This window comes from Triturus cristatus, chromosome 10 (assembly GCF_964204655.1).
Source record: "Triturus cristatus chromosome 10, aTriCri1.1, whole genome shotgun sequence".
Taxonomy (NCBI): domain Eukaryota; kingdom Metazoa; phylum Chordata; class Amphibia; order Caudata; family Salamandridae; genus Triturus; species Triturus cristatus.
In genome coordinates this window covers 273,997,739-274,138,283 of record NC_140593.1, presented here as the reverse complement: position 1 = coordinate 274,138,283, position 140,545 = coordinate 273,997,739, and the positions used below count along the sequence as shown (strand labels likewise).

Genomic DNA, 140,545 nt, shown 5'->3' with positions numbered 1-140,545 from the left:
AAGATTCTCTTAGGGCATTTTTAGACCTTAGTGAGTACTATGCGCGTTTTGTGCAGGGTTATGCAGTAGTTGTGCAACCTTTAAGAAATCTTTTAAAGAAAAATGAGAAGTTCATATGGTCCAAGGAGTGTCAGGAAGCCTTTGAATCTGTAAAAATCTTAATCACTTCTGCTTCTGCAATTAAGCCATTTCCGTATGGTGCGAAATGTATAATTACGGTAGATGCCAGCGGGAAAGGTTTAGGGGCAGTCCTTAGCCAAATTGTTGCAGGTCAAGAGTGTACCATTGCATTTGCTTCACGTACTTTGAATGTGGCGGAGAAAAACTATAGTACAATTGAACGTGAAGCACTAGCTTGTTCTTGGGCTTCTGAAAGATGTAAGATGTATATCTGGGGTACAAAATTTGAATTACATACTGATCATAAGCCGTTAATATACATGTTGGGAGATAGTTGTTCGAATAAAGCCTCATCGAGATTGATTAGATTGCTGGCTAGGTTACAGGAATTTAACTTTGACATAAAATACATTGCCGGTGGGAAAAATGTTGGAGCGGATTGTTTATCACGCTTACCGGTAGAATGTGATGGTGTTGAGGATGTCATTGAAAAAAATGGGAAGGTTTGGAGTACGTGTTCACTATTGGGGATATAAATGAACAGTTTAGGATTTCTGAGAAAGAATGGTTAGAGAACTGTGATAAAGACGAATGCATGAAACAAGTGAAGAAATTTTTAATTAGTGGCTGGCCCAGTGATAGGTCTATGTCCATGGATTTAAGGTGCTTTCATCAGGTCGCTTCAGAATTGTCAGTAGTTAATGATATCTTGGTTCGACAAGATTTGTTTGTTCCTCCCAGTATTCTACGGTCAAAAATCATTGCTTTAGCACATGAGGGACATTTGGGCATTTCTACAAAGGCAAAGAAAATTAAACAGATCTATTGGTGGCCTGGTATTGATGGATAGGTTAGAAGATATGTGGATTTGTGCACGGAATGCTTGTGCTCCGACAAGCATTGGAAGACCTCTACAGTTCCATTATGTCCTGTTAGTTGGCCTAACAATGCTTGGGAAAAGATTGGGTTAGATTTTTCTGGTCCCATTAACGTTGTGGGTTGTGATAAAAGATTTTTGATTGTTGCAATTGCTTATTATTCGAAGTGGTTGTACTTTTCTTTTGTAAATTGTGCTGATTCTGCTTCTGTGATAACATCTTTGAAACATCTATTTTATATAGAAGGGAGAGTTAAGGAAATTGTTACGAATAATGGTTCCCATTTTCTCTCTGAGCTGTTCAACAATTTTCTTGATAAAAATGACGTGAAACACACAAGGGTACCTTTATATAGTCCTTCATCCAAAGGTTTAGTTGAAAGGGCAAATAGGTTGATCAAAGAAGGTGTTCAAACAGCAGTGGCTAACAACCTTGATGTGAAAGATTATTTACAGTTCAAGGTCTGGAATTATAATATTACACCACAAAGTACAATTTATGTAGCTCCTTTTGTTTGGCTTAGAGGGAGAAAACCAATCAGTTCTATTAGCCCAACTAGGTTATTAGGCAAGGTTGAACATTATCACAAGATAGATTTGCAAAGTCTCAGAGAACATTTCCAGGAAAGACAAAATTGCTATAAAAAAACTATGATTCCAGAATGCATGTTAAGGAGGGAACTTTGAATGTTGGTGATTGGGTCCTTATCAAAAAAACGAAGAGAGTCAGTAAGGGCCAGTCAAAATTCTCTGAACCAGTAAAAGTCGTAAAAATTAACAGGACAGCAGTTCTATTACTAAATAGAGGTTAGTGGAATTGTAATGCTCTAGTTAAGGTAACTTCTAAGCAAGCTAGGATCATTTCAGAAAGAGTAAAAGCACATTTTGGCAATGCAAAGCAGGATTGGTTTGACTTAGATGCTCATACACATGCAGACCGCAGTGGGGATTTGCGAACTGTATCTTCTGGAAACAATGAAAGTATGCATACTGTTTTGAGTGATGATAATTAAAATAGAGGAGATTGTGTGGTGGAAGTTGACAATACAGCTGCTTCTTCTCCACCATCTGGTTTCCTCTCAGCAGGTCGTGGAGATGCTTTGGTTGGAAGTAGCTCCAGAATAAGATCTGCTCCAATCCATTCTAGAGACTTTGTATATATATATATATATATATATATATATATATATATATATATATATATATATATATATATATATATATATATTCTAATTGACCTTCTCTTATCCATTCTGGAGACAATGTATTTTATGGACCTGGTTGTATATATGTATATATTTCTTCTTTTGTTATTTTTTAATTTCTCAGTTGATTTATGGAATGGGGGATGTGTAATATGTGGAAGTGTATTATTTATTTATTTATAGTCATTAATACATAGTATGAGTTACTTGCATGTAACTTTAAGGAACGTAGGTTTAGAATGTTTAGAATGTCATTGTTGGAATGTTAGTGTTTGACTAGGCGAGAACTGACTAGGGAACCGGAGAGGAAGGTTGTGGTTCTTAACTTGAATAAACTTCAAATTTACTTCAAGAAGATATTCTCTTTATTTTACCTCGTTTGCTCATCTACTACAAGCAGTAACACAGGGGCACCGATCTGGCAGCAGCCGTTCTCCGTGCCGCATGAGGAGCGCCACTAGTGACCACAAATCTGCTACCCGCAGGAGTGAAGCACGGCCTTAGAGGCCTACCTCCTGCAGGAGTGAAAGAATTAACCCAGGGGCTACCAGCTCCTACAGGAGTGAGTGCAGCAATAAGACGCTGCAACTTAACTGAACGTGTCTTTCCTAATCCGTGTGTCTTCCCGAAGCTTCCCCTTGCTATCTGTGGGCGTTGTCAGTGCTTGTTGACTTGGACACTGCTTCTCAGCGCATCATGTTTTGTTCTGTGCAAATTGTATGTTTATTGTGTAAGAAGCTCTTTATGTCCATTTTTAAAATCCAGTGATTGCACATTATAGATCTGTAATCAAACGTATTTAAAGATGTTTACTTCCCTCTTTTTTATTTGATGTTTATGCTGCTATTAGAACATGGTAATATCATGTTAAGTAAGGTGTGATAATCGTATATTTTATTTGTGCCTCTTACCTGGATGTTTTTATGTTTTTCATACATTCATGCCTGTCGCTTCCAACAGCTGTAGGTCTTCGGGTGTCTAGTCGTGGACCAAAGAGGCAATGAGCAGGAATAACGACTATGCAGCCTTGGTATTGCACCGCCGAGAGCCACGGGAGCCTGTGAGAAACTTTGGGCTCAGGCACTTCTTCGTTTACAAATTAAGCACTGCCAATACAGTACGCTATGCGGGCCCAGCATGGCCAAGCTAGTCATGTGCAGAAGCACTCACTGACTGCGCAGCAAGGCTGTGAGTTTCATAAACAGTGCAGTGCAAACGTCCTGCCCAACGTGCCAGGGCGTGATTTGGTAAAGCGCTGTAGTGCTCTTAGTGCGCCGAGCATGACAGCGTCATCCTTTGTTGAAGCAGTTCAGTGGCCACTTCAGCCCTGGACCTTTTTTCAAGTCTGAACACAAAGAGGACACGTTTAGTAGTTAGAACTCGGGCTTTCATATCACGGCGCCAAATTCAAATTTAAATCTCTAATACAGCGCTCTATGCTATGGTGCATTTTCTACTCCTCTCCTGTGCTGTGCCATAATGTACATGAGAGGCTGGGTGTGACCCACCTCTCCTGCCAGGACAGCCTTGCAATTTGCTATCCAGTCACAAACCGATAGAACTATTAGCTGCCTGGATATCTTTACAAACTCATTGAAATCCCTGGAGTGGCTTATGTTCATGCCGTCGGAGTGTGTGGGACTGGGTTTCATCTCCTTGCTTCCGAAAAAACTTTACTCCGGCTTTTCCTTGAGCTGGTTCCCAGATCTTCTTCTACGTAACGAGGCATATTTGTAAAACCTCTGTTCACACACACATATGTCCCTTTATCTGGCCCGCGGGCGTGGCTCTGACAGCTAAACTGCGCTGGCATCTATTAACACTTGGTGTATGTGTGCGTGGGGAAGATTCCTCAAGGACCTATTGAGTGTTTTTCGGATGGGAAGAGATTGGAAGCAGCTGACCATGTGAATTTTCTTGCTTAGAAGTTATCTAAGATGATTTAAATGGCAAAGGTTAAAAAAAAAAAAAGATTGTTTTCAATTTATGTCGAATACAAAGGCATTTGTAAAAGAAAATGTTGTTGTAAAATGTAAATCACAGAGTGCATTCATGTATTTTTAATCAGGATTACTATATTTAAATTGATTAATATTCAACTTTGACATGTAGTGCAGAAAAACACTTAACGTGGTCTTGAAGACTTTATAGCTAGCATCTTATGCAAAGAAAGCCCCAGGTTGGGACCTGAACTTTCCCTACTGTGCTGGGATTGGAGTATTTTAGGATAAGAGATCAGGGTGGTTATATACAGGTAATGTAAACATACAAATGCTGTACCTATATACAAACGCAGTATCTTTCAAGTAGCTGTGAAAATGAAGCTGTACAGAGGACATGATAGCTATATTTTGGCATGTGAGCTTTACAGAGGCGTAGCTAGAGCTTGTGGCGCCCAGGATTATCCCTCAGATTGCCGCCCCTGGGGAGGGGGCGTTTGCTGGGGAAAAAGGACGGCGAGCACTTGAAAGAGGTCTGAGAGACACGTAGTATCGCCGCTAATAGTTACCTCGATCATGCAAGTTACATGCACATACATGACACGGTCCAGGCTGCACAGTTGAATACAGCGGTGACTGACAGTGACTGGCAGTACAAAAGAGAACACACAGACTGCATGATCTATTTGGGGACTCAGAAAAACCGCATGTGGCATCCTTCAGAGAGCTGCGTGAATAATTACCTGGTAATCCCCTCAGCACAATGCAAACATGCACATACATGACACTGTTCAGGGATCCATCATCTACAGCTGACATTAAATGACCATTCATCATGGTCCCCCCATTAAAGCAGTGCCCTTTGTGATCTGCATGGTACATGTTCTTTGCAGCAGGCACATTAACCCTCTGTGCTAACTTTCCAGGAGTCAACCCTTCCACTAGACAGAACTCCGATCTCTCTCTAGGAAGAACATTAATCACCGAAGTTATCATGACATTTTTATTGTTTCTGAAAATTGCTGGAGGCCAGGAAGGAGGCAGCAAGTTTTTTTTAAACCATAATATACTTGCAAACACTACGCACCCACCCGAAATAGGTACCCAGTGCGGTCACACCGTTCGCATCGCCCTAACCTGCTCAAGGTTCATGTGACCTCGGTGACAGAGTCACAGCAACTGGATAACTGTTGCTCTAGGGTGTGCTGCTTCGTAGGCCTGCCCACAAGACTGGAGATGAATTTCAGTATGGATTGTGGTGAACAGGCCTTCAAGGTTAACCCACAATTGACACCACTAGGGTACACCTGCTTGTGCTTCGACATCAACCCTTCTAAGGTCTAGTGAGGCCTTGTAATGTCTAGCATGGGAATATGCTCCCTCAGTAGAGTGGTCTGGTGGACTGGTCATGAAGGCTGAACCCAGTTCCCCAGTTCCAAATTCGACAGCTCTGGCCATAGTGCCACATCCTCTCTCCCACTGAACACCATACTTCCCCACTGAGAGAAACTCGAACTGCCTTCAGCTACAACCTAATTGTGCCCGCTATAAACACTTGGATGGGGCTCAATTTAAATTATGCACTCGATAAGAGTAATATGCTGCCTAAAAAAAAAAGTAAAAGCAACCACTCATAGGGAATGCAAGATTAAGTAAAGCATGTGAAATGTAAGTAGAAACAACATGGTTACCTTAACGATCTCTCACTTACTCTTCAGAAATCAGCGAGTGGTTTTACCTGCAAAGTTAAGGACATGACTAGAGGGCCCTGAAGGGAACCGTTTCAATGTCCATTGCTTATATCCTTACAAAACGTAAGCAGTATGGTTTAAAAAGACCACATCCATAAACACAGAGCCATGGTACGCATTTTGTTTTCCAATCCACCCATCAACCAGGTATTGCAGTACCTCCAGGAATGGTACACTTTCCCACCTGGGAACAACAATGCTGTTCAAAGAAAGAAGAGAAAACAAAAGTAGCGCTTCACTGGCAAACTCTGTAAAGTGATGCTGATGTATTTGGATGTAAATAAAACCAATCTGGCCACTTTGCAACCACTTTGTCTTGCTTTATTTAGTTATGTATTTATTTTTCATAATTAAAACCTTCTATTTCTCTCCATCCCACTGCTCTTTGGAATAGAAAAATGTCAGAAAAAGGGCATTTCCCGCAAGAGTGTTTTTCTTTTTTGGATCCATTTCACAGGGAAGCAACTAAATGAAAGAAGGAAAGAGAGGTTGTGAACCGTTTCTTCAAGTCAGGGTTTTCAGTAAGTGAGGAGCAAGACAGAAAGAGAGGGAATAATAGGGAGAGAGGGGGGGAACAGGTGCCAGCACAAAAAAGAAGGACATTGCCCGAGTCCTATTCCTTCTCTGCCCGTCCACGAAAGCAAGCCAAGCCTTATCTGAATGCCTTTGTCCTCCCCCAAAATAGTGCCGCCTGGGGCGGACCGCCCCACCCTAGGTACGCCACTGGAGCTTTATGTGATATTATAATGAAGGATGTGGCTCAGACAAACTCAGTAATCATGCATATTTATAAAGCAACTGCTTGTATTTTACGAAATAGTAAAACAACATTAAAATGCTGTTAATTCCTGCCATCATGTCGTAAACTACGAAAAATCCCACTAGATCACTTTCTCTTCCTACTTCTCAAGGTTTTTTCACAAAATGGTCACTGTGCACATCGCATGAGCTTCTGGGGAAGACCTGTTGCTTAATACTATTCTACTGGTGGAAAATCCCTTCAAGTAGCCTGAACTTTAACCAAACACTAAGGGGGGCTTACCGCACACATCACCATAAAAATAGAGGGTCCCGGATGAGATTGTGGAATGTTTCGCCGACCACCTCCGGGCTGTGTACTCCCCAGTGACTGACAGAGATGAGGACGACTCTCGCCTTCTACTGAGGGATATTGCCTTGCCCGGCCTGTCCGTTGAGGACCGTGAGCGGCTGGACGCCCCCTTGTCGGCGGATGAAATAGCGACCGCGATCCGCTCCCTTCGCTCGGGCAAGGCTATGGGTCCCAACGGTCTGCCCATTGAGCTATATAAATTGCGCCCTGATAAGCTTGCGCCCTTCCTCAGTCGCATGTTCCGTGAGTCTCTTACGGCGGGTTCCCTTCCGGCTGACCAGCGTTTGGCCACGATAGTCGTGATCCCCAAGGAGGGCAAGCCGCGAGACCGCTGTACTTCTTACCGGCCTATTTCACTGCTAAATGCAGAGCCTAAAATCCTGGCGAAAGTCCTTGCCAATCGTTTGTTGAGCGTCGTGTGCGATCTTATTCATCCGGACCAATGCGGCTTCATCCCGCACCGCAACACCGCTCTTAACTTGCGGCGTCTTCACGGCGCCCTGGCCAGGGCGGAGCTCCTCTCCGAACCGGCCGTGCTGGTTTCTTTGGATGCCACGATGGCTTTTGACACCATCGAGTGGCCATTCCTCTGGGCTGTCTTGGCTAAATTTGGCTTTGGGGAAGGATTTATTGGCTGGGTGAAGCTTCTTTACGCGGGACCTATGGCTCAGGTGGTGGTGAATGGGCGGGTCTCTCGGCCCTTTGCCCTCGGCAGGGGCACGAGGCAGGGGTGCCCGTTGTCCCCTTTGCTCTTTGCTCTCGCCCTGGAGCCACTCGCTGCTTGGCTCCGCTGGGAGCCCTCGCTTAGAGGGATCCGGTGGGCCCCGGGCTTCGAAGATCGGGTCTCGCTGTATGCGGACGATATTCTCCTGTATCTCACCTCACCGCGGCAGTCGCTCAACGTCCTCTTTGACGTTCTGACTTCCTTTGGGAACAATTCGGGTCTCACGATAAATTGGTCTAAATCCTGCGTCTATCCTATCTCTGGTGGTCCTCCTCTCCTGCCGCCTCGGCTTCCGATCCAAATATCTCTGAGCGGCTTTAAGTACCTGGGGATATACGTTTCGCTGGACCCGGTGGCTCGCTATGAGCAGAATCTCCTGCGTCCACTCCGGCGATTGCGAGAGGACACGGCCCGGTGGTGCAGGCTGCCCCTGTCCCCGCTGGGTCGGGCCGCGCTGTTCAAAATGATGTCCCTTCCCAGGTTCCTCTATGCACTCCAGAACTCCTTCGACGTTATCCCAGTGGCCTACTTTCGGGAGGTGGAGAGCCTGCAGAGGAGACTGGTGTGGGACGGGCGGGCGCGTATTGCTCTTGCTAAGCTTACTCTCCCCTGGTACGACGGGGGCATCGCGCTTCCTGACATTCGCAGGTACTATTGGGCCTCGCAGCTATCGGCCATTAACCATGCCACGTATGCGCCTGGCTTGAATCCGGCGTATGAGATGGACAAGTTCCTGCTTCCCGGCGGGAACTATAACAGGGCACTTTACTCCCGCTCGGCTGGCCGGACCCTTACGGGTCCCACTAAGATTGCGGTGCGGACCTGGAGGGCTGCCACTGCGGCCACGGGCTGGAGTGAGCGACTAACATGTGCTACTCCTTTGTTTGCCTCCGACCGCCTGGGCAGCCTCTGGACTACGAAGGGGTTTGACCAGTGGGATACGATTGGTATCAGCTAAGTGGGAGACCTGTGGCATAAGGGCACGGTTAAGACTTTCGCGGTGCTCCAGGCCGAATACGAGCTTACGGACAGGGAGTTCTTCCGCTATGCCCAGGTTCGACACGCCCTGCTCTCGGTCTTTGGGGAGGGGACCAAGATCCCGGTTTCCTCGCCCCTCGAGGACCGCATACTTGACGGTCATGTCCCTGACAGTACTATTTCTTTAACTTATAAAAAACTGATTAATCATCGGGCTGACCTCTTTGTGCGCCTCCGGGAGGCTTGGACGGGGGATGGGGTGGAATTGGACGACGAGGACTGGCAGTCTGCACTGTCGTCCCCCAAGGAGGTCGCCATTCCAGCCCGTCTCCGGTTGGTACAGCTTAAGATTCTTCACCGGGTGTATGTGACGGGTCCTCGCTTGGTCTCGATGGGATTTTCCGACGACGGGCTCTGTAAGCGGGGTTGTGGGCTCAGCGCCACCTTTCTCCATATCCTGTGGGAGTGCCGCGAGGTGGCGGACTACTGGCGCCGGGTCCATACGGTTATGGAACAGGTCACTGGGGTTGTGCTGCTGCCGGAGGTGCGTCGCTGTGTCCTGAATGTGTGGGAGCCCAATGATTACAGCGCGGCTCAGACTCGGTGGGCGGCCCTGGGGAACATGATTGCCAAGAGAGATATAGCGCAGCTTTGGGGCGCCCAACGGCCGCCCACCGTGTCAGTATGGAAGGAGAATATGGACTGGTATATGTTCAGGGAGAAGACTGTGTATGTGGCCCGTGGTAAGCCGGGGGCATGGGGTAGAATCTGGGGGCAATGGAATGCGTATCGCGGGGGTATCTGTACGCCCCCCCTGGTGGACACCGATATCGCCATGTCCCCCTGACCCTTGATGGTTCCTGGCACCTTTTGGAATAACTACATATGGACGTTTATCTCCCTTGACCCCCCCCCCCCCGTCCCCAGCCTCCCGGTACTCCTTCCTTTTGCCGGCTGCTTAATGGTCTGAACTGGAGTTCCCCGGAGGAAGCCTGACCCGCACTGTTTGCCCTTATGCCTCGCCTTTTGTTTTTCTTTTAGTTTTTGTGTCTGTTGGACTTAAGTCTCCTGTTCCTCTAGAACTATCCGGAGCCACTACGGGGCTGCGCCCCGGGAATTGACTGCAGCCTTGATAAATGTATATTTCATTCTGTACCTAGCGGCCGGCCCTGGTGGTTGTAGGCCCGTGCTTGTGACCGAATTATTGTTCAATAAAATTTTATAAAAAAAAAAAAAAAAAATAGAGGGTCCATCAGCATAATTGAATTGGAACACTGCAATCTAGCTTGATGCCAAAGTGTCACATGTGTGCCCACTTTTGCTATGTTTGGGCGACATTGTATAAATCACAAGCCTTGATTTGAGGGATGCTGGTCTTTGTTTGTGCACTGAATGAATAGAAGTGCATAACAGAAGTACTAGTGCCTTAGGATTTAGACTTTTGTTAAAGTTGGTGTTTTAGCTCGCAGGAACTGTATGTGCTCAAATTCTCATGTGTTTGTGCGACTCATGTATCGAAGCTAGAGAAAATATTTTTCTGTTGTCTGCAGCATTTCACAATAACAGAGAAATTTCCAAGCAGGATTGGCCTCAATTCCATAGGACTAAATGATACCACACAACTTCCATGTGTTTCCTAAAACTAATAGATGGATTGTTTTCTTCCTGTGAAACAAATAGTCTGCTCAGGGTGTAGAACGCACAACTCAGTGGCAGTAAACATAGAAGACAGATGTACAAGGCGGCATATAGATGAACATAGAAGAGAAGAGAGATGTACAGGGCTGTGCTACTGCATGACAGGGACCTAGCAAGGCGATGAACATAGAAGAGAGATGTACATGGCTGTGCTACTACTTGCCAGGGAAATAGCAAGGCAATGAACATAACAGAGAGAGATATGCAGGACCCTGCTTCTGTTTAATAGGGACCTAGCAAGGCGATGAACATAGAAGAGACATACAAGGTTGTGCTAGTGTTTGACAGGGACATATCAAGGCAATAAACATAGAAGGGCTGTGATGCTGCATGACAGGGAAATAGCAAGGAAATTGATAATTGCTTTATTAACCTTCCTGCTTTCTCTAATTTGCTTGAAAATACTCCATTTATCCACTCTTTTTTCAAACTTTTCTTGGGGGAGAACCCCCCCGAGCCCACCAGAGGTTGTTCGGGCTCGCTCGCTACGATGGCTCGCCACATTGCAGTACAACTATTATTTTACCGCTCACCACTTTCAAATGTCACCAGCCGCCACTGCTCACCAGTATTCCCGCGATAACTGCCCCAAAATCTAACACCACGGCGGACACCACCAAATAACTCTAATGAGATGCAGAGTAGGTGTTCCCGTGCAAAAACACACCAAAAAACAACACCACCACTTTCACAACGAACTGACTGATAGAATTGCGAAGCGAACCAAAAACAGGCGATGTGGCCGCAGGTATTTAACACCTGCATCAAGCAGGTGTAAAGACAGACGCCTACCTGCAGTAGGCAACAGAACCCCGCACACAGCCATACCCGAAGAACAAACAACACCATGGAGCTACTCATCATGCAGCTCGGAGCCCCAACTGGGCCACAACATTCACCGCCACCACCCCCAGGACCGCCAACCCCCTTAGACCCGGACCCGCACCCCCCCGGACCACCACAGAGGCAACGTAGAGTAAGACAGCGGACCTACCAAAACCCACCCTCACAGACCTAATGCCCGTGGAAGTCATTGCCCACTACAGGCTCAAAAGGACAACCATTCTCCGCATCATGACCCACATCGCCCACAGGCTGACGGTCGCAACCCAGCGGAGAACCAACATCCCACCTGAGACAAAGTTGCTGGCTGTCCTGCACCTGTTGGCCTCTGGGACATCCCAATCAACAATTGCCAGAGTCGGAGGAGTCTCACAGCCAGCCCTATCAAAGTTAATCACACCTGTCCTGGATGCCATCCTCAGCTTCATAGCTCAGTACCTTCACTTCCCCAACACTGTGCAGGAACAGTTGGAGACAAAGCAAGGCTTCTATGCCATAGCCGGATTCCCGGCCGTGTTGGGGGCAATTGACTGCACACATGTTCCACGTGTGCCCCCTGCGGATACTGCACACCAGTACCGCAACAGAAAGCACACGCATTCCATCAATGTGCAGGCAATAGTGGACCACCGGGGACTCTTCATCAATGTCATCGCAAACTACCCAAGCATGCACGATTCCTTCATCTTCCGACAGTCCATCATCAACCAGCACTTCCAGGGTGGCACATATGGAACGGGACTGCTCGTTGGTAAGTACCAAATCAACACACCACCCATCCCACAGCCACCAAGGCACAAGGCACATCTGTGGGGATGCACACGTGACCAAGCCACATTCGACATGTCTGACTACATGACCACCTACCAGACACGACTACACCACTCCATGGTCATCCTGGGCTACCCCTGCACCCAATAGACATTTCATGGAACCACAGCCACACAACGGCTTGACGTGTGGAGATGCGGAATGCAGCCATGAAACGTGAGGCACTGCTCTGCCCTCATGACCCTGCCCCATTCTCCCGCAGGTCAGCGTCCCGTGACGGTGGGCCCGTGTCGGCTGCTGTGCATCCGGGGCCACTGGCCCTGTGCGACTCGAGTCATCCCCTCTTGTGGTTCTGACATTGCATGTCTGAGTGCTTGATGGCTGTTGGAGTTGTTGCCAGCACCAGCTACTCCCCCCACACACAGCCAGCACAGGCGTCACTGAATTGGTGGGCCTGCCATCACATCCTGCCGACCCAAGTTTGGACTCTTTTCTCCCTGCACTGTCACAGGTGATCAAGGATATGCACTCTGCCCTTGGATGAGGACACCCGTCCGGGACCCAAACACACCCACCCAGAGGCAGTACAATGCGGCCCAGATACGCACCAGGGGCATCGCTGAACGCACATTTGGCGTGTTGAAGTCACGTTTCAGGTGTTTGGATTGCACAGGTGGGAAGCTCCTGTACAGCTCGGACATCGTGTGCAAGATGATCGTTGCATGTTGTGTGTTGCACAACAACTGTGTTCGCACCAGGGCCCCATGGATCCCAGTTCCAGAGGTACCAGATGATGGTGATGGGGCAGGTGGGTTAATGAATGGATGAATGATCAGCACACTCCTGTTTTAAAGAAGAAAATAACTGTATCAGTTTTTAACAAAGATGCGTGCTACCCAGTGAGAGGCAGCCAGCCTCGTAAAACAAGTAACATTTCTGGTGAATGTTCACCAGTATACTGGATGGGGCAGGTGGCCCACATCCCACTACAGCTGCAGCAGGAATGGCCCGTAGGAACTACATCATTGACACCTACTTCTCATGAGCACGTCACATTGTGTCCGTCCGTGGCAATCATGGGACAGTAGTAGATGTCCAATTGCACTGCATGTGTGAATAAAACATATTTGCAGGTTACAGGTTGGAACTGTGCATTGTCATGTTACATATCCCTAGGGTTACAGATTTGATTTGCCTGGTTGGGCACATTTGCCGATCCAGTTGTGTCCTGTGTTCAGTTGTGGAGGGGTTGCTGTTTGTACCGGGATGTTGCCAATGTCGAGGTGCAGTTCTGCTTATGTGCGTATGCTGCACGTTGGGTGTGTCGCTCCTGCGGCTCTAATTTGACTGCCAGTGGTCTCTTTCATGCGGTGTGACTGTCGGTTCTGTCCTTCCACGGTGCTTGGATGTTGTGGTGTGCATGTTGTCCTCTGCAGTTGGCCAGGGTGCATCCGTGGTACTCCGCTGTAGCTGTATTTTGTTCAGTGGCATTTTCCGTATGCTGTTCTTGTTCCTGCATTGCACGTGAGTTTGCTGCCCTCGCGCTGCTTATCCCTGCTTTCCTCATCGCGGAAGGGCTCATCGCAGGTTTTCTAGTGTTGTGGTTTGTGTTTTTATCTCTGTCGGGTGGTTGTATCACGGACATTGTCCGCGTTTTCGGTAGACTATCGCATGGTACCGCCGAGTTGTGAATTCCACGTTGACACAGGGTTATTTTCCCGCTATGGGCTGCGATATTGAAAGCTGCGTTACACTACTCTTGCGGTAGTTATCCAACGTTCTTGTGAATATACCCCTATATCTAGCAGCATATTCCTTACCATAGAATTAACCCAGGTTTCAGACTGGATCCAGAAGATTTTTCGCAAGCAGTACCCCTTTGCGCCGGTAGGTGGTGTCGAACGGCTCAGCGTGCATCGTTGTCATTGTTCACTCCAGAACTGATGTCCGCGAAACATATATGTGTGCCACCCATGCGCACTGTCAGTTTCTTGTCATACCTTTCCGTGCCAGAAGCGCGGAGCCATTAAAAACACTGACCACTGATGTGGAAATCTAATACCCTGAAAGAGATCAGCCCTCTCCCTAGAAATCCCTCTGTGAAGGGGGGATGGGTGGTTCGGTAAATAATCTGCGGTTAGATGTAGTCTAAACCAGGTAAGGCGTTACCAAAGGTAAATAACTATTTTATCTGATAGAGGGCTTCTAGCTGCAGATTCCTTACCTCAGAATTGATACCCAAGCAATACCATCACTGGCAGTGGATCTGCAGACCAATTTCAAACAAGGAAGTCCTGCAGGACCGAGTGTGCAAAATGTCCATCCCTACAGACCTGAGTGTCCAGGCAATAATGTTTGGTGAATGTGTGTAGGGAAGCCCACGTTGCTGCCTGTCAGATATCCAGGACTGGAACTTCACAGGCTAACACAGTGGTCGCAGCTTTAGCTCTCGAGGAATGAGCTCACAAGCCTTCAGGAGGTTGCTTCTTGGCCAATGCATAGCACATTTTAAAGGAGAGCTCGACCCATTTGGAGATGGTCCACTTCTGCACAGCCTGACCTTTCTTTGTACCAACAAAACCCAGCAAATAGTTGGTAGTCCAACCAGAACTCTCATGTGCTGTCAAGATAGCACAATAATGCTCTTTTTGGGTTCTATTCTTTAGAGAAGTGTAAAAAGTGGGCAGTGTGATGGATTGGCCTATGTGAAATGGCGTAACCTCTTTCAGGAGAAAGGAGGCTCTTGTGTGAAGCACCAGTTTGTCGGGATAGATTGAGAGGTAAGGTGGCTTAGATTACAAGGCCTGCAGCTCTCTCACTCTTTAGGCAGATGTAATAGCCACAAGGAAATGTGTTTTAATCGTAAGAAGCCTGAGGATACAATTATGATGAAGCTTGAAAGGAGCATATATCAAGAATGTTAAGACCAGATTAAGGTCCCACTGAGTCATGATAAATGGTGAAGGAGGGAAAAGATGAACAAGACCTTTCAGAAACCGATGTACAATATGGGATTTGAAAAGGAAGGGTTGGTCAGGCAAACACAAAAAGTGAGAAAGAGCAGAAAGACAGCCCTTAAAAGTGGCCAGAGCAGATCCCTGCTGGGCAAGGAAAAAAATGAAAAGTAGAACTTCAGAAAGGGGATCAATGTATTTTTCTGCACACCATGCCACAAATTTGTTCCAACTGCAGGCGTATCCCATCTTGGTGCATGGACGCCTGGCTGCAAAGATGATGTTGCCGACTTCAGGAGGAAGGTCGAAAGCTGTCAACTGCCACTACTCAATCTCCATGCAAGAAGGCGGAGACTGGACAGGTTTGAGTGGTGATCCTCCCTTCCGGAATAAGGTCCTCCCAAATGGGAAGCCTAATGGGAGGATCGATGGCCATACTCAGTACCTCGGGATACCAGACTCTCCGTGACCAGTTTGGACCCACAAGGATGACTTGAACCTGGTCGTTCTTGATCTTCTTGAGAACTCTGGGATAGAGTGGTATGGGCGGAAAGGCGTATAGGAGGCCTGTGCTCAACTCAAGACGAAAAGCAACTCCGAACGAGAGCCACCTTTGAAAGTCCAGCATGCAAATTTGCTGACATTGTGCATTCTTGGCAAACAGATCCAAGCAAGTCTTTCCCCACTGTAGAAAGATACCTTGACTACCTCCGAGAGAAGACACCATTTGTGATCCGCTAGGCCTCAACAGCTGAGTTTGTCTGCTCTAGTGTTTAGAGAGCCTGCTAGGTGTTGAACAACCAGGGATATGCCCTGATTCTCCAGCCATGTATAGAGATGCAGGCCCTCTTGACATAGTGTCTACGACTCCACCCGTCCTATTTGTTGCAGCACCAAATGGTGGTGATGTTTTCTGTGAAAACCTGCACTAGCCTTCCCTTGATGGAGGGTAGAAAGGCTTTCAATGCCAGCTGGATCACATAGAGCTAAAGTAGGTTAATGTGGAGTCCAGATTCCGACGGAGGCCAGAGTCCTCTGATCTCCATCTCTCCCAGTGGGCCGCTCTATCCCAGGAGTGATGCATTTGTCACTACTGTGAGATCTGGTTGGAAAAGGGAGAGGGGTCTGCCTGTGACCCAATTGCGGTTTGTTAGCCACCCCCGCAGATCTTTCGCAGCTCCCTCCGAGATTTAGACCATGTCGGAGAGGTTCCCCAGATGCTGTGCCTATTGAAACTTCAGGTCCCACTGCAGAGCCCGCATATTCCATCGAGCATGAGTTACCAGCATGATGCAGGAGCTCAAGAGTCCCAAAAGCCTGAGGGTTTGTCTCACTGAAATCCATGATAGAGGCTGAAGCATCGGTATCATAGCCTGAATATCCTGGACTCGCCACTCGGGAGGATAAGCCCGAAACTGCACTGTGTGCAGAACAGCTCTCATAAAAGGAAGCATCTGAGAGGGAGTTAGGTGTGACTTCGGCATGCTGATAGTGAACCCCAGCAAGTGAAGGAGATGGGAGACAATATCCTGGGGCGAGCCCGCCTTCAACAGCCAGTCAACATAGGGGAAGACTGGCACCCCTCATCCCTGCAGGTGCTTTGCATCCACTGCCATCACCTTGATGAACACCTGAGGGGCACTGGTAAGACCAAAAGGGAGCACGGTGAACTGAAGATGCTCATGGTCTACTATAACACCGGTAGGGGGGCAGGATGGGAATGTGGAAATAGGATTCTTGCAAGCCCAACACTACCATCCAGTCTCTTGGGTCCAGAGTAGACAGGACCTGAGCTTAGGTGAACAATTTGAACTTCTTCTTAAGGAAGTAGTTGAGGGGCCACAGGTCTATAATAGGATGAAGGCCTCCGTCCTTTTTGGGAACCAGAAAGTAGCGGGAATTGCAACCACAACCCACATCTGCCATTGGCACCCTCTCTATGACTCCCCTGGCCAAAAGAGATGTGACTTGCTTGCAGAAAAAGAACATGTTATCCTCGGTCATCCAGTCATGAGATGGTGGCATGAAGGAAGGGGTTGTCACGAAGGTGAGGGAGTAGCCTCTTTATACGATTTGCAAAACCCACCTGTCCGATTTGATGGACTGCCAGTAGGGTAGGTGATTGTGAATCTGGCTTAGAGACCATTGGAATCAATAGGGTAACCCTGTGACCCTCAGAACCTAGGTATTGAACAAGAAAAACTACAATAGGTTCTGTCTGGGAGAACAATTGCTTAGTACATACAAAAGAAAGTTATTGCACATACAAAAATTTTAGTCTGTACATTGAAAGTCTAAAAAATTAATTACTAGACTTTGAATGGAACACACATGAGCAGAATTAATCATTGCTTCAAAGCATCATGTTTACTTGTTTATATATGGCTGTCACTTCTTATAAATATCAACAAACAAATGGCATATGGATAAGTGAATAAGGTGAATAAAGTGATATATAATGACAACGTGATATTATACATGAGGTGTAAAGACATAAGTATATGCACAACAGTGGAATTCAATAAAGAACTGTTCTTTCAAGTTTGTTTCATATTTTTAAGAACCCCTTCAAAGTCCATATCTTTCTGGGTCCGAGAAAACTGTAAGACATGATTTGGTATAACCGTCCACGTTTCGACACTGTAGTATGCACAAATGAAAGTACGTCACAGCAAGTCTTCCTCAGGACTTAAAACAGTGGGGGACAGCCTATAGGGGGCAAGGGAATTCATATCAATGAGGTGTGTTCGCATGGATTTGAAAATTAACTCCAGTGGTCGTATGATTCATAAGACTCACCAAAGCCAGAGGATGGTAAACATTTCCACACATCAAAGGTGCATTAATGCTGGAGGGCAAGTGTCAAGACGACGGTTAGATAGAAATAAAAAATAAAAAAACGGGTAAGTGATAGAAATATCCCCCTTTCGTTGGAGTAAAGAATATGTCATTACATCGCATGCGGTACAACGCATGCGATTACAACACGGTCATTACAACGACCGTGTTGTTACAACGTGAACCATTACAACGCAAGTCATTTCAACGACTTGCTGTAGGGGGGCGTGCTGGATTTAGGAATAGTATAATTTACTATTCCAACTCCGGTGTGTGCAACAGTGGGGAAGGTGTTGGAATAGTAAATTATACTATTCCTTAGTTTAGCGCGACCCCTACAGCAAGTTGTTGAAATGACTTGCGTTGTAATGGTTCACGTTGTAATTGCATGCGTTGTGCCGCACGCGATGTAAGCGCTGTTTCCCGGTAAAATTGGGGTAATGACGTGACAAACTTACCATTCATCAGGTGTGGAGGCCTGCGATGGTTATCTGTCGTATTGGTTTTCTTAAGCGTTGCAATGGTGGTCGCATATAGCTTACCACACGAAAAATGAAGACAAGAAACCACCAGCCCGGTTGGAATCGGGGATAAGGGAAATTTTAAGCCCAATATTGTGTTAGAAAGCAAAAGTGAAAAAACTTTTTGAAAAAACTTTCGCTGTTGATTCAGCTCTGAATCTACCTTGTTCTGAAAGATCACAATCAAGGCAGATTAACTCGTCCCTCTGTCGTTATTCTGTAATCAAATTGAGATCCCAAAAAAATAAGTCTAAATATGTTCAACAAGAGGAGAAAATTATTAGAAGGGGGTGCCCAAACAGACGGTCTAATGTGGCCTACCTTCGTTAGAGTACACAATGGATGGGTAGCCTCTCAGCACGCAAAGGAAGTGTCTGCGCTGAGGCTCCATTTTTTAGGTCTCGCCTACGCAGCGCGTATGCGCTGCATAGGAGGAGACCTTTAGTTCTCGATTCAGTTTTTGGCCCAAAAACGTACACGCGTTGCATTGCTTTCAATAGCAACGCGTGCACTTTTAGCGTTTCCCTTGCGGGAGCGAGCTTTGAAACCATCTGTTTGTAATTAACAGTTGGTTCCTGCTTGCTCCCGCAAGGGAAACAGGCGCAGGCCCCCTCCTCTCTCCCCTCCCCCTGCTGCCTCCGAGGCGCGCGCACTTGTTGCTTAGTTATAGGCAAGATTCAACATACTTAAACAGGGCCTCTAGGGACGCTGTTGCCTCAAATGCCCGTACTATCTCTTCACTATGGTCCTAGGCTTGTCAAATATTTGTTGAGATAACACAGTAATTGCAAGGCTTCTCATGAGTCAACCTTGAAAATTATCTTTCTTAAATACAGAGAGCTATATTGCCAAAGTATGCACCTGGTTTCCTAGGGATCAGGCAGAATTTCAACCTTTTTCAATAACTCCATTTTTTTCCCCAATATGCTTCACATCGTGGCCTGCTAGAAAATGTTGCTGGTTAATACAAATGTGTGTTTGCTACAGCTTATAAACGTTTCCTCTTCATCTACTCAAACATATAGCCCCTGTAAACCTCAACATATTTATTCCTTAAATAAAATTGCTATTAAAATGTGTTCAATGCAAACTGACAGCTTTTAAACTACACATCATGTTAAAACAAGGTTACCAAAGAAAATATTTCCTATTAGGTTGGCTTTACATATTTTCAAAAGCAAACGAAGTACCATACCCGACGTGAGGCATATTTAATCTCGGCATACTGTTAGTCCCGGTAATAGACTAAATGTCAAAATATCTCCTTTGTCATTCCCCCCAAACAACTGTAACAGATTAAATGTTCACTAAATTCTCATAGTTTTACCCGTATACAATAGGTGCATTAATTTCACAGAAATTATCACAAGCTCCAGCCTCCCTCTCCCATACTCTACCTTCCTCGCAACTCCTGTTCCTTCACTCCTCTTCCCTTTTTCTACCTGTGCCCATCCTCCCCCTGACTTCCCCAACCTACTTCTTGCATGTTCATTCTCACTGTCACTTCTCCAGCTTCCCTCATACCTCTTCATCATCGCTTTCACCTCTCAACCTAATTTTCCTTTCCCTATCCTCCTTCTCTTCCTTTTCTCCTCAATGTCCATTTTGCGTATTAGTTTTCCTTCTCACTTCCCTTTTCTCTTTCACTTCCCCTTCCTCTATCTCTTTTTCATCCTCCTCACCTCTCTATAGACTTTCTAACCTCCTCTTTCTTTTGTGATCCCCACATACTCGTTTTCACCTCCCTTTTAGCTCATCTCCCATCTCAAACTATTTGCCACCTCATTATTTATGACATCAAAAGAAAAATTTGGAGGTGACATTTTTATTAATTTTAAACAAACATGTTGAACAATAGGAAGCTTTTTTTTCTTGTTTTCTTCTTAAATGTCCCTTCAGCCTTATTTAGTCAATAGGACGATACAACCTGCCCCATCTTCTTCTCCACCTTTTAGGCTAGATTGTGTCATAAGATGGCATACGAAAAATAGAAATCTGTTAAAGTGGGTACGAGCCCCAAAGTTCCCTGGATGTTCTCTTTGTTTCTGCACTCAGAGCATTTATGATTTACAAATAATATTTGTTTCAGAACAATGCTACTTACTAGAAATATTCTCTCATTATTTGCAGGGTAGCACCAGTACCAGGGAGCAATCAGCTTTGAGAATTTGGGGAAACCAATATAATACATCTGACTATATGATGGGATAGAGTGGTGGCAGTAGGGTCTAAAAGAGATAGTGCATCATGTCTGACAGAATGGCCGTCTCAGATTTAGACATCTTGTAACTATATCGAAATAGCATAGAAAGAACATGTGTATACAGCATATGTCAAAATAAATAACCGTCTAAATGGTGCGATGGAAGTGGCCTCGTAGTAAATCTGAGCCATAGATGTTAGTGTGAAGATTCAGGAGCTTTGGATTGGGTCACTATTAACTAACACTCTCTAATATAGCACTTACTGCAAACCCAGTCTCCTATATACATGTTTACCGAGTATAGAACTGAGCCACAGAGACTTCGAATGTTGTGGCCAAGATCACACACATTCATACATTTTAGAATCAATCCTCAAATGTGCAGAATATCTAGAAAGGGGGCTGCCATTTTTTGTTTCCAAGAATTCACATTCTAATCTGGTTTGTCTGGTGCACAATATCCCCTATTTACAAATAAATTCCACCAGCATTCTCAGCAGGTACTTCCTGTTTGGAAAAGTGAAACTCTGGATAAAAAAAAAGCTGAAAGGGCCATGAGAAATGTCAGATGTGTGTACCGCTCCCACAGATGCTGTAAGGGCACACAACATATCACATTCACAATTTAACTGCTGCTCCCGCATTGTCCTTCACATTTCCTCCTTGTGTGTTTGCCCTGTTCTGGCCAGAGATTCTGTCTCTGTGGGACCCCGGGGGCCATCCATGATGGCCCTGCTCATGAATGAAAGTTCACATCACAATCATTTTGCAGTTCACAAAAGACCAGTAGAGTTTCTGTGGAAGCAGAAAATGCACATCAGTGACAAAAAATGTGGGGGAAACGAAGGTCAGATTCCATTACTTGGAGGGAGAGATTTCGGGTGTTCATATCTTTCAATTAACACCTCCTATGATTGGCCTATGTGCAGTGTGCATTATTGCATCTCTGTGTGTTAAACCCCTTCTCTTAATTTAATACGTGTATGTTTTTAGTAAAAACCATCCTTATTTTTTTAAATAATGTTTTCAAAGGTTTTTTACAACTGTGGAGGTGATACAGCGCAGTTAAATAGCTTACAACAGGTGGAGTATCAAAGAGGTACAAAAGCATCAGTTAGCATAAAAACAGGGTGACATAATGAGTGACAGAGGTGTTAAGCCACGTCTCCATCTTGCACAGCATTGACCATCTCTTAGTGTAAATTGGTATCAAGTAAGAAAATCGAGAACGTGAACAGGAGACGTGGCTTATAGGTGACTTTTGTGTGTGGGTTGGTCATGTGGTGAGTGGCATGCAGATGTGGGGGGGTCAGAGGAAGGTAGCGCTTTAAGGGTAGGCGTAAGTGCGCCTGGTAAGCTGGGTCCAGGTGCCTGGGATTCTAGTCTTTTTTCTTCAGTTGTCCTGTGCAATTCATCTGGTGTACGCACAGTCTGTTTCTTCCAGACAGTATAAGTGTCTGCCACTTTTAGGTCGAGCCTAGCGCAGCACGCATGCTCTGCTGTATGGGGAGAACTCTTGGAATCACTGCAGATTTTCTCAAAACTTTTCAGTGTGGTTTTTCAACTTCCACACATTCTATTGGCCTTTGCGTGTGGCTTTCAAAAATTAAAGCACACAATTGGCCAAAGGTGGGTGCATGTCCCACCTTTTCTCTAAATGTTCACTCCCACGGCATCCATCTGTCGGTAGCGAGCAGCGGCGCGCAGGGTGCCAGCTGCATTCCTTATCTTATCTAGCAGATGGCAAGTCAACAATCGACATTAACATCAGTTGGCTGCCCCCTCCCCTATTCCCCACACCCACCCTCTTCTAAACAGACACAATAATAACTTTTATGCACGTTTATACAATGCACCCCTCGGTCTCATGGTTTCTATGACTGTCTGTTTATCGGTCTCGTGCCTTGCTCCTCCTCAGCATCTGTCTGTCTTTCACTGTGTCTGTCTATATGTCCGCCTTTCACTGTCTCTGTTCACTTATCTGTATAGACGGTCTCACTGCCCTCGTCTCTCTCTGTCTCTCCCTGTCTATGCTTGCTTATCTATCTATGCCTGTCCCTGTCTCACTGTCCGTGTCTCGCTCTCTCTGTCTCTATACACAATTTTCTATGTTGGTTATCTGTGTTTACTTGTCCGTACGTTTTTCCCTCTCCATGTCTTTGTCTCACTGCCAGCGGTTATGCAAGGTTCTGTAAACAGAAAGAGCAAAGTGTATTTCTGAAGCCGTTTATACACAAAGCATGTATACAGTGATTCCCAGGCGTTTGGGCACATTTCAGGGCTTGTGGGAGAGTGTCAGCTGATGAACAGAACACAGTAAAAAGGGATCATGAGGGCGGTGGCTAGGACGATAGAGCAGTGTGTGTGTGTGTGTGTATATATATATATATATATATATATATATTAGACTGATGCATGCAAATAGGTTTTCCCTCAGGTACAACGAGCACCAGGTGTATGCATACATTTATAAACAGTAGATGCATCACTACATCAACAGCCTGATATATTGAAATGTATAGGCAGGCATAGAGAGCCGTAGGGGGGCTAGACCTGTTGATCTATAAAAACATTGACACAATCTATTTTATTTACTACTTCGAAGCAAAGGTAAGCCATACACATTTAGACATGAAAATGCATACGTACAATGCTTATATCAGCTTTGTAATAATATAGTCTCATCTCCTCATCATAACCAGCATTTACAATGCAATAGGTCTCGCAATGACATTATTTTGAGCTATCGACATTGTAAATTGCAATGCCTTTAAAAAAATTAAAAGGCATTGTTATTTACAATACCAAAAGCAACACCTATTGCATTGCATAGTGCGGTGGTTGACTGCGCTGGAGTTGTAGAAATTGGATTCTTGATGGCAAGTCAGACTGCAATAATAACACAGTAAAAGAACCATAGCTGCATTTACAGTGAAAGTACAAGAACCATAGATGCATCATAACGGTGTGTTCAGTGCGAACAAGTTTGACGCCAGTTGTTGGGCTGCAAGGGAAGGTCGACACATTCACCAAGCAGCAGCTGTCGGCTAATTTCCAAATTGCCCAAATATGATGTGCAGCTGCGAGGACCTATTTGGCTGTCTGATAGATACCGCCTGCCATATTTTTAGGTCTCGCCTAGGGGACCTTTAGCCATCGCTCAGGACTTTGCTTGAAACACGTGCATGTTTTGCATTGGTTTCAATTGCCACTCGTGCACATTTGGCGATTCCCTTGCGGGAGCGAGCGGCGCCATCTGTTAGCAATTATCGCGCTCGCTCCCGCAAACAAACGCTGCACTCGCCACACCCCATTAATTGCTTATCTCGTGCGCGGCCGCCCTCTCTCTTACCAGCATACCCCTCACCTCTTTCCAGTCTGCCCTGTACTTTAAAGAGTGTGTGTTGCTACCTCAATCCGCCTCCATAGCCCCTGAGGAAAGCCTGCGGACACACAGCCACCCGTCCACACTTTGACTTGGGACGGTTCTGACGGAATAAGATAGTGCTCTGGGGACAACTAGTGGCCATTGTAAGCGGTATTTATATGGCGCTGATCACCCCTGCCGGCAAGAAATATTAGCATAATGTTGACTAATGATAAAATGTAGCTATTTACACAGCACAAGCCGCAACATGACTTGGCAATGAGTGCTTAATAATTGGCGACCACGCAACAGCCGGTATCTTGACAAAGAAAGCGTCAAGTTGGAAGTCCGATCCCCTCCCATTTAGCAATATCGCCTCACGAAAAGCAGGGGCAGCTCAAGGCAGTTGAGGAAGTACCTCCCTGTCTCCAAAATGTAATAAGACCTTCACACCAGGAGTTTGGCAAGTGAGTAGCTTATTTAAAGAACGAGGAGCCCGCCCCGTGACTGCACGCTAGCAAAAGATCTCCAGCTGAATAGAAACGCTTGTTTTTTTGAGCAGCACGCCATGAAGCGCTTTAACTTTCTTAATGACAACCACACGCCTTTCTTTTGTTCTGTGCGACTCGCGTCAGTAGATGCCACTTATAGCAGCAGCCACAAATGCGGAACGTGGAGACAGCACTCAGAGGGGTCTCTTCTTGTAGAGTAGATACTGGTTTTGTAGATTTTGTTGCAGCAACTACTGTATGCACATTGTTCACGTTTTGTTATTGCACCCGTTTTTAACTATCCATGCTTCAGTCTTTACAATGTTATCTCAGCCGAAACATTACTTAACAACCACGTACAACATGGGTCCCACGCTGCACCCTTTCACAGAGCGTCATCCTCCCTGCATCTGTTGATGCCAAAAATACACGCAGTAGACAAACATTCCGCCCGCGTGCAATGAGAGGCTTTCACGATGGATTAAATGCTTCGGAATATGTAAATGCTTCAAAACATTTGTACTTTGTTTTACCAAATGCTGCCCAGACGCGAAGGCCACTGGACTTCCGTGAAATAAACATCCTCTGTCTCCGGGGCTGTGTCCCAGGAAAGGATGGCTTTAGACACCATAAATTATGTACGCCGATAGCCCACCCCCCATACACTTAGCAGGCCCCCACACGGCGGCTTCAACAATGGCAGGGGGGCGCCTCTCAACACATCATTAGGGCTGTTTTACCAAATGTAAATACAGCAGAGGCGCCTCAAAGACAGTCTCATCTCAATGTAGAATAGCTCAGTATGGCATAGAAATAGGTGCCATAAAATGCAAATGCCGCCAAAAGCCCCTCTTCGCCATCTTTGTTCAACTTCTTATTACAAGCTGCCAAGTTCGGAAAAACCCAAGATCACAGAAGATGGATATCAGAATTATTTTAACATATCTAAAGAAACCTTTCGCACTGAAAAGAGTTAAAATTTCAATTGGTTGGCTGCTTTTCATTGATTTATGCGTGTATGTTAATGTTAATGTTACTGTGACTTATACAGCACACGTATACCCGGAGGTGTCTTGGCACTGTGGACGGAAGAGAATCTGTTCTGGCAACTAGTTCTGGAACAGCCAAGCTTTCAGACCTTTTCTGAAGGAGGCGCGAGAGCTTGCGCTTCTGAGCTCGGTCGGAAGAGAGTTCCAGAGTTTGGAGGTACCAAAGTGAAAGCTGCGGCCACCCCAACGCAGAGTTCGAATTTTTGGCACTTGCAGGAGTTTAGCTCCTGAAGAGCGAAGATGTCTGGTCGGTTCATGCCAAACGAAGAGGTTTTGCAGGAAGATCGGACCTGTGAAATTAGTGCTTTGTAAGCCAGGGAGAGCGCCTTGAATTTAATCCGTTGTGCAACCGGAAGCCAATGCAAACTATGAATTTCTTTGGAAACAGATTTTTGCCTAGGAAGGTTTGACAGTAACCGCGCCGCTGAATTCTGTACGCTCTGAAGTTTTTTCAGGCACTGCTTCTGTAACTTTACCAGTAGTCCATTGCAATAATCCAATTTTGATTGGATTAAGGATGCGACTACGGTTTTTCTGGTGTCTGCGGGAATGTAAGGAAGAATATTCCTCACTTTTTTAATAAGTGGGCGGAAGAGACAGTAGCGTTAGTGTGTTGAGTAAGTGAGAGTTTACTGTCGAGCCATACTCCCAAATTCTTGGCCTTCACCGCAGGTTTTGGTGGTTCTCCCATCTCTGCTGGCCACCACAGACTACTCCAGCTAGGTTGCATATTGCCAAAGATCAAAATCTCTGTTTTTGTCAGAGTTCAGTTTGAGACAATGTGTGTTCATCCATTGATTAATGGCACACATACAATTTTGAAATTGCTGGGTGGGGGGGGAAGGTGGGGGAGGGGTCTGATTTTTATGCGCCACCACCACAATCTGGGTGTCGTCAGCATAAGATGTAAGATTAAAACCGAAATTCCGGATCAGCGGGGCCAGTTCAGATACATAAACATTAAATAGCAACGGGCTCAGGGAAGAGCCCTGAGGCACTCCGCATGGAAGGGTATAGGACTCAGAATGATACTGGTCGACCAAGACTGTTAACCTCCTATCCTTGAGGAAGGAGGACATGTATGTCACAAGCTGCTGCTCACACACACACAAACAGATAGGTAGATAGATAGATCTCTTTCTCTCTTCAATTTTAAATTACATTGTTTACCTTTATCCTTAGTGACGATTAGGACAAGGGCGGGTGATGACAGGATAGCGAGGAGAACGGAAGAAGCAGGCAGGATGCCATAAACTTTGAGCAGACATGCTATTTTTTTCAAAGCTAGACTTTAGAATTCCAAATAAAGGCCAATCGTTTAATTAGAGAGGCAGGATGCCAGCAGTAAACCAGAAACGGCTACTTAGATCAGTGTCGTAACTAAACTTTAGGGGGCCCCCCTGCAAAGTAAATGGAGGGGCCCCCCAGCTCTGGGCCCAGTCAGGGGCTCTCAAGCCTGGGGCCATGGACAATGACAGAGGGGGCCCCTGGGACTCAGGGCCACCTGCACCGCGGGGACTGTGGGGGCCATTGTTATGCTACTGCTTGACCCCACTGTCACAGGTTCGCCTCCCAGTGGCTCCACTCAGCCGTTCATCCTTTTGAGGTGGATAAAATTAGTACCATTGAGACTTCGGAAGCAGTACACATCTGCTACACTGCACTAAAAAACGCCAGGAGAACATGTGCTTTAAAATACACGTTCGGTTATATTTTAAGAGCAACAAGCCTTAGATTTCAGGGGGCATTCCTCTCAAAGTTCCAAAAATTAGGTATGGATGAAAAAACAACCGAAATAGCATGCAGTTCCTGCGACAGTCTGTTTATCAATGCCAACGCAAGGACTGGGCCCACTCTAGAAGGATGAAGAAATATTCTAGTTCCTTCCAAAAGTGTGGGCAGGTCTGCTCTTGTAGCCACAATGGCACTCCAGGATGTTGGCACAGGGGGCAGTCACCGAGCGTGGCCTACACATGGAGCAGGCTGTGCTAGGTGTATGAGAATGATCATGTGGTATGTAAGATTGTCTTATGTGTCACTCTACAAGAGAATGAAGATGAGCACAAAAAATACATACTATAATGATTGACTCAAAGTGAGGACAATCCGGAGTCTCTCATACAAAGCATCATTGGCAAGGTAATTCACCTAGAGGGCACCAAAGCAACAACTAGCAGAAGGTATTCAAATGCCATGGGTCTCGTACAGTCTGGAGTTAACTGGTCGCCCTACTGCAAGGGAAGACAAAAGACCTCTTCGATGGCTTGTATTCGAAGAGGGTAAGAGACATCTTGGTTGTTGCTTGGTGACTTCAATGGCAGGATGTTTGTGAGTGCGCTGCAAGGAGGACTTCCATGTATTGTGGACAACTCTTCACCTCTGAAACCATCTCAAGAGGAAAGCAACCCAGAAGCTTCCAACCTTCAGAAGGACTGCCAGGGAGTGTTCCTGATTAATCAGGATCTAGGCAGGGTAAAACCACATGGGCAAAAAGGCAGAGATCCAGGCAACTTGGGAAGTTAGACTGTTTGGGTATTGACTGAACAGAGGTACTTTCCTAGGCTACCTCGCATATCTTGTAGACTAGACCCAGGCACAAAACCTGAAGGGCATGAGGTAAATATGAAATCTACTATAAGTCTTTGATATGAACCATAGTACTTAACAGCTGTAGATGACACCAGAAAAGGGCCAATGGCCTTATTTTGCATATGCTCTTTCAAAGCAAGCAACTCATGCATTTCTGATTCATCGTGGTTAAAGAGGAAGTCATGATATGCCAGACGTATCCACCAGATTACAACACAGCCTCTGTTGGTCCATCATAGACCATCGACCATCTTCAGAAAGAACAAGAAATCCTTGCAGTACAGATGATGGATCTACAGGTCAATGTTGTCATTGACCATAAATGGTGGAAGCACAGTTAATGGATGAGCAGCAACAGTGTCAGACCCATCCATCATGAGTGCACGAGAAGCAAGAGAAGGATACCTTAACCCCTTCCCCGCTCATGACGGAACCGTTCCGTCATGAGCCACGGTTGCCGTGTGCTCATGACGGAACGGTTCCGTCATGACACGCCAGTTGGCGGCCGCTCCGCCTACGCGGCGCTGTTTCCCCGCCTGTGCGGGGGGACAACGCAAATGGGCGGAGTCATGACGGAACCGTTCCGTCATGAGCACAGGTCAACCGTGGCTCATGACGGAGCGGCTCCGTCATTATCACAGGCCCGCCGCGCTGCCCCCCTGCCCCCCCCAGCGCTGCAGCGGAATGTCCGCAGCAGCGAAGGGGTTAAGGGAATGCTGAAGAAGAGGACCTGTCCAGGGCGAGAGACACAGTAGGCACACGTGGCGTCTCCTCCGCTAAGGCGGAGTAGCGTCACCTCACTGCTTTTTAGCAGTGAAATAAAGGTAAAATAAAATGATAACAACGTTATCATTATATATGTTCGTGGTGGGGCAGCTTTGCGGAGCGGGCTCCTCCAATGACAGAGGAGCAGAAGGAGGAGTGGTTTGCCCACTCCAATACTGTATATATTGCACACTTGTTGAGCACCGAGCACATATGTCACATGATCACCATTTATGTAAATATTGTACCATATGTTGACAGCCTTGATATACTACATATGTAAATATTGATGAATGATTTAAGTCTGATAAAACAAACAGTAGACACTATTATTGAATCACGGCCCTCATTGTCTGTAAAGATTCTCTATTCAGGCGGTTGAGATACTGATGTGAAAGTTATATGCGCGTGACATGGAGTGCGCTGAAAATTAATTGACATAACCCGACCGAACCACTCGTTTACTCATTTATACCCAAGCTCTGAGGGACACTTGGTCACCCCACTTGTCCTAGTTTATATTCATTCTGCTACACATTCAGTTTTTAAAGATGTTAGTAAAGAAATGGCTGCAAAAGAGGTTTCCCTTCAAATTAGACAAAAAGTAAATGATCTGTTCTAAAGTTTTCAGTCACCCTGCCCTGCCAAATTCCAGCCGTGAAACAGAGGCAGACAGAGACAGAACACTGACCACACGTGCAGTGCAGCAGCATTAATCATTGTACGCAAACCCCCGACCGATAGCCTGGCAATATTAATGGTGCACGGTTTTGGGGATGTTCATCCTCTAATTCAATATAATACCGTGCGGTAAAATCGTAGTGTTCAAGTTTTCCATGGTGAGACATGGCTTCCCCATCCATAGTTCTGCCTGTCGAACCGTGGAACAAGACTGTAACTAGCGATTTCGCCCATTCAAAGCCTGCAGATCTGGCGTCTTACAATTTTTTCGTGCACACATTTCACAGCATTTCACCTGAAGAAATGTGTTCCCAGAGGTGTGTGTAGAATTTGTACACAAATAATAATCCTGTTTGTGCAAACACGTTTACTTTACACCCGAGCCTGGATTACCAGTCCAAGTGTAACAGGGGCCTTGAATTTTAATGTCAGTTATTCCCCAACTCTCCAATGAAGTCATCTAGCGCATAACAGGGCGTGAACCCCACGTCAAGCCCCCGTCACTCGTATAAACACGAACAAAACACTAATTTGTTTCCCATGAAAATCGCAAGCATTGCTAAAATGCCCTTTTCCTGAAAGGCAGCGACAAGTGACATCACATCCGGTAAGGCTATGCTACACCAGTCTTGCCAGAAGAGATGTCTCCCATCTTTATTACAACAAAATGCTGTGTGAGGAAGCGACAGCGCTCGCCCTTTGGCCTCCATGACATCAGAGTTGAACCCTTATCCCGCTCTTAGCCTCTCTATTGACGTTCCTGCCTCCATGAATTCTGTCAGGGGTAAACAAGCATTGGTAAAGCTAACACACGGGCATTGACGGGTGAATGATAGATCAAGTAGAATCAGGGCTTTAAGTGGGATGAAAAAACTGGGGGGAGGGGGTTTCAACAGGGTGTGGCCAATGTAATTAAGGGCATAGCTTAAAAACATGTAAGCTAATAATCTGTGCTTAGCATAGTGTGCCGCCCAACTTGTATTTTGCCATTTCGGTCATTGCATCCAGATACAAAAAGTAACATCATACGTACAACAAGTCAGGACTATTGGCTTAGTCAATGGTTGTTAGTTGCATAAGATAAATAAGCACCAACTATGGCTTGTATACGATATTGAAAAAGCTTTGACTTAAAGACCTGGTGACAATGTTGCTGCTCTACTGTAGAAAACAATGGTGAAGATAACTCTTCTAAAAAGGATCGCATTTGGCTCTCTGGGTCCGATTAAACATATGGCTGATTGGGAGGATATTTTGAATTCCTGCTAGTTCAATGTAGAAGGACTTTCGGCAGCTCTCCAGTTTGCCCTGCCTGGCCAGAGTCCTGCTGAGGGCCCCCATCCTTTCTCCGGTGTTCTAACTAGGTCTCCCCCGTCGTTTTACCACCATTGATGGGAAATAAGCCCATCTTTGCGGTTTCTTTTTCTAGAGAGTGTGGTCTCTAGGTCTAATCTACTATTCAACCTCACAAAGAGGTTAGTCTCCTCATTGAGGCTGTCCTCCATGAACTCAGAAGCACCGGACACACCTGTGTGGGATCTAGGACCAGAGAGTTGTATTCTTGGAGTCAGGTGCACTTTACTTCCTAGGAAGTGGGGGGGAGGGGGTTGGAAGTTATGCTCATCCCCCTCCATCCTCTTCTTCTTCAGAGATCTTCACCATTCTCAGAGGGATAGTCCTTAGCATACCCTGCCACTAGCTCCTGGTGCTTTTGTTTGGAGGGATGGGACCCCCGGTTAATGTTTAAGTTTTCATAGAGACCTTAGCTTCCTGAATTCTAAGTGGAGATAAGGGGTGAGGTCGAGCTCCGACCATATTCTCCAAGTCATTAGTTATATTTTGACTAATAACTGGATTCTTGTTAAGAGACATTCTATAAAAAAAGTCTCTTACCCCTAAATTCAGTGAGCTTTTATTTTTCTAATATTCTAAAGGGACTTAACCTAGGCTCTAACAAGACTTAGTCGTTGGGAAAATTTGTCAATTCCAAAAATTCTGAATTCTAAAGACAATTTAAGAGCTCTGTTGCGTGATCAGGTGTTAACCAAGTCAGTCCAACAAATGCGAAGTTGTAGATCCCACTGCTGATCCACCAATGTAGAAAGCTGGCTCTGTATATACTCTGCAAACACAAGGAGATGGACGGAGCACTGAAGCTTTTCAGACACTCATCCCCAGTCACAGATCTGGGTTGAATCAATCATCGTTCTTTAGCTCAGTTTGCCACCCCAGTTGAGACCCATCTATATGCAAATCAGTCTGGACTCTGTTCCTTATGGGAACAGTCCAGCCCAAACTGCCAAGCCAGGTCTTCCCTGGACCGGAACCAAGCATCATGGGTCCGGTTTCGGGGTAACACCCCTCATCAGGCAGGCTAGCTTAATCCAGTGGCAAATGGCACAAGGGGCCCACGTCTGGGCATACCCTGACTACTTAGGGCGAAAAAAGCAAGCATTGTTCTTTAGCTTACTGCCCCACCCCAGTTCAGACCAAGCTATATGCAAATCAGTCTTGACCCTGTTCCTTATGGGAACAGTCCAACCCGAACTCCCAAGCCAGGTCCTCCCTGGACCAGAACCAAGCATCCTGGGACCAGCTTCGAGGTAATACCCCTCATCAGCTAGGCTAGCTGGACGCTTTGGAAAAGTGAGCAAGCGACCCACGTCTGGGCATACCCTGCCAAGTTTGGGCTAAAACAAAGCAAACAAGAAGATAACCCACTATCACACCAGTGCCAAACACCAGCACTAACCGTTACGGCGTCTTTTACTTAAAAAGATCTCCGCCAAAGAGCCCTCTTGTAGAGCATGTGGGGTATTGAAGTGCTGACCCAACAAGGAGCAAAAACACCCAATGATAAAGCAGGACACCTTCATGGGTGTGTGGGGGCAACTTTTCCAAATGAGGGAACTTCCCCTGACCCATATATCCGTCCTGAGACAGACATCCCCCCTTTTTCTCTATGTTTTCGATGCCTATTGTGCCGGAACCTTCTTAAGGAACAGCTACCCTAGAGTGTTAGGCATCTTACCTAGAGCAGACGTTTCTACAGGATGGGTTACACAGGTGAACAACTGCAAGGACCTATGATATCCCACCGAACATACAAAGAGTATATGTAACCACAGACTACTGGCACATATGGGGTAGGATATATACCTTCCGACTTTTACAGGCTTTACTACATTTAATATAAGCAGGGGGACAAAGGCATTATGGGCTTATGCTATCACTTATGAATATGACCTCATTGCACTTTTTGCCAAAAATCACCTTTATGATTTAGAGGGGTTTTCCTCATACTGACTGAACAAATTGCAAAACAAAAGTATTACACTGATCTCTGATAGGATGTGGGAAGCGATTTTAACAGTCTCAATGAGGTCAAAAAAATACCTGGCTAAATTACTTGCCACATAATAAAATGTGCAGCTAAATAGACTAAAGAAATTACAGTCACCATGAGAGTTTATTTTCTTTCAATACCTCCATGGAGGCAGAGTAAAATATGGGCCTACCCTGTGTGTGTGTGTGTGTGGGGAGGGGGGGGGGCTAATATTGGAAACCAAAGCCATTCATAAGGACGAATGGATTTCCTAATCCTGGGATACTGGGCATTCCCTGTAGTTTACTTACAAGTCTCTATAATGAATTCTTTCTGGCTTTACTGTAAGCAAGAATGGTTCAGATGGCGGGTTGAAACAAAAATAAAGTCATTCAGCTTGATAGAGGTCACCAGAAACTGACACCTCAAGGTCATCTTCAGCTTTTTTTTTTAAATTAAGATTGTAGGAAGCCGTCTCTGTATATGGTATACCACTAGGTAGTTATACCTTGCACAGAATCCAGAGATTCCCCCCGAAGTGTACAGGGCTCAGTGCAAACCCAAGATGCTCTATTAGTGGTAGTGTGGTTGAGCAGGCTTCGGCCTAGCACAGAGTGCAAGACATTCATTGCACAACACAACCAATTACATAAACGACTCAAAAAGGAAAGCACACCAATATTATAAAAATGAGCTGTTTTGTTTTATTTTGAGTTGAAGGCCAAGATCTTCGCAATAAGGTAAGTAAGTTTTTAAATAAAATTACTTTTCAATTTCAAAAGTCGACAGTTCAATGTTATCCTATGGAGGACAATAATGCAGTTATACAGTTAAGTATCCAACTTACAGTTCCAGTCTTCTGGACGAAAGGTCAGCAAGGGGCAAGGGGCCGGTGAGCACCAAAACTGCACCACTAGCAGCACAGGGGTGGTTGGGTGCCAAGATCAGCATCGGAGTTTGGCCCAATGCGTTTCAATGGAAACCGGGGGAGCTAGCAGCCACACTGCTTGCAGGTAGGTAAATTGGTTGCAGGGGCCAAGCTTTAGGGGTTACAGCAAGCAAGGAGGCAGGGCACAAAGCAGCACCAAACATACACCATCAGCGGCGGCCGGGTACAGGGTGCAAATTCAACGTTGGGCACCCAATGCTTTTCAGTGGAGAAACTCAGTTGGACAAACAGGCTGCAGGCGTCACATCGGAGTTTGCAAAGGGAGACAGACAGCAGAGGCAAGTAGAGATGTAGAGGGTCATAGGTGCACCGTTGAGTCAGCTCCCCAAGGCCCATGGGTACGTTTAGATGTCGGAGTCTTCTTATCGGAGCCAATCGCAGTACGGGGGAGCCTCTGGATGCAGGCGTCGTCGTGGAGTCCAGAATAGGTCAGCCAACGCTGGCTCACTGGGAAACTTGTCCTGGATCAGTGAGCCACCTGAACATGGGACGTAGGTGTCAGGAGTGGTCAGGACTCGTGGTTCCAGCTGGCACCGGGGTCCTTCGTGTTGGATTCTTGGGGGCAGAAGCGCTGTCCTCTGAACTTTGACAAAGACCAAAACTCCAGACAGTCTTCCTCTGGTTTCTGGAAGACACTGGCTGTAGGACAGGTGTCATCTTCTCGTAGGGTCTATGAAGCTGCAGACAGGCCGGTAAGGCTGGGGCACAGTCTTCTTAGTCCTCCTTCTTAAGTCACAGGTTACTGGTTTCAAGGTCTGAGGGAGCCTCCTAAATACTAGGTTTAGGGGGCATTTTAAGGAAGGAACAGTTGGGGACAATGGGCACCTCACCTGGGGTAACTACACTCTATTATGCCGCCTTCCTGTGGGATGGGGCATAGCCCTAGCCCTGACTGGACGAGTCCCCTCACCTTCAGGATGAAGGGCACTGAAAAGTTTGCTTAACTTAGACTCCTCCACCTGAAGGGTGGAGTTGGCAAACCTCCTAGGTCTTTAAGTTTTCTCGCCAAAGTGGTAGTGTAAACCAGGGGCTGCCATTTACTGCTAGCAGCAGAGGCAGGGGGGGGGGGGGCGGTTGTCACATTACAAAGGCAGCAAGCCTTTAAAGCTTCCTCTTCGAGCACTGTGCCCATCCTGGGTGAGGTGTGACATCTATACCAGGATGTGAATGGTTTCTGGTCCCGGAGAGCACCACCACCACCACCACCCAGGGGTCCAGATACAGGTCAATGTGCGGCAGGCTGCCAAAAGCCAGTCAGTGACCACACCAGTGTCGGTAGGTCTTCAGTCGGCACTACTGAAGTGCCTTCTGAGTACATGGTTTAATAAATCTCACACTGGCATCAGTGAGGATTTTTTGGAAAGATGTTTGGTACCAGAAACTGCTGGTTCAGTGAAGCCATCATGGTACTGGGGGAACTAGTTATAGATTTTCCAGCCCATGTACTCTTTATGGCTTCCCTGGCACTTGCTATGTTTACAAATTGACTAAAGTACTGTAGGGTCATATCTACTCATGCAGCTATGCCCTCACCTGTGGTATAGTGCACCCTGCCTTAGGGCATTAAGGCTTGCGAGAGGGGTGACTTGCCTATACCTTCAGGAAGTGCTGGCTGGCATGGCAAAGGGTGCCATGTCGACTTTGTCGTTTTTCACCTCACAGGGGCATGCAAGTGCAGCAGCATGGTCCTAGAGAAGGGATGCCAGGGGACAATCTTCAGCTTCCACGCCCTAGGTACACAGGGTACCACTTACTAGGGACTTACAGGGGCAGACGTACCAATTGTGGATATGTTTTTAGGGAAGAAGCACTGGCACACAGGACCTGGTTGGCAGGGACCCTGTGCACTCCAATCGAAACCACATCAATTTCCAGTCAAAAAGTGGGGTCTAACATGTCATAAGAGGCACCTTCTCACAATTATGTAGTAAGAAACATATTCGAACAATGGGATAGGAAACAAAGAAGAAACACCAGAAGGGAGTTGCTAAGACTGCTGGCAAGTTGCAAGTCTTTAACAGAGTTTACACTTGTACGTAGTCTACTCAGCACCTGGAAGTACTATCCACTTTGGTAATATATTGATAGCAAGTCAGCAAATATAGATTTGGTCACAAGGATTCATAGAAGAGTATGAACTGAAAGATTTGCTTAGGATCACACAGAGTTGATGCTCAAGTGACTCCACTGTCTGCAAAAACACTATACACACTGCTGTGGTCATGGACAATAACTAACATAATGCAGCACAAATAAAACAAAAATTTGCATTGGTAAATGCATTCGATTTTAACTATGATTAATAAGCAGTTTCTTGTTTCAAGTTGTAGCTTGATGAGTAGTTGTGCAATATAAGTTGCAGAAAGTCTGTTAAAGTGTTATGGCTTATTTATGTACAAAAAGGCAATACATTGCGCTGTTACTAGTGGTACAGTGCAGGTAAGTAATAAGAGGGAAATAGAATTAGTTGATGTAATAGCAATATTATGTGTTTAGAGGAGTTGACAACTTATGGGACTGGTGCTAATGCACTGTTCAAATCATGGCCCAGTTATCTGCAAGGTAACTGTACTGGTTAAGGAATAAAATATAGCAATATTAGATGTTTAATGTGGTCCCTGGAGCTTTTGGTCCCGATATCACTGCACCTGCTGCACTGCTGAAATCATGACCCTAGTGCTTGCTAGATAACTGTACATATTGACTACCTGTTGTAAACTATAGCAACATTAGGTGTTTAGAGGAGTTCTGACAACGTTTGGGCCTGGATCCACTGCACCTGCTGCACCATTCAAATCATGACCCTATTGTCTGCAAGGTAACCCCACTTGTGACGGACTGCCTGTTTAGTTTGAAATGTTAGCAATAATCAGGGTTTAGTGGCGTCCCTAGACCTTTTGGCCCTAGTACTACTGCACCTGCTGCACCATTCAAATCATGACGATAGTGTCTGCAAGGTAACTGCACTTGTAATTGCTTGTTTAGTAGTAAAATATAGCAATAATCTGTGTTCAGTGGGTTTCCTAGACCTTTTGGCACCTGTGCCACTGCACCTACTGCACCATTCAAATCAGGACCCTAGTGTCTGCAAGGTAACTGCACTTTTAACTGCAAGGTAACAATTTGTGACTGCCTGTTTAGTAGTCAAATATAGCAATAATATGGGTTTAGAGGAGTTCGGACAACCTTTGGGCCCGGTGCTACTGCACTCGCTGCACCATTCAATCATGACTCTGCTGTCTGCAAAGTAACCGCACTTGTGGCTGCCTGTTTAGTAGTAAAATATAGCATAGCTATTGAATACTAACTTTATTTTTAATGTGCAATGTCTATTATAACATTTAGAATTTGATTATAATGACCTAATAGATGGAGTTGAAAATAAATAAATCTGATAATGCCTACAGAGTGCTAAAAAGGTACTGATGCCTGAAAAGGAAATGCCACAAGTTCTAAGGCTAGAGCATCTGCTTTACAGAACTAAGTAATAAAAAGGAGGCATTCCAGCATACTGTTAGAAGTGGTCTGCCTATCAGTGGGAAGAGATTATCTTGCCGGTGAATGAGGCTTAAACAGTGTGAACAGCTTTAGTAGAAATATCGTAAATGCATGCAGCCAGAGGTAATAAAAAACAAAATTCCACACAAAAGCGAATGAACACAGTAATTCGGCTTTGGGAACTGACAAGACCCCCCTTTTAAGATCTATTAAATACAAGAGATTTCACAACTAAACCCAAAAAAGCAGGGCCATGTGAGGGGTGGGAGTACATACAATTTGTAAAAGCTTTCATGATGTTATAGCAAAGACAAGCAACCAATACATAGACCATTTGGGAAGCGGAACCCATGTGATCAGGTTTCATTTTGCATCTGTTGTGAATATTTTCAAGGACAAAGTATCATACAAAAATGGGGTAACCTTGTAAAAAGGAACTGCGGTCTCAGTAGTTTAAGCCTTTGCATTAAAGTACAACCACAAAACTGATTCACAATATTACATTTATTTAGGAAAAAAAAAAAACTTTCCCCACAATACATTTTACCAAATAGGATTTGGCTTGTACAAAATATATATATATATATAAAAAAACACAAAAAACCTGTTCCTGCAGATCGAGGACTTCATAAAAATGGAGCACAGAAAGCAGAAATAAATATGGTCTCAAAACACATACTGTTCTAGCATAACTTACAAAACAAAATGCCCACATATTTTATCCCCAGATAACCATTTCAGTCCTTGGCCACATGATCTAAAATAACTTTCTACAGTCATGGATGCCAAAGGACCATTAAATAAAAACACAAAAGCACCAAATGAAGTGAGTTTTAACATACAACTACTTAAAGAAAATATACTGTGCACATACTATTGCCTTCAACTACAGCCTGTGCACACATCTGGCTAAATGGTGATTCATCTACCTTCGACACCTAGAAACCTCTTTACCACATTAGGAAGAAGTCATGCTTAGAAAATATTTGTATTCATGATCAAAGTACTGTCAGGGACCCTTTTACCTTCTTCACTAGTCATATCTCAACCAGTTATGTTGTTAAACAACAACAGTTCATTACATCTTACTGTGCAGACTTGCAAGGCCCTTGAGAAATGCACCCAAGAGATTCTTGATCAAACATGGATGCTGACATTGCATGCGTTCTTGTTAGGGGGTCATTAAATGTTGCCACCCTAGTTATAAAGAATTTTGGTAATAAGAGGTCTTTCACCCTGAGCCTCTTCGGTTTACCAGCAAGGAGAGCAGCATGAAGTAAGGAAGAAGTGATCTGTGCAAAATGCTCTGTCCAGATATAATCTTGACCAGATCCAAATTCACACCATCTTGACAAGAGATGCAGTGGGTGCGGGACAAAACAGGATGTTTTCTCTAATGATGGACCCTTTGCATGGGAATGGCAAATAAGGACACAAGGAATCAAATGATAGGTTTCTTTTTTAGGAGTAATACACATTTGTCCTCATGTCACAATGCCCATGGCTTCATGCTGGGCCTTAGTGCAAGACATTCTCTTTGGAAGTTCTTGATTTGCATACGTGTCAACTCCCACTATGGGAGCCACTGCTTTCAAGTAAAAAACAAAATCCTGTTAATGCACAACAATTTTTTCCAGCTGTAAATATGTTGCAGTGCTGCTTTCCGAGAGAAAATTGATTTCACTGTCCGAGTCTTTATCCTCAGAGTCTACTGAAGGAAGCTCATTCTGTACAGAGGATGTCGTCTCCTGACTAAATCCACACGTCTCTCTCTGCAGGGCCTTTTGAAGTCTCTCTATACCTGTAAAGGAATAAAGTAAAAAGTGTTATTCCATATCAGTGAAAATACATTCTGTCCAAAAGTAGACATCCTGATGTAAAGAATATAATATGTTATTTTTTTTACTATTGTAAAGTATGGGGGGTGCCATGAATCATGATAAGTAATGCCTTAGGAAGGGTCATTATGCCCCCACCCCCAAACGTGGGATTTAAATAGCATATTACACTTAGTGCATCAGCATATATGTACTGTGCCACCTGCGACTTAGTAAACCGCGCTTTTCTCAGCTCAATTTCGCTGTACTGTGGTACGAGAATGGAATTTCAGCTTCGCAATACAGCAATAAACGTCTGGATCTCCATTAGTACAGTTGCTCTAAATAAATCTCACTTTACACATTGCTAGGATTTAAATTGACAATCAAACCATCTGGCATGTTTAAATGGAACATTTAGCCCAATGAGCCATTCTGCCTATAGGTTTTGAAACAAGGTCTGTGGTGCAAGAGTCATACGTTTAATAATATTACAGAGTTGCATTGATTCATACAATTGGAGGAGTTACATATTTATTCTCTATACAATAGCAATTTCAAGAGGCGATGGTCAGGCTTTGGCCAGGAAACTAAGGGAATTGCCGCAATTTGGAAAAAGGAATGCTACAAATCTGACAAATGTCATGTTCAGCACATTCTGCTGCTAGTCAGTGACAATAAGGAATGTCTGGCTGGTACCCACAAGATTCCTTGGGCTATACAGAATTGGAAAACATGTTATGTTATATTGATTTATACAGCGCACTAATCACCCGAGAGGGTAACCAAGTGCTGGGGCAGGTGGATAGGTTAGTGGTCACCAAGGTGCTTATACGAAGGGTGATGGTCTTCAGCTTCTTGAGGAACTCAAGTGAGGAGGAGGCTGTGAAGTGAGGAGGAGGCTGTGATGCGTTGAGGGAGGTTGTTCCTTGTCTTGGGTGAAATGTAGGAGAATGAGAGACCACCAATTTTGCTTCTGTGGATGCAGAATATGTGTGTGAGAGTGAGGCAGAGCATAGGTGTCTGGTGGGCTGGTGAAAGTGTATGCGGCTGTTGATTCAGGTATTCTGGTCCTGTATTGTGTAGGGCTTTGTATACGTGCGTGAGAAGTTGGAATTGACTGCACTCGTTAATGGGGAGCCAGTGAAACTTCCGGAGGTGTGGTGTGATGTTGGTGTGGCACTGAGGTCAAATAGGACTCTTGCAGCAGTCTTCTGGATGGTGTAGGATTTGTTTTGAGATTCAAGTGTAAAGAGTGTTGCCGTACTCCAGCCTGCTGGGGACAAGTGCTTGTGTGACAGTCTGTCTGGTGTTCTGAAGTAATCATTTGAAGATTTCACAGCATGCATAGGATGTGGAAGTAGGAGGTGGCCACTGCGTGGACTTGAGCCGTCATGTTGAGCTTGTCAGTTAGGATGATGCCTAGATTGCTTGCCTGATCTGTGGGTGTTGGTCCAAATTCCATCTGCCACCGGGTGGAGTCCCATGAAGAGGCCTTGTTGCCAAAGATGAGCACTTCAGTCTTGTCGGAGTTGAGCTGCTGACAGTTTGCTCGCATAGTCTACTACGATGGTCACGCAATCGGTGAAGTTGGTTCTGGTGGTAGTTGTTTTGACCATCAGGGGCAGGAGGTGGCAGTGATGTCTAGTGATCGGATGATGTTGGCGAGCAGTGTCACATGTATGTTAAGAGGGTGGGGTTGAGGGACGATCCTTGTGGGACTCCTCAAATCAATTTCATGGTCTCCGATGTGAAGGGTGGCAGCCTGACCCATTGGGTTCTTCCTGTGAGGAAGGTTCTGATCCATTTGAGAGCGGATCCTTGCATGCCAATGTGATGGAGTCTTCTGATGAGGGTGTTATGGGAGACAGTGTGAAGGCCGCAGAGAGGTTGAGCAAGATAAAGGCTGCCGTTTCTGCTCGGCCCATTATGATCCAAATGTCATCAGTTGCCGAGTTAAGTGCTGTTTTGGTGCTGTGGTTCTTTCTGAATTGTGATAGAGAGAGAAGCTGGTGAACTTTGAGATGGGTTGTGAGTTGCTTGTTGATGGGCTTCTCAATCACTTTGGTTGGGCAGGGAAGCAGGGAGATGGGTCGAAAGTTGCTCAGTTGATGCAGGTCGGCTGTTGGCTACTTGAGGAGGGCATTGATTTCTGCAAGTTTACATTTATCTGGGAAAGTGACGGATGTGATCAAGGTGTTCATGCTGTGGGTCCAGGTGGTCATCATTGGTGATGTTTCCAGATAGTAGTTGTGATGGAGCATGGTTCCGTTGGACCTCCTGAATGGATGGTCTGCATGATTGCTGCTGTGTCATTTTTGGTGAGGATTGTCCATCCGGTCATGTGGCCTTCTCGGTTGGGGGTGGGTAGGTTAGCTATGAGTTAACTGGGGTTGGGTTGGTTGGCGAAGTTGCTGTAGAGGTTTGTGATTTTGCTGTGGAAGAAGTTGGATAGGGTGTCGCTGGGCTGCTGAGAGGCAGTGATGTTGATGACAGTAGCTGAGGGAGAAGTGAAATCTTTAACGATTCAGAAGCCCTCCTGAGCAGCTGTTGGAGCTTCCTTTGATGAAGTCCACTAGTGCTTTTCTCTTGGTGTCTCTTATTTGCTGGTGATAGTGTCTGAGTGCAGCCTTGTAGGTAGTTGTGGTAGGCCATTAATTTCCTTTCTAGCTGTTTACAGTGTTTAGTGTCTCTGAAGTCTGCCGTGCCCCAGCTGGGCCTGCTAGTGTGATCTACTAAGCTTGTTGGGTTTGATGGGTGCCAGGGAGTCCGCGCAGTTCTTGATCCGTTGTTGTTCTTGCCAAGGTTGTCTGGGGGGCTAGGTTGATCTGTGCTGAGGGCGCTGAGCCAGTCTGCTTCTGTGACTGCCTTAGCTGCACCTTGGAATGCTGAAACTAGCAGGGGTGTGGACTTGAAGTGTGTTGATTTGAAAGTGCATGATAAAGTGATCCGTCCATGTGAGCAGTGTGGTGGAGCTGTATTTGATTCTATCACTTGTGGTGAAGATGGGGCCCAGTGTGTGTCTTGTGGTGCGTGTTGGTTCTGGGACGAGCTAGGTGAGATTATTTCTGCTCAAGCTTGAGTACAGTGAGTCCGGTATCCTTTCAGTCTTCCAGGTGAAGTTGAGGTCACCAAGGAGAATGTAGGCTCTGGGGTCAGTGGTGAGCGGAGCAAACAAAGTTGATGAGGCTTGTAATCCAGATGGTTGGTAGGCAAGGGTACCGAGCATAGTGAAGTTTTTGGAGATTTGCAGCTTGAAGTGCAGGTGTTCCAGAAACTGGGTGGCGTTCTCTGTAGATGTTGTGCATTTGATGGAACCCTTGTAAATGATAGGGAGTCCTCCTCCAGGCTTGTTGAGGCAGTCCTGTCAAGCAATCCTGTAGACCACTAGATTTTCTGTGGCGATGGTGGAAGCAGAGATGGGGTTGAGCCAGGTTTCTGTGATAAAGAGTATGTCAGGTGCGTCACTACTCAGCAGGTCCCATATTTTGGTTGCGTGTTTGCTGAGTGATCGTGTGTTGAGATGCGTGAATGAGAATGGTGGTGATGTGCAGGTTTGCTGTGGTGTGTGTGTGTTGGGCGGGGTGTTCGTATTTGCGTGGGTGGGTAAGAGTGTGGCTGCTGGAGAACCGGCAGTGGGTGGAGGTAAAAGCTCCTACTGTGGTGTGAAGAGTAGCACATCAGCAGTTAGGGGATCACCGTGACCCCAGGAGTGCGGTGGAGTATCGCTGGACAGTGATCAGACCAGGGTTCCGATCCAGGAGCAGACCGGCTTGTCTGCTGCGTCTCCGGGTTGCACCTGCCATTAAGTAGGGGAGACTGTTTTGGCAAGAAAACCAGAAAGGTATTTTCCTGTCCAGGTGGAGGATAGGAAATTTAGCGATGTCATTGCCTGTGTAGGTAAATGACGTCACTTTCTGTGCTGATGGGAAATCACAGCTTTTATACTTTTATTGTAGTCCTGAATTTGATACCAGTCATCAAATGAGCAGTGCTCCATACAGCGATTCTGCCACAATTCAGTGATCTGAGCTCATATTACATAATTTAAAGTGCACACTACATATCCTAGGAAAATCCACATATATTTGGTACGGCTAGACTTCGGACATTCAGGGCAAAACCTCTTTGGTTGATGTCCCAGGGTTTACGTTTGTCCATGTGATAAATGCAACAAAACATTGTGCAGATATTTTCACTCTTTTAAACAAGTTTGCTCATTACAATTATGTTTTTAAGCTGCAATGACATATTGATGCAGGGTTTGTAACACAACACAGCCTTCCATCTGACAAAATATGTATTGTTTTAAAGTGTTTGAATCACATCAATTTTTAGGTCTAGCATTTGAGACAGAGCTTTAGCCGTTTCACCACACTACTGTTTCACCCCCAAAATAATCATACATTATATACATACTAAGAGGATCATTTGGCCAGTGGGCTTCATTATTGGTGTGTTAAATTGCCCTTCACACTTTGCTTCCGTCCACTTTGAGCATACTCAATGAGCAATAGGTCAGCTCACTTTACCCACTGACCCCTTTTTAATCTGAGTGACTGCACAAAGCCTGTGCATGTTGTTGACATCTGCCTAAAATATTTCCTTTCTCTTCCGTGACACGAGTTCAAAGTGTGCTTTATTTTATTTTTTATATTAACTTATACTGGCTATTTATTTTACCGGCACTATGGGTGCCAAGTTAGATGGTGATTTATTTTCTGTCAGCGTTTTTACATTTACTGTAATAATGTGTTTAAGTGACACTAACAGTCTAGCTGGCTGCATTTTGAGTGCAAGGCTTGATTATGGTTTAATCTGGTTTCCTCGAGAAAGAAGAATGAAATGCACGCAACTGAAAGGCTTGTTCTTTAAAACAACAACACTAGTGAAGTGGTCCCCACAGTGAATACTTTTTCAACTAACAAAATTCATTACAAGCATAAGACAACCATGTTTAGGTGGCTGCACATTATTTTCCATTTTATTTTGCAGCACAGGCTTGCATGGAAAAAATAATCAAACACTGTACCAGCGAAGACAATATTTATTGGCTTGGTTAAAAAAAAAAAAAAATACTTTCGGTGAGAAGATTAATACATTTTAAAATGAAAAACACATTATAAAGTGTTTCGTGATCCCACAGATGCATAGCTGCAATCTACGTTTTAGGGATATCTGAAAGAATCCTACGATGAAGAAAAAAGTAAAGTACTCTGCTGGGGAGCAGCCAAAACATAAACTTAAGTGGGTTGGAGGCAGTAAGTCACTAGCATGTAAAGAAAATACAGAACAAATGACAGATTGCTCCAAAAACCTGGAGTAGCACAGTACAGAAGACACTACAACTCAGTGTCTTTAGGCTCAAAAACTGGGCCAAATCAGAATCAACAGGCAGAACATCTTAGTAAGCACCGATGGAAACAGCACATGCCGTTGCTAACGGTCCAACGCCAAACTCCACGTAGCTTTGATTTAATTTTGATATTTATATAGCGCAGCAGTCACCCAAGGGCATCAAGGCGCTAGAGAGAGACTGCACATACCACGGAGTCCAGAAGCAAAATGAGAGAACTTCAGCTCACCGTTTGCCTGAGACCAGCCAGGTCTTAAGGGCTTTTCTGAACGGGAGCAGAAGGATAGATTTGAGCGCCAGGGGTAGGGAATTCCAAAGCTTACACGCTGCCACGGAAAAAGCCTTATCCCCCCCCACTTCCTCTTCTTGGTACCAGAAGTTGCATTTGAGGTGAGGAACGAAGTAATCGGCTTGGGGAATACCATTTGAACATGGCCTTCAGCCTTAGAGGATAGGAGGCGTGCAAGGACTTATGGACCATACACAGTGCTTTAAAACGGATACGTTGTTCAATGGGAAGCCAATGTAGGTGTTCTAGTCCCTTCTTGGTGGATTGTCTTTTGGGAATGTCCATAATAAGTCTTGCCAATGCATTCTGCAGTACCTGGAGTTGATGTTGTAAGCCCTTACTAGCAGCCAGGTACATGTTATGTTATATAAATTTATTATGCGCACAGCTACTCAGGAGTGTTCCGGCGCGAGACCAGCAGGGTAAGGCAGTGGGCTTCAGGCGAATAAATTAGTTTTCAATTTCTCCACAAATATAACTGGATCCTGGATGGTGCGCAGGACCAGAGGAAGAGCATTCCATGCAACCGACGCTTTCACGGAGAAAGAGCTGCCCCCTATCCTCTGACGCTTAAAACGTGGGACCTGGGCAAAGCATAATGAGAAAGAGCGCAGGGAGCGTGCATGAACATAGAAGGATAGACGCCTCTGCAAGGAGAGGGCCACACCCATGGAGCGCACGGAGGGCCAAGGTCAGGAGTTTTAAATTTCACTCTGGCCGCCATGGGCAGCCAGTGGAGAGAGCGCAACTGATGATGCACACTATCCCTGGTCGACAGACCCAATAGGAGCACAGGGCATTGGAATTATCAAGTCCGGACATTACCAGGGCCAGTGCTACCTGGATCCTAGCAGAACGCTGGGTGAAAGGGAATATTGAATATGCTACTTACCAGTATGCATCTGTTCTTGGCATGTAGGGCTGCTGACATTCATATCTGTGCATAGATCGCCGCCTAGTGTTGGGTCCGGATGTTTGCACGTTGTTGTCCTGGAAGAGTCTTCGAAGTATCCTGGGATAGGTGACTCCTCCCCTGGACTACAGTGCGCATGGGCATCCTCTCCATCCTCAGATTGTTTTTCGCCATTGTGGCAGTGATGGAGTAGATACAGAAAGTGATGACCATGCTTACAGTAATTGAGAGCTGCAGCTGCTACAGGCGCCGGGGAGGAGGGTGGGCGATATGAATGTCAGCAGCCCTACATGCCAAGAACAGATGCATACTGGTAAGTAGCATATTCAGTTCGAGGCATGTGGGCTGCTGAATTCATATCTGTGCATAGAATACATAGCAGTACCTCCCATTAGCGGCGGCTACCAGTGCCAGCTGCAGCGGTCTGAAAAAGAGTTTTGAGAACAGCCTGTCCTACAGCTGCCTGCTGTTTTGATTGCACATCTACACAGTAGTGTTTGGTAAATGTGTGTGTAGTGGACCAGGTGGCTGCTCTACATATATCATGCAAAGGGATGTTTCCCAGGAAAGCCATGGAGGCCCCTAACTTACGTGTTGAGTGGGCTCGTGGGGGAATCGTTAAAGTGCGTTTAGCCTTTTGATAGCAAATTTGAATACATTTAACGATCCATCTGGCTATACCTGCTTTGGAAATAGCGTTACCTTTGTGGTGTGGGGCAAAGGCAACGAAAAGTTGTTTAGTCTTCCTAAAGATTTTAGTCCTGTCGATATAGTACATGAGGGCTCTCTTCACATCTAGTGTATGGAGTGCTCTTTCTGCGACAGTTTGTGGGTTTTGAAAGAAAACAGGCAGTTCAATAGTTTGATTCATGTGGAACTGCGATATCACCTTGGGCATGAATTTGGGGTTGGTACGTAGTACGACCCTGTTGGCGTGAACTTGTATAAATGGCTCTTGAACGGTTAGTGCCTGGAGTTCACTAACTCTTCTTAAAGAAGTGATCGCTACTAGGAAAGCTACTTTCCAGGTAAGGAATTGAATCTCGCATGAGTGTAGAGGTTCAAAGGGTGGACCCATCAGGCGTGTGAGGACCAAGTTGAGGTTCCACATTGGAGCCGGTGGGTGGCTTGGAGGAATTACTCGTTTGAGTCCTTCCAGGAATGCTTTGATGGCAGGCACTTTGAATAAAGAGAGGTGCTGCCTGTTCTGGAGATAGGCTGATATTGCGGTCAAATGGACACGTATAGAGGTGTATGCCAGATTGCATCGGTATAGGTGTAAGAGGTAACAAATGATGTTTTGGATAGATGCGTCTAGCGGGTTAATGGCATTATTATTGCAATAAATGACGAACCTTTTCCATTTGGCTGCATAGCAAGCTCTGGTAGTGGGTCTTCTAGCCTCCTTAATGATGTCCATACAGTCAGGTGGCAGGTTTAGGTAGCCAAACTCTAGGACTTCAGGAGCCAGATCGCCAGGTTCAGCTGTTGCGGATCTGGGTGCTGAATCTCTCCATGGTTCTGCGTCAAATGCGCGGGTTTGATCCGCAGCCGTTGATGCGGCACCACGGAAAGTTCGAGAAAAGTGGTGTACCATGGCTGGCGCGCCCACGTTGGAGCAACCAGGACGAGTGTCAGGGAGTGTTGTCTGAGTTTGCGAGCCACCAGCGGTATCAATGGCGCTGGGGGAAAAGCGTACGCAAATCTGCCGGACCAGTTCATCCATATCGCATTGCCCTGCGATTGTGGATGTGGGAACCTGGCGGTAAAGCTTTGGCATTTTGCGTTTTCGCTTGTGGCGAATAGGCCTATCTCTGGATGACCCCATTGCTGGAAGTACGGTTGGAGTACTGATGGGTGTAACTCCCACTCGTGCATCTGGTGGCTGTGTCTGCTGAGCAGATCCGCCATCTGGTTGTCCTTGCCGGGGAGGTGTTCCGCCATGAGGAACATGTTCCTCTGAATGGCCCACTTCCACATGCTCTGAGCCAGATGAGACAACTGTGGAGAGTGTGTTCCTCCCTGCTTCTGTATGTAGTACATGGCGGTCATGTTGTCCGTCCGGATCAACACGACTTTGTTGCACAAGTGTACTTTGAATGCTTTCATAGCCAGGAAGATGGCCATCAGTTCCAGAAGGTTGATGTGCATCTTCCGTTGTTGTGTTGTCCATAGTCCCTGCACTGTGTAGTTGAGTACATGAGCTCCCCATCCCTGGAGAGACGCGTCCGCTGTCAGTATTATTTGTGGAACAGGCTCTCGGAACGGTCGGCCCTTGCAAAGGTTTTGTGGATTCCACCAATGCAGAGAGTTGTATGCCCGACCGCTCACCAACACTAGGTCTTTCAACTGTCCTTGAGCCTGATTCCACTGACGTGCTAAGCACTCCTGAAGCGGGCGCATATGTAGTCTCGCGTGTGGGACTATGAAAATGCAGGAGGCCATCATGCCTATCAACTGCATGAACACTCGCGCGGGAAGGGAGTGTTGTGGTTCGAACTTGGAAATCAGCATTTGCATGCTGTTGATTCTCACCAAATTTGGCTGAGCTGTGGCCGCCAGAGTGTCTATAGTCGCACCTAGGTACTATTGTACGTGTGCGGGTTGGAGATGGGATTTTGGGTAATTTAGTGAGAACCCCAGACTGTGAAGGAGGTGAATGGTGCGGGACATGTGGCTGGCACATTGTTGGGCTGACTTTGCTTGAACAAGCCAGTCGTCCAGGTAAGGGTAGACGTGTATGTGCTGCCTCCGTAGATGTGCCGCCACAGTAGCTAGGCACTTCGTGAAAACTGTTGTCACGCCGAAGGGAAGGACTTTGAATTGGTAGTGCTGCCCTTGAACAGTGAACCTGAAGTATTTTTTGTGTGAGGGGTGAATGGGTATGTGGAAATACGCATCTTTGAGGTCCAGTGTGGCCTGGAAGTCTCCCTGCTTGAGCAGCTTGAGCAGCGGGAGGACTTGCTGTAAAGTGAGCATGTGAAAATGCTCGGAGAGAATGTAGCGGTTCAGGGGTCTCAGGTCTAGTATAGGTCTGAGTGACCCGTCCTTTTTCGGTATTAAAAAGTACAGGGAGTACACCCCCGTGCCTTGCTCGTGGACGGGTACGACCTCTATTGCGCCTTTTAGTAGCATACTTAGCACTTCCTGCTGTAAGAGCGTTAAGTGCTCTGAGGACATAGGACGGTGTTTTGGAGGTATTGTGGGTGGAGTCGAGGTTAATTCTAGGCAGTAACCGTGTTTGACAATATCTTTGACCCACCTGTCCGTGGTGATGGAGTTCCACGTGGACAGGAACCTTTGTAGCCTTCCCCCGACAGGTGTTGTGGTCGGGAGGAAGGGAGAGGGCGTCACTGTTTGTTCTTGGGGGGAGGACCTGGTGTTGCCGTATCCGCGTCCTCTGCCCTTTGAGCCACGATAACCACCCCGTGTGTTTTTATCGTAGGAACCTTGTGTGTTTCCTTTGTTGTAGGTTTGCTGTGACCCCTGTCCTCTACCTACTCCTCTATTTCCGGGGCGACGAAAGGAGCCGCTCCGAAAGGACTGCGTTTGGAGAGCCCCCATGGACTTTGCAGTGTCTGTGTCCTTTTTTATTTTCTCTAGGGTGGTGTCAACCTCTGGCCCGAATAAGTAGTCGGGGTTGACAGGCTGGTTGAGGATGTTATTTTGTATCTCAGGTTTGAATCCGGAGATTCGTAACCAGGCGTGTCGTCGCAACATGACGCTAGTGTTTATGGCTCTGGCAGCTGTATCCGCGGCATCCAGTGCACACTTAATGGATGCGTTTGTGAGGAGTTGCCCCTCCCTAATGAGGATCTCTGCTCCCTCTTTGAATTGGTCAGGGAGATGTTGGAGTAATTGTTTTAATGTGTCGTAGTGTGCCCGATCGTAGCGAGCGAGGAGCGCCCGAGTATTGGCAATTCGCCATATGTTAGCTGCCTGGGCCGCAACCCGTTTGCCGGAGGTCTCTAGCACCTTGGACTCTTTGTCCGGGGGAGGAGCATCACCTGTAGTTTGCGAGTGTGCCCGTTTGCGAGCATTCGCAACTACTATGGAATCCAGAGGTAACTGGCCTCTAATGTAGGTAGGGTCCCCAGGCGCCGACCTGTATTTCTTGTCGATCCTGGGGTTTATTACTCTTGCCCTGGTAGGTTCCTTGAAGATGTCCTTTGCTGGTTTGAGGACACCCTTTAACATGGGTAGAGTTTTTATTTTCCTTTCTGAGGATGCGAAAGTATCCATGAGAAAGTCGTCCTCGACGGTGTCAGAGTGGAGTTGCACACCATGATTGGCCGCAGCACGTTCAATGAGGGCGTTGAATGCGGCAGTGTCCTCAGTGGGAGACGTTTTTGCTCCATAGAGTTGCGGGTCCTGTGTATCCATAGGTGCACCCGAGTCTACAGGGTCATCCCAAGCTTGGTCAGTGTCCTGTTGTCCTTCAGGGTCCATCTCTCCGGGGTAGGGGACGTGGTCACCTAGGTAGTCAGTCCTCCAAAACGTCTGTTTCGGAGTGTGTGGGAGAGAAGGACTGTGGATCTTGGTAAGAGGAATGGAGAGGTTCGTAAAGAACTGGTTCCGAAGCCACTGGCAGCTTTTTCTTAAGCGGGATCCGGTAGGAGTCCAAAGCTGGCTCGGAAGTTATTCTCCTCTTGTGGAGCATCATCCTGCCGGTGTCGGCGTCGATGATGTGTGATGGTGATGTCTCTGCAGGAGAGCGTTCGGCAGGCGTGATCGTGGTGTGGGTGACCCATGTCCTGATTTGGAACAGTTTCGGGGCCGTGGATGGCGGCAGGCCAAAAGTGATGTTGGCTGGTGCCGAGGAGGCTGGTGGAGCTTTTACCGGCTCGGAGCCTGACGTGTCCTGGGGGACTGCTTTGTGTTGGACGCGTTGCGCAGCAACTGTCCGCACCTGGAGCGCCATCGAGTCTTTTGCGCCGACCGGTTCTGTAGAGGCGGGCGTGGACTTCTTCGGCGCCAGTGGGTCATCGAGTCGAAGAGTGGTAGTGGCCGTCGACGTCGTTGATGAGTGTGCCTTTGGTGGTGCTGTCGAAGCGGTGTGAGACGCAGCAGGCAGTTTGACCTTTGGGGTCGGCGCAGATTGTTTCGGTGCCGGGAGCCGAGTAGGTTTGGTGGCACCGAAGGTCTTTTTCCATGTGTTGGCGCCGACGTCGGCTGCTGCAAGCTCAGCACCGAAGTCTCGTTTGGTGCGGTCGGTGCCGACGGGTTTTGCTGGCGTCGAAGGTGTGGTGGGCCTCGATCCGACCAGCATCACTTTTGGTTTCGGTTTCTGGTGAACCAATACAGCTTTTGGTTTCGAAGAAGGGAAACCAGCCGTTTTGGGTAGTAATGGCTGCCGCTGAATGTCCGAGGCCGGGCCAGAGGGCGGGGCCGAAGAACTGCGGGATAGGTCTTGGGTAAGGCCCGAAGGCGATCCCTCGACCGGAGCCATAGACTGGCGCACTGGAATATCCTCAGTCTGTATGGGTAGTCCGTGCTCGTCACTGGAGCTACTCTCTTCGGCCCCTAAGGCCTCATCGTAGTCTCCTACCTCGGTGTCGGCTTCATCTCTGTGAAAGAGTCGTTCTTCGACGTCCTCCGATCCGGAGTCGTGTTCGGAAGCGGGGCTGGAGGGTAGGTTCTCCACGTCTTCGACATCTTCGTCCTCGGCGCTGAAGATGTTGGTCGGGGCCGGTGCCGCTTGCTGCGCTTCGAGTCTCGCTGCTCGTCGATTCCGGAGAGTCTTCTTGGATCGGAATCGGGCACAGGCCATACATGTAGACTCGTCGTGATCCGGTGAAAGGCATTTGTTGCACACCGGGTGGACGTCGACATGGGGATATTTCGCATTGCATACAGGACACCGCTTGAATGGTGTCCTCGATTCCATCGTCGATGGTCGGGTAAGATGCGAAAAAAATTGGTTCTGGAAGTTAGTAAACTAACAAAGATACTATCGATACCGATCGGGAACAGTACCGACGCGAACTAAAGGCCTTTTGGCCTGGGAAAAGTTTTTCCTAACTTGAGTCAAGATAAGCACATCCGAACCCAATGGCGGAAAAAAACAATCTGAGGATGGAGAGGATGCCCATGCGCACTGTAGTCCAGGGGAGGAGTCACCTATCCCAGGATACTTCGAAGACTCTTCCAGGACAACAACGTGCAAACATCCGGACCCAACACTAGGCGGCGATCTATGCACAGATATGAATTCAGCAGCCCACATGCCTCGAACATATATATTTAACATCCTTAGGAGCCAGGAGAATGTGGAAATGGTATGATTCACTTGGGCCTTGAAGCTAAGTTCCGTGTCCAACATGACTCCCAGATTCTAAGCCTTTTCACTCGGGACAGGAGAGCATCCCAAAGATTGAGGCCAGCAGTTACGGTTTCATTTGATTGTCCCTGATCCGAATATCACCTCCTCCGTCTTCCCCCCGTTAAGTTTAAGGAGGTTAGCAGACATCCAGTCTGCTACTCCGGACATGCATCCACGGACATTCTCGGACCATGAGCCCAGCCCCTTAGAGATGGTAACCATAATTTGTGTATCATGTATTTTGCAAGCCAAAAATAGTTAACCTCAAAATAGTCTGAATGCATACACGTATCCATCAGTCTACGTAGGCTGTTAACTTTTATTATTAAAAGGTTTCCTGGGTTAATAAGGAATAATTTCAAAATACGCATTTGTAACATGTGCTTCCAATACCCCACTGATACACTATTCTTTAAAGTTCATGCATTTACTAGATGGCTTATTTCATCAAATCACAAACTTCACTTACACAACTTAATATTGTCCACTGAATCTGAAAAGACCAATCTAAACCATCCAGGTTCATAGCAGTAAAATGCTTGACCGGGGCTGATGTACAGTTTTTCTTCAAGAAGTGTCCACCATAATTCCAGTTCGGATTCAAACGTTCGAGTCTTCATCAACTACAAGTATGAGGCAAAAATGTGTTAGAAATAAAAATTTAAAAAACCCTGTCTATTTTAAAATGCAGTTTTGGTGAACAAACTTCAGCACCACAATTAGGGGACGGATTTTCAGGATAAATACTTATCAGTAAGAAACTAGCTACTTCTTTATGACAATTAACATTTTAGGTATGGATCGTATAAACTATAAGTCAACTTGACCAATGTAAGATCACAATGCCCAAGTATATAGGTGCCACTTTTAAACTCTTTGTTTGCACCCTCATACTTTGCTTGATTTTTTTTAAACATACATTTGTGACACCTCCCTTTCTTCACCAGGGAGGGTCCAACATGCATAATTATTACTACAGGTAAGCAGCTAGTTACTTTGCAGCACATATCTATTTTAGGAGCACATGCTGTGCACAGATTATATAGGGGTCTCCTCCTCCACACTGGGTCTCTGGTGCCCTGTTGTGGATGGAATCTTGAAGGATACAAGTAAGATAAAAAATTTCAATCATTAAGCTAGGGATGAATATTTAGCACAAACATCAGAGTCAGAACTGAAAGATATAGAATTTACTTAAATAATATTAAAATTTCCATTTAAGCCCTTATTACAAGCACCTCTAAAATTATGATGGGGCTGGTCACTAGTGACCTATACCATTAGACTGTTGAATTCCAGGGAAATCCTGCTGTTCTGTGGTGCATTACCCAGGGCTATCACCTGCTCTATGCGGATGAAGTTTCCTGGAAAAGTACTGGGGGGGGGGGGGGGGGGGGGGGGGGAACATGTGGGAACCGCACAGTAAATCAGACTGCTACATGTTATCCTCCAACAAGTTGTATGCTCTGTTATTTCCCTCATCCCAGAATTACCGGGACCCCCCCAATAATGGTAATTCAGAAGAGACATAATTTGGATTGTCCAGACCACTAATAACGAGGGTCCTATTTGGCATCATGCTGCATCTACAGATGCCTGAATTTTTAGATCAAGAGATTCTACGTTTTGACTTTATTCTGCTCACTTAAGATTGGTTAATGGCCTTCTTGAAAGTTACCAAAATCTAGAATGGACACTTAAATGGCTGAAGCATACCTCCCTATAAAAAAAAAAAATCTGATTTAAAAGCACTACTTCAAATATTCTGTAATAGCAGTTTTGGTTAATTTTCCCTCTATCACCATCCCATCTACCCTGAACATTGTAATGGAGGAGCTGGTAAGAAGTAATTTTAAATGAAAATGCAACTATTAGTGTTTGAAAGCTTTTTACAAGTGGGACCTCAAACCATAACCTGTGGGGGAGCCTAATTACTCATAGTTTTACCGCTCTTCAAGGACATTCAACTCCAGTGATTTGTGAACTATATAAATGTTCTAACAGACTACCAAGATCAGCGAACACAGCCACTGTAGCTTGTTGTATAGTAGTTTTTGAAGAAAGTCTCTTCTTCTGGCTACATTGCAAAGATATTGTAGTTTTTGTAGTCCAGTATGGAAATCGATTTACTCTACTTCCAGAGAAAGTGGGCAGTACTCTCTCCAAAAATATAAGGCCAGAAGTATCAATACACTGTTTTGCGATTCCCTAATTGCGAATCATTGCGATTCGCAATTAGGAAATCGCAAAACGGCATGCATAAAAATGTGTTGAACACTTTCTGCAATTCCTAGGAGGTCGCAAATGACCTACCTGATGAATATTAATGAGGTAGGTCGCAATTTGCGGCCTCCTAAGGATCGCTAAAATTACAGGGATGGTGGCCTGCTGGGGTCAGCAGACCACCATGTCCGTGATTGCTTTTAAATAAAGCAATTATATTTCGTAAAGCAGTCCGTTTTCCTGAAAGTAAGACCGGATGCTTTACAAAAATAAATATGAATAGTGTTACTTTCATTTTTTAAGAGCAGGCAGTGGTCAGTGGGACCACTGCCTGCTCTTAAAAAATGCTTCCCAAATATTCACAAAGGGGAAGGGATGTCCGTTGGGGACCCCTTCTCAATTGCGAGTGGGTTACCACCTGCTTGAAATAGGTGGTAAAATGTGAATGTTTTGCGACCGCATTTCAGTCACAAAACATTTCTACATACCGATGCGATTCGGTATTGGTAAGTTACGCCCAAAACACACCCCTTTCTAATAGTGAATGTCAAACCCATTTTGCGATTCGGTAACAGGTTACCGAATCGCAAATAGGATTTGCTGTATCTGAAAAGCATAATTTGCTGTGAATCGGCCCAATTGCAAAGACAAAAATCCTTGAGGCATGTGCCCTAAGTGTTTTCTGAAGATTCCAGAGCAGAACATTTGGATTCAGGCTTTTCAAAGTTGGGGCTAAAAGCATTACCAAATTATGGTACAGAGAAATGTACATCCATAGTGATAAAATTTGGTTGGAAAATCATGGTAATTCAATTTGGAAGCAGTTCATAATTCCGAAGACTCAGAGGCAGTGAGGACCTGAAGAGATGATGACCCGTATTAGAATTCACATTTTCTCTCTCCCCCCTGTGTCCCCCGGAGCACAGAGGTGGCCAGAACTGTGGGTTCTGGGACCACCAGATTAGAGCATGCTTGCTGAAACACGAAGGTGTCAATTCCTAAAAGCTAGGCTTTACAGAAGAGACTAATTGCACAAGTTTGTGTAACGATATATCTGTAAGAGACATTAGTTAGTGATAGATTCCTTACCTTAGAATATCCCCAGGCGTCAGACTGGATCCGGAAAGTTTTGCTAGCAGTACCCCTGCGCGTCAGAGGGTGGCATCGTGCTGCTTTGCGTCTGTCGCTGGCGACGTAAGCACTGAGATGACGTCACGGAGACTACTTCGGCGCCACCCATGCACGCTGATGTCAGTTCTGTACACTACTTTCCGCGCCAGGAACGCAGAGCCATGCAAGAAACTGACCACTGGTGCCAAGAAACTAGGGCCCTGAAGGGGATGACCTTAACCCTAGAAATCAGTTCGCAGAACGGGGAGATGGGTGGGGCGGTAAGGAATCTATCACTAACTAATATCTCTTACAGATATGTCGTTAAACAAGTAGTAACTTGTGTATCTGAAAGAGACACGTTAGTGATAGAGTCCTTACCTTAGAATAGATACCCCAGCAATACCAACCCCGGTGGTGGGTCTGCGAAAAGATTACACCAGAAAGTCACGGAGAACAGAACAGCCAAAGAAGCCGTCTCTCCGGACTGGACTGTCAAGGCAGTAATGCTTGCTGAACGTGTGCAGCGAAGCTCATGTAGCTGCCTGACAAATGTCCTGAAAGGGGACGCCGCGTCCCAAGGCAGTAGTGGCTACCGTCGCCCTGGTAGAATGGGCACGCAGCCCCACAGGAGGCTCCTTCTTAGCCAACGGATAACAGGCCTTGATGCAGAGAACGACCCACCAAGAGATGGTCCGCTTGTGCACAGCCCAACCTCTTTTGGCGCCCACCTAGCCAACAAAGAGCTGGTCATCCACCCGGAACTGTCGTGTGCGCTGCAGGTAGAACGACAGCTCACGTTTTGGGTCCAGATGGTGGAGCCTCTCTTCCTCTTTTGAAGGATGCGGAGACAGAAAGAAGGTGGGCAAAGTGATAGTCTGCCTGATGTGGAAGGGAGTGACAACCTTTGGCAAGAAAGGACGGGTCCTTAAAACCACCTTTTCCGGATGAACAGAAAGGAAAGGAGGTTTGGAAGAAAGAGCCTGGAGCTCACTCACTCTTCTGGCAGAGGGGATAGCTACCAGGGAGGTCGTCTTGAGAGTGAGAAGACGCAAAGGACAGGTATGAAGGGGCTCGAAGGGAGCGCACATCAGATATGTCAAGACAAGATTTAAGTCCCGTTGAGGCATTTTGAAAGGCACGGGAGGAAACGTGTGCGTAATGCCTTTCAGGAAAAGGTTAACAACTGGGGACTTAAGGAGAGAAGGCGGATCTGGAAGCCGAAAAAAAAGGCAGAGATGGCCAAAAGAGATCCTTTGATAGTGCCCAGAGCAGAGCTCTGCCGGGCCAAAGAAAGAAGGAACATAAAGACTTCAGAAAGAGTGGCAGAAAGGGGATCCACAGTCTTAGCTGTGCACCATGCCACAAACTTGTTCCACCTGCAGGCGCATACCGTCTTAGTGGAGGGATGCCTGGCTGCCAGAATGACATCACAGACTTCGGGAGGAAGATCGAAAGCTGTCAAATGTCGCCGCTCAATCTCCACGCATGGAGGTGCAGGCTGGACAGGTTCGGTTGGAGGACTGTACCCTGCCTCGGCTACAGAAGATCCTCCCGAAGAGGCAGTCGGATCGGGGAAAATCGATCGCCATGCTGAGTAGCTCGTGATACCAGTATCTTCGTGCCCAATCCGGAGCCACAAGGATGACTTGGGCCCGGTCGCGCTGAATCTTCTACAACACTCTGAGCAGAAGTGGTATCAGCGGAAAGGCGTACAATAGACCACAACTCCACTCGCGGCGAAAAGCGTTGCTGAGCAAGTGCAGCCTTGGAAATTCCAACGCGCAGAACTGAAAACATGTGCGCGTTCTCTTCGGTGGCGAAAAGATCTAACCAAGACTCTCCCCACTGTTAAAAGAGACCTTGCACCACGTCCGAGCTCAGACGCCATTCGTGATCCATCAAGCACCGGCGCTTGAGTTTGTCCTCTCTGGCGTTCAGGGAACCTGCCAGGTGTTAAACTATCAAGGTGATGCCTTGATGTTCCAGCCATGCCCAGAGGCGCAGAGCCTCCAGACATAGGGTCCAGGACCCCACCCTGCCCTGTTACTTGCAATACCACATGGCGGTGGTGTTGTCCGTGAACACCTGCACCACACTTCCCCGGGCAGAGGAAAGGAATGCCTTCAATGCAGGCCGGATCGCCCGAGGCTCCAACAGATTGATATGGAGCCGGGACTCCGCCAGAGACCAGAGGCCTCTGATCTCCGTCTCTCCCAAATAGCCTCCCCATCCCAGGAGGGACGCATCCATCACCACTGTGTGCTCCGGTTGGGAAAGGAAGAGGGATCTGCCATGGACCCAATCGCTATTCGTGAGCCACCACTGCAATTGCCGTGCAGTGCCCTCCGAGATCTGGACATGATCGGACAGGCTGCTCGGAAGGATAAACCCGAAACAGCATCGAATCCAGAACCGCTCCAAGGAAGGGGAGCTTCTGAGAGGGACTCAGGTGAGACTTCGGCACGTTGATGGAGAACCACAGCAAATACAGGAGGTCGGCCGTAGTCTGAAGGTGGTTGACGACTGCCTGGGGTGAGCCTGCCTTCAACAACCAGTCCTCGAGGTAAGGGAAGACGGACACCCCTGACCTGCGCAGATGAGCTGCGACCACCGCCATCACTTTCGTGAACACCCGAGGGGCGCTGGTAAGGCCAAAGGGGAGCACAGCAAACGGAAAATGCTCCTGGCCTACCGTGGACCACAGGTAACGCTGGTGGGTCTGCAGGAAGGGGATGTGAAAATATGAGTCCTGCAAGTCCAACACTACCATCCAGTGTCAAGGGCAGCCAGGACCTGAGCCAGAGTCCGCATCTTGAACTTCTCCTTCTGGAGGAAGCGATTGACGTTCGAGGTCCAGGATGGTGCACAGGCTCCCTTTGTCCTTCTTGGGGACCAGAAAGTAGTGGGAACAACCACCACTCCCTACTTCCGGCCCAGGAACGCACTTGATGGCCCCCTTGGCCAAGAGGGCCTTGACTTCCTGCTGGAGAAGTACCAAGTGATCCCCCGACATGTGGTGGCACCGAGGTGACATGGCTGGAGGGGAGGACTGAAAGGGAAGGGAGTAAACCCTGCAACACCCACTTGTCCGATGTAATATCGCACCAGTGGGGAAGGTGGTGGCGGATCCTGCCACCCACCGGCGTGGGTTGCACCACAAAGCTCGGATTAGGAGGGTTTGGAGCTAGAAGCAATGGGACGGAGGCGGACTGACCCCCACGCGGATTCCCAGACCCACCCCTGCGGAAGCCTCGGCCGCGCTGAGGCTGGTTCTACACAGGTTTGCTGAAGGAACGTGCCTGGGCGCCTCTGCCGTGGCCACGAAAGGAACGAAAGCCAGGAGTGGCCGGGCTCTTTGCAGAAAGGCCCAAGGACTTGGCCGTGGCTCGCGAGTCCTTAAAACGCTCCAGTGCACTGTCGGCCTTATCGCCAAACAGGCGAGTGCCATCAAAGGGCATGTCCATGAGCAAGCTCTGGACATTGGGCGAGAACCCGGTAGATCGCAACTAGGCGTGGTGACGCAGCGCCACAGTCGTAGAAATCTCCCTACCTGTCCAAACCACACTGAATGGCGAACTTCGCCACATCTTTACCCTCAGCAACAGCTTGGGACAGCATAGCGTGGATCTCCTTAGGACACTGAGGCAACACCTGTACAACTGTCTCCCACACCACGTGGGAATAGCGGCCTAATAAGCAGGCGGTGTTCACTGACCGCAGCCCTAAGCTGGCCGAAGAGAACAACCTCTTACCGAACTGCTCCAGCTTCTTAAGAGTCCTTATCAGGCGGGGGCCATGGGAAAGGCACTCTGACATCAAGGCTTGGATGACCAGGCTCTGTTACAGGCCATCCCGTGGGTCCGTTGTCAGGAACGAACGGCGGCCTTCCTGAAGAAAAACTACATCCCCAGAGGTCTGTGCGGCGCACCTGGGACGTGCCTACGCATTTCCAGCACGTGATGACGTTTCCCGAGGCGCGCGGTGGTGAAGAGGGGAACAGACGCGCTAGGCTGTGTCGGATATTCCTAACGGTTCCTGAGGTGCAGGAAGGCCAGGCGAGAGAGAGGCGGTCACGGTTGGGTAAGGGTGCTCATGCACAGTGAAGTTTGCTCATAGAATTCTAACATTGTGCTGGTACAAGTCTTTGCTTCAGACACGCGATCCTACCAAGCTGTCATCTCATGCTGAGTGCGAGTGTGTTTAAAGGATCTACGGATGTACGGCGTGTATGAGAGCGAGAGAGTGTGCGAATTCGCACCGTGAGGGAAATGGCTTCTTTCTGTGAAAAACGATCAAAAGAATACGCGCCGTGAGGGAAACGGCTATATTGCAAAAGATACGATTGTATAACTAAATCCCGCTATACTCTGAGGAAAAGAGTAGAGAGGCGGAAACGAACTATGGTTCATGGTGGAGCACGGAGTGCCGAAGCCGGGGTGCGAACCGGTAACTAAGTGCATTAACATTCCATGGGCGAAGCCGTGTTGAGAAACGGTGGAGGAGGTTAGGGAATCAGAGTGCTTCCAGAAACTGTCATGGATGTAAAAATCCTTTTGGTAAAAGTGTCAGGTTCATTGTTGGGAAAATATGGTAACTAACCAATCTGCAGTAAATCCCATGAACCACTGCACTGTTCAAGACATTCTATTAATTCCTGGTTATTTTCTTTTACAGGTACTATAGCTTCCTCCAGGCTGTTCACATATATACTGTCTAGAATACGCATAGATCTCAGGTATAACCGTGTGCTTACTTTTGCAGGTCTCCCTCCCCGCTGTCCCCATCCTTTCCTTCCCTCACTTGATCCGCTCTCTCTCTTGTGCTATTATATCTATCAGAGAGGAAACGATCAAGGGGTGGAACCCTTTTGAGCAACGAACCAATCCTGAAGAGGTCCAAGGATTCCACTCGAAGCTATCGGAGCTGACAGGCTCTCAGGTGTAGGATGAGTGGTCGGAAACGGAGGTCGCCAGGTGCCGGGCGATGACGCCTGGCGACCTTCTTATCCACAGGGGTCCCTGTGGCTGGCCGTGACAAAGTGCCCAACAAGAAGTCAGTGAGGGAGTCGTTAAAAGGGAGCAGGGGCTCCGACGAAGTGTACGCCATCTGGAGCACCTCAGTGAGGAGATTAGTTTTGAGGGTCACCGTAGGAAGGTTGAGGACCTCAGCTGCCAGACGGAGCACCATCGTGTAGGAGGCACCCTCCTCCATGGTATTCGGGGGAGAGGAAAACACCGGGTCAGAAGAGATGTCGAGGTCACCGGTGTCCTCCAAGTCGTCCACCCAGTCCTGCTCGGAGTCACACTGACGGGCAAGAGGGTCCTCGGACCCCTCCCAGTCGTCCTCCACCTCTGTTGCATGGGAAACAGACCGCAGCAGCAGAGCTGGAGCCGGAAAAGGAACATATGGAGCCGGAAAAGGAACATACGGCGTCGGAAACAGCGGCGGGAACGGTGCCGGCCGGGGCCGAGCCGGCGCTGCATCCCAATGCGGATCCCAGGCAGGAACAAAATGGTCCTGGAACCGGGGCAAGGGCAGAACAAACGGCACCCACTGCGGTGCGGGAGGCGCAGCAGAGGGTGGCGCCGGTGCCGGCAGCGCTGGACCTTGTGGCGCCGGGGCCGGAGCCAATGGCGCAGGATCCTGTGGCACCAAAGCTGGATCCGCCGACGGCCCCACAGGACCTGGACACGGGCCGCGGGGCCCGAAGGCGCACCAGCAGGAGACAGAGGCCTAAAAAGGCAGTCCATGGTAGCAAGAAATTCTTGCACCTGTTCGAGAGTCGCCGAAGGACCTGGGTAAGGCAGGTAGACCGCGGGACTCCCAGGCTCCAAAGGAGCCACAGGGGCAGAACCCCTGTCTCCCTTGTCCGCATCCGAGGACCAACAGGGGGACGTCCGAGAGCGAACTCGCTTCTTCGACTTCTTTTTATGTCGTCGCTTACCCGAATCCGAGGGAGAAGACTTGAGCCCTAGGAGCGACGACTGCGGCCTCGGGAACAGTCCCTGGACCTGGAATGGCGCTGGGACGAGTGTCGGACCTCCAGAAGCTTCCGGCGCCACTCCCTCAAGGCCTTCGGGCCATGGAGTCGTGATCGGTCTCCAGCTAGTAGAGGCAAACATCGTGGGGGTCCGCCACCGACATATTGTGTCGGCAGGCCCCACAAGACTTAAATCCAAGAATCCCTACGTGCACCAAGGAGAAAAGGAGACAAAAAGTCTCAAAAAGGGTAGTCAAAAAGTGACTAAGGTACGTGCTCTAACCGGATCTGTGCTTGCTGGCGCGGAAGAAAGAACTGACGTCAGCGCGCATGGGTGGCGATTAAGTAGTCTCTGTGACATCATCTCGGCACTTACGACGCCAGCGACGGACGCGGAGCCGCAAGACACCACCTACTGACGCGCAGGGGTACGGCTAGCAAAACTTTCCGGATCCAGTCTGACGCCTGGGGATATTCTAAGGTAAGGAATCTATCACCAGTGTGTCTCTTTCAGATACATTCCTCAGTGCAATCCATTGATTGATTTATATTTTGCCAGTCAAGTTTGAACTTAGCTCTATATTCAGTGATAAAAGGCCTAACAGGATTAGCTGGTGTGATTCTTCAGTGTTCAAATTAGCTAACACTATGCGAGTTATGGTGCGGATGGCTTCTGTGCAAGTTATGGTTCATGGTACTAACCATAACTGGTAACTTACTGCGTTTTATTTTGAACAGCGACCATAACAGAACTTGAACTGTGCTTTTTTTATTGAGTCCGTCTCTCTATGTATACATTTACATTCCTACACACATGTACGTATAAACACACTCCCCCCAACGTTGCTCACTATAGGGAGAGATTTTAAATTGCAGGCGTTTAAAAAGGGACATCACAAGTGCAAACAGCCAGTTTTTAAAGTAAGTTGTGTGGTTACAGTAGTTTTGCATCCCAATAAAATGTTATGCTACTTTCTCTCAATACTAAAGTCTATACTAGTGTATAATATTTGCTAGAAACATGCTTACTTTTCGGAAGTCAGCCCATACGAATAGTCCCCCGCAGCACCTGTGAACAGGTATTCCAATCTCATTAAGCCCAGTAACAAGAAAGTTCTGTGCCTCTCGGAGTCGCCGTTTATTGGTTGGAAAAAACACATTATCTAACCAATCTGTTAGGAGAGAAAGGAGAAAACGTATGTTATTTTTCTACGCTATACAGTTGAGCAAAGCTAGAAGTAGTGATATATACATTTTTTGCTTACCTCTATCACTGATCATTTCACTTAAAACATACTGGATAGGGCCTGCGCACTGGTGGAAAGATGCGAGCTTCGTAACTGCTCGGCAAACTTGTTGGTTTGCGGTGTGCAACACTCCAACTCTGACGCCAGCCATTGCAAAATCCTTAAAGGAAGGAAGGATTCATGTGTTAATAAACCTCTACAAAAACGCATTGTTTCTATGTTAAAGTGGAACTTGGACCAAAAAAGTATTTTAGTCCAAGTTGCACTCTTTTACAAACAAACTGCATAAGTAGCAGGTCTGAATCATATCGTTGCAAGTACAGCATTTTCCATCCAACATTTGTGCATAATTCATCTTATTGAACACAATATTACAAAACACTTCGATCACATAATAAATGGAAATATTGCGGTTCGAATAAGCTATTATATCAAAAATAAGACAAAAACAAAGCTACATTAAGTGCTGCGCTGTTCAAAAATGCAACAGTTCAAAATAAAGGTGGGTTTCCTACTGCAAGTGTTTACACAGTTGTGCCTGCTGTGGTGTACAGTTCTTCCATGGTTTTATTTCCAGGTGTACCACACAGTGAATTTAGGGGCTTGTTTCAGGACACCACGCAAGAAAGAGGAACTTACGTAGGGTGCCACCAGCAAAGAGATAGGTTGTTAATTAGCAATTCGGCTATCCAGTTGCCAAGGGAGTGCAAGGGACAAAGGGCTCTTGAATGGTGTTTACGTTCTCTCAATATAGGTTTCTAGTTACTGTCAAGTTGCTCACAGTATAAATCGGAAACTCAAGTTTGAAGTCGCAGCTTAGGGTTTGCACAAAATTAAATTTGAAGAGCTTATAAAACCTCAGCAGCCAATGTAAAATGGTGCCCAATACCAACACTGTCCATTGCATTGGTACAGTATTTGTTGGTGGCAAAACACAGCGGAACGTTTACAATTTAATAACATTTCTGCTGAGGTTTCAGTCTGGTGTAAAAGCAAAGGTCACTACAGATGGTTCTGATTTTTGCACTAGAGATAACAGCCACACAATTACGGTTGCACATGGAAATTGTTCTAGCGTACCTACAGCTGATCAAATGGAAATTTGAATGAATTTACTTGATAATACCTGGTCAGGGATACCTAAATGCTTATCTTCAGGTTGGGTTTGTTATGCTAAAGTATTGTTCTTCTGCCAAGCCCATCCATGTATTGTGATATTTATTTTATACACAATAGCAGTTTTGTGGTGAGGTAATTAGTGTACTGGCGTGCACATGAAAGAAATCGTACCCGTTCATAGTTTGACTATCTACAATGTGTGCAAATAAGGATTTCTTGAGAACAAGAACTTCCCAAAAATAGAGGGGGGATATGGTTACTTTCAAACAAACAAAAAAGAAAACCACGAAGACTGTAGAATATTGCAGCAATAGTATGCGAATCTGTCAGACAATAATATGTACAAATATTTAACTTAGCCCACCCAGTTTTGCAGCTGCTGCGTCCAACCAGCAAACGCAAGGAGATGGACAGAGCGCTGAAACTTTTCAGACACTCACCCCCAGTCACAAATCTGGTTTGAATCCATCATTGTTCTTTAGCTCACTACGCCACCCCAATTCAGACCCAGCTATATGCAAATCAGTCTTGACCCTGTGCCTCATGGGAACAGTCCAGCCCGAACTACCAAGCCATGTCTTCCCTGGACCGGAAACAAGCATCCTGGTTTTGGGTTAACACCACATATCAGCCAAGATAGCTTGAATCCAGTGGCAAAGTGAGCAAGGGACCCACGTCTAGGCATACCCTGCCAACTTAGGGCGAAAAGAGCAAACACAAGGAGATGATGGACGGAGCGCTGAAACTTTTCAGACACTCACCCCTAGTCATGTGTTGAGCAACCCCTCCCTCTCCCCCCCCCCCCCCCCAAAAAAAAATGGAAATCATGTCAACTTTCGCACCCTGAGAACATTTCGTCGCCTACCCTTATATGAGGTCAAAAAAAAATGCATCTGCAGCCTTTGCAATGCATGCAGCCAATCTGCGCCAACACCAGAGTTGCAAGAAGATGGTGTCCACCCGGTCTATGTTTTTGGATAGCTTAAGGAAGAAGTTAGATAACGAAAAGTTTCTTACCTGTCGGTGTAGTTTTGCAGCTTGAAGATCTTTCTGGATTCACTATGCTGTGCATTATTCCGCGATCTTGTGGTTGGGTCCGGATTCGTAGTCTTTTCTTTGTTTTTTTTTGTTTTTTTTTTTTTGTAGCCCAGGTGGGCGTCGACGTCCACCATTTGGTGCACCTCCCGTGACGTCGTCGTGCTTCCTGCGGAAGTCCCACCTTTGGGGCGCCATCTTCGGGTTCTTTTTTCCCTTTTTTTTTTTTTTTTTTTTTAAACCCTAGGCGATTGATTAATCCTTTTGTCCATATTTCTGTACGTTTCCACTTCTTTGATCCTATCCATTTCACCCCCTCTTCCTCCAGCCTCATCTTCCTGGCGGAGGTGGGTGGGTTCGCTAGTGAATCCAGAAAGATCTTCAAGCTGCAAAACTACACCGACAGGTAAGAAACTTTTCGTTTTGCAGCGTGAATCTTTCTGGATTCACTATGCTGTGCATAGATTTTGTAGCGGTTTTCCTACTTTTGCGGTGGCTGGGTGGAAGATGATCGCTGGTCGTTGAAAATGTGTTGTAGCACCTTCTGTCCGACCTGTGCTTCCTTATTCATTTGAATGTCCACGCAGTAGTGCTTTGTGAACGTGTGCACAGATGCCCAAGTTGCTGCGAGACAAATGTCTTGGATGGGCGTGTTTGCCAAGAAGGCAACTGTGGCCCCCTTCTTCCTTGTGGAGTGAGCTTGGGGCCCCTCCGTTAGCTCCTGTCCAGCCTGTTTGTGACAGAATTGAATAGCGAGGGCAATCCACCTAGCGATGGTGCCCTTGGTGACTGGTCTACCCATGAAGCTAGTAGCAAAGGACACAAACAGCTGCTTCGACTTCCTGAGTTCCTTGGTTCTTTCAATGTAGTGCATCACCGCTCTTCTGGCATCGAGGGTGTGCAGGGCCTTTTCTGCGTTAGTAGTCGGGTTTTGGAAGAAACTCGGTATCTGGATACTCTGATTCATGTGGAACGCCGACACTACCTTGGGCATGAAGTGTGGGTCCGTCCTCAGGACTACCCTGTCCTTGTGAATTTGAATGTAGGGCTCCTGCAGCGTTAGTGCTTGAAGCTCACTCACCCTGCGTAGTGAGGTTATGGCCACTAGAAAGGCAGTTTTCATCGTCAACATTTGTAGAGTGGCCTTGTGAATGGGTTCAAACGGCGCCTTCATGAGCTCCGTCAGAACCACGTTTAAATTCCATGCTGGCGGCGGCAACCTTTTCGGGGGTGCCATTCTTTTGGCTCCCTCCATGAATCTCTTCACCACCTGCGAGGTGAAGAAGCTTCCACCCTTCTCACCTCTGGTGTAGGCAACGATCGCTGCTAGGTGTACCCTTAGGGAGCTCGAGCAGAGGTTACTCTTTAGAAGGTGTGTGAGGTACCTCAGCACAGTTGAGTCTCTTGTCATTCTGTTTTGCAGGCCCTTTTTCCTGCACCACACCGTGAATCTCTTCCACTTTGAGCTGTAGCACTTTCTTGTAGTAGGTTTCCTTGCCTCCCGTAGCGCTCGCATAGTGCTCTGAGGTAACCTTAGGTGTGCGAACTCTAGGTCTTCAGGAGCCATGCTGCTAGGTTGAGTGTCTCTGGCTCTGGGTGCAGGACCTCCCCGTTTTGCATTGAGAGCAGGTCTTTTCTCCTCTCGAACCTGTACGGTTTGCCTTGCGCCATTTCTTGAATCTGTGAGAACCATGTCTGCCTCGCCCACTGTGGAGCCACCAGGATCAGAGTCATGTTGCTGGTTCTGCACTTGTCGAGCACTCTGTGCAACAGGGGTATCGGTGGAAAGGCGTAGGCAAATGTCCTCCACCAGCTTATCCATAGGGCATTTCCCTTGGATTGCTGATCTGGTTGCCTGGACGCGAAGCTTCGGCATTTTGCATTGTGGCGTGTTGCAAATAGGTCTATTGTGGGAGTTCCCCATCTCTGGAAGATTTTCTCCGTTTACTGGCCATTGAGCTCCCACTCGTGTGATGCTGAGGTCTGTCTGCTTAGCCAGTCTGCCTCCACATTGTCCTTCCCTGGTAGGTGAATTGCCAGTAGATCTATTTTGAGAGGTATGGCCCATCTCCAAATCTCCTGAGCTAGGGATGAGAGGGGAAACGACTGTGTCCCCCCTTGTTTGTTGATGTAGAACATCGCCGTGGTGTTGTCTGTCTGTACCAACACCCTCTGGCCGAACAGGTGTCTCTGGAATGCCTTCAGGGCTAACAGTATCGTTTTCAACTCGAGGTAGTTGATGTGGCGGACCGCGTCTGCTGGGGCCCATAGACCCCTCACTCTGAGGTTGTCCATGTGCGCTCCCCATCCCTTCTGCGATGCGTCCGTGGTAATGGTCATTGTTGGGCTTGGTGGTGTCAGGCTTCTCCCCGTTGTTATGTTGTCTCTGTTCCACCAAGTTATCTCCTCCTGCACTGCGTGCGTAACAACCACTAGATCCTCCCAACTTCCGTTTGCTTGTGACCATTGCTGTTGCCGCCATTCCTGGAATGGTCTCATGTGCAGGCGTACATTCGGCACCAGCTGGATACAGGACGCCATCATCCCCATCATCTTGCTCACCGCCCTCACTGTCAGAGCTCGCCCCTTCTGGTAGAGCTGCGTCTCCTTCAGTAGAGCCTCTGTCCTCCTGTCGCTGGGCACTACTGTACTGTTGAGGGAGTTGATCTTTGCCCCCAGGAAAATCTTTACCTGTTCCGGTTCCAGCGATGATTTTCCCCAGTGGATGGAAAATCCCAGATTTGTGAGGGTGTCTGTTACGCGTTTTGCGTGCCTCTCGCCCTTCTCGCGTGAGCTTGCCTTGACCAGCCAGTCGTCCAAGTAGGGGTATACGTGTATTCCCTGCTTTCGTAGGTGTGCCGCTACCGCCGACAGGCATTTCGTAAAGACCCTTGGCGCAGATTTTAATCCGAAGGCCAGGGTTGTGAACTGGTAGTGTTCCTGTTCGATGTTGAATCTTAGAAGGCCCTTGTGCCTTCTGTTTATTGGGATGTGAAGGTAGGCATCCTTGAGGTCCACGGTGACCATGAAGTCCCCTTCTCTTATCTGTGGCAGTACCTCCTGCAGTGAAGTCATTTTGAACCTTTGCGTTCTGATGAACTTGTTTAGGTAACGGAGGTCCAGTATGGGTCTGAGGTCTCCGTCTACCTTCGGCACCACGAAGTAGTTTGAGTAGACCCCTTTGTTGCGTTCCCTGAACGGCACCGTCTCTATGGCTCCCTTTTGTAGGAGTTTCCGCGTTTCTTTTCTGAGTATTGCCAGTTCTTGGGCCGATCTCTGCCTTCCCTTCGGCTTCCTGTTTGGAGGTCTTTTCTCCAAGTCTACGCAGTATCCGTACTGCACGATGTTCCGTATCCACTTGTCTGTGGTTATACGCCGCCACTCCTGAAGGTAGAACCTCAGCCTTCCGCCTACTGGTGACGTATGCTCGTAGGCTCTTGAATCTTCTCTTCCCCCTGATGACACTTTTTTGCGCCTCACCCTTGGGGACCTTACGAGGGTAGGCGTCTTCTTGCGTGCTGAGTCACTTCGAGGAGGGCTGATCGCCCCCTCTCCTCCTTTGGCCACGTCCGTTCCCTCTCCCGCGAAAGGACTGGCCCCGAGGTTGATATTGCCAGTTTTGCTTCTGCTGACTTTGTCCGTGACCTTCGCCCTGCTGACCTTGCTGGAACGCCTGGTGCGACGTCCCCTGTTGGCTTCCACCCCTACCGTAGGGTCTCCTCGAGGGATTTCCTCGTCTCATTCCCCTCAGCTGTAGGGCCCCCATGGACCTCGCTGTCTCGTTTTCCTTCTTGAGCTGGGTGAGCTTTTCGTCCACCGTTGCTCCGAACAGTGTCTCTCCGTTGAAGGGGGTGCCAAGGATGTTGTTTTGCACTTCCGGTTTGAATCCCGAGATTCTTAGCCATGCATGCCTCCTCTCTGTGACCCCTATGGCAATGAGTCTTGCTGAAGTCTCTGCCCCATCCAACGCCGTCTTTATACAGGAGTTGGCGATGTTCTTGCCTTCATCCACCAGGTGAGAGGCTCTCTGGCGGTATTCTTCGGGGAGGTGCTTTACTAGCTCCCCCATCTCATCCCAGTGTTGGTATTGGTGTCTATTGAGGAGTGCATTCGAATTCGCCATGCGCCAGTGCATTGCGGCGTTCCTCTCGACCTTTCTGCCTGTGAGGTCGATCCTCCTGCTCTCCTTATCCGGAGGTGGCCCCGAAGTTGCTGGAACGTTGGCCCTTCTCCTGGCCGTGGAGGCTATGATGGAGTCTGCGGTGACGCTACCCTTGATGTAAGGTGGGTCCAGGGAGGAGTGCTTATATTTCTTCTCTGTCCTGGGCGTGATCGACCGGCAGGTGGCAGGCTCCTTGAAGGCTTCTCTCCCCTGGTTCATCACGCTTTGTAGCATGGGGAGGAACTGACTCCTAGTCTGGATGGGGAGCAGTGTTTCGACGAGAAAATCGGCTTTCGGCCTCTCCTCGTCGAGTTTGACGCCGAAGGCCATTGCTGCGCTCTTCACCACCATATTGTATACCCCGATGTCGTCGGGTGGCGAAGGCCTCGAGGGGTACGTGTCCACGGCCTCCTCCGGGTTTTCGGTGTCGAGATCGTGCCATTCGACGTCGTTGCTGGTAGATGCCGCCGATTCGTAGAACGACTGTTGGTCTTCTTCCTCGGCTTCTTCCTCATAATAGGGCTCCTCTTCTTCCTCGAGATCCCTTGTCAGCCCTTCGGCGTCGAACTCGCCTTCGACCTCGACGACGTCCGCCGATGAAACCGTTGGAATCTTGAATTCCTTCATCCTGGCGTCGAACTCCTTCTTCCTTTGAAGGATGTTCTCCATTTCGGCCTCGAGCCGCCTCTTCTTTTTCTCCATTTCGGAGATGCTTTCGGCGTCGACCGCGGGTCTCTTCGATGAAACTTGCGTCGACGTCGAACGTTCTTTCTGCGTCGATCGGCCAGTTTCATGGGACGATTTCGACGACCCTTGCCTTTCGGCGTCTTTCTGCCCCAGGGAGTCCTTTTGTAAGGATCCGCTGGGCCTTTTGTCCGAAGTTCCCCCTTTGGACGTCGAAGTTTTCGGCGCCGGGGCTCCCTTCGTGGACCTTGACTCAGTTTTTCTCGAGTCACCCTCGTGTTTGAGGTGTCTTTTGATTTGCGCTCGACGATTCTCTTACCTCGTCTTCTTTTTTCTTGTCGGTCTCTACGACCGTGAAGTTTTCGGCTGTCTCGGCGACGTTGTCCTCGTCGTCCGTGTCGAGGCCCAGCTCGTAGAGTGTCGGGGGTTTCCCTTTGCCATCCATGTTGGCGTTGGCTCTTCTCTGCCTCTCTCTCACTCTGAGTGTCTTCGGCGCGAAGGCTGAGCAGGCGTTGCAGTCGATACTCCGGTGATCCACCGGTAGGCAGAGGTTGCAGACCGGATGCTGGTCTTTCTGCGCGAACTTGTGGTGGCAGTTTGGGCAGAACTTGAATGGCGTCTTGTCCATTTCGCTCAGGGTCTCTGAGCGTGCATTCTCCAAGGCTGTCGAAGAAAAAAGGTTCGCTGGTCCTCTTTCTTCGCGCTCCTGATGAAATCTGTTCTATTCCTGATGTCTTCTCTTGATTCTATCGATGAAACTCGCTTTTCTTCCTTCTTCCTCCGAGTGAATTTCTGGAGCTTCCCGATGACGATCCAGACCCAACGGCGGAAAAAAGAATCTGAAGATGGCGCCCCAAAGGTGGGACTTCCGCAGGAAGCACGACGACGTCACGGGAGGTGCACCAAATGGTGGACGTCGACGCCCACCTGGGCTACAAAAAAAAAAAAAAAAAAAAAAAAAAAACAAAGAAAAGACTACGAATCCGGACCCAACCACAAGATCGCGGAATAATGCACAGCATAGTGAATCCAGAAAGATTCACGCTGCAAAACTTATATGCCACTTGTGGATCCAATGAGATTCTTCAGATGACCATTTCAAATGTCTTTGACTCTCCTAGTGTGCTTCCCGTCCTTCCAATAAGAAGTCAATGAGCAGGGTGTGCATATTCAGTGGGTGTAACACTTTTTTTAATACTACCATGGAAAGTCGTATTGTACGAGTAGCACTGATCATCTCAATATCAAATCTTAGTCCATGGACTTCTAGACAAACATTCATGTGGAAGGCTTATGTGCAGTCTACATGACTCCAAGGATACCGGTCAATCTGCTGGATAAGGAGTCAGTTGTAGAAGGGGATTTTTGTTTACATCCAGTTCCCTGGCAGAAACACTCTTGCTTTTCTTTTGTCCAGTACCACTTTTAAGTAGTGAATGATCTGTAAGAGCAAAGGACTAACTTTCCACACAGGTGAGGTAATGGAGATCTTAAAGGTTCATTGTGGCTCAAAAATGCTGTTGAACCTGGAGAGTTAGGGCCAGATTTATATTTCAGCAGACAGGATATTCCATCACAAACGTGACAGATCTCATCCATTGTATTACAAATGCATTTTATCCTATGGCACTTGTAATACAGTGGACGGGATACCCATCACGTTTGTAACAGAGTATCGTGTCCGCTAAAATTGAATTCAGGTCCTGAGTGGCCAGTTATTGACGCAAGACTAGATTAAAAAAAAAAAAAAAATCGCTTCATGACTAAGTAGGGGGGTCTCAACCACCATGCACTTTGAGACAGCTCAAGGCCTGATTTCAAGCAGAAACAAAAGGACTGTATACTCGCAGGGATTCTTAGCAGGTGGCTGCTTCAAAGACACCGGGTCTAAAACACGTTCAATCTCATTAAAATGTATGGGGAAAATACAAGGCAAAGTGGCAACATTTTTCATTTCTCCCTCTTGGCCCACTGGTTTCATTTTCAGATCCAGAATTGGATGAAATTCTTAAAAGTGTATCTTCCTGACAAGAAAATAGCATTAGTATATTATCTCTCTTCTACGATGTTATACAAGAGCATGCCACTCTTTACGATGTGCACTTCCTGACCCTCCTCGTCTAGATAAAAACATTCCTATGGACATTGTGAAACTTGGTGGTAAACAAGTAAATCGTATTTTACTGAATGGACAAGTAATATATTTAGCATAGATTTGTCTTTTGTTATCCCTCATTGTTGCCTTGCTCCCCCTCACAACGAGGTTGGACGGTGTGGACAAGAGTGCAATGTTTATATGTGAATAAGTCTCTCCAGAAGTCGTCCTAAAAGTGGACAAGGAGGTAACCAAGAAGCCAGATTTCCAATCACGCACCATCGTTTACCATACACGATTATGCGAGCCAATGGGAAACAGGGGCGGGGCTTTAAGTCCCTTCTAAATCCGTATGGATTGCAAAAAGCCCTCGCATGGCGAGAGCAGCACATGCGCGCTGCTAACGCCAGGCGAGACCTAAAAAAACACAATGCAAGGGTAGAATCAAGAATATATATGTGTATATATATATATATATATATATATATATATATATATATATATATATACACACATACATACACACACATACATATACATACACACACACACACACAAATATACTTAACATTGTTGATCCAATGATAGCCCACCCTCTAATGCTGCAAGGAGATTATGTCCCACAAATGTGCAATTTAGCATCTATAGACACTTAATCTCTCCTCACCATGCAAGGCCATGCTTTTACTAGTGGCTCATTGCTTGAGCTTTCTTTGACAGTGTCTCAGTGAGGGGGGGGGCTTCCGCTGACCTCCAGGGTATTGCTATTGTTCTGCTGGCTAGCAGCAGGACCATATCTGGGAACCGGTTGCTTGCACTTAGGCTTAGAGCAATGAAATACGCCGAACAGGCATTGCTCGGTTGTGCATAGGCGCTCTGTTTCTACTATCTGACAATTGTTCAGTGATCGCTCTTAATGCCTAAACAATCCTATACCACATAAAAGAAACCTACATGGTCCAGGGCACCACGGCTGCAGGCTATTATGTATTCTGAATGTATCCTGTAGGGTCTCTTCTGTGTCAGATAAGTCCTGTGTTTGTAGTAATACTGAATATATTTAAAGCATCCATTTCTAGGCATTTTGTGGATGTATTATGGGACTCATCCTCTATTTCGATGCCAAAGTCTCGTTCTGGCTTGTGTTTTATATCAGGCAGGTTGACTTGGGTCATGGAACGTATAGCTCAATATAGCCAAGTAACCTGTCCGCCATGACTGTCAGACGCACTCTTCATCTCAACGATGAATATGTAGATTTTTTGCTCCCTTTGTGATAAAGTGCTACAAGACCATAAAGAACTGCCAACTGAATGAGTACAGGACCCCTTTCAGCGAAATATGCATGCCAGCAGAGACAAATATACTACAATAGATTACAAATGGAATGGTCTGGCTCTTTATTTGCTTAGTAGTATAAATCTGAATGACGTGTACATATTCAAATCAAACTTACCTTACTAAAACCCCACATGAAATGTGTCCGCTGCGGATCGGGTAAACTGGATACAAAAACAGAGAGTTATAAATATATACTGCCACACATGAAGAGCAAAACGGTTTTCTTCATTTTCAGAACTAAAACTGGAAAATTAAAAAAGAAAGAAAACCTGGGTCTTGTTAATCATTCTAAAAGAATAAACATTAGACAAAAACAGGATTGCATTAACATTTTAAAAGGATAATCAAAAGGCTAACGCCTATAACAGATAAGTTTCAAACTCGGTTTGGGAACATATGTACGACAAGAACCAATTTAGATTGCAGGCACAAATGGGATCTTTGAAGGGGAAAAATCTCAGCTCACTCAAATTGTTTAGTAAAGGTAAAGTGAAGCCTCTTCTACAGTCATTCTGCAGGCAGACACTGCACAACAGTACTGAACAATTGTAAAAATACATAATGAATCTTTTGGAAATTGAAGAGGGTGGGAGGAGACCAGGTGATGTTGAGCTCAGATTGATTATCCAAACGTTTCAATAAAGACAGATATGGTATACCTCAAGAATAGCTGGGTGTACAAGAATATAACAGTTTGGGATGTGTTGCAAGGTTAAGATTTGCTGTGGTTGACTGATGGTGCTAAAGGCAGAAGCAAGTTTTCAGTTGTTTCCTGAATGGCAGGATGGTGGGTGCAGGTTGTGGCTCTGAAGGAAGGGAGCTCAAGATGGAAGCTGTAGTGACTTATAATTGTTTTGCTTTGCTGTTGAGGGTTTAAATTTAAGTAAGATCTATTACTCAGATTTATTTGGTCTTCTGATACAATATGAGGAGTCCAGCAAAGTATGAGGGACAATTCAGATGGATGGCTTAAAAGACTAGCATTGAGATTTTTAATTTGATCTTGCACATGTTGGAAGTCCATGTAGTTACTCGAAGATTCGAATGATATTGTTGAATTTATGGGTGGAAGACAGGGGACCAGCAGCTGAGTGATTTGCTGCTTTTATGGAGTCCAAGGAGAATTACAGGAAAGTCAGCTAGGACAGCATTCCCACCATAAAGGTGGGAATACACTAAGGCATAGGCTGATTTTTAGCTGGGAAGAGGGAGGAGAAGTTGGAGTACTTTTTGAAGTAGCAAATGGAAGTTAGCAGTTTTGGCGATTTTGTTTGTGTGTAGCATGAGCAATAATTTATGTTTAAGAGAAAATCACAGCTATTTCACTTAAGCAGCTAGGGACGAATGGAAACCATCTACTTTGAGTAGAACAGTGATATTTAAGGCTATTGGGAGGATGCACTGTGGAGGTATTTAGCTGCATGAAGCTAAGAATCAAAATTTGGTAAGGGTGTGGCAGAGGGTGAGAATGTTGTATATAAAAGAGGGTTCTGCTGTAGAGTTACCCCCTTAAATCCTATTCAGTCTGTTGATCGCAATGAAGTCTACGGTGCGTTTTGGCAATAATGTGATGAATGACACACGAGATCGAGTCTTGGGTGCATTGGTCTTGGATTCTGCAATCTGGAGCCCTCCCATGCTAGACTGAAATGTGACTTCTTGATGTTGTGATTAAGTCACATGTTAAGATCTTCCTAGTGAGGATATCAAGAACATACTTTTCTGGAGAGGGTTATTGGCAAGCAGATTTTAAAACATAGGGTAAGAGAAATGCTGCTGATAAGGACCAAAGATGGCTCATTTTGATGCCCCCATTGACTGGGAGTAGAAAGAGTACCAGATTTGAAGACCAAATCTGGGAGACCGGTCCTGCATCATGGGAGATCTCCGTGTATATGAAGGGAGACTTGCCCTGGGTTGAATTGAGTGGAACTCTGCTCCCCCATCTCAGTTCCTCCAAGAGTGTGCTGCGGATGGTGTTTCTGGTGGTGGCAGCCATTGCAGGAACAGAAGCAGGAGAGGGAAGGGTCGGAGTTGGTGGGGCAATTTCAGGATGGGCAGCACTTCACAGGACCCTCATGCTGACTGAACAAAGGAGACTTGCACTATTTAGTAGGAAGTTAAAGCAACAGGGGATGCTGGAATCATTCCCTAGAATTGTCCCATCCCAGAGGTGCTAGAGGCACTGACCGAGATGGAGAACTAAACTCATGTAGTGAAGCAATACAAAGTAGAACCAAGGTGAACTATGAGAGAACCTGGGAAGTTTAAGAGGTAGTCTATGTAGACCATTCAGAAAGTAGGTGCTAAGTTGGATGTCTTAACACTATGCGATGCAGAGACCACTTAAGAATTCTGGGGAATCCATCCTTCTAAGAAATTATAGTTGTTAAGGAGGTGTTGCTGCTGGGCGGATGTCAATGGTGTGCACTGTTTGCCTGTCATGCCTATAGGATCTATACATGAGGCCTGAGGTCTAGCATCTCAGAAAGCAAAATGGTAATGTCCAAGGTCGACTGAGAAAAAGGATGTAGAGCTCCAGTGCATGATTTAAGTAAATGCTACTGTTCTCCAAACGCAAATCTCGGTTACCCACTAAAAAGTAAGTTGGACCACAAGGCAAAAACTACTGTTTTATGCAAGTAGATGTTGTAGGATCTGCTTCACATGTTTACCCCCACTTGTTGCTGGTGTTTCACTGTTTTTCGACTTTAGTCTGGCTGGGACCCTGCTATATGGTATACTATGTACCCAGGGCATAGGTACCCCAGAGGCATACCAGGGACTGAAGCATGTATTATGCCACCCCTGGAAAGCACTCCAAAATGACACCACAGGTCTGCTACTACAGCCTGGGTAAGGTGGTGCATGCACCCCTTACTGAGATATAGGTTCACTATACCTCAACTATCACTGCACATAGTAACCCATCAGTCACACCTATGGCAGGCCTCATCAGACCAGAAGGCAGGGTGCTTGGTTATCTGTGAGGGTGCCCAGGCATGAGCCGAGCCCCTCTGCAGCCTTCGGAATCTCTTCTCCGGGGTCGTCAGTGGTTCAGCCTGACCATATACTCTTAAGTGCATTATATCTTAAACGGTTAATGCTAACTTTGGACTGACTGCACAGAAAAATGTTGTGTTTGGTGTCAGACCACCCCACATCAGTTATGGATGTGAGGATATGATCCCACCCTTCTAGAGGGAGACACATGACAGTACTGGTATACCCGGTAGAAATCTACTAGAGCCCTGGTATCACAAAATGGATGCTGCAGCCACAGACACGGGTCTGGCCTCCTGCTGCTGACCAAAACTCTGGCAGGGGAGGCCTGGACAATAGGTTTCCTGTTACAGGGAGGTGTTACCACCTCCCAGACAGGCTTATGTGTATTGGGGCTGGGTGGGAGCACTCTCAGAGTGCTTTGAAGCCCTGCACTGGGGGCACATTAGGTGTCCCTGTGCATAGTCCAGCTCAAACCGGTTCAGGGGCTCCCAGCCCCTGCTCTGGTGCGAAACGAAGGAAATGGGTGTAGCCTCCCCTCCTTCCAAACTCTCCCATAGGTGGGTCCCTAGAGCTAGTCTAACCCCTTCCTTAGGTATAAGTAAGGAACCTCTGTAACCAGAATTTTAGATATCCCTGGACGAAACTCTGAAGCTGAATCCTGGAACTTAGACGCTCCACTAAAGACTAGAGGACTGAAGAAATCTCCCTAGGGGTCAAGGAGTGACTCCCCTGCTTGGCAGGCACCAACGAAGCATTTTGCCGGTCTGCATATCCGAAGCTCCCGCCGGACTCTGAAGTATTTGCAGCCCAGGAAGAGGATTTCCAGACATCTCAGAGCCGACCCGAGTCCCCAGCAAAGCTGGGACCCGCAGCCCTCGTGAGTAGCGTGGAAGCGGAACTCCTGGTAACCGTGCACTTTTGCAAGTGCATTGACCTCAACGTCTCTTGAAGCCGTGCTTGGGCTTACTTGTAGCTCCCACCTCGAGCAGAGAATCCACCGAAGATTGTCGGCCTAGTCACCCCGAGTGACCCGTGGGCCGCCATTTTGTGTTTCCTCTGGAAGTCCCTTCGCAAACTGGTGGGTCCCTGATGGGGTAACTTTGAATTTCCTTGGGCTTCCCTGGTTGCTCCAGACGTGCCCTGACTCCCAACCAAGTGGTGAGTCCCACAGATCTTGCTGGTCTGCACCGAAGCATCTTTCTCCTTTCTGCGTGGGTTGCTGTTGCCAAGGCTTGTTGTGTCCAATCCGGGTACCGACGCTGCAGCACTCTACATCCTTCGTGGGACAGCTCAAATCCAGCTCCTGGTCGTCCTCGATGCCTCCTGGTCCTCGTGGCTGAAGAGTCAAGCTTCACCTTCTTCACCTGAAATCACCCGACATCGGTGGGCATCCGCCTATCGCCTTCCTGGTCACTGACAAGTGACCCAGACTGTCCCCTCTGCTTTCAGGACCTTCTCGACTTCGATCCAGGCTTGGATCTCTTCGGACACTTAGCATCTTCCCGGCAGCAGCACTTCTTTGTCAGCTCCCATTGAAATCAACGACGCGACCCGACACCATTTGACACCTATGCACCCGGCTTCCCTGGGTGAGGTAACTCGAGTACTCCGGTGCTCCCGTGGTTGTTGGCCCTAGAACTTCCTAATTCCTAAAGGGTTTGGTCCTGACTCGTTTCTAAGTGTCCCTAATCTTTAAAAATCTAACCGCGACTTTCCCCATAGAAGCTAACGGGCGCTCGCGGCTGTGTTCTCACACTGCCCCCGTGGGTCCCCTGTGTCACTACCTTGGGTGGTTCCTTGTGGTCCCAGCGATTCTACAGGCTCTTAGCCTTGTGTCTAGTTAAGTCGTGGTTTTTATACCACTATTTTAGTATATGTTTGGCTCGCCCCTGGGGCCTTACGTGTATTTGTGCTTATTACTGGGATATTTGAAGTGTAACTTGTGTTTTGACCTCTAGTCTCAGAAAGAGACTAGGAGGGTGTGTTTAGAAATAAATACATATATTTTATATACATACACATGGTGTGGTTGTCTTTCATTTAGGCACTCAGGAGATTATAGACTGGTAAAACAAGCTGCTTTACATTCCTTCAAGACTTAGCCTGAAGGCTGCTCTCCATAGCTACCCCTAGGATAGCTTTCAATAAAGGTTGTCTTTAACCTATAACCAATAAGGGGTTGTTTGGACTGGTACAGGGTGCCCACTATAACTAGTGGACAGCATATACCAGGCCAACTTCACACTTGTGGCTAAGGTCCTCCAGTCTAATGGAAAAGTGCCAACCAGGAAAATATTCACTAACTGGAGTGTGAAATGGAGGCACAGAAACTGAATGGGGGGTGGGATGTATGAATCACACCTGAGGCCTTCATGGGCATTGTGATATGCAGTGAGAAGACTACCAGCACATGAAGAACCCTGGTTATGTGGTTACTGGAACAGCATTACTGAGCTGTACCCACCATTTGGATGAGCAATTGAAACACAGCCCAAGTAATTACCAGAGGCTGCAATTAACTGAAGCACTTCTCTCACCAACCCATTACATTTTTGTTATTCGATGTGGAGGGTTTCCTCTGCCGCCTTGGCAGGATAACAAAGCTGCAGGGACTTTAAAAAATACATATTAAAATACAAAGACTCCTTAAAATGTTTTCTCCAGCTACTTTTTTTTCATTTCAGTAAGTACTGATAGTGTGTATCTGCTCCACAGAGGTAATAATGTTGCTACAGGAAGTTTACTAGCTTAAACTTGCAATGCAGCTTAAAATCGGTCATTGAAAAGTCACTAAAAAACAAATAACCTGATAAAATACTGAAAACGTGTCTTTTTCTGTGAGTGTGCTAAAGTACATGCATCACTGCAATAGGCTCCTACATGGTGTTAAATGAAGCCCAAAACGGTCACAATTCTAAGCAATACATGGAGGTCCATCGAAAAGCTGTATTCAATTACTATTAAACCAAACATGATTATAAAGAGGGACATAAAAATATAGAATCTTCAAATACTCACTCATCTAAGGAAAGCACGCTTGTGAAGGCAGAGTCATCATAAACGGAGAACATGTAGATTTCATCTACGATCACATGTAGTTTATGTCTATGGATAGATGAAAAACCATATCAGAAATGTTGCATACAGGTGAGGCTCTAAAAAACAATTGTCAATGAAACTGAACTTGTGCCCACCTACACCTTTTGTACTCATCCTAGAAGAGTTTCATATGCCTGTTTAGATATGCACAATAAGTTTTAACCACCTGAAATACTGTAGTTGAATAGTGATTAGAATGCAGTACTTAGCATCAACTTGTTAAGCATTTATCTTTCCGGGTATAGCTAGTATGGCGAAAGAATAGCAGCGCAAACTGGCTGTTCTGCTGTGCTGTGCCCAACTCATTTATCTCAGCTTTCTGTACAGTAACTGAAAGACTCCATTTGGCTGGGTCTGGTTAGTCCCCTTCAGGTAGCCAGATCCCGGTCAGCCACTAGGACATCCAGTCAGGGGCTTTGGTGAGCGATGCAGCTTTTTGCCTCTGCTTCTGTGGGCGCTGTTTCAGGGAACAGTTTGCAAGCAGCCAAAGTGATTCTGGCAGCTAAGGCGTCTGCCAGATCCCACGGGAAAACACAGGGATAAGCCCTGAGAGTCTTCTGCCGCATTGTCTGTCCATGCCGCTACCTACCATCCCCAACCATGCAGTGCAAGCTGCTAGGTAGGCCTGGCTGGACCAGGTTTTATGCTTTCCTGCAAATTACAATTGATAATATGGAGCCTGGAAAACACTGTCTAGGTCATGGGAATCCTCTAACTTCACAGCATTCACATGGGAAAGAATTGCCCAGACAATGGAGACCATTACTTAACTGGTTTTCTAGACGATTAAAAACATGCATAAATAGGTTTTAATGGAAAGGCCAGACCTGCACTTCCCACGCACAAAGTACAATGGTGGCCATGCCATCACATTAACTTACTGACACATCTATGATTTTCAGTCTGACATTACTTTTTTTGTACTTCATGGCGCATTGCGATCTCTCGCTCTGTTCAATTCCGGACTCTGGGCACCATGTAAGAGGTGATCAGCTTACCAAGATATTGGCAGCAGATATTAACAAAAAAGTATTTTTTGCCGGTGGTATCACTTCAACATTTAAGGCTGGCGATGACAACTACTTGCTGCTCGTTAGTGATACACTTGATCCTCTCTAAATCACAAATTGTGTACTCTGTGCTGCGAATATGGTCTTGAAATTATCCTGACAAGCAAGTTTTTTAAAAGCACAACAGCAAGTACTGAATCGTCATGTGCTGCAGTGCCTATTATAAAGAGTTATATCCAAGTACATTTGTCCTTTGAAAAAGAAATCGAATTCTTAGTGGACATACGTCCAAATCATTTGTAAATGTTCCACCCACTTTTTGTGTTAGATAAATCTTCATCTAATATATAGCAATGTGCACCAATATACTTCAGACCATAAAAATGGCATAACTGGTTTGAAACACTCCCACATTGAACAACCATTACATTTAAAATCAAGTTTTAGATAGTTTTTCACTGTCTAGAACCCCGCCTCAAACTTTAAAAAAAGGATATATATCTGGGGCCATTTTATCCATTTCAAACGTATGCACTGCCTCATAACTTGGTTATTATGTGCTCTGCTCTTCCTCCAACTCATTCCGCCCCCGAGAATTAAATTAGAATTCGTTCCCCTTATAAAACATTCTCAAATTCAGTATTAAATTTTTTTTTGTACATGGATGAAGTAAATGACAAATGAAACAGTACTACCACACATTTCTTCTTGTGACTAAGTGAAGCATTGGCCTACATTTTTTTTTTTACACCGCGCTGGAAAACTATAGGTTACTCTAATTAATGTATTTGCTGTGCTAAAGTTTGCCCTAGCGATTTAACTTACGCCCTCCTTCCTCAGTGACATTTTGTGCAGCAGAGCCAAAGAGAGCCCTACTGCTTGTATGGATTAACTATCCACAAGATTAAGAACACTAGGTTTTCTTATATAACCCTCATCCACCAGGGTTGCCCCTTGGTGGCATCTATCATCATTGGGTCCATCCCATTCCGCTGCAGAACGAGGCTTGCTACAACCTACATGTTAAATTACTATTTATTCAGGTTGCTAGTTGGTACGATTAAAAACATGGGGAGAAGAAAGTGTAGGTCAGAAAGGCAGGCACATTATATAACCTACACTTTCTTGTTCTCCCGGTTTTTAGGTCGAGCCTTGGCTTAGCTCTGCGAGCCATGCTGTATTGGAGTACGTACTTTAAGCCCCGCCCACTCTCCGCCCATATTAGTCATTGGCTTGGGTCATTGCCCTTCGTACATGTAGACTTCTGATTCGTTATTAGGCTCGTCAGTCCCTTCTAGTACCGCCTTGTCTTAATTTTTAACCTCCCATGAGGACTGGCCCTTTTACTTCGGTTGTTACACAGTACGTCTTCTCAGAGTCTGTAAGCACCATTTTCTTTAATGAGTTTCTTACTGCTGGAGGGTCTGTGGTGCGCAGTTGTGACCACCGGCTTGTTTATTTAACCCGTAGCAGACGTGGAGCTCTTCAGTGGAATGGGAGACAGAAGGGAACCACTCAGCAATGGAGTTTAAGCTATTGGCATTGTAAATGACAAGGTCTTTTATCTAGGTTTTAACCCGTTTACTGCGGCGAAAATTCAGCCGCGGTGCGGGGCATTCCATTGAGTGGGTGGGGCCGCATCGGCCAACTGACGTACGCATCACTACCGAGGTAGTGCTTGCGACGGCCGTTGGCCGACGAGCGCAACGAACGGGTTAAAAACCAAAACATAAATAAAAGGCAGTCATTTACAATGCCAATAGCTCAAACTTGCTTAAATGCGAGACCTATTGTGTTGCAGATGCTTGTTAATCATATCGACTAGAGGCCTGAATAAATAGTAATTTGCCTACTAGGCAGGTATTTTTAATCTCACTTTCCACACAAGACCCCCCCCCCACTTCTATTTTGCCATCATTTTACATCATGTAATAAACAACAAAATAGTGCTCACACGCAACACATAGGTCATAGTGTGCCCGGTTCTGCAGAGGAATGGGATGCGCCTGATGATGAAGCTTGCCACCAAGGCGACACCCTAGTGGGTGAGGGTTATATAAGTAATCCTAGTGTTTTCTTTTTCTCGTGGACAGTTCGTCCATATAAATAGTAGGACTCTTTGGTTCTGATACAATTGATGGGAGGACGAGCGTCTGTTTCGGTCTCCTCTTTCTCCACCTTTGTTTGATAAATATTTTGTGCAGACTTTCAGCTCTGCAGGTCTGCCTCAAATCCACAATTGCTGCATAGAGCCATTGCAACATATCCCGGCCACGCAAGGGTGTGGTATTCTTTCTGGCCAACGACAACTGGCAAAAATACTCGATTGCCAAGAGAAACACATGCTTGAAAGTGCTTCGTCCACAAGGTAACCTAATTAGTGACTAAATAGGCAGTCAGCTGTAAAAAGTATATACTGGGATAAAGTATATAAGATGTAGCAGAGCGAGTTAATACCTCCTTTTAAATTTGGACAGTATTTTTCCGAGCACACACTCACCGATTCTAACATTTGAAAACTGAAACTAGCAACATTTACTTAAAAAGATACTGCTTACAATTCCGCGTCAACTATAAGAATGTTTTAATACAGTACTATACCTGCAGTATTGATCGAGCTGCAAGTAACGGACTAATTGCTAGCCTGTTTTCGTCTTTTAGCAACCTCAAAAGGATGAATGACAGTTAAAACGTCTGGAATTCAAACATGCGAACTGCACACGGCAGACTCCTTAAGTTAAATAAATACAAAACGATCAATTCATGGATCTCAAATTCGACTATTCCTTTCTAAAGAGGCACACAGAGGGATTGAGTTAGTAGAAATCATCAGGACTGAAGGAAGATATTTTGAAAATGGAAACAAAAATGTGAAACAGACTGACCAATAGCAAATTATGGGGTTGAAATGTCCGTGAATGAATATGCTACAGCTGTAAACTGACATTGGAGCAGTAAATCTACATATATTTAAGGCAACAACAGGAGTAGAAAAACCCAGTAGGGGATAAATATAATCATTGAAAATATTAGATCATGGACTTTATCTAGGAGAATGAAAATAAGGCAAACTAATTTAGCGTGTGGGCAGAAAGCACGGGCAAATGGGGATTAGGCACACCTGAAATTAGGAGCTCTAGCAATTCAGAGAGTGCCTTTTGAGCCTACTAAAAGGAACTGTATAGAGGAATAGGAGCCGGTAGAGCAGAACAGACTTGCATACTTTCTCTAGTCGGTGACAACATCCAGCTTTTGCTCACTACTTGATATATTACCGGAAGGGGTCAGAGAAGCTACAGATGCACAATACCGAATAAAAATTGTTTTAGGCTTGTAAGGATGGGTGAGAAAATATGCTGATGTATCCTCCAGATACATCATTAGACACTGCAGCCCGAGATAAAAGCTGGGGATGTCAGAAAAAAATGCACACTGAAAGGTGGGAATGACCATGGGCATAAATCAAATGTGACAGACACCTGGAAATATACGGATCTGGGAATTGCAGGCCAAATTATGGAAGGGTCGGGGGTCAACAATGTAGAGAGATATTCCTGGCACGGTTATACAAAAAAGGACTCTGCATGTAAATTTAGGTTTTCAAACTGGAGCCTGACGGGTATAGGAATCATTGTTGGAAGTAACGTTCGCTCTGTATACATGGTGCGTAGGTCTTAAAATCAGCGCTTTTGAAAAGAAGTCCTAGCCTCGATTTAATATATTGTCGATTTTCCTATAAAAGAGAATCTGTAGAGCGAATACATGTGATGAAATCAGAAAGTCTACGAGAGGGTGAACTGGCTGCTCATAACTAATAATGGCAGCTAAGATTGGGATATCTCACAATTAGAGGAAACTAAAAGTTCCAGAGTTAGTGTATACAACACCAAGGAGGAGGATTCAATGGAAGCAACTCCACATTTTAAAAGATTTGTTGCTGGTTGATTACAAGTCACAATACAGAGTGGTATTTTTATGGCAAGGGGGATAATCTGAAAGATGGGCTAGAAAAGGAGAACTTGGAATACAGTGTACTAGTGACATCGCAATAGTATCAAAAATGGGAGTGTTTGACGAATCTACTGCGGTTGGAAATAATAGGGTGGAAGAAGGCATCGATTTGGTTGTGCTGCCTATGGTAGGCACTTGCATTGAAATGAAGGAATAAGCCGTGGTTACAACCAATGAGATTCAACTACCTATTCCAAGTTTAGATATTCCCTTTATATATAGACAACACAAATATCCACGGGTCTAAAACTTTATCTTGCTTAGTAGAACGCGACCATGAAAAGAATGACCAGAACAAGTGTCTGGGCATTCCTATTAATAGGACGGATTTCCATCACTCACGTAGGTGACATGCTTCATCATCTGGGTCTCCTCCTAGCGCCACTTTACGTGTTAGCCTCAATAAACGCTTGTATTTAAACTGTGCCGTCTTTTAGTCTGTTGGATACAGTGCTCAATGCTTTTTAATGTGGTGTTCGTCAGGATGCCCTGGTTTACTTAAGCTAATGGGGTTGAGCTTTTTGTGAGCTTCCGTCCGTCTTTTTATTCGGCCAGGAGAAGCGGAATGCTTTTGCAGAATCGTGAAGATAAAATTTTACATATGAGTGGGCACATGATCATTCATAGACTCGTGTTGCATGACATTCACAGACCCAAATATCCGATAATGATGATTGACACTAAAATTGCGTGTTCTCTACCTTGAATATTGCCCCCGATAGGACATCATTGATTCTGAACATATTAGACATGGTCTGTATAGGGCACATAATAAATGAGTTTTTTTTGTATCTGGTTTAGTACCTATTTGTGCAATGCCGTTTTTTAATTTGCATAATTGATGTGACATTATGAATTTTAACCTATGGAGTTTAATAGTATTATAGCACTTTGAGCATCTTTCTGCTCTTTATATTTTTCACAGAGCGGGGCCTCATTATCCTGAGCTGTTGCTAGGTGAGGTGAAGGGTCTTCTTCACAGTACATGGGTAAGGCATATTTGCAACAACTAGATGATAATTGCTAAGTCACTAGCATTTGACTGGACGTTTAAGAATTGGAGGGCTTAGTAGATACGCGACAGGTTATTTTCCTTTCTGTGTTTATTCTTGCAGGTACTCACAGTATCCTTGGTACAGATGAGGATTTGAAGAACCTAACACAGGTCACATGGTTGTAATTGTTCCAACCGTGTTATTCATTATTTATTTTATTATTTTTTGGGCACGTTATTCGCAGTAGCCAAAGCCGTGGATTAATTTAGTCCGCAAGGCTGAAACATGTAGACCTTTTTGTGTTTTTCCTCACACGGACAGTTATGTTAAAACTGTTGTTGCGCTGGATTTAACTTGGGCATTAGAAGATATCTAATAAAATTTCTCTCCCCTTTTGTTCGTTATTTTTTGATAAACAAATGTTTATTGTTTTAAGAGAAGGCAACCACCAAAGTATCAACACTGCAGAATTCAGACATTGACACAGTACATCGTGAAGAACACATACATGACACTCAGACCCGCCCTCCCGCGGTGAACAGCATAAATGTGCCAATGGGACAAGCTAGTCCACGGCACCCAACCATTTGCCCCACACCCTCCGGTACTTCCCAGGACACCCCTGTGCCTTGTACAAGGGTTTCTCTTGTGCCACGCACCAATCCATCCCCTTTCTCAATCTGGCTGAGCTGGGAGGTGTAGGACATTACCATGAGGCGGCTATGTCCCGCTTTGCCACGACCATGGCTGTATTATAAAATACCTTCTCGTTCCTGGACCCATCAAGGCCGTCCGTAATCCCTCCCACCCCAAGACCTCGGACAGCTCCGTTTCAATCTCGCCCCAGAACTGCGCCTATCGGGGGCAGGCCCATACCATGTGGAAATAATCGGCCGGATCTTGGCCGCAGCGTGTGCACGAGGCGGATGGGGAGAGGCCGGCGCGATGCAGGCGCTGTGGAGTTAGGTAGGCGGCGTATATGTAGTATAGTTGGATCAGGCGGAGTTTGGCAGATGCAGTGACTGTCCTGGATGACATAAGAACATCCCGCCAGTCCGCTTCATCCAGGGGGCCCACCCATTCCTCCCAAAGTCGGTCGAGCAGGGTCGGGGTGTTGACCAATGTCTTGTAGATACGTGAAATACCCCCCCCTCCCCAGATCGCCCTACACGGTCTGCGCTTCAGGGGACTGTACTCAGGGATCCGAGTGTCTGTTGGCAAGTGTACAGGTACTTATAAAATTGAGATGGGTGGAGGGAATACGTGGATTGGAGGTCCTTAAAGGATTTCACGTGGCCGTTCGCCCACACATCACCAAGCTGGGAGATCCCAATAAGATCCCATTGACGGAACCCCTGCAGACCACTGACCTCCCGGAGCCAAGTGCCGTGCCATAGAGGCACCCCAGGCCAGAAGCACGGAACGTGTGACATCAGGCAAGGAGGACGGGAGGGATTCTCCGTACATGAGGGATTGAATTCAAGGCATGCAGAGTTCACTCAGCCCTTTTGTTCACTTTACATATCACTTTCTTACTCACATGCACTGCGTTCATCACGCCCTGAAATAACACCTCTTCACATCTTGTGAGTGTGCCTTGCGTGTTTATAATTAACTGTAAAACATCCGTGAGCTCCCCTTCTTAGTGTAATGGTTGTAGCCCTTTGCGTCACTAGTGTGGCGCTGGGAGGAGACACAGATGATGAAGCAGGTCACCTCGGTGAGTGATGGGAATCCGTCCTATGAACAGGAATGCCCAGACACGTGTTCTGGTCATTCTTTTCATGGGTGCCTTCTAATAAGCCAGGTAAAGTTTAAGACCCGTGGATATTTGTGCTGTCTATATTCATTTGTTTTGGGGAATATATCCACGCGTGGTCTTAAAAAATTCCCTAGGACCCTCTCTTTCCGGTTTGTATTATTGCCCTTTATATATCCAGCAAATTGACAATTTTTTTCAAGTGTGGTAGTACTGATGGAAAGGTTACTCACTTCTAATCCAATTTCTCCACTGTAGGAATCTTCAATGAAGTCAAACAATAAATAGTCTTCCCCATATTCGGAATCCCAGAACAATTTTACAAAAAATTTAAGGCAATTCACAAAACAGTAAATCTGCACCCTTCCGAGTAGTCCCACGAACAGGAGCAAATTTCCCATTTTCTGGCATTCACAACAATTCCCAATTGTATGACTGGAATGGATAACATTTTTCTCTACATCCCCTCAGTTTGGAGGAGACGGTCTCTCTTGCCGTCCTGGAAGGGAAGGTACTCAAGGCTCTTGCTGAAGAAAATCTGACTATTTCGAGGGTGGGAAACTGCTGATCTGGGTACCCACATCTGTACAAGATGTGGCTGTCCACAAACATACAAGGCTAAAAACGCCTTCCTTATTCCTCCCATTTTCCGTTGCTTGCATGCGAGTTATTGCTGTGTATTTGCCAACAGTCTGGCTGGACTAATACACCGTAGTAAACTCATTTACGCAAGTCAGGACTATTTTTTGCAAATTCACGACAGGCATGAATAAAGGCATATTCGGCCATAAACATAAGTTTATGACTGAATATCCCTTTGTGAATTGCCCCATTAACTTTTGGGATAAAAAAATATAAATACGTAGCCACATTTATTTTTTTCCATCACAAAAGAACCCAATCAAATTTCGAAACGTTACTAGTGTAACCTAAATTGCTAGCAATATGTTTCAAAAACCCTAGCTAGATTAGCAAGCATCCTCATAGGGCAGAAAAATGCAATTCTCCTTTCAAACAGCCAACCACGCCCACTGCTATTCAAAGAATAGCAAATAAAATTATTCTATGTTTCTGCACATGGGTGGGTCTATTCAGTGTTTATGACAACAATGAAGATTCCATGATGAAGACGCTAGTTATTCATAGTTCACACTTCACAAAAAGAGGTATTACAATTCATGTCTTAGTTACTTCAATTCTACAAATCCTGATAGTTCACACAGAATCAAAAAGGATGAAACTAGCACATGCTTTATTTTTTTTTAGATGAGATTTTAGATGATATTCCTCACATAACTGGCTTTTAGCCCTTCCTTATAATGAACATACCTTTCATTACAAATAGTTGACACAGTAATGTGCAGGAAATGTACTTTCTAGAAATACATTTGCTGCTGGTGACTTTGGTAAGCATCGGTCTAAATTTTATTTGATCAAGCCAAAATCTGATGAACGCAAGACTTTGCTCCTAGGTCCCCTGCTAAGAAATGCCCCATTTACCTCAACTGAGACATGTACAAAAATAACTTTTCCCAAAACACCATAAAATTACGTGCAGAGAGAATGCCCAAAGGCAAGACCAAAGTTACCAAAGTCCATTTTACATTTATTTTACTACTGTAAGATAAAGCCCAAACAAATAGTGCTAGGACTCAAACCTGTGCCCAAAGTTTAGACATTCTTTCAGTAACTGTGCAGGGTAAGTGTCCCCTAACGGATTGTGGGGGTTGATCAGGATTAATGCTCTGACTCTGATGCCCTGTAAAAAGAAACACCGAAAAGTAGGAGACGCCAACAATGACGTCCAACACAGGAGCGGCAAGGGCAGATTGAGGATTCCATTTCAAAGCAGCTAGCATTGTACATTTGCAATCCTCTAAAATAAGCAACCAGTGGTTCCCAAATTTATAGGTGTTCAATTGCAAAATGTAATATTTTGTTAACCATTACAAATTATTCTTTTCTTTAGTATGATTTAATTGTCTAATGTATAACCGTCAAAGCTGAAGCTCCTCCGATTAGCGACAATCGCTTAAATACGGTATGTTCTACATTAGACCAGCAAAACGCTGCCCTCCCCATGCCACCATAAATAGCCAGGTCACCATAAAGAGCCCCCCATTTAAACGGAATCAAAAGCGCCATATCCATTTGGGAACCACTGATATAGTCAACTTTACTTAAGTTTACATCCCAGCAGAACAAAATACCACATTGTCCAAAAAGACAAATGAATTCTGTGCATTTATAGGGACTCAAAAATAAAGGGTGCACTTCTATTAGTTATCAAAATGTCTTCTTTAAAACAAATTACTGCTTCATGTTCCCACTGTTCGGGCTTCACCATTCTTTATTGCCCAAGTGTTGGGATAAACAAACGTTGGTAGCACAAAAAGCCAGAATGTTTGAATGAATAGTATAAATAATGAGCGTTGAAAGCAGGTGTTCCTTTCCACAAAGTGTGAATATTTTCTGTACACACCGTTTACCAAAATATGCCCTGCCCCTTTAGACTTCAAAACATCTTTAAGCCTTTCTTTCAATCAAAAAGGCCACAGCTTAGGGCACAGAAATAACATGACCGGTGTGGTAAGGGACACAGATTTATAAAAATAGGTATATGAAGAACTGGAGTGGTATTACTTGAAACATGTTTGGCGTGAGGGGTCTTGCCATTTGGGACTCTGCCACTCTTAAAATTTCCTTAATACTGTTAAAGCTAGGTTTAAGTGGCTTTGGGAAATCTATTCATTAAAAAGGAGAAATGTCAACTACCACCAGTCATTTTCCAAACTGTGGATGGATACACTGGGGTTTAGGAGGAATGATAATGTGAAACTAATTCACAATTCGACCACATAAACTCATGTAATTAGGGTTTCTTGTACAATAAATACAGCTGACTGCTGGGGGGTGCGCACCTAGCTAGAGGGCTCACAGATGGTGCAACTGGAGTTTTATGTAGCTATTCTGGAGTGACCCACTAAGGACCTAACAGGCTCTTCTCCTAAACCACACACCACCATATATATATATATATATATACACACAGACTTATTTAACGATTCGCAAAAAAAGTGTCATTTAATCCCATGATAACAAGTAACAAAATGACAACCACGCTCAAAGTCTGTTAAACATGACCAATTGCCAACTTATTATGAACACCTCATGGTAAAAGGAACAACTACTCACCATAGTAACTTCGGAATTCTATGTCCAGATTCCAGACTTCCACACATTACCACAATATTGGAAACCTCAAGCAAGATGACTGGAAAACGCGTGTACAGTTGTACGATTCCAAGCTTAGGAAGCAATACAGTCATCTACTGCCTGCAACTCTGCTCCTTAATACAGGACCTAAAATAGCTTGGTCAATTTCTACTAAATATTCATCCGAATGAAGATAAAATATCTAGAAGTGGACCACTGGATAGTGAGACAGGGGGTGTTAGAAGCCTGGCAAGGTTGCGGTGTAATTTTTTTCTATCCGTACCCTTTTCTCTTTCAGATGCTTCAAGTACAGTGAGCATCGGTGCTGAAACTACATGACGGGTTGCATAATCTATGCCAAGTAGACACTGTGGCTGTATAATAGGTTTCCTATTAAGAATGGGTCTCTGGAAAGCCACGGTCTATGCTTCTACTTTGTTCGGATATGTAGGACTAGCCCAAAAAGGCAACAAACTTGCAACACTAACTTGTAACAGTTGTAGATGGAAGATGCAATCCAGAGGCAAATGGGGGCCAGACAAAACTGCTTGCTCACTGGGGCATAAAAGCCCTATAGGTGACAAACAGCCTCCTTGAACGCCTTCATGATTATGAATGGTTTGCTAGAGTCGGATTAAATTACAGCCTAAGGTACGTACCACTGGCTGATAGCTCTGCCGAACCTGCACCGAGATGGCTACCACCATCCAAGTTCTGCCCATGGATCTCATTTTGCCCCCTCACAATATTCTGAGACAGTGATGTGTAGGAGGGCCATTACTTGAGGAAGGGGGGGAAGAGTCAGTGATTCATGACAAGCTCCTCTCCACCACAGGAGAGAATAACTTGGACAAGGACATGCACAGTATCACTGGATGCCTCACTTTCTCACCATAGCACCACATGGCAAATGGAAGCTTTTGTTGCCAGGGCGTGATGGGACACATCCAGGACTGTGGCATGTTGATGGGCTGCTGAACAGAGAATTGGTTGCAGTGATGCTCAGAAGAGAGATGGCATGCCTAAAGCCAAGGAGTGGCCAAACAGGTTCTTGCAAACTGTTCGATTGCCACCGAAGGTGTGTGGTTAACCCACAGAATACACCTGTTTTGGCTCACATATGCCCACAGGTTTTGATTAGAGAAAGCAGGTATGAATTGCTAAACAGAATTGAAAACAGGAGACGGAGTAGCTTGCCAGACACATGATCAGCAGTGCAGATTAGTGGCATCCTTAGGAAAAGATGGCTTTCCGTATTCTAAGGCTTGCATCATCGACCTAGGCACTCAGAGGTTAAGGAAGCAGACACAACTGTACCTTGATACAGAAGTGTGAACCGAGGAAAATAAGATGACGAATATTCAATTTGCAGTTGTAATTTCCCAACAAGCGAATGAGAATTTCTTTTAAACATAGGCTCTGAAAGGTGTGGGAGATAGCTACTTTTTAAGGGACAGTCAAGAACTTGCATTAAATGCACACATTACAGGCATCAGCAGTGAAGGTAGACTGGATGCTGTATAAACTTGGTGGGACTAAATGATGCAGAGTAGAAAAATTGAAACATAGGAAAAAATTGCTCTAGAGAATGTGCCCTCGAGAAAACAAATGATTATTAGTACTGTGCAGCCCCACTGTATATGAAAACTAAATAAGAAGTTTTAAAAACCACTGAGGAAGGCACATTGTGATTCCTGGGTGTAACCAAGTCGGTCTCTGGTAAAAGGAATCTATGACTAAGTATTTATCACAAAAAAGGACCAGATGACAGTAAATAGGCATTTGCAATGCCAAGCACGTGGAATAAAGGAGATACAGAAGGGGGTGGGGGGGGAGGGCTATAGATGACAAATATAAATGATCTATGAAGAACATATGCTTTCTCTTACTGGTCCCAATAAAGAGACCCATCAAATAGGAAATGACATGAGGAATATATGACGTTTTTGATTGGAAGTATGCTAAGGCGGCCCTGGATTTCCTGGAAACTCAGGAATGTTTGGGTAGACGACACTTGAGTGCATGGAGGTCAATCTGCTGATACTATTAATATAAAAGTAATCTGATGGAAAATGTTGTACAGCATTTCTAAAATGTGTCCTTGAGCTTAAAAAAAACTACACTACAGAAGCTACTACCTTACGAACAGCAAAGTCATCAAGAATTTCTCCAGGATGTAATTTCATGAACTGATCAAAAGATCTGAAATGGGAAAGGGGTGGATTGAAGTGGCTAAAACCGAGAACGCTCACCCTCCCAGCTGAGAACACAGACACCGCTAACAAACTGCTGTTGCTAGATCTCTGCTGCAAAGGAGGCAAATAATTACCACATCTGCATCTTAGACAGTGGTAAGCTTTAAAGGTGATGCAGATGGCCTTTGATCCTCTAGGGGATGAGCAGCCAGTGTAACGTTGTCAGACCTGCCAATGCAGAAATAGTGGGCGGAGCACCAACCGTGACAGCAAAATCTGAATTTGTTTAAGTCTTGAGAGTAAATAAAGGGACGAACCAAGTAGCAATGCATTGAAGTAATCCAGGTAACTTAAATTGGAGGCCTAAACTGTAAGGGACAGGATTTGGTGCGCAAAAAAAGTCTAATCTTGCACAAGACTTTTAGCTGAAAAAAGCAGGGAGACCGCTTATTAATCTGCAGAACCAAGAAAAAGTCGTGGTCAAAGAAAACTTCCAGATTTCAGACTGTTGGTGGAGGTCAAGCTGGGCAGGACAAAGACCAGCTGGAATATTCTGGAGGTTGTTTGCTAGAAAAAAAAAATTATAATCTAGGTTGTGTCACTATTCAAAGCCAGGCAGTTTTCCCTCATCCAGTCAACCAAAATGAGCATACAATCATGAAAGGTTGTTCAGCCATTCTGCATCGGAGCGTTAAGATACATAAATGTGTGCTGTCAGCGTAACTCAATCCGAGACCAGCCGAAGAGATCAATTTAATGAGAAAGTGAATATATCAGGTTAAAGAGTTGGGGTGAGGGAAGAATCCTGGGAAATACCAGGAGCATCACATTGATAAACAGTAAGGAGCGATTGGACAGGTAGGATTTATCCCAGAGCAGTATTTCTGGTGCAAACCTCAAACAACAACAAAGAAATGTGATAATGAGAGTGTCTTGGGCCACCATGTTGAATGTGGCACACAGATTTCAGAAGAGCAGAGCCTAAGATTTGTCCTGGTTTGCCCGTATGAGTGAATTATCTAGTACCAATGTGGTCTCTGTGCGGTGAGAAGGCCTGAAAGCAGATTGGACAGCATCCAAAATGGTATTTAGATTCCACAAAAAGAAATCTGTTTAATCACTGATTTTTGATGGGGAAGTGTAACAGTAAGATTACACAATTACTTGAAACTGTTGTCTCAGCAGAAGATTTTTTTAGGAAGTGGCCTTCTTCTAAGCTTACCAAAGATGTGGCTTTGTTGTAGATGGTCTTAAGGGTGATGGTCACAACAGAAATATCCCATCTTAAAATACCAAGTGGAAAAAACTCACAATTCCCTAGCATCTGGGTTTTGTTCTATACAGATTAGTTCCCCTACTCCAGCTTCTGAGGTCCCACATATGGCGGTTCGAATGGACCAAGACTTAACTAACCCTATCTAAGCGGGTGAGCAAGGTCTCTTCCATTTGCATCCACCGCAAGACAGCGCTACAGAAGATCCTAACCTTTCTACCAGCACAGACCAGATTGTTGGGGTTACCATCCTAAATCAGCTCTATTACTGCAATTCTCTGTTCTTGGGATCTTCTGTTCCTTTATGACAATGCTTAGAGCCGATCCAAAAGGCTGCAGCTTGGTTAACCTTTACTGCACTAAACATTACTCAGCCTCTGAAGCATTTAGGGCCCTAGTTTGAATTCCTAAAAGCAGGCGAGTGGAATTTACAGCTATGTGCCTTGTCTTCCGGGGCTTTCGCTGCACTGTTCGCATTACGAGTGACAAATTTCAACCTTATCTTCCTTACTGGAGCCTGCGATCAGCTAATGGTCATCTGCTATTGCTCCAGAGGTTTTATTAGAGGTCCGAGCAGTCCCAGTGACAGCTGCCAAGCTGTGGAATTTCTTATGCTTAGGAAGCATGACTATCTTTTAGAATTTCAAAAGGCTTTAAAGATCTGGCTATTCCGCAAACAATAACTGATCTTGTTCTTCTCACAGATAGTCTATCTGGATAGCACCAGGATATCGTTTGATATTTGCTGCACTTTCAGTTGTAGATTGAATTTCCTTTTCTAAATGAAATTTCTTAGTTCGGAGAACTTCTGCTTTTCCAGAGATACGAAGGGAGGAGCGAAGATAAATTATTTATTGTAGTTTTAGTCCTTTAAAGGTACAGCACAAAAGTTGGGATCTAATTCTTGCCTCCAGCTCTATCTAGTCCCTCAAAATCGGCATGACATGATTATTTGTTTAACCCACAAAAAGATTTGTACATGCCAAGAAGTTTTGAGGAACACCTAGAGGTACTCTATATTCTAAGATTTTGCACTTTTGGCAGGATTGATTAGTATTCATAATACACCAAATGTGCAGATAATATAAAGGTACAATATTTGTTTGGCCTTTTCATGTGCTGGGCGAATCCGATTATCAATAGTTTTTTTAAAGTGTAACTTTCCTATTAAAAGTGCCTGATGGTCCAATGGTAGGAATGATTTGGTTTGCATTTTCAATGAAGCCAAACAACCATACCATTTGGAGGACCAATACAAGCATTACTACAGAGATCAAGGTTTCTGCCCAGCAGTTGCAAACGTAGTAGAGAAGCATGTAATGGAAGGTACACTCGTGAATAATAATTTGAAGATGTGACCAAAACAAGTTTCATACCTTTCACACCGACCAGGGGAAAATAAACCATGGAGGACACACACACACAAAAACATTGTGCACGATTGTACAAAAAACACCACAAATGTCAATAAACCATATGTAACCTCTAGATTACAATCTAAAAGCTGCACAAGCTCAGATTTAGTCAGCAATCACAATTAAATGGTTCCCACGAGTTGTGAATACGAAAAATCTGAACATAAAGTTACAATGAACTGGCCTTTAACATTGCAAGAAAAACCTATTTCAATTAACCCCCTCTCCAACCTCCAAAACTTCCAGTTTTAGTCTCAGCCACCTTCTTAAACATGAGCATTTAAAATAGATCCGTTGGTTTGTTTTTATATCTGAATAAATCCTGTTAACAAGTTGCCTTCATTGTTATTTTGGACGATTTGAATAGATTTGTTGTTTTGTACAATGCTTTTGCCCCTAGACAGTACGCAGATGGTATATCTTCAGTACATAAAGGGATAATAGTACTGCCAGTTTCTTGACATCCATTCATTTTAGAGTACTGTAGCTTCACCTACTAGGTTTTTAAGAAGCATTATAAGTGGTGGAAATGGTACCCTCCACTGCGGTTTTCCACCTCCGTAACAAAACTCAGGAGACCAGCCACATGCTAAAATGTACACTCAAACAGAATTAATGAAAGGTTATTATAACATTCAATAACTAGTATGGCTCTAAAAGCCCAGGATAACTTTAGAAAGCAAACGTTTCAGAACAGTTTGCTTCTCAAATCCGATTAAATTACTTTAACTGGTAAATTTTGGCTTAAAAAAAATATATATACACGATAGTCAATCAACATACAAAAACCCAACTAAAATTTTTTTCCCATTTTTAGTCTACTCTCTACGTAGAACTAACCTTTCCACGATTATTGGAATCAATTACATTCTATGTGAATGCATTTCAAGGGCCAACATGGTTTCCATTTGCATACCAAAAGGTCTTTAGAAAGGTGTTCTGCAGCGACCTGCCAATAACTGATGCAGTGCTATGTTGTTTTGAGGTTAGCTGTTCCCTCTACAAATGCTCCTGATAGTAGGCTATTGATTTTTCGATCTGGGTTGATCAATATTTATTTTGTTCTGATTTTATTAGTATTTTAAATGTTTAGTTTTCAGTTTGCGGAAACATTAAACCTCATCTGCTACATGTTCGTACTTTTTTAAACTGCCAAACTTAAACTCACATTTCAATGTTTGTAGAACTTAGTGTTTCATAGCCATACACAATGAAGTAACACACACTCAGATTTGCCTTAGCACATCTGTATCTATTTAAGCTTCACAAGGAAATCTAATCCTTTTTTTTAGCACGGAAAAAGACTCTAAAAAGGAGATCTAATTACTGACAGTGAACCGTATAGTTTTCGATCTGTAGTTCTACGAAATAAATAACAATTTTTTTTTTCTTTTTTTTTTTTTTAAGAAAAAGCAGTTTTTTAGAGGCTGTTAATACAGTGCATTCATAGTCACGGACACTAAAAGGTTTTTCCATCCTTTAGACCTTTGAAAATTAATGTTACCCATTAGGACACGGTCTCCTTACTGGACGTGGGATCTGCAGGCAGAATAAAACACTTTATTATTCAAACTTTACCTGCTCCTTCGCTCTCTGCATCGCCATTTCCAATTTAGCAACTGTTAACTCAAAGGGGTTTTCGTCTTTGTTGCATGTCTGCATTAAACAGAACAAAAAATAAACCAGTCTTAGTGATATATGGTAAAGGTCCTCACATAATGTATTCTTCTATAATAGCATACTCCCCATTCCGACCAGAATACCATATTTGTATGGTTACCAGATGACTAGGTCACTGGGATATCATTATGCAATTTGTTGAGCTGGGCTTGTTAATCCAATTAGTTAAATTAAACTGAAGTAGTAGTACAACAACCACTAAGGTTATTGAAAGTCGAAGACTGAAGGTGCCCCGGTTACATTAAGAGATCTTGCAACCTACACATATTGAGGTCACTTTTCTTTTAATGAAAGGGTAAGAATCGAGTACAGCAAAGAGTCATTCAATAACCATTAGATTCCATAGCGCCCCACACACATCCGTTGACAGACTAAATAGAAACGCAACACCGCATTAAAATGACTAGTTGGCAAAACTAGTTAACTTCATTACATCCGACCTAAAACACTTACAGGATATCAATCATTTTATTAAAATAACATCCAAACAAATAAAACAGCTCGTCATACAAGTATTGCATATTAATCACAGTATCATGCTCCCTCTGTATGCAAGAAAAAAGAAAAACTTCTGTTTTTGGAATAGAATATAAACCATACTTGGCAAAATTAGCTTGCATGTCTACAACAGAGGGTCAGGTCAAATAGCCAGGGGATGGGGAGCTGGGAATGGATTAAAAACCGTGCCAATGATCCCAAGTAGAAAAAAGCCTGTCCACCTTATACACCCCTCTCAGAAGAAGGGAAAAAGGAACATAAGCGGTTAGTCTAGTTGCCCACAAAAGTGTCCAAAACCCTATGTGGTATATGACTGTCTTTTCTATCTGGGTTTTCGTATGGTAGGTGGTCTACAAATGGTTTGTACGAGTCTACTTGTAAGAACACAAACTGCTTGCCACCAAAATTTACTCTCAGCTTCACAAGAAAACCAACTGAAGCCACTATGCCTCTAAATGCCAGGCTAGGCTTGATCTCTTATAGGGCATTCCCTAGAAATCAATTTTTGGTTGAGGTTTGGTAAAGATAGAAGAAGTCGGGCTTCACCAAGCATCATTTTCTTTCTCCCTGTAGCCTGCAGAATTTAACTCCACCATTCCTCTTTATGTAGATTGACTAACCTAGTGCTGCCACTGCTTCCCACATTGGTTCTTCCTTTTTCTAGCAGCAGCCTGATGGAATTGACCACCACTTGATAAATTCTCTTGTTTTCCAAACCTAGTAGGTCCCTCAGAACCATACACATTCAGTTTGTAGGGTTATTAATAAGTAAGGTTAGATCTTTGCTGAACTCCAAAAACCCTCATCAGTTGGCCCCTGTGCAGGCTATCAAGAGGTTTCACTTTAGAATCCAAGACAAAGGCTAACAGTCACCTAACAATCACAGTAGTTTTGAATGCTTCATGGTTTCCCCACAGCAGCGGTGTCTTTTATTTTGGCTTCAGTTTCTTTAGGGGATACTCATCACTTCCTGTCCTTTCTACTCCAGTCACTATTTGTTAGCCTCTCCAGATTCTCCTCCGAAGTCCTCGCTCCTCTCTGTATTTTCTGACGTTTCCATTATTTCTACACTAATTGCACTGATAAAGCGTGTACGTCTGTGCTCCACATTTTACTCCATTAAATTCTCCCCTGGTCCCTTTTTTCGCCTTACCATGAATGTCAAAAACGTCTCGTTTCTATCTTAGCTTGCCAGTTATATTCCCTTAAAGTCAGCAGCTGGTATCCCAGATATTTCATCAAATCGCCCAATCGTATATGCAAGGTTATGGGGTCTAGGGCGGCACAGCAGCCTCAAATGAGTTAGCCTTGCTTTGTCCCTTGGTTTGTGGTCAATGTTAGGCCCTGGTGGCAAAGGCCAATCCCCCTCAGGGAAAGATCACAGGTCGCCGTTGTTCGTGCCCGAGAGCCACCACGATCCAGTCATTGCTCTTAATGGGCCCAGTGTCCCGCGGCCCATCATACACAGGTTTGCAATCGCTGCGTCAGCAGCAGTCTCCAGTAGGACGGTCTCAGGCTAAAGCAGAGCGCTCGCCTTCTCTGTAGCCAAAGCCTGTCCTTGGCTATACCTTCCCCCTCTCCTAAACACTGCATTCCAATATTGCACTGCGATTCTAGTTTAATACAACCAATGTTTTTCTTGTCTCATTTGGGGGAAGCCAACATAAGAATCAAAACAGGTTTTAGAGAAAACTTAGCTGCTACTTTAACCCATCATTTATTACAGGGGGACAGAAGGTCAAAGGTCTTAGTGGAGCAGCTTGTATACATCTCACGATAGATCTCTGGATATGGAGAAAAGCCAAGCCTCCCTCATATTTTCCCTTGAAGATTTCTATGACTTGCAGGATTTTATATCCCCAAGTAAAGGTGAGTGATTTAGTGATTCTTTCAAGAAACACAAAGTTTGTGAGAAATCCAAAAGTTGAGGAATGAAGTTCATTTTAATGTAAATCATCTGACTAAACAAGGAAATTTCAAGTTTAACTGACCGATCTAGGTCTTTAAATAGTGTCAAGGAGCAGCTGATGATCTGCTTCATAGAGTTTTTCTAGAGACCTATGAATCTTTCTTCACAGGTATTGTAATGGGTCTGGGGGAGATCACTAATCTTTTACACATTGTTTCAAGGGCCTCATGTGAAGTAATGCATTGTGTACAAGGAAGATCTATGAGAACAATGGCCCCCAAAAGACTGAAATCTGATCATCAGTAACCTGCAGTTTTTTTTTTGTTTTTTTTTTTTGTTTTTTTTTTTTAAATGGTAGATACTTTCTCTTTCAAAGGATACACTTTTCTGTGTTCGGTGTTTAACATGGCACCTAGATAGTGGAGTATTTGTACAGAGGTCTACTTTGATTTCAGGCGATTGATTCAAACGTCTAGTTAATGTAAAAGTGCTGTAGTGGTGTTGAAGTCCTGACATCTCCTCTGTAGTGCTAGATAAACCAGTCATCGAACTAAGGATAGATATTACTCCTTTGTTTGTGGAGATGAGCTGCTAACACAGACCTAGAAAAAGGTCTGAGGCACATATTTCAAACTGGAGGGAAGAACAGTATACTGGCAATGGGATTTGCCTACTGTGAAACTCAGGAATTCCGTGTGCCTCTTTGCCACTGGAATGTGGAAGTAGAGAATATTAAGTGCAGAGCCAAAATCCTGAAATTCGGTCTCTTGATCCATTAGTTGCCTTGTCTCAGGCCCAGACTTCATGTGAAGTCTTGGTTGGGGACTTTTTTTGGACACTAAAAAATCTTAAATGGATGCCTTTTCCTCTTTGAGAGGGAGCAAATGGTTCTATTATATGCTTTTGCCGAATTCAATCCAAAATTAACTGGAACTGATGTTTTCGTGTAGGCTTCGGAGAGATTGATGAAAAGGGAGTTGAAGAGACTCCCTCCCACCAGAGTGAACAGGAGAGGAAGTCAAAGTGTAATTATCTCCATTCACTTGGGAGCTCCTCTGCCAAGTGACCAGGGTTTCACATATGGCTCCGTCATGAGGTTCCCTACTATAGTAGTGGTGCCAGCTGTCTTGAATGCCATTGTTGAGGATCCATGGCTGCAGCAACAGTCTGCTGTATCAATAAATTTGATCTCCCGGTGAGGCTGTACCAAGATCCCTGGATGAGATGTGTATTTCTTCCCGACTACCAGGTTTATAACTGGAGTCCTATTTAGGTTCTTGGTGTAGGTATGCTATATATTTATGAGACGGTCGGCAATTCAACAGTCTCTGGGTTACCATTTTTGTTGAGACTTGAGAGAAACTTCTCCTCTGGAAGTTCTGCAAAGCCGAGGACCAAAGGCAACAGGGGCCGATGAGCAGATCAAGACTGTAATTTCTCCATAATGCAGAGACTGCGGCCGGAGGGAGCTCATCCTCTTTTATGGCCCTCCACCACTCCCCTTCAAAGCACGTAATGGAAGGCGGTGATGTAGCCTCTAGGCGATGATTTTGCTGGGGAGTATCGATTATGTAGATATGTTAGACTTCTAGGACAAGTCTGACGAATGATGACTGGATGGGGGAGTCTCTCTCATACCTAAGAGAAAGTACAAGAGGTGAGATGGAACAATTCGGGGGTCCAGCTGGGGATGATGGATACTTTGGAAATAGCATTTTCCGGATGGGTGATAAAGCACGCCTAAACCATTGCTGGTCTTGACTGAGCATCCAAGGGTACAAGTATTACCTGAAGAGTATTGTATGCAGAAATTACCGTCCTAGGTGGCCTAGATGGCAATGGTTACACAGATAGTAAAATAGAGTAGAAAAGGCATCCTAAAGGAAGGTTGCAAAAACCAGATGCTGTTGGGAGCCTCAGTGTTATGGTTTTCAAATGGTAAAGATCTCAATCTTTTTGATGAGGGCCTCGACCTCGAAAGAAACAACGTTGTGTGGCTTGACATCACCAGTAAGTTCTTTAACATAAGTTGACCTTAAATTATGGAGTACTTTTTTGTTGGATTTGTCCTTTCTGCAACATCGGCATTACTCTGGCAGCTAAGCTGGCCTTCGACATGTCAGTGACGTGCCGTATTCCAACGACAAGACATATGACGTTGCCTAGTGATCGCGAGACTGTGGCAGTCCCTCTTTTGCTTCAAGGATCTCCCTCTTTGGAAATCCCTTTGTAGAGTGTACACACTTTTAGAAGGTTCACCTTTTTCTAGCTGCCTTGTGATGTTTCTTCATCTCTTCCTCCGCCCATTGATCTGGCTTGTTTCACAGTCCTTAAATTCTCTTTTTGTCATCTTCTGAGAAAAATTGCTTTCCTTTATTGAATTTGCGGTAGGTAAGCAACACAGAATATGGGTCAGAGGCAGAATTATTTTTCCCCAAAGAGGGACACTTTACAAAAAGTGAAGGTATCCAAGAAGAAAATTCCTTCTGGGTGACAGAAAATGAAGGGCAATAGTTCAAACGTGTTTAAGACATTGAACAAAGACTGACTGTACGCCTTCAAGAGAACCTACAAAAATAAATTGTGTGAAAAAGACCAAAGGTTTTGAGAGACCAGTACTATGCATGGTAAGAGGTGGAGCCTGTGTATGTTTTTCAAATTTGTAACCCCTAAACAAGTGAATGGATTCTGATTATTTTACTTTATAAAGTAATAGGAGTGTTCCAGGGTCCCAGCACGCAGGAAGGAACATTCTAGATTTATGACCATCAATGAAGATCGTGTGATGCAGAAAATTTGCAAAGAAATAAAGGTCCCCCACATCATACCAAGAACACATTTCTTAATTAAGGTGATCTATATAACAGTGAAGGGAGGAAAATTCTAGCGTCTAACCAACAAACCAAAATCTTTGAGAGGTCCAAAGAGACTTTCGAAAAACATTGCACATCACTAAATAACCCCAGGTGCTTTACTAGATATAGAATGAAGCTTTGTGCTATTATCCATAAATACGTTATCATTTTATCATAATCCACCTACTCCCAAAGGCAACGAATTCTGCTGTGACCATCATTTTGAGTAATAGAGCAGTTTTTCTGACACAATCTGTATATAGGATCTCAACAATAGCATGGAGCAGATTTGCATCCTGAAAAACTTGCAGCTTGACTGTTTGAGCCCTGAAATATGTCAACATTTTGTCATGGATGTTGTATTTTTCAAACACGTTGAAGTACTATAAACATTCTTCCACACACTTAACCATTCTCAGAGACATACATATTAGTCTGTCAGCTGAAAACATGATCAGCCCTGGTGGATTATTTTCTCTATTCCTTTTCATTTTTCACGTTAAATTCTAGGCGTGCATCTCAAACAACTCTTACCTCACTGAATAAGGGTACATGAACAGGTTGTATTCTACCGTAAAGTTCCGTTTGCATATTTACACTCCCATAATATGGAGTTGGAATGAGGTAGCCATCTAAAAAGAGATAAGAAAAAGAAATGGTTATTAAGAAATATAGCATATTTTACTCAATTAAACAATGTAAGAAACAATACCTTGAACAAATGCACTTGAGAACCTAAGTAGACCTTTTTCAGGAGTGACAATTATAACATTATCTCAAATGCAATAATGTATCTAAAGCAAATCACCTGAAAGTGGATTCAGAAAATCTATACTGTGCCCAATTAAAGGAACGTTTTTTACCCCTTACTCCAAACGGCATAATCTTCATGTTGGCACACAGTAGATATGGCTTCTCCATGTGTTAATGTTAATTCTGGCGTGAAGTCTTTACATGGCTTGAAAGAGTGGAGGCAAAGCCAAGTCGACAATGAGTGGGCATGCAGCCTGTCTGTGTGTCAAAATCTCATTAGGCACTACCAGCAAACTGGCCCTACTCTTCAGGCGAACATTGATGTGTTCATAATGTGCAAGACAAAGAAAAAATAAAGGTGAACAGCAGCAGAGATGGTGTTTAGTTGCTGAGCACTAATAGTCAATAAAAAATGTTAAATAAACGAGCAAGCATTTATTAACCTGCAAATAAATGCTTGCATGTTTAACGTTTTTTTAGACCTATTTACACAATCACTGACCCACCGAGGACCCCCTAACGCCACCCTGCTGGCATCAGTGCGGCCCTCGTTCAGACTGCAGACCGTACTTGCGGCCCCATGGCAAATGTTTGCGAGTAGCCATGCTCTAGACAGTCATAAGGACGGGGGTGAGGATTGAGGTGTGTCCTGCCTTTCCTGGGTGACTCAAAGCTGGACTGAACATAGACCATGGATCCATTTAGAGTGGGGGGAGGAGTCGCACCTGAATAGGGCTGCACCCGACGTTCACAATGCGGTCTCTGCCCCCCTGTAGTGTGTCTGCAGCCAGGGCTTGGGCTTGAATAGGGATGTTGTGCACTTCTAAAAAGTGTGAAGTGCCCCAGAACAAAGACTTGGAGTATAAGCACAGGGGCTGTGACCCCATATTTTTAGACACTACGGGATTTGTAATGAGATGCTGCTGACTACATGCTGCATCAAGGGATTGCTGTGCTGCCAGGGAACCGCCACTTGTTGTGCTGACCTGCTGGAAGGACTGCATCTTTGCCCCAAGGACCCTGTGTGCTGGCCAGCTGCCCGATTTCATGAATCTGCATGCCCCCCAGTGTTTTCAAAGGAGCTCAGCGCAGAGTGAGTGTTGTGAACTGCTCCTGGGTGGTTGTCCTGTGCTGGTGAAAATGCAGTGCTGGTGAGCGCTTTAGGTTTCATTTATCCTACCCTGTGGTTGGGAAGAGATTAAGGTGGCTAGTGCTTTACTGATTGGAGACTTTCTGGTGCTTTAGCCTTCCTGGAAGTTCCTGGCGCTGTACTGGAATCGGAGAGCCGCATGCCTGCTGGGAGCTCTGTGTTCTCACCACTGGAGAGGCTATTTTGCACTCCCCCGGAGTGCTACTCGCTGGGGGGCGCTGCCTGCTGCACCACCGTGGGCCTGAGTTCAAGGCTGGGCCCTACCTGCTGTAGTGCGAGAGACCACGGAAAGGCAAAAGTGGTTGCTCACCAGCATAGCAGGTGCCGCAGGAGTCGCCTGGCAAACGAGCAGCCAAACCAGAGAAGCGGCCGAAGGAGAACGACTGCACATTGCCGTTCCGCCCCTCTGCAAAGGTCAACTACGACGAGACTATCCATGACCTGAAACCTTGCAGCCGCGTCAGGTCTATGTACTGTAGCCCCGCGGGCTGCCGGAGAGGCTGCTTGAGAGCAGAGGAGGTCTCCAGTATAGACGCCTTCAGGCGCTGAGGGCCAACGAGTACCGAGTGACAGGAGCTGCACCGCGTGTTCGCAGGCAGCCCCCTGTGGTAAGTTCTGCCTCGGGGTACCCAGCAAGGTCTCCCAGTCAGTGGCAGCAGGGTGTGTGTGCACCCCCCACCCACTTATCGGGGCTACATACTGGGGGCCACGGTATCTTGTGGAGAACGGGGTAAGACCTCGAAGGAGGCCCCCGCTTTCTTGGCAGATGAAATTACCAAAATTCATGTAGTGGGGGTGCAGTCATACCTATAACCTATGGTTGGTGTCGACCACCGATAACATGTAAGGAAAGAGCAAGCACGCTAGATCAATGGAATACCTACACGATCATGAGAATCTGGTGATTGGTGACACGCCTGTTATATTGGGTGATGTTGGCATAGTGTGTGTTATACCCAACCTAAATGCTGCTTTTTTTATGCCCCGATACAATTTCGCATATTTTAGTGTTTTGCACGCTCAGGTAGGGACAATAGGGGTGAATCATGTTCATTTTCCCTTACATGCTGCATTTCATGACACCAGGTATAGGTCCTTTTATGTCTTACCATGAGAGGATAAAGCATATTATTTCAGAGTATACCCTGTGCAACCTAGGTTTACTTTATTGCACTAGCGTGTAAGGTTATGACAATGGCCTGGGTGGCAAGGTGATTTATGATCAATGTGACATCATGATGTGCCCAGTGGCAGTTGTCATGTCTTTTAGGATAGTCCTTTATTGTATGCTCCCTTTTACATACATTGCCCCATCCACACGACTATAATGGTTCTGAAACAGGTGACCTTTTACCTATTAGCTTGCTCCTGTCTCTTGGACACCAGCTCTTAGTATTCTATCCTAATACCTGTACCTTACGTACATAAACAGGCCCTCAAGGCACTGTATAAATCTGTATAAGGGTCACCAATTTTTTCATCCTGGACCAACAGCCCGATGTGCATGATGGCATTTGTTTGGAAAAACATTTATGATTGTTTTCAAAACATATTGATTCTAGAAGAAACTCCAGAGTGACCACTCTAGTATAGAAGACTATTATTTCCCCCCCTACAAATCAGAGGAGAATTCCTTCCAAGCTGACAAGGGGTCCTGCATACTGAATCTTCGACACAAAGCAGTCTGACATCACTTGCGGGGGGTCATCCTGGAAGCAGAGACTGGGACCTTCATTCTTTTCCATCATGTGAGGGCATAGGTTCTTCCCTAGGGGTTTCTTGGCTATATATATATATATATATATATATATATATATATATTCACTGAAAAAACCATAGGTTTCACACATGTTATAGTTAGCGGAAATTTTACTGATAAAAAACCAATGAAATTCCCCCGTTATAGTTAGTGCAGGCAACTAGAACTCACGCGACCGCAATCCTCTGCTGATGCTAATACTGTATTTAGACACTTATTTGCCCATGTCTTCTTCCATACATTTTTAGCTATACATATATTACAATTTTTTTTTTTTCATAAAGACACATATGTCATCAGCAGAAGATTGCGGTCGCGTGAGTTATAGTTGCCTGCACTAACTATAACGGGGGAATTTCATTGGTTTTTTATCAGTAAAATTTCCGCTAACTATAACATGTGTGAAACCTATGGTTTTTTCAGTGAATTTGCAAGGTTTTTTAAATGCTAATTCCTAACTATAACGTGTGTGAAACCTATGGTTTCAGTGAATTTGTACGGTTTTTTAAATGCTAAGTTACTTTACGCCATTCGTGGCGTGCGCGCCCACTTAACGCAGTTCGTTCCGTGCGCGCACGGTGCGCTTCGCGCACCGTGCGCGCACAGTAAGCACGCGGTGCGCTTCGCGCACCCACTTTACGCAGTTAGTGCCGTGCACGCACGGTGGGCACGCGGTGCGCTACGCGCACCGCGTGCCCACGTTACGCTAGATGGGCCATGTACGCACGATGCGCTTCGCGCACCGTGCGCACATGGAGGACATATGATGCACTTTGTTTTGAAAGGTAATATTTTAATTTTTCGTAACTTTTATAAGCCATGCACAAATGGTGCCCTTCGGGCACCATTTGCACACGGGGTGGGGAGAGTGGATAATTTTTTTATTTTATATAATTTTTTACCGTACGCGTACGGTAAGCGTAATCAGCGAAATTAGCGAAAAAAAAAATTTCCGTTTTTGGCCTTGGGGGATCTTTGGGGACCCCCCCACCTTGGCTATGTGTGTGGGAGCTGTCTAAACAGCCCCTTTACATGTTTTTGTGCTTTGTATTTTCATCATCACTCTCAGTGCGAGAGAGAAAATGGCGGCCGCCGCTTCCTGGTTTCGGCCGATTCGAATGTTTAGTAAGATCTAAGAGCCAATCAGAATCGCGCTCGCGCACGCCACCGTACGCGTACGGTAAGCGTACCGTAAGCGCACCGTAAGCTGGCTCAGATATATATATTGATTTAAAGGCTATTTTCTCAGAATCTACTGAACAGATTTACACCAAACCTACAAAAGGCACTTCCTTGACCTGAGGACTACCTCTCTGCCAAATTTCAAGTAATTCTGTTCAACCGTTCGGGCTGTAGCCCTGTCTAAAGGTCCTATGGAAAAATGCATGGGAAAAACGCGTTTTGGGACCCCCCTTTTATCTCAGCCCCCGCTTGACGAATCCCCCCGAGACTTTCAGGGTAGGAGCGGAGCGTAGCGCCCCACCTATTTTGAAAAATTCGCGAGGATTCGTCGACCGGCGCCAAAGTTATTCCAAATAGAATGTTGCGGATTTCCTATGGAAACAGGGTCCTAACTATAACTACCTACTGGCGACCGCCAGTAGGATATATAGATATATATATGTGAGCAAGGGCCGAGTGGTTCGAAACGCGTCATGGACTAGGCACGCAATACAAATAAACAAGATTTGAAAGCATCGGCGAGTGAAGTTGTCCGTTCCTGCAGATGTGCGCCATTGCACTTTGGGAAGTTTCTTCGATATATATATATATATATATATATAGTTGCTGCATGCATATACATGCTACACATACAGTTTTAAGCTAGGTACATTTAGGCAAATTTCTTAGGGCACACATTTTAGGAATATGCAAGTGCTACTGTTTTTATCTGAACTGCTTATGTTCAACTTATTAGCACTATGGTAGAAATGTATCTACTATTTACTATATTGGAACTTGCAATCTCTTTCGTATACTTCTGTCTCCTGATTGTCACTGTAAATAGGTTTTACAAAAGACTGACGCTGGACCAATAAATATTTAAACGTCCTAATCGCCATCCTGTGTATTTTTTTAGAATAAGTGAGCACGAGTGACTGAGCGGAAAGTAATGTACTGTTTTCCACGATCTCGGAGGAATCATGGTTGTCATGTTCAGTGGTTGCCAGAAACTACCTTCACCTCTGAAAGCTACGGGGGAGGGGGTGATAGTAGCACTGTAGAGCTAGCTGGTCTAACGGCTGACATATCCTGTGGGAGTGTCCGGGAGCGGTTGGGACACCAAGCCCTCAATATGCCAAGCAGTGAAGCACTGTCTTGATTCATAAATGCTTGACTTGCTGAATCTAGCCCTCCAGCGAACAAACAGATTTCCCAGTTATTAAAAATTGAATTTGCAAAGTTGATTCTGCAGCTTAGGTTCTTGCAAGAGGGAGAGCATTCGGTTGGACTCCAGTCTAGTTGTGGATGCACATAGTTTGGGCTGACCAGCTACTAATGTCAATCTGTTCCAGCCCTATACTGTGCAAGCCAGTGGAATTATAGTAGTTCAGGATGTGCACAAAGCTGTGCTTAGTAGGCATGGATGCACTAGTCACCCTCTACAACTAAGTGTACCACAAGTGGCTGAGAAAATTCGAAGCATGGGCTTGCAATGCCTTTACTATACGGTAGTCTAACTCAAAAATTAGTAGCTATATTTGTTTCAAGCTAATATAAGTGTTTTCCACTTAATATGTGGGACCCTTAGTCGACTGTGCTAATGAGTGCTTTGTGGCCAGAAGTCATTGCCTACTTAACACTCATCCAAAACTGGAGTAACTCATATCTTGCTGTATCTTAAGGATGTAAAAATAGAGATCCTGATACAAAGATTATGCAGTTCTGTCTCGTTTGCATCAGACTGTCCATCATGCAGGGGCCAGCCAGTCTCCTTCTCAAAAAGGTCCAAACTTTGACACAACTCACTCTAGATGGAACCCAGTCATTGAAATCACAGTGCTAAAAAAATATTCTTATGCGACCTCCATGGATACTTGCTGTTGCCTCAAAGGATCTCCCTTGCTGTAGCAATGGTTATTCTACTGCAATGAAATCAATACAAGACTTTCTACCAAGCGCATAATCCTGCAGCCTGCTTCTACTTCGACTGAATTGACGGAGTCCCGTCTCATGTTACACCACTCGATTCCTATCACACAATGGGTCAAACTCAAGGCCGTTTGACTAGTAGAAATTCCTTTTTCAATAAGGTCTGTCTTCACTGGCTTTGAGAAGTCCTTTAATTTGGTGGACTGGGGCTGTCTGCACCAGGTCATCACCAGACTAAATATTAGACCACACATTCTTTCATATATTGACTTGCTCTACGATTGCCCAAATCTAGAGTTAGAATTAACTAAGTGTTATTATCCTCATTTAATTTTAAGAGACGAACGAAGAGGAGGGACTTGGTTTTCGCTTCCGGTTTGCCTTGATTCAGGAGGACGACCTGGTCCAGGGCTTTCAATAGAGTGGAGCACTGGTGAATCATATTTTCCTTAATGCTGGCGTCCTCTACCCGAGATACCGCAAATGGACAGGGCCAGACAGATGCCGTACTGCTTTGATTGTGCTTCAGAGAAAATGGGACAAGTCAACCCTTGTCCCACTCAGTGACCCAGATGTGCACCAGTGGAACAACATATTGGTGGCAGATACCCTAAATAATTCATGTAGCTGTGTCTACATTTATCGCTTGACCCCCCTGAGATATTAGGAATTAAGCCAGACTCCCTTGTGGGATGAGGTGGCATGGGGCATCGAACTGCTTTCAAAATTACAGGAGCCTATCTACAGGTGAGGTGTTGCCCAGATAAACAAAAAATTGTGGGGGATCATGATGGGACCACTTCCAACAGGACCCAGCCTAAGATGAGAAGGGACTAATGTGGTTTGGATGGGGGTCATCAAATTGTCTACAAGCGAGCACATTCACTAGCAATAATCGAGGTTTGCAAATTGTGGGTCCTTTTGTTAGTTCTGTAAATAAATGTCGCCCCCCTTTTTTATGTATTGTCTGGGCTACCTCTGTTTTGTGGTATTTTGCGAAATAATAAATATTATATTGGGTATATTAAGGTAAGAATTGTCAAAGTTAAAACGTTCAAGGGTGATAGGTATGCTGTTCAACTGAGTATCAAGATCAAAGATTGTATTTCAATAGTAAGCATTTTATCTAATAATCATTCTGTAAATAAAGTGTTTTGAAAGGACCAGTGGCACAAATAATGAACCCGAATAATTTAAATATTTGCATGACTTTTAGAGAGTGAGTTCTTACCTCCTGGATCACATAATACAGTTGCAAGTGCAGAGAAGATGGACGAACAGCCATTCATAATGACAATCTGAAAAGAAAAACCAAACATTTAAAATGACTAATCATTTTGACATGTGTATTTTGCAGGAGAGAAATCATTTATTGTGGTAAATTACACTACCAGAGTGAAATCCTTTTTATTTTATTGCAAGCGACCCAACACAGTATCCAGCACAAAAGTCTTGTCAACTGTAAAAGCTAGACATCCCAGAACATAGCACCGTTGACAAATATAAACATTTCACAGCAAACCGGTCTACCCGTCACCGATGAACATTGCATGCCCTCTACCCCTTTTTAAAATCCCCTCACACAACAGCACATAAATACCTGTATAGTAACAACAGACCGATGAGAGCAAATTTGTATACTAAATACATTTACTCTATACCTCATCTGCATAACCTTCTTTATACTTCTGAAGCAGTTATCTTGTGGCAGTCTGAAGAATCTAGGCACCGGCTACACCAGCATCGAGTTACTTTTCCATTCAGAAATCTCCAATTGAATGTCTGCTCATCTTTCGACCTCCCTCCCACCCCCCAATCTTAATCACCCACCATCTTCTTAACAGACCATTTGTCTGCAACGGCCATTGACTTCTACATTTCACTAGCCCTGCCAGATTTCAAATCCTCATATTTAAATGTTGGGAGGGAAGGACTGTGCAGGGTCGGCTGACTGTTTAAGCAATGAAACACTCAAACCCTCAGTGTGGGCGAGTGGACACCCAATGTATTTTGATCCTTGTGAGGGTAACTAACATTGCAAAGAGTGTATATTTCGAGCGCACTAGGCAAGCAATGCACGTTCTCAGCCTTTTTACTTCACACCATTTTCCCTTGCTTTTATTTTTCCCCTAAAACCTTCCTTATTAGCTACACCAACAACGTGGCACATGGGTGTAGGTAAATAGGTGGCACACCAACGTTTACACGTGTGAATGCGAGTAGAAATTTGCAGATAGCACTCAAGTATAAAATAACCCAATAGCTCTTTAATAACTGTCTACAATAGTGACCCGAAAATGTAATCCGCATTGTTGTAAAACACTGTCAAAAAAAATTCTAGTTCTGTCCAATAGATGGCTACATTACTACACAAGATGTACACTAGACACACAATATTACGATTTAAGTAATCAAGGAAAGGTGTCTGATAGGTTCGACAAAACAATTTTTCTAGATGAAAGTAGCCACTATAATGCGTTATATTTGAAAACGGAGGGAGGAAACCAATACAAAACTAATGACACCCACACCACAGTGCTGAAGGCTCAGATATAGGATCATGCAAAGTACCGATGGGTGCTCCCGCTTCCAGGCAAATAGACGAGTGCAACACACCAGAAATACAGATCTTGAAACGTAGACAGAACACTAAAGAATAGAACGGAAACGACAAAATAGGCAACGACATATGCTATTTTGGCATGCGTGTATCTTACATCATCTGGACTCAATGGCTTCAAAGCCTTTCCATAATGGGTGAGGAATCCGGCAATTTCTTCTCTGAATCTAAGTTTAAAAAAACACAAAAGCAAAAGAAACAGGGTCATGGAGGACATGTCACTTTAGAACGTCAGTTGCAATTAAGATGTCAATGTGACTTTAATAAAACGTTCAAAAGAGAATAAACCTCATTTAAAACTGACAGGCTGAGAAGGAAACCCCATTTGTTCAGCCACACAGCAGCCCAGAAATGTCTGCAGGCTGTGCTTGCAGTTATCGACGATGGGAAAGGGTATGGACTGTTAAAATATCCAAACCACAATGACAAAGCTTGCTCTGTACTCCTTCCACGTAAGTGTGTTTCTTTGTTTTAGACAAATAATTATACCTTTCACTATGATGACAGAAAGATGACGACTTCAGTCATGTTCATTGTTGTGCGACAGATGCATTTACAAAAGTGCTTTCTCCACGGAATGCTGAAATAAACGTACTACACCGTTTCAGAATATTTGCATTATTTTTAATATAATTAAGGGAGTTTAAGGTCTAGGTAAAGATTTACATATTTTCATTTAACAGATTGTGATAAATTGACAAACAAGAATACATTGATCACAGGGGTGCAGATAGAGGTTCCAAAAACGTGTCCCAAACATGGTCACCACCCATGCTGAAAATTGTAAGCAGCATGAGTAATTGCTCTTGTGGAAGGGTAGGAAACAGAGATACGTCGTAGAGGGGAGTGGGCAAAAGCAGACATGTAGAACCCAAAGACACAGAAATTAAATCGACGATGAAAAGAAAATGGTACGGGACGTAATTATTAGCTCGTTTAATTCATTATAAATGGAACAAGTATCGATCATTTATAGGATACGGAAGTTCGTTTTTTACAAGCCATTACGTTTTCAGTTCATTCTCTTTTAAAGTAACACTTTTCGATTATGTCATTTTAAAGAGTTTCATTTACAGACTTTTAAACTACATTCGGGGCAGCATTTTAAACTTAATGTTAAATGTGTTTGGAAAACAAAAATCTAAATGAGCATCATTACTTAGCATAGCAATTGTAATGACTGAATGAACTTACATACCTCTTCATGCCTTTAAGTTCAGAATACTGGAATAAACTGGCCTCCAAATAGTTCATGCCACTGCTGGAAAGCTTTCCCCACACACAGGAGATAAGTAAAGACATTAGTATAACACCACGTTAGTTGCATCAGATGGATTTAGAATTTCACACGAAATGGATAATGTGTATTCCAAAAACAGCACTAGGTTTACATTTCCAGGTTATCTAGCAATGCAGGAACACTTTGTTTACATAGGATTGATTAGTCCTACAAAACTAAAATGTAATAAACCACAGGAGTATAACCCATAAACCAAGTTCAGATTAGGGTAGGTACATGAAAAAGAACAATATCTCAACTGGTATCAATCTGAAGGACAAATAGACATGTATGTATAAAACATTACGTGCAAAGAAAACGGGAGACTGAATTGATTTTTAGAATGTGCACATTGCGTCATATAATTGTGGATGAAGATTGAAAAAACCCAAGAATTGCACCTTGCGCAGTTGTCGCTGACTTCACAATTGTCACATGCGTCGCTATCTCGGTCTCTTACGTATTCCAAGCACCAAGTCCAATTCGGGTTGTTCTCGCATTTAATTTGCCTACAGTGCTGCTACAACTGTATTTTCTTGTTTTTTGAATCTTCATCCACAATTCTATGATGCAATGTGCAGATTCTAAAAAACAATTCAGTCTCACGTGTTCTTTTTTTTTTTCTTTGCACGTAATGTTTTATACATACATGTCCATTTGTCCTTCAGATTGAAACCAGTTGAGATATTGTTCTTTTTCAATGAAAACTAAAACATGGCCATCAATAACCACTAATACTTTAGATCATGAACCATGAAAATACAAAAGCAGGCATTGGCAAAGCAAACTTATGGAATGCATGCAAACAAAGGCATGAACAATTCTGGTTGTCTGCCATAGCACATTAAAGCCATACCTGTCAACTTGGCCAACACAGACCCAACCCACGTTCAACACATGGGTGAATTAAATTGGTGTACATAGAGAGTAAGTGATTTTATTCATACTTCTCAAGAACGTTAAGGGTGAGTCTGAAAGACCTACTGGTACCCAGATGGAAAATGCTTTTAGAAACGCATGCCGACATTCTTGGGGGGGTACAAAAAAGCATCTGCACTGTGCATGTATAGAAATGTTTTTTAAAACTATCCGGCAAATGTAGTTTCCAGGGGATAGATAGTACAGTTTTTCTTCTGTCGCTGGACTTAACTAATGTGTGTATGTACACTTGATGGGGATGGGGTTCGGGGGTTAATAGTGGGGAGTGCAGGTGTGAGCGAAATATACAAACAGCCTGTCCTGGGTGGGATGTAGTAGGTGTTCGGTGTTCTGGGTGGGGGGCGAGGACAGACGCAATGGAGGCACTGGAAGAAGGATCGTCTTTCCTCTGCAAGTGTAGACACAGGAACTCCTTGCTATGCATGTGGGAGAATACACTTTCCTGCGTGCATATCTTAGGGTTGTGTGGTATCCCTAGCGATGTGCTGAATACCAGTTTGTTTCTTCCTCCATATTACCTTTTCCCTCAATTCATGACAACAGGGCGGTAAAAACTGAAAAAGTCCATGTGTTTGATACCAAAAACATAAGGTTCTTCGTTTCTAAAGAACTAGTCTTCCGGTGGCAGATCAAGGATGTTGCAGGCTATTAATGGGCAGGTCCCTGGTGCTAATGTACCTAATACATTCTCTGTGCCCCTGTCTCACATCTCAGTGTCCTACAGTGCAAACATGGTATCCCTATTGCATCACTGGGAACAATAACTGCAACCAAAGTCCCACGTTTCAGTGAAGAGGGCACAAAATAAGTCACTTAGCGTGACCATCCTGAGTACTTCCTCAACATAGCAGAACTGAAAAATGCACGAGCTGGGATGACAACTCAACAGGGGCGCATGTCTGGCTACAAGATTACATGTTGGTAAAGTGAGATAAACATCCCTTTCCTATAGATGACCCCAGCGTCAACGGTGACTAATCAGTGGTGACTCATACATGAAAATGTAAATGAAACAACTATGAAAGATCTGAAGGAAAGACATGAGATGCATGGAGAAGAAAACCAATCAGTTTCAATGTTTAGCATTCAAAGAGAAACGTACCTTGTCCTGTAACAAATCAAAGCAAAGTTTGTTCTCGCTTGTTCCTACGTTCAGGATGCCCTTTGGAAAACAAATATAAATTACAAAGTTAAGTGAAATGAGCAGCTTGTTCGACTTTTGGGTTTATGTGCCTACTATTGCTAAAGCACACAGGTAAGCACTAAATAATTAAAAAAAAATGTGCCAGATAGTCTTAGTCAGCCAGGATTTGTGCTAGGGACTCTGGCATGAACAACGTTCCAGTCAGTTTCTGGCTTCCACTAAGTGAACTTCTACATTAGTCCCTGCGAAGCCTATTGTAACCTTTGGTTAATGTGTTGTAAGTAGAACATGAAATTCCCTACAACTTGACTCACTGTTAAGACAAAATAGAAAGGGAATCTATAGGTTCAGTACATATTTGCACACAATCGAAAAGTGTGCAGGGGTAATTTATGGCAGTACTAGCAAAGATGCAACAGATTTCATCCAGCCCTTAGAGCACCATGTTTTTTTTAAGCAGAGGAGTAACGATAAGAACTGTAAAAAAGTGCTGACGTCTGGTTTGTTCTGGACAATGTTCTACGTAACTATGTGCTACGGTTGTACTGCGCTGACTGGACAGAAACTGGACCGTGAACTACTCACAATAACTGAAAAGAAGCAATGTCCATAGGTCTCAGCCCTAAAATACCAAGCTATTGACTTTGTCAATCCTTTTTTACTGTCATCCGCATACAAAAACGAGTCGTGGCGCATGCGCGCGCATAATTGTCAACCTTGCTGTGAGGGGTTCTATTAAAGAAGATCCATTCCAACATCGGACTCATGACACCTGCTAGCCATTTTTAATTGTTCTAAAATAGTGGGTGTCCATGTTGGAGCTGCAAATTAACATGTAAACAGGTGGAACATAAAGTGAATTGCTCAGTAGCTCCTCCCAGCTGCTGCGCCCTTGTAAAAAACACAAAATTAAAACAATAAATAAATTAAATATTTAGAATGAGGGAGCAGAGAACAGGCAAATCACATGTACTCCATTAAAATAGAGCCCCTCCAGGTCAACAGTGGGAGGATACAATTTATCCAGTTCAGTGAATGAGTTAAGGTTGATGAAATAAGTGGATAGGGCAGTGTGGCCACTGCCCGAGATTTCCGTTAGTAACTGTGGATTGAACAATTATGATTGGTTAGGACAGGTAGAGAGGCACATTTCTGGTACATGGTTATGGTAGCAATTTGTGTCAGGAAATAATATTGGCTTGGCCGGGACAGTATTAGTTGCGGGTGACTGCGTAGTGGTTACACTTAGTGTGGTGTGCACATGAAAGGGGCGAAACAATCCTACCTGAAAAATAAAGAAGGAACGGGGTGTTTATCAACCGCATGAATGTGAGGTACATGAAATAAACCCGTATGATCAGGTTTTCTGAATGACCTGTGGCTGTCTCCACATACCTGTATCACTTTCTCGCGTTTGTGTAAACTTCCTCTAAACATTAGGTGGGCGTTGTCTTTAATATTACCTTATCTCGCGGCCATGGTGTATTAATACACATAAGTACTGCAGTTAGTGTTTTAATGGATATATAAATCCTATGTATAGGACATTTAAATACAGCAAGCATGACCTGGCGAGTCATTAATGAAAACCCAACAAACAGGTGAGCCACATGCTGCCTCTGAACCGTTCGGGGGGCAGATATTACAAAGACATGCTCGATACATAGGCACGAATAGCTAAGCGGTCCAAGTGCGGAAAAAAAAAAGAGAATACAAGAAAGGTAAAACAAGCATGGATATAAATGTAAAATCTAACAAGCTACAAAAAACATAAATCAAAATGGATAATTCAAGTGTCGGCTGAACTAAACATGAATAGCAAAAGGTGTCATGCAAAGGGGCGTAAAGATAACAAATCAAGATGTTTAGAAAATGAATGTGTTAAAATATAGGTCTCAAACACAGGCAAGAATGAAACCGATGCATCATGTAGTAATGCCATTGTAAAACGTAGTGCAGAACAGAAGTGGGCGTAACATTAGGGTAAACGGAAACAATGGAGAAAATACTGCATGGAGTGTTAGGTACCACTGCAGCCCAAAGGCTTTTATATAAGTCTCTTGTTGATGCCAGACGGCCTCGTTTTCGCCGACAGGGCGTCAGCAGCCGGAGAGAGCCTGTTTGATCCGGTCGGAGCAGCGCTTCCGCTCTGCGTCACCGCCGCTTCTCAGAATTCGCAGGGTGACGCCACCCTCCCTCCCTGTGAATTCGCAGCCAGAATCCGGCCCACTGCGGGGGCTCGGCACCCCAACCCGGCACGCTGGCAATGTTCCATCTTCAACAGTCTGCTGACCCGGGAGGGCTGCACCTGGTGCCCGCCGACCGGAGGCACCCGCAGCGTGTTAACAAACCGAAACAGACCCACTCGGAGAGGGGAGTCACTCCGTCGCACGTTTTAAAGTGGGTTGAGAGGATTCTATTATTATATTGTTTAAATACGGTTTCCCTACAATTTCCAATTAAACAAGTGGGTGGGGATAACAACAAAGTAAATCGGTAAAGCCGTTTCTCATTATTAATTAGGCATATAGAGAGAATTTTACATGCATGTAAAATATAGAGATAATATATTAATGGGATCAGAATGGAAATGGGTACCCCTAAATATCGCACCACGATGCGGCTTTCCTATTACAATACCGGTTTTAGCTATTGACTTTTAGGGTTACCTCACCTTTTTTAGTCTATGCGGTTTTCACATCATTTGCGTTATCTAACGTTAGTGGAACATTCCCAATAGACGGAGGACACTAAATAAGGATATACACTACAACATTCATAAACCTCGACTATGGGGTTCCACGACCTGTAAAATAATTTGACGGCAAAGAGGTAAGCCGCATGCCAGCCATTAGTACAAAAATTGCAGTTAAAGAAAAGTGTTTATTTTCTTCATGTCCCCTAGTGGCTAACACTCCGCGGGCTGATCTTTAGTCTCCTGCCCCGTCATCTACTTTGCCATGTCTTTCCCTCCCTCACCTGCGGGTTATTCTCCGGATGGTAGGCGTCCTGCAGGTACAAGTTGAAGCCCTGGTCCAAGATGCCCCGGCTGCCCGTGACGCGGGCCCCCCTGGCAGACAGACCCGCTTGCTCCGCGTTGTAGCTCATGACTCCGGGCGACAGTACGATGGCAGAAGCTTCTGGCTAGCAACCCGCTCTGCGCAGACACCTTGTCCCTACGATGCGATCACCAGCTCTGCAAGTTCCGAGTGCTGCTAACTCCTCCCGGTGCCCCCCGCCTTGTATAAACTCTGCAGCGGCTCCACCTTTTACAGGGAGGGCTGCGGATGAAGGAGCAGCTGCAGACGGCTCCGCCTTTTCTCAGAAGGCCGGGTGACGACGTGCCAATGGAAGGCACTGCTTGGGCATGATGGTGCTCAGCAGATTCCATCTCATCGTCGCGTCGTTATGTTTTCCACGAATCATATATAGTCACTAATAGATTTCAAGAAATTCTGGGTGGGAAACAATGCAAGTGCAGATGCACTGCACTGCACACGAAGCTGCAGCTCCATAAAATAAAACAAAAGCAATGGTTTTCTCCTATGCGATTAATAATACGTTTGTAGGTTTTTGCTGGTTGAATCCTATAAGTCGAAGAAACTTCGTCAAAATGTTATAACGTGTTTATTGAGAGAGGCGATATATCATTGTGTAGTAACTGGTGGTAATCTAAAGCTCTTCTCAATCAATCAAGTAGTAACTTATCGGTATCCAGGCGCTGTGCTGCAGGTATCAGTTGAAGAGCCAGGTCGAGTCACTTCATAGCTGCTAAGGTTTCATATTGGTTATGTGTAACATTTTCACAGATCTGGGGCAGTTATGAGTCACATTCAAGACCAATTGTGTGAAACTTATTAAGAAACTCAATAATTGTTCAGTTAAGTCTCTTGCTGCTGGTAGACATGGAAAAACACAATTTTTCAATGGATCCAATGGCACCCCCTCCCCACTCGCCGCAACATCCCAGTGTGGTAATTATCCAAATTCATCAGGCATTGCATGAATATGGTAGGAGAGAGTGAAACATTTGCTAGCATTCGAGCCAAGAATTTTAAATTCTATTAAGGACATAGAGGTGAGGAATATGCTTTCTCTTTCTTAACTGTAACATTTCAGCAGCCAGTGAAAAACATTCAATATACACAAAAACTAAATTTCCCTTAATGCCATGGTGTAGATCTACCAATCACAATGTCGCAGTCCCTATATTTAGGACCTTTCACGTGACCCTATCCTCTTTCTTTGCCTTGAACAAGTAATGTCATTAACACCCGCAACCGTCCAACGACGACAACTTGCAGGAAACCAACCGACTTCAACGGGATTTCAACCACAATCCAAGACACTGAGTGTCAACTGTGATCTCCAACGTGGCGATGCGGTACTCTCCTTTCTGTTCTGCACCTGAAACAGAAAATCAACCCATAATAACTGTGAAAATGCCCATATATCAGAGCGAGAAATAACTTACAACTGTAATAATAATTAAATATTGGACGCGATAATCCTTGCCTCCCTGTTCTCAATAGAATAGCACATTTTTAGGTCTCGCTGAGCACCAGCGGAGAGTCATTTTGGAGGTGAGTTTTCAGAGTGCTGCTGGCTGGCCTAGCGCTTGAGTTCACGCGAGCGTGCACGCTCGAACCGCCAGCCTTCAGCAGCACTTTGAAAACTCACCTAAAGCTGCTCCTCTCTCCCATTCTGCTCCGTCCTCCACCCCCCCCCTCAATTCAATATAATACGACCATGTCCCCCACGCTCCCTCCTCCTTTCTCGTTCAGCTCTACCCCTCATGCCTTCCCCTCCCCTGTCCATCGATCCTCGCCGCCTTCGCTCTCCTCCCTGTTCTCCCTCGTCAGTCTCCCCATCTCTCATCGCTTTCGTTCCCGGAGATCACACGTTCTCCATGTCAAGTGTGAGGGGTGCGTGCGGGAGCAAACTACAAGTCCCAGGATGCAAAGCAAGGATACCCCGCGGAAGAGGACGGACCGACCGCACACCCCGGCACCTGCTCGGTCCAGTCCTACACGGCCCTCTTTGTATGACTCTTGGTCCTGCAATGTACAGGGCCAAGCTCGGGACAGGAATACCCCCAATATGCGACGCACCAATCAATGCACATTACGCCGGCGATGCTTCCGTAAAGCAGCTCGGCTCCGCCGGGTCTTCAGGGACGCAGCTAACCAGCAAGAAATAAAAGCGGCTTGTTCTATTTTGAATGTAGGAATAAACTGATACCACGGCGCAACGTTTCTTTCTGCTATAATCAGAAAAATATACACACTGATAGGCTCCCTTTTTAATTTGAAGGGTACTACATGGCACCCATTCGTGCAGAGATTCTTTGGGCTGTATTTTAAGACGTACTTATGTGAGCATGCGAAAGTATTTTTTTTTTATGACGCACAGTTTACGTTCCCACTGCTAGCTGGGGGGTGTCCACAAATTACTTATAAAAAAGAGATGAAGTGTAGTCCTACTTCCTCCATATGATCCACTAGCCAATCCTGCTCCGTTTTTGTTCAAGATTTTCAAAGTGAGTAGAAGGTGGGATATTCGATGCCTCGGGTCATCCATGGTCGAGGCCATGCTGCTGTGGTTATCAAAATACTAAGGTGTCTGCACTTGGGTGCAAGTAATTGCTCTGGCTCTCTGGTCTTGTGCCCAGACAGTTCAGGATTATGGATGTGGAGTTAATAGGGGCAGCCAGTGTCAGGACTCACCGCGTGAACAGCTTGCACTTTTTAAATCCTCATGTGATTTCTCCAACATAAACTTTTGTACTTTTTTTTTTTTACTCTGTTCACTTAGCTTGTTCTAAACAGGATCCACTGGCAAACACTTCCCAAAAACAATGTCGTCAATTTAAAACTTGACTGGGATCCCTGTTATGGGTGTTTTTGGCCTCACAAAGCAGTCTAGCCCAGTTCTCATTTTTCTGCCTAACAGTAGAACACAGGGATTGACTTGGCTGCCTGGGCACTTTAACTTTTTTGAATCATGAATCTTATTTTCGATATTCTCCTTTGTTGATTATTTCTGCAGTTTTTTAGTTCCAGTTGGCTAAACTAGAGACGGTTCTCTGTTTTTCCTACTTAAGATTTACAACAGTTTTCAAGCAGGCCATTAAGCGCATGTGCATCACGCCCTGGGAGCGGCCACCTTGTGCTTTCTTGTGGCTGGTGCATTACAGTTTGACTGAGGTATCGTCTCCTGACAATGTATGCCTAGGTGTTGGAACCAGAGGAGGTTCACTTCATCGTCGGACATAAGTTGTATATTCTTAGTGGCTGAGCCAACAGTCATCTGTATGTATTCCACCTTCTGGGGCCTTGACTTGTCCATTTCAAAACTAGCATTGTCAGATGTATGCATTTGTGGGTACCAGGAGGGGGGGGGGGGCAATGGAAGTTGAACTTGGTAATGGATGGCTCATTCACCCCAGAAGTAAATGATCAACAGAGAAGTGCTCCTGCAACAGTACCAGTCTTCAGGCCTGAAACACACTTTGTGACACACACACACACACACACACACACAAAACCACATACACACACAACCACACACACAACTACACACACACATCCACACACACAACCACACACACAGACACAACACATACACACACAACCATGCACACAACCCCACACACAACCACACACACACAACCCACCACAACCACAAACACACAACCACACACATACAACCACACACAACCGCACCCACAACCACACACACAACCACAACCACACACACAACCACACCCACCAACGCTAGAGTATGCTGGTAACAATTAAACAGATGCAAATGAAATCCGCACCAGTGATTAAAAGCATTTTCCCCTTTGATTCTTGACACAGACTTGTATGTTTGAAACATACTTGTTGAAGACTTATGTGTTTGCAACATACTTTCTAACTCACATTTGCTTTTCTCTTCTATGCCTAGTCCATCAGTGGCTGTAGACCACCAAGACCCCCTCTAGATTCTTGCTCAGCCTCCCATTAATGTGTACATCTCACATACTCTTCCTTTTTCCCATCAGGATTAGGACAGAAAAAGTAGAAAGAATTAGCCAATCAATAAAGCATTAGAGTTACTTTTAAAATGTTGCCTCAGGATATTCAGTATTATCCTTAGCTTACTCGTGTCATCATCCCAACTATACAATCTGCTCTAGGCCTACTGCAAAACAAGCATTTGCAACGCAATAGGTCTCACATTTATGGAACTCTTATAAATGTGATACCTAATGCATTGGAAATGCTTGTTTGTAAAAGCGCCCATGTGGTGCTTTAACTTTAATGTCAGCCATACCCTTTTCCTTAGACGAGCCATGCCTAAAGAAAGGGGCAAAGCCGCCATTATAATGAAAGCGCTGTATGGAGCGTTTTTACAAAAAATAATGTGTGCATCAAGTTGACAAACAAATGCTCCTTTTTGTAAAAACACCTCAATGCCCGGTTTCACTTTAATTGCGACCGCACACCTTTCCTTAGATGCTGCTTGTCTAAGGAACGGGGCGCGGCTGCCATTGAAGTAAAAGTGCGACATAGGACAGTTTAAAAAAATAAAAAGTGAATAAATACTGAACAAACAAGCATTGGCATAGCCAATAGGTCTCGCCTTTGGGACCTTATAAGTGTTTAGCCATGTAACAGTTGATGTTGTTGCACCAAGGATATTGTGCTGCTTAACTAAATACTTATAAGGTCCCAAAAGCGAGACCTATTGGCTATGCCAATGCTTGTTTATTCTATTACAGGACCGGAGGCTTTGCATTATGCTAGTTTACCACTTCTAAAAAACAACAGATGCAATTTCGCCCACAGGTTTGTAATAAAATTGTTTAAATGTAGAGTCAGAAGACCAATCAGCTGATTTCAATATATCTTGAACCTAACATATAAAGAACTTTGATGCCATATCGCCTCTCACAGAGTGAGCACCAAACACTTGTATGTCAATACCGGCTTCTGACATAACAAATTTCAGCCAACAAGCAAAAGTGGCAGATGTAACCTCTTTGAAAGGCTTTTGTAAGGCAATTAACACTCTAGTACAGCCCTCCAGATGTATCGGACGGGTACACTCTTCATATGCCTTGAGACATTTGACCACACATAATTTATCAATAGATGGAAAAGCATTATAATCAGTAGATCATGAAAACGTTTTGGTCCTAGCAGAAATGGTAAAAGAAACCCCTTCTGGGGAAAATACACTACTTGTCAGTTCCAGAACTCTTACGTCAGAGTCGCAATGACACATAGATAAACAAAGAAGCATGGCTAACTTGGCTGATAACTGTTTCCCATCTAATTGTAAATTATCTGGCCATTTCTCAAACAAATTTAGAACTTTAGAGACCTCCCATAACACCGAATACTTAGTCTTAGGCAGGTTTGCTACCCGGATTCCTTTGTGTAATTCACAAATCAGTGGGTGCATCCCCACCAGCCTGCCATCTACTTGTACGTGTCCCGACGAAATAGCAGATCGAAAATTATTCACAGACCTATATGTCAACCCTTCTGAGGCTTTTTGCAAGAGAAAATTGATCACTTGAGGTAACTCTACCTCCACGGGATCTACATGCTTTTCAAAGCACCGACCCAACCATTCTCGCCATGCAGACGGGACCGCTTCCTAGTGGAAGGAGCCCAAGCCTGGTGGATGAAATCGGAAGCTGCCTGCGAAATTCCTGGCAATGACCACTGTTGCCTGAAAGTCTCCAGGCCATCAGGGATAGTTGCCTCTCTAGTACTAGAGGGTGTAATTCTCCCTGAGGGCCCTGGAGCATCGTCAGAGACCACGGAAGAAGAGGACAGTTGCACGCCAACTCCAACAGCATGGGGAACCAGAGTTATGTTTTCCTTTTAAAAAAAAAAAAATATTTATTAGGACATCAGAGACAAAACATACAATGTTACAGATAAATACATAAAAGAAAGACATATCCGATGTCCGGTTTTCAGATTTTAACCCCCCACCCCGGTGGATCCCAACAGGGAAAAAGAGAAAATAAAAAGAAAATATGAACCCAACAAACAAGGGGGTACTTTACATCACAATAACTGTTAATCCTTATTTAACCACTTGGTTAATGGTTCCCATATCTTTTCCCCCTTAGCCCTTGCCCTCCTTCCTCTTCTCCTAAACACAGAAATCTCCAAGTTATTAAAAAAAAATTATTTTACTAAACCACACATGTATCGAAGAAGGATCCTGATCAAGCCACGCAGTAGCCAAACAAAGTCGCAATACAGCCATTACAATATAGACCAACTTCCTATCGGCCTCCTCAATTTCCTGATTACAGATCCTTAACATTATAACCTGAGGGGTCAATGGGAATAGATAACCAAATATAGATTCTACACGCGATTCGATTTTAGTCAACAATTGAGAGAGACTGGGGCAGGTAGCAAACATATGTGTGCTATCTGCTGCCAGCAGCCCACACCGAGAACAATGTATCCTAGAAAGTCCCCCCCCATCGATGAATACGCGCCGGAGTTATATATAAGTTACACCATGTCTTATAGCATTGTACCTGCAAACTGAAGTAACGGAGGTAGGCAGGCAATTTCTTGAAGAATGTATTCAAAGTTTTATGACACCCACAGCCAAGCGCTCCCGCTGCGTACCAGGATCTCCACCAACTGATTAACGTTGGTAGAATCCTGGCACGCATCGTTTGCGGCCAGACTGTAGAACGACAATCAAATAAACATGAGCTCTCGCGCTGAAGACGCGAGAGCATGTAAGCATATGCAGCACATTACCACTTCTCTCTTTCTAACAAACAAAAGTGAAAAGATAACTGATAGTACAGCAATAACAAATTGGAATTATTAAGACAAAACATAGTCATCAAATCTCACAGGCAATCTTCTTGGACGTGTATTCAAAACAATAGGTGAAGACGATGCATGCCCCGTACTATCATGAGGAACCTCATCGACCAATTGTCCACCCATAGAATCAACAGCTTCCCTCTGAGAACCAAGCAAAGAAGACATAGATGAAGAATCATGCAACCAAGTTGTCCAATCAGATTGATCAAACTGTTGCTTGGATAATTTCAATAAGGAGGAAACTTGTGAATCAGTAAGTCGGACAAGCGATCTCTTGTTCCACCACCCTTTATAACCAAGGAGTGCTGAACCTTTGTTCACATTAGTAACCTGCACTGGAGAAGAGAACTTAGACAAACCTTTTGCCACTCTTTTTGGATTTTTGATAAGAACCCAATCATTAATTTTTAACTCAACATCATTAAAACTTTTCTTTTGATCATGCACCATTTTCATGTAAGATTGTTTTTCTAAAACTCGATTTACATCTTGAAGCGTATTCTTAACTTGCAACCAACTAGGGCACAGCGTAGTGTGAACATTCCTACCTCTCAAGAGGGAAAAAGGCGGAATACCTGTTGTACAATGTGGTGAAATGTTATATGACCATAACCTTTCCTCAATAAACTCCTGAACACTTTTTCTTGATGAAAGAGCTACTTGAATAGCATCTTTGACCACTCTGTTAGCCCTTTCAACCAACCCATTAGATGATGGTGAGTATAAAGCAACCTTGAAATGAGTGACATCCTTTTCCACAAAAAATTCCAAAACTTTCTGGGAAATGAAATGTGTACCATTGTCACTAACAATAATGGAGGGTGAACCTTCAATAGCAAACACCCTCCTCAAAAATCTATTGGCATTAGTAGAACTAGGTGAGTCACAAAACATATGATAAATCCATTTGGAATGATAGTCAATCAACAAAATTAAAAACCTTAAATCAGGAGATAAAAGATCGTAAGGACCTCAACCTTTTCCCATGGTTTATTTGGAAATGGGACAGGATGTAGAGGTGTTTTCATAACTTTCCACTTTTTGTCTGATAAGAGGCACTCTGAACATGAGTATATAAAACTTGACCTGTGATTCCAAAGATGGCCACCAATAATACAATTTAATGAGTTGAGAGGTTTTTGAAATCCCCCAAATGACCCTGATGTGCACACTTAATGATATCCTCCCTTAAACTCGATGGGGGAACAAATGATTCATGTCTCATAACCATCCCATTGACCAAAGAAACTTCAGAAGCAACCATGGAAAAGGCTTTTAACTCATTCGACAACTTTCTATTTTCTGGCCAACCTTTTACAATATATTGCATGACCAGTTTAAGCGTATTATCCTTACTACAAGCTTCCAACCAAATTTGTTCTGTAATGTTAGGACATTCTTTGATTGCATCAAGTGCAGCAACAACACACTCCGTGTCATCAACAACATCCAAATCAGGAGCCTCATGAAATGCCATGCGTGAAAGACAATCAGCCCTGAAATTACTTCCGCCAGAAATATGTTTGATAGTAAAATGAAATTCTTGCGATTTTGACAATAACCTAACCAATCTGGCAGAGGTTCTTCCAAATCCATCAATTAAATGTGTAAGAGGTTTATGGTCAGTGAATAGTTCAAACTCACGTCCCCAAATGTAATTCCTGAACTTCTCTATTGCCCAGACACAAGCAAGTGCTTCGCGCTCAATTGTACTATAATGGGTCTCTGCAGGTTTAAGCATTCTAGATGAAAAAGCTATGGTGTGTTCCTTTCCTGCCACCCACTGACCAAGAACTGCACCCAAGCCTGTGAGACTGGCATCCACCATAATGAAACATTTAGAATCATCTTGAAAAGCATGAAGTGCGGGGGCTTCAACAATAAGTTTTTTTATTTGATCAAATGAAGATGAAACCTCATTGGACCAAAGAAACTTTGAGCCTTTGCGCAATAGGGCGCGTAATGGCTCCACAGTCTGAGCATAACCTTTAACAAAACGGGCATAGTACTCTGCCAAACCTAAGAATGATCGAAGAGCATCTTTATCTTTGGGAGTAACAGCATGACTGATGGCCTCGACAAGCAAAAACTTTGGCTTTATTCCTTGAGAAGACAACGTATGACCTAAGTAGTCTAACTGTTGTTTACCAAATTGACACTTGTCAGATCTGATAGTCATGCCAGCATCATTCAATTTGGTTAGGACACAAGTTAGATTTTTTACATGTGTTTCCCAGTCATTGGCAAAAACAAGGATATCATCTTGATAGGCTTGGACCCCTGGCACATTCTGAAATATACTATCCATCATCTTTTGAAAAATGCTGGCTGCAGATGCTAGGCCAAAAGGAAGCCTAAGATATTTATAGACACCAAAGGGTGTGAAAAACGTGGTAAAATCTTGGAAATCATCTGTTAATCTAATTTGGTGATAAGCTGAACGAAGATCGATTAATGAAAAAAATTTGCACCCCCTAAACTAGCAAGAAGATCATGAATTCTTGGGAGCGGGTGACAATCAATTAAGATGTTTTTATTCAAAGTGCACATAGACTAACCTCACCTGATTTTTTCCGGACAATAACGATGGGAGAAACCCATTCTGACGAGTTGCAAGGTGCAATGACCCCATCATCACACAATTTTTTAAGTGTAGACTTGAGTTCATCCCTAGCACTGAGTGGTAATGTGCGATCCTTATGTACAAAGGGTTGAGCATTTGGTTTTAACTTTATCTGATGTTAGAAACCTTTGACAGTGCCAAGTTTGTCAGAAAATAAATTAGGAAATAGATCTAGAATCTTTTTAAGGTCATGTGAATGATCTGTAACATCAATACAATCTAATGTGTTCGGTTCATTTTCTGTCCAACCGGCTGGGGAATAACCTTGGGGGGGATCACCACGCATGATGGGATTATCACCACCAGGAACAAGGTACAGACCCATTCTAGCAAGATCCTGCCAACCAACTATATTGCGTCTCCTAACTGCGACATAGACTTTAGTGTATATTGATCTTTGAAGACATTCCAACCTTGAGATAAAATATCCTAACATCTCTATGTCAAATTCCCCAAACGCTTTTGGATTGATGTCTGTTTTGGTCAAGGTAATGGAATTCTGCCACTTCTCAAAAAACATTACGTCTGAGAAAATGGTTATTGGAGAACCTGAATCTGCCATGATTGGAATTTCAATTTTTCCAAATAGTGCAACACCTATGGGACCTTTTGTTGGACCTAGAGACCTACGGTAGCTTGGCTCAGGTGGAAAGGCTTCGTTCCAGAGTAACATGTCGTGCTTGCGTCACACTCACCTCAGCACTCCAGCGTACCATCACTAAAAACGACGCTACACCAAGAAATTAGAAAAGCTTTATCTTTTCTTTTATCATGTTTCTCTTTTCTTTCAAATGAAACCAATCAGTTTTTTTTATCTAAATGACATTAGGGTCAAAAGCATTTCATTGTGACTAGATTGGCAGTACATAAATACCTTAGACCTGGTATGGAATCAAGCGCGCCACCTGGTGGTCAAACACAACACAGCAAATTCAATAGCGCTTAAAACAGGTCATTCAACATAGCGCTGCACTTGGCAATTTAACAGCACCTCAAATAGAGCATTTAAAACAGGGTGTAGGCACATAGCTATTCCATAGCTCGCTAAAACAGGTCATTCAGCATAGCGCTACACTTAGCAATTTAACAGCACTTCAAATGGGACATATGAACATAGCGGTGTCCTCAGTACCTCAACGGCGCTACCCCTGGCAAGTACATGCGGCCTTAACGGGACACTCCGTCTGGGGCGAGGTCCTTGGGCCCCAAAGCCCCTTCCTGGAGCCCTTACAGCGCTAGACCTTGCATTTTATTAGTGTCAACCATTACATATCACTGAGGCGCCATATGTTTTCCTTTAGAGCCTTAGACATTTCCAGTGATCCCAGCGCTTCAACCATGGCGTTTATTCAAGGGGTCCAAGCGCTAAACATTGAACCTGATACCTCCTTAAGGGACTCGTCTTGTCCGGGGAGGCAGTTATTTCCAGTTATGGGGGCCGACGTTTAGCACTTCACTGGGCACGAGTTCAGGGGGCCATGGGTCGGCCTATTCCCCACTCCGGGGTAAATTTCAAATTCAAATTTATTTATTATGTTTTGGCTCTCAAAGAGGGCCACATAAACATGTACAGACAAAGCAACACAGTCATCAAAGTACAAAAATTATAAAAACATAGTATTCGAACCGTAATAGGTACACTGCAAGCCATCAGTCCCACAAGGCCGGGCCGGCACAATCTTCCAGAGAATTTAATAAATAGCTAAAAATCCTTTAAAAAAGTTAAAAACATAAGCACAGAACATTTCATTTGGTGGGCAATAAAGTGCATGAAGAAAATCTTGTAAAGTGACAATGCTGAGGCGTAGACAGATTACTTTAAGCCATCGCTTGCGCAAGCTACGTAACATAGGACAAATCAAAAGTACATGCATACAGTCCTGGTTATTTAATTTACATAGATTGCACAACGGTGAAGTGCCATGCCATTTGGACAGCAACACGTTAAGAGGGATTAAGTCATAACGTAATAAAAACCAAAACCTACGTATCCCATGTGGCAAGTTCCACAGGGCATACGGTTGGGGCTGTTTCAACCTATAGGAGGAGGTCAGCGGCTCCACATTCCTTTTATCTCCAACTGTTTTTTTGTCGGATAGAAAACAATACTCCCACGAAGCCTCCTTAAGGACCTGCTTTAACTGCGTGGGAGAATAGGAGAAAAGAGCGCTTTCATCCAGTCTAAGGATTTTCACAGCCCCTCTAAAATTACTAACAAGTTTAGAGAACTCCTTAAAATTGCCCAAAAGTTCATTTTTGAGTAAAACTCGCAGGGTTCCTTCTCTCGCTCTGGCTAAGCTGGCTACCCACCTTATTAAGGCGCACAGCCCCTGAACCCAGGCACTCCTGAGTCCGAAATCCAGCCTGCAGGCAGCCAGTGGACAGGCATTGTTAAGAGTCGAGAGGGATCTTAGGAGTTTTCCCTCAGTCTTGTGGCAAAAGTCCCAATATTTTATCTCTATTATTTCTATACCATACAAGATGGTTGCGGGGATTTTAGCTCTAAATACTTCTAGAAGGCTAGAAAAATGTCTTTTCCCCGTTGCCAGGTATAGGGACTTTAACCCATTGCCATGGGCAAGAGCTTTGCGAGAGCAATGCTCTATATGAAGATTCTCGCTCATATTGGCCGAGAATATTTTCCCTAAAAAGGTATAACAAGTTACGACCTCCAATCTAAGCCCTCCAATAGCCCAACCAAAATTTGTCGAGCGGCATTTCTTCCTACCAGCAATACACATCACTTTACTTTTATTAATATTGATCTTCATATGATGCTCCCCAGCAAAGTCCTGAAGAGCCTGAAGCCGATTTGCCAGACCCACGGGAGTTAAGTCAAGCAATAACACATCATCGGCATACATCAGACAGGCTATTGGCACCCCTCCTATCAACGGTGCGATCCCCTCACTATGGGACACAGCAGCAGGGAGGTCAGTTGTGTATAGGGAAAACAGCAGGGGCGCCAATAAGCAGCCCTGTTTAAGGCCATTCTGAGATGGTATTTTGGCCGACAGCCCCCTTTCGCCCCCCATTAAGACCCTGCACCAGGTCTCAGTGTGCAGAGCCCGCACCAATTCCAGCAGGGGAGTAGGGACACCCAGCGTCGCCAATTTTCTCCACAGCGTTCCCCGATCTACTTTATCGAACGCTGTGGAGAAATCAATGAAGGCGGCGTATACAACACCCCCTCTCACCTGGACATATTTATCAGTAATAACCTGAAGGGCAGTCAGGTTGTCCAGAGTGCCATGTTCCCTTCGGAAGCCAGTCTGTTCCAACGGCAAGATGTTGCGCTCCTCGACCCAATCAGAAAGAGAACTCAGGAGGCATTTCGCAAAGACCTTTCCGATGGAGTCGAGGAGCGCAATCATGCGATAGTTACTGGGGCTGTCCCTTGCTCCCTTTTTGAAGATAGGGACCAGAATGCTTCCTCTCCACGATGCAAGGACACGTTTGGAAAGATGGCATGCCCTAAACAGGGGGTACAAGATTTTACTCCAGGTTGAAGGGTCTTGTTTTAGGACCGTCATCGGAAGCTCATCCGGTCCCATGGCCCCAGAGGATCGCATATTTTTTATAGCCAACTCGATTTCCTTCTCAGAGGGAAAGAAGACCGAGTCATCAGGGGCAGCGTACATGAAGTTAACCACACCTGTGGTCCCGTTCCCTGCATATAATTCTCGGATATGAGAGGACCATAGATCTTCTGGTATAGCTATGGGAGTAGGGGAGTGGCGTGTACCACATCCTTTCCCGATTATTGCCCAAAAATCTTTAATGTTGCCATAAGCAGCAGATTCCCTTAATTTAATCCATACTTCATCCTCCCTGTCCCTTTTAATTTTTAGCTTGAGTCTGCTTCTCTTTCTTTTTAACCTAGCGATATCTTTCCCACGTTCCGGTACCCTTTCGACGTACTGTGCACGGATTAGTTTGTTTAATTCCCTATTCAGATTACGGAGAGTCAGAGGAACTACCTCTCCTTTTTTCCTAGGGGGGACAGTTTTTTTAGCATTCAATAAAATCTTTACCATGAATTCCTCAAAACAAACTATTTCATTTCCGTTCCACTCTTCTATTTCCCTAAGGGTATCGGTCAGTAGCTCCTGCACCCCATTAATGGCAGCATTATTCCAGAAGCATCTTCCAGATGTCGAGTGGAAGGTAGCCTCCCTGCCAATTAGCGACCAGGATGCCGTATTCATAGAATTTAACGAAATTGATAGTAACAATATACTGTGGTCGCTCAGAGTCGTGGGTGTAATCTTTAAGTCAAGAATCTGGGGAAACAGACTGTGGCTGGCGATAGCATAGTCCAAAATTGATGACCCAAAGGGGGATTTGTGGGTATAATTTGCGGGGACGTCAGATGGAAATCTCCCATTTAAGATAATACCATCCCCGATCGCTAGTTCTTTTAACAAGATCTTCCCCCTTTTATTTGTCCTTAAGTTTTCAGGGAAGAGCGTCTGGGGGATGCAATGTGCTTCCTCCTTAGCTTTATCCCTGAAGAGTTTTAGACTAGCGTTTGAAACTTTACAATTCAAATCACCGATAAGCAAGATTACAGGAAAAGGAGGTGAATTTTTTATCTTATCCATATACTGGAGAACCCGCTGCAATTTATCATTAAAACATTCCTCAGGCGGAATATACACATTGAAAATTACCATGGGGTATTTTACATTGTCATGGAACATATTTTCTAATGTTATTGTGTGGAAAAGTCTACTGGAGTCAATATAATGGGAAAATCTCCATTGAAACTTATTTGACAGTAAACAGGCGAGCCCCCCCCTAGCATGCCCTTTCTTAGAGGGCGCAGCCGGAACTTCCAAAACATAAAAATCTTTTAAAGGCGTTAACCTATCTATGCACCATGTTTCCTGGATGCACAATATATCAGCCTCCAGAGTGGATAAAAAGGTCATTTTCTCCGGGCTGCTATGGAATCCGGCCGCGTTCCAGGAGATTATGTTTAAGGCTGGGTTAAAGATGGTGGAACAATTTGGGGTTATCCTTATTTTTTGTTGATAATGCACTATGGAGCCAATTCCACCGGTTATTGTCATCATTGAGTGTGGAATTCTCAACTAGTGGGAGAGGCTTCACGTGCGATACTGAGCGTTTTCCCCTGGAAACCCAAATTTTCAGGTCTCTCAGAGGAGAGGTTACCCCGTTTTGCTCACCACCCCTCAACCCCTGCTTATCGAAAGAGTTTGGCTTGCCTGGGGTAGAGATAGGTAGAATATCAATACCTAAGCGTTGAAAATTTTCAGCCTGTTCTAGTATCAAATTTGTTATGATAGGGGAATAAAATTTCACCCGAATACTCAAAACCCGACTTCCACCCAACAGAGTCACCAGTTCAATGTCTCTGGACTGAATGTGGTAGAGACATTCAACCTCACTGAAACGCTTGAGAAGCCAGGCTCTATTTAATAAGAGGTCGGTATCAAATAATGGAACAAAATCTAGTACACGCACATCCACAGGGGCCTTTGACGTACTTACAGGCCGGGCCGGAGGGCGAGAATTTTCAGAGTCAATTGTTACCACAAAGGGGGGGGCCAAAGGGTTTAAAATCCCAGATGGATAAGAAATTGGTCCTCCAAGTGCACTCCGAGAAGGAGAGCCTGGGAGAGAGCCCCCAATTTGTGGTAAATCTTCCTGGGAAGGCAGGCTGCCTTGTTCATTTTCCTCCTCCACTGAGGTTGAAGAGGTTAAATTCACATCCATGTCCACTTTTAAGGAAGTAGATAAGGATTCCCCATTCCTTATTTCATTCTCCCTTGTCTCTGTGCATTTTTGGAAAATGATCCTCCGTTGCTTCTTCTTTCTATACTTTCGAATTGGTTTCCTCTTACTGGCTTTGGTACTTTTTTGTTTACCATATTTTCTCTTTTCTTCATTGACCTCAGATTTGTCGGCCAGGAGGTCTTTTCCGCCATCCGGGACAAAGATAGGAAATAATTCCTGAACCGTTTTAGGGCCTGGCAAGACTTTATCCTCCTCCTCTATCTCCAGGACTATATTCTTGATACAGTTAGAGGCTGCAGTATGAGGCATCTCCTTATGAGGGACCATAGAAGACTCTTCATTTTTCCTAACTAGTTCGCTTCTAATGGCTTTGAATTTCCCCTCAGATACAGATTGTTCAGACTTAGGGGGAGAGGCCTTACTCGCATCCGGCACTTTCTGCAGCAATAACTTTAGGATCTGGGTAACTGATTCAAGGATACAGTCCGAGCTGCCTACAAATTTCCCTAGAAGCAGCAAAATTGAAGCAAGGAGTTGTTCCAGCGCGATCATGGACTCAGAGATCGGCTTTTCTCGTGCTTCCGCAGTGCAAATATTATCCAGGAGATTGAGGTCGGGGCTCTTGGAGGAGTTTAGCAAGTCAGATATTTCATATCTATTTAGCGACGGGGTGCTACTATACAGCATTAACCCTGATGGGGTGGCTCCCCCCTGAACTTTAAATTGCTCCAGAGATTCCACTTTAGCAGGGCTTACGTAGCGTCCCCATAGTTCCAAATCAATGGATAGTGCAGACAGGTCATCCCCCGGCCTGTCATTCATGAGTAACTGAGGGATCGATGGTATGTGCACTGGCTCACTTATAATCGTCAGCTTCCCGTCTGTAGGGTCCCGAGAGGGAGACCCTCCTACCATAGTTTGGGGGGCCCCCTGCTGGACCTGGGGAGATCGGGGAACAGAGGTAGTTGGTACGTGTACTTCCAGGGCTTTAGTATCTGGATTATGTAGAGTCGCACATTTAGGTTTTTTTATGCCAGATAGATCCCAGAGTTCAGATAACTGACATTGTCCTTTCAAAGGTGGGTTATTTACTGACTTGTTTCTTGTGCGGATGGTAGTTAATTTCCGGGCAGGTTTTTCTCCCACTACCCTTCCTGATCGTAAAGTTTTAGACATTTTCCACAGTAATAAAAAAGAAATGTAGCAATATAAAACGTATAAAAGTCTGGAATTGAGTCAGTCCCTGGCAAAGCAGGTAGGACCAGGGTGCAGTATAGCTATCACAGTACTTGCATCAAGTTACCCTTCTACTCAAGTGGGCACGAATGCAGACAAGTATTTACAATGTATACAAATGAGAAATAAGGGACCGGGCCCAGCCCGGCCTACCTCGGTCACTGAGGGCCACAGAGGGCCCGCCCTTTGCCCGGGCTTAGCCCGGCGCCGCCCGCGCGCGGTCCCGCGATGCGGTGTCAGCCTTCGTGTTTTAAGCGCCTCCAGGCGCGAAACCGCGTTCGGCGGCTTCCGGGTCCGCCGCTAGGGCCACTGGGTAATGTAGTTCGTGCTGGGCTCCACACAGGCCAGGACGGCAACAGCAGGACAGGGAGCACAGTGCTCCAGCACACCCAGGGAGCTGTAAAGTCACAAGCAGCGGTAAGCACGGCAGTGCAGGCTCTAGGAAAAGATCACCCGCTCTGTCAGTGACAGCCTTCGTGTTTTAAGCGCCTCCAGGCGCGAAACCGCGTTCGGCGGCTTCCGGGTCCGCCGCTAGGGCCACTGGGTAATGTAGTTCGTGCTGGGCTCCACACAGGCCAGGACGGCAACAGCAGGACAGGGAGCACAGTGCTCCAGCACACCCAGGGAGCTGTAAAGTCACAAGCAGCGGTAAGCACGGCAGTGCAGGCTCTAGGAAAAGATCACCCGCTCTGTCAGTGACAGCCTTCGTGTTTTAAGCGCCTCCAGGCGCGAAACCGCGTTCGGCGGCTTCCGGGTCCGCCGCTAGGGCCACTGGGTAATGTAGTTCGTGCTGGGCTCCACACAGGCCAGGACGGCAACAGCAGGACAGGGAGCACAGTGCTCCAGCACACCCAGGGAGCTGTAAAGTCACAAGCAGCGGTAAGCACGGCAGTGCAGGCTCTAGGAAAAGATCACCCGCTCTGTCAGTGACAGCCTTCGTGTTTTAAGCGCCTCCAGGCGCGAAACCGCGTTCGGCGGCTTCCGGGTCCGCCGCTAGGGCCACTGGGTAATGTAGTTCGTGCTGGGCTCCACACAGGCCAGGACGGCAACAGCAGGACAGGGAGCACAGTGCTCCAGCACACCCAGGGAGCTGTAAAGTCACAAGCAGCGGTAAGCACGGCAGTGCAGGCTCTAGGAAAAGATCACCCGCTCTGTCAGTGACAGCCTTCGTGTTTTAAGCGCCTCCAGGCGCGAAACCGCGTTCGGCGGCTTCCGGGTCCGCCGCTAGGGCCACTGGGTAATGTAGTTCGTGCTGGGCTCCACACAGGCCAGGACGGCAACAGCAGGACAGGGAGCACAGTGCTCCAGCACACCCAGGGAGCTGTAAAGTCACAAGCAGCGGTAAGCACGGCAGTGCAGGCTCTAGGAAAAGATCACCCACTCCGGGGTAGTTGCAGGGCCAAGCGGGCCCAACGATCGAATTCCCTGGGAGAGGGGCGTGCACTGGGCCTCTCCCAGGCCTCCCGCCCTCCTCCCCGGGGTTTACCTGAAGCTTCGGCCTTACAGGCCCTTGCATAGATCCTCGGCCGGGCGGGGGGGACTCACGATCCTCGGTGCCCCCTCCGCCAGCCGTGCAGGTCTCCCGGCGATGGCTGGGTCGATCGCGTCTCTCGAGACTCGCAGTGAAGCAAAGCGGGTCTCCGGCAGATCTTCCCGTCTGCCCACGACCTTCGCACCATCGATGAACCGCGGCAGGGGCGCGCCCGCAGCCGCCAATGTCAGTGCGGCCTGTGGGGGCGTGGCCCAGTCAGCGAGTGGCAAAGCAGCGGGGGCGGCGTTTGGTAGTCCGCCCCCGTCAGGTGACAAGAGTCACTGGCTTCAGGCCTACGCACGGCCTAGCGCGGCCTTCTTGGAATTTTGGTTGCCCTCTCCTCACGGAGGGCCTCGTTGCGAAGACTGCGACGGCAGCGGCGGGGCCCCGGGCCACCATTTTGTGGAGGATCTCTTTCTCTCCTTCCATTTTAGGGAAGCACCTTGTGCCACACTATCAATTAGTGATAATGGGGCGCCCAAAGCCTCTAAGTCAACACCAAAAAAAACTAGTGGACAGAAAAATTAGAGGGTAAAGGAAGAAAAATGAGGAGGGGACAGCCAAAGGGCTGGCAGGTCTAACACGCGTCCCCCCCAGCTGAAAGTGGGGAGAGCTACCCAATCCCTTGGGAGTTCTCTTCACTAAGGCGGAAATACCTGGAGAGACCGTCCGCATTGGCGTGGTCCACTCCTGGGCGATGTTCCACCCTAAAGTCCATTCCCTGTAGGGAGATGGACCACCTCAGCAACTTAGGATTCTCGCCCCTCATTTGCATCAGCCACCTGAGGGGCCGGTGGTCGGTCTGAACCAGGAAGTGCGAGCCAAACAGGTATGGCCGCAACTTCTTCAGAACCCACACCACCGCAAAAGCCTCCCGCTCGATCGCACTCCACCTCTGTTCCCGGGGGAGTAGTCTCCTGGATAGGAAAACCACAGGTTGGTCCAGACCCTCTTCATTGAGCTGCGACAGCACTGCCCCGATGCCATGCTCCGACGCATCCGTTTGGACGATGAACTCTTTGGAGCAGTCAGGGGCCCTGAGGACAGGCGTCGCACACATTGCTTGTTTCAAGGTGTCAAAGGCTCGTTGACACACCTCGGTCCAGATTACCCGTCGAGGGTGCTTCTTTGATGTAAGCTCAGTCAAGGGAGCCACGATAGTACCATACCCCTTGACGAAGCATCGGTAGTAACCGGTGAGGCCCAGAAAGGCTCGGACCTCTGTCTGCGTCTTGGGGGGTTCCCAGGCCATGATGGTTTCAATCTTGGCCTGGAGGGGTTGCACCTTGCCCCGACCCACCAAGTGACCGAGGTACACTACCGACCCCTGCCCGATCTGGCACTTGCTGGCCTTGATCGTCAGACCCGCCTGCTGCAGGGCCTGAAGGACAGCCTGAAGGTGACACAAATGGTCCTCCCACCTGCTGCTGAAGACGGCGATGTCATCCAGGTAAGCAGCCGAGAAAGCCTCCATCCCGGAGAGAACCTGGTTCACCAGCCGCTGAAAAGTGGCAGGGGCGTTCTTGAGCCCAAAGGGAATCACGCAGAACTGGTAGTGACCCTCAGGTGTGGAGAAGGCTGACCTTTCCTTTGCTCCATCTGTCAGGGAGATCTGCCAGTACCCGGATGTAAGGTCAAAGGTACTCAGATATTGGGCAGCTCCCAACCGGTCAATGAGCTCATCCGCCCTCGGGATAGGATGAGCATCGGTCTTCGTCACAGAGTTCAGTCCCCTGTAATCCACACAGAACCTGAGTTCTGGGGTGGTGCCCGGTGGGGCAGCTTTAGGTACCAGTACCCCTGGACTGGACCAGGGACTGCTTGAAGGTTCAATTACTCCCCGCTCCAGCATCTTAGTGACTTCACCATGGATGCTAGCCTTCACCTTATCCGACAAGCGGTAGGACTTGGACTTCACAGGTGGGCTGTCCCCTGTGTCCACATCATGGGTACACAGATGAGTCCTTCCCGGGATAAGTGAGAACAGTGAAGCGTACTGCTCCAGAACCTGGCGGCAGTCTCTCCGCTGTTCGGGAGTTCGAGATGGTGAGAGGATCACTCCCTCTACCGACCCATCCTTTTCTTGGGACGCTAAAATATCAGGGAGAGGTTCACTTTCCTATTCCTCTGACCCATCAGTCACCATCATCAAAGTGACCTCTGATCTCTCTTGGTGGGGCTTAAGGCGGTTGACATGGAGCACCCGATTGGGCTGCCTAGGGGTCTTAAGATCCACCACATAGGTGACCTTGCCCTTCTTCCCAATCACCTCAAAGGGGCCTGACCAGCGATCCTGGAGGGCGCTTAGCTCTCCAGGCTCCATGACCCACACCTTCTGGCCAGGTTCCAGCTCTACCGAGTGAGCATTTTGGTCATACCACTCCTTCATGACCGTCTGGCTGGCTTCTAGGTTTTTGGAAGCTTGCTTCCACAACTTAGCCATTTGGCTACGAAAGGCCAGCGTGTAGCTCACCACATCCGGGGGAAGTTTTCTGGGAGTTTTTTCCCATCCATCCTTCACCAGGCTGAGGGGTCCACGAACAGGGTGCCCATACAACGGCTCGAAGGGGCTGAAGCCCACTCCCTTCTGCGGTACCTCCCTGTAGGAGAACAGCAAACAAGGCAGGAGGATGTCCCATTTCCTCCGCAGGCTCTCGGGCAGACTCCTGATCATGCCCTTCAAGGTTTTATTAAACCTCTCTACCAGACCATTGGTCTGAGGGTGATAAGGGGTGGAGAACCGGTAGGTGACTCCACACTCCTTCCACATAGCCCGCATGTATGCCGACATGAAGTTGGCACCTCTGTCTGACACAACTTCCTTGGGGAAACCCATCCGGGTGAAAATCCCCTTCAGGGCCCGTGCCACCGCAGGTGCGGTAATGGTCCTCAGAGGAATAGCCTCTGGGTACCGGGTGGCATGATCCACCAGAACCAGGATAAACCTGTGACCGGCAGACGTTGGTGGATCCAATGGCCCAACAATGTCGATGCCCACCCTCTCAAAGGGGGTGCCAACGACAGGTAGTGGTTCCAGGGGAGCCTTCAGCTTCACCCCTCTTTTCCCACTAGCTTGGCAGGCGACACACGTCCTACAAAAAGTGTCGGACGTAATCCTCATCTTAGGCCAGTAGAAGTGAGGGACAAGCCGAGCAAAGGTCTTGTCCTGTCCCAAGTGTCCTGCCAAGGGTATCTCATGAGCCAATTCCAAAAGGAAGGCTCGGTAACGCTGGGGAACCACCAATGCCCGGGATGATCCATGCACCGTAGCCTTGGGTTCGCTATAGAGGAGACCATCTTCCCAATATATGTGGAAGTTCCCCGAGACGTTACCCGCTGCCTGGGCTTCGGCCTGCCGCCGTAGGCCCTCAAGGGTGGGGCACTCCTTCTGGGCGCGACAAAACTCCTCCCTGGTAGGTCCTCCCTCCACCTGCCATTCTGCAGGGGTAGGTAAGCCCTCCAGTGAAGTCAGATCCCCCTCTGTGGACTCCGGGACCACCTCAGTTGCCCCATCCATCTTACGAGGTGCAGAGGCCGGGGCAGGCTTCCCCCGTCCCCGTTTACCCTTTTTGGCAGCTGGTTGGGCCTCTGTCCCAGGCTCCAACTTCTGTGAACTCCCCCTCCGGGCAGTCACGGACCGCGTGTTGGCACAAGTCCACTCAGGCGACCCCAACATCTCCATATGAGCTTTGAACTCGACCTCCTTCCAGGCCGTATGTTCAAGGTCATTTCCCAACAGACAGTCGACCGGCATGGCAGGGCTTACCGCAACTCGAAGAGGACCCGCAACCCCTCCCCACTCAAAAGGAATCTGAGCCACCGGATAGTGACCCTCTCGGTTGTCAGCCATCACAACCGGGTGGACTACGTTGGGAACCACCTGCTCTGGGGACACCAGCTGACTCCTTACCATAGTCATGCTGGCTCCTGTGTCCCTCAGAGCCTCCACCCTCTGGCCATTGATGGTGACCCATTGCCTGTACTTGGTAGTATTCGAGGGCATATGGGTCTTAGGAACCATCTCGCAGTCTCCCAGGGACACTGTTAGCCCTGCCCACTCACCTCCCTTATCTAGGGGCAACTCCTCCCCGAGCACTGCACTCGCCACCCCAGGGGTCTTTCCTCCAGTGGGAGGGTGTGGTCTCTTGGGACACTTGGTATCCCCCTTGTAGTGCCCAATCTCGCCACACTCATAGCAACGGACAACCCTAGGCTGCTGACCACGGTCAGGATAAGGGGGTTTGTGGGGGCCAACCTTAGGAGAGAATCCTGATCCCTTTCCCTGCGAACTCTTTTGGGGGCCTTTAGGGAACTCCTTCTTTTTGTCTCCCCCCTCTTTCTTCTGGGGAGCGCCCTGTCCAGTCCTTTGGGAATCCCCTCCAGTTCCTTTTGAAGACACCCGGGTACTAGCCCAGATGTCCGCCTCCTCCGCAAGCTTCCTAGGATTAGTCAGCTTGCTGTCCACCAGGTGTTGACGCAGCTCCGGAAAACTTTTCTCGAGGAGGTGCTCCCTCAAAAACAGGTTATACAACCCCTCGTAGTCTTTCACCTCACTGCCTTGCACCCAGCCCTCCAAAGCCTTTTTGGCGTAGTCCAGGAAGTCCACCCAGTTCTGGGTGGACAGCTTTTGGCTACCCCGGAATCTCTGCCTGTACTTCTCAGGGTTCAGCCCAAACTTCCTAATCAAGGCGACCCTCATGGTGGGGTAGTTGGTCTGCTTAGTTCTAGGGCTAAAAGGGCATCCCTCCCCACCGGAGGCATGTACCTGTACAGACCTCCCCCCACTGAGCTTCCGGGATCCCATGGGCTCGCAAGGAGACCTCATAGGCAGCCAACCATTTGGCGATGTCGTCCCCAACACCGTAGCTGGCAACTACGTCCTTTGGTAAGTGGGGTCTAGGCTCCCTGGTGACTTCTTTCTGTACGC

At 45.6% G+C, this 140,545-nt stretch overlaps 1 protein-coding gene across 1 annotated transcript; it reads right to left on the bottom strand.

Annotated features, from left to right (window-relative positions):
- Positions 1 to 37,734: 37,734 nt before the first annotated feature.
- LOC146789312 (1-aminocyclopropane-1-carboxylate synthase-like protein 1) lies at positions 37,735 to 117,925 on the bottom strand. The gene is made up of 14 exons (XM_085631058.1): positions 117,582 to 117,925; positions 114,561 to 114,620; positions 112,439 to 112,509; positions 111,338 to 111,407; positions 109,852 to 109,918; positions 102,400 to 102,497; positions 96,502 to 96,579; positions 88,483 to 88,583; positions 78,969 to 79,055; positions 73,060 to 73,105; positions 62,527 to 62,668; positions 62,291 to 62,433; positions 52,415 to 52,568; positions 37,735 to 39,049 (listed from the first exon to the last, which is right to left on the bottom strand). The coding sequence occupies exons 1-14, from the start codon at positions 117,708 to 117,710 to the stop codon at positions 38,862 to 38,864; spliced, it is 1,434 nt and encodes a 477-aa protein (XP_085487184.1). The 5' UTR covers positions 117,711 to 117,925; the 3' UTR covers positions 37,735 to 38,861.
- Positions 117,926 to 140,545: the final 22,620 nt, after the last annotated feature.

What these genes read in the sequence shown, in the direction of transcription:
- LOC146789312 (XM_085631058.1), bottom strand. Translation starts at nt 117,710, where the DNA reads ATGAGCTACAACGCGGAGCAAGCGGGTCTGTCTGCCAGGGGGGCCCGC. An exon ending in TCATGTGGGGTTTTAGTAAG is followed by an intron (nt 62,669 to 73,059) that starts GTAAGTTTGATT and finishes CCTTCCTTTAAG; the next exon opens with GATTTTGCAATGGCTGGCGT. An exon ending in AGTGGACAATATTAAGTTGT is followed by an intron (nt 39,050 to 52,414) that starts GTAAGTGAAGTT and finishes ATTCCTTTACAG; the next exon opens with GTATAGAGAGACTTCAAAAG.